The following is a 119,194-nucleotide window of genomic DNA, read 5'->3' on the forward strand; positions in this document are numbered from 1 at the left end:
CAATTTTCAAGACTCGAGTACCCGTTCAGGGGAGATAGTTATGCAATCATCATGAATTAAGTCCGTTCTCAGTAGTCTAGATCTTATACTTACCAGATATGATTTAGTACTTTCCATGAGACAGGCGTACAATGAGAAAGTCCATGTTGTGGTGATAAGAAATCACAAATGACATTCCACAAGTGTTAGTTAAAATTCGTTTGATAACTTTTCATGATCACTGGTTTTTTAAATTTTTGTTCGGTTACAAAACAAATTAGGTTGTTCAAAGTTGCCTTTATGCTTCAGCAAGATAACAAAAGAAAAGTTGTTCTGTTGGACTATTTTAACATAAAACTAAACAGTTTTCTATAATATGCTGATCTGTTTAATAAAAATCTAATGTTACTTATGTTTGTCATTATTGTCAAAATTATTTTACGAAATACTGAAATAGTGCAATGGTTCAAATTACAATACAAGCCTAGATCACTCAGACACATATCGATTTATTACCCATGTCATGACTCACGTGTAAGGCAGTCATGTGATCTTGCCGTTTCCCGCTCTCGCCTGTTTTGGTGACACTGCTCAATGACTGGCTCCAGATTACTTTGATATTCTGCGTCACTTGTGGTTTTAGGTAAGCCATGCAGGCATTTAATAAAAAACATAATACCTTAGAACAGATTAATATATGTTTGATGACCTTTTATTCGCAAAAGCGTTACAAACAAGTGGGACAACATTGATCTACGGGTACTCGAATCCGGTTCGGGTATTGTCTGCCGGGTACTCGAGTTCAGTTTTCATACCCGGTCGCAACCCTAGTGTAATTACTATTTGCGTTAAGTGAAGAATTTCCTGTTCGCTTGGTAACTAACAATGGTACCTTAGAGTCTCGCGGGATCCTCACATACATCTGCTTCAAGCGCGGAAACATGCCTTGTTACAATGTGTGGTGATTCAGATACATGTATTAATAAGCACACAGCTGGGTGTCGATCTTGCAATATCACATATCAAAATCAGTACAGACTGTCACAAACTAACTTAAAGCTGTTGTGTTAGGCCAGAGAGCCAAGCTGTGTTCCATATGTCCCAGAAATGTAAGCGAAAGTAGATGTTCTTCTTTACGTAAAAGCGGCCTTGAATATCTAGTTTTCCCTCAATACATAACGATCGAGATCTGTGAAGATCCGGCGTAGAATGGGTCTTCAGCAACCCATGCTTGCTGTAAACAGCGACTAAGCTTGTCGTAAGAGGCGACTAACGGGATCGGGAAGTCAGGCTCGCTAACTTGGTTGATGTCATCGTATCCAAATTGCATGGATTGATCCTCATGATGTCAATCACTGAATTGTCTGGTCCAGACTCGATGATTTACAGACCGCCGTCATATAGCTTGAATATTGCTGAGTGCGGCGTTAAACAACAAACAAACAAAATGAAGTAGGTGTCATATTCACGTAGGTGTCATGTAGCTTGATCCCCTGACATTGAATTTGGTCTGAATCCATTCGATGTAAGTCGTAATTGGGAAACATGCATCATTGCCTCATATGATATTCAGATCTTATGGCACCTTACATGTGTTGGGTCGTGAATTATCCAATTACTGATTTATATGACCATTGCACACACAAACCCTTCCTCCCCACCCACTGATCCGCATCCCCCACCCCACCCCGCCCCCCACACACACGCACACACCCCTCCGCCTCCCTTGACCGTTATACTTTTTCTTCTTTATGAATATAGGATGACTGTGACAATGATAGATTTGTATTCAGTGCCGAAAAAGTTTTTATCATGTTACACGCGGTGTGTGTCAAATCAATATTTATTCTGAAACCACTCTCAGACCAATTAATCATTGTCATGTGCGTTTTATGTACCTTAAAAGTCTTATCTCAGAGTGTATTTACAAACTAGCCTGTTGGGATTCCGAGAAAGAATAGGTCCTTAGCAGCAAGGAAATGAACAGAGCTATTTACGCATTACATGTGTACGTGGTCTCGCGTGGGTTTCTTTACCCCGAAATGATATTTGTAAATTATCGGAAATGTAAATCGTTTAAAAAAGAAATACATTTCTGGTTGTGTTATCATTCAGGCTATGTATATAGTGCATTTTGCTTTTGACAATTTTTTCTAATTTAAGAGATAGACATACCATCCTTTTCATGGAGCTAGGTTACCTGTAAATATGACTACGCCAAGTTGATTCTGGAGCATGATCGAGAAATAAGTTAGTTCAGAATGTAAATATTAGCTTCGATGCGACCATTAAATCAGTGTTTCAGTCAGAGGAGGTTATTGTGATTTGACACCTTTGATAGACCAATAAGAATCGAGTATTTTCTAAATGTAAGGTAGAATCACATGTGCATTAACAATGTGTTGTATTTCAGGATTCTCAAGTTGTGGACTTAAACGTTGATGGTCGACATCTGACAACCTCCCTGTCCACCCTCACCAAGTACCCGGACTCCATGTTGGCCGCCATGTTTAGTGGAAGGCATCCGGTAGCCAAGGACAAAGATGGCCGCTGTTTCATCGATGTAGATGGTGATGTGTTTGTTCATATCCTCAACTTTCTGAGATTCGGGAAATGTGCCTCCACCCGAAAGAGCATCAGAGGTTAATGAATATGCGGAGTACTTTGGATTACAGGAACTGAAGGCACCTGTCCCCGAAGACTTTGAACAAGTGCTCTACGGAATATGGAAAAAAAGCTACCTGACTACCAAAGTCAATGGGATTGTGTGAAAAGTAAATTGAACGATATTCCCACAAGTTACTTTTACATTTGCGCAATAAAGTCTGATTGTCGATACTGCAGAATCAGTGACCCCAGGCAATTATTACACTATTGCCTTAATGTTTGAATCAAACAGAACCTTGCTTTTCAATCTTCTTGCAGTTGACATGAAAAGACCAAATTGATCCAAATTGTCACACATTGAGTCGACAGATAATTTTGATGAAAGGAATGTGAATCAGCCGTGGCATGGGTGGAGAGCTCTGTTGCCTGCTGCTGTGATTTTGAAGCGCTGGGTCATTGGTCAATGTTCGTCTAATTGCTGATCAAATCTAGCAAGACCTAGTATTATTATTACGGAACATTTCTTTTTAATGTATATAGACTCAAACTCAAAACAGGATATGGATGAAGGACAACTGTTAACCCGTCACAGAGCGATTTACATTTTGCTGCTTCTCTAGGTTCTTCATTTCCTTGGATTTCCGTGTCAGAATAGGCCCCTTGTTACGTGTTGCCAATGGCGACCGAGGTGGGTACGCTGGCTGATTGTGTGCCACTTGTACCAATCAGCGTTTTAGATGATGTTAAATACCTGAAATATTGCTTACTGGCGTAAAACAAATCCGTTGCCATTGTGCCGAACCAGGTGGGTTTTTGTCGCTTTAATTTAAGGCCAGGACACAAACATTTTTAAAATGAAATTTGTTACTTTTGTGCTTACTTTTTGACATATGTACAATGTAAAAGAATGTATGTGAATATTGTTAATAGCTGAAATGATTAAAGCTTGCAGTACACTGGGTTCCTTTTCACTCTTGACTTGTTTTGAACCCATTGTGAGAGTGAAGAAGAGTATTCAGAATTCAATGTTGGTCTTGGTAAAAACAAATTGTTCCTTGTGTTGGTTCAGTTATAGTAGAAATCTATTTGATGTGCGTCTCCTAATTACGACACGAAAAAGCATCTTTCCTGACGTTTTGAAAAGTGTTGGTATTGATGAAAATGCATACATTTTGCAAGCATTCCAAATCATTTGGTTATAGTTATATGTATGACTAGTTTGGAAATGTAAGAGAAATGCACACACTTACATCAGTGTCCATACCCTCCTTTAATCCTGCAGGTGTGTTACGTCATATGTGCTAAGGGGTAGCGACACACAACGAAATTAATTACTTTTACATGTGTACACATGTATTTGTGTTAATTTGGACAATTTACAATTTCAAACCTTAATTTCAAACGTTAGAAATGAATCATTTCCCTTAAATGTCCCGGTACAGAAATATTTAGGCATTGTACAAATGCCTAACGCAGGTTTCTGTAAACAAAGTCACAGCTCGTTAGGACAATGAACGCTCACTACATTAGCAAGTGAACATTTAAGCGCTTACTTTTCGAACAACTCAAATATTTTCCAAGAAAACATTTATGTGAACTTTTCACTTGTACTTTAAACATCATAATTTGTTTAGGCCTTCATTTTAGTTAACCACAGTTACAGTCTAGTGACAGGTGATTGGGACCCAGAAACTTAATTGGAATCCATGCAATGGAAGCACCCCAATTCTCCCCCTCCGAGGAAGTTTTGCACTCAACCATCGGCTGTCAAGGGAATGGCCACCATAGTTTGGGATGCAAGAGGCATATTACTGATTGATAACATGCCACAGCCCGCCATATGTGAATGTGGATTCGAACAGTTAAATCATCCACCCTACAGCCCAGACTTAGCCCCCAGTGACTATTTCCTGTTCCCGCAAATGGAATCTGCCCTACGTGGTAGACGCTTCAAGGATGAAGAATACAAAAAGACTGTCACAGAGGCATGGTTAGAGGGTCAATCTGCCGATTTCCATAAAAGGAGTATCAAAAACTTGAAGGACCAATGGAATAAGTGTATTGAGGTGAATGGAGATTATATTTAAAAATAAAAGTGCAAAAGATATTCTGCGACTTGGTCTCTAATTGAAGTTGCAAAACGTATTTAACGCCCCTACGTAATATGTTTTCTTCCTGCGAACAGCATGTGTGTTGTTACAATTTTCTTAAATGGACCATATTGCTGTCTGGGCTGATACGGACAAGTCTTTTCTATTGCATGTTAATCTTGACTACTCATCGAGATTTGGGTCGCGGCTGTTTGCTCAACATAAAATTAATATTTATTTATTGTTTTCAGAAAACTGTAAATGAATCACTAATACAGTTTGTTGTTAATGTATCAAATCACCCCCATCTAGTTTACTGACGAAACGTATAACATAATCTTAACACACTGGTGAGCAGATAAACATCCAGTGTTTTAAGCCTTTTTTAATATTGGCTATTATTGTGCACAGCCACCAGTAGCTAAATCCAGCTGGGTTTATTATGCAGGAAGCCGGGTTACTGTAAGTCCCCATGATCCCCAAGCGAGGTGGCCTAGCTTTGGTTACTGGTGACCTATAGCCCGTGTTTGAAAACTCTATACATGATATTGTTATGTTCAAATATGTTTCATAAATTGATTTTAAATATTACTTTACATAAATTACTCAAATGTGAGTAACTTAACTTGGTCTCGTCACTATATGACCGAAATAATACCGATGGGCCGTTAAATTTTAACTCACTGACTCTTATCTTCTGCCTGATAATATATTAGAGTTTTAAATTGGTCAGGTTTACAGACTAATAAATCGCGCCGAGGTCAAAGTTTAAGTTTGCACAGTGCATATCTTTTTCTGCTTATCTTATCATGAACAAGATCACAATGCAATATTACCGGGACACAACTCCACGCGTTTCTGCATTCGTAGTTACACAGCGACTTGAGGTAGGTTGCCTTCTATAAATCTCTCTACCAGTCGACATTAGGGTAGGACGGTACTCTCGTTCATTACTAGTTCTGGAATTGTATGTTATCACTTTATTATCACCCTAATGGTGACGTCACGCTATTTTGAACCAGGAATTCACTGGCCATTCGTGCAAATTTGACTCAACGCCATTTTCATTATCGTTGAGAGAAATTACCAATCTCAATACGGTTGAAGTCAGAGAAATCACATGAATTTTCGTGTCTCGTTGATTCTACTTCCGGAATCAGAAAAAGCAGAGATGCTTTAAAATCTCTATATTTAACATATCTTTCTTTGAACCAATGTAGAGGGCAGAGGAGGTGGGACAATTTGTAATGATTTAAGAATCGCTATACACGGGGATAGAAGGTATGAGTTTAATTTGGACTAGACAGGGTAAACTTGAAACGAATTAATCTGGCTTCAGCTTTAACCTGTGTGTGTGTGTATGTGTGTGTATGTATGTATGTATGTATGTATGTATGTATGTATGTATGTATGTATGTGTGTGTGTGTGTGTGTGTGTGTGTGTGTGTGTGTGTGTGTGTGTGTGTGTGTGTGTGTGTGTGTGTGTGTGTGTGTGTGTGTGTGTGTGTGTGTGTGTGTGTGTGTGTGTGTGTGTGTGTGTGTGTGTGTGTGTGTGTGTGTGTGTGTGTGTGTGTGTGAGCTAATACGCACATATTCGCGGGTTCGTTCCACAGCTGCTTTCGAAATCCAACACTCCATACTTTTGTGTATATAATACCATTATAAACTGTATAACCAGCCTCAAGAGACCTGCTTTAAAATGATCCGTAACTCATATTATCAAACATTTGTTTGCCTGGCCCAGAACCGATTATTTACAGCCCGCCCTAATATTGTTAGATTACAGGTACATCATAACATGCACGCATTACCTCATCACAACGAGCTGTAAAAAAGCCGCAATATCCGAGTAACGCCAATCCGAGAGTACATGCGTGATGGTGTAGGTCTGTAGGCGTGCCAGGTATGACTGAGGGATCGTGTCTAGGCTAATATGACCTGTAACCTACATGTACCTGGCTATGGCGATTTCCGGTTTACCGCAATATGATTTCATTGTGATTGACCCCCGTAGTTACATTATAAAGTTAGTTACAAATAAACATAGTATCATCAAATATTAAGGCTTGTTGTCCCTTTTCCACATTTTGTCAGTTAGGTCATTGCATTATATTTTTTCAGATAGAACTTTTTCTATCATACTCCCTCGAAAACCTCAGTGCAGGGCATAGCCCAGATTCCAGCTGTGTATCATTTATTATTTCCCAGCACCATACACGTGCGGCAAGGTGTTAAAAGTCTAGCATGTGTATTACTGTTGAGAATTGAGATAAACACCGCTTATTACAGTATTTCATTCAGGGCGATTCTGGTGGTTTGTTTTTTAAAAACACGATCATGTTTCTAAAGGATGCAACTGTGCATATCACCTTGCTTTAGACGACTGGGCCACTTGAAGCCCCATCTGTCAGTTACCCCACTTATAACCCCAACTGAACTGCTGAATTGTTGTTTAAAGTGGTCTTTAACAAACCATTCACTCAAATTGACAGGAACCAACTCACATTCTTAAATTTACCCCACTTTTCTTTTGTTTCTAGATAGAAACCTACAAGCAATACTCGACACCCTGAACACGTGACTTCACAAAGCATATTTTGACATTATGGAGGTAAGTGTACGATGTAATTGTTTTTCCTATTGAAACAATGTGGTTCAAGAAAATGTGTCAACATTTACTTAACTGCACATTGAGTGTGAGGATGAGTAGGCATCTAAGGTCACAGCGGCAACATTTCTGTCAAAAGTGTCCAAACCGTGTGTATCACCTGTTTCCCCAGTGCGATGAGTCATGACCGAAACATGTTACTACCCAAATTCTACCGGTAGGGCAGACACATACTTCCCCTTTTCGCGAACACCTGGTGTCATCACTTTTAGTGATCCATTCAAATTGTCACCGCCGTTTTGTCTTTAAAGCCTCAAACTATTGTTCTGCGGATAATAATACTCGATACTTTTATGCCCTGGCGTTGGCGGTTTATTATAATTCACTGCATCAACAACATGGATGCCAAGATTGTGTAAAATCTGAACAAATCACAAATTAACGCCAAAGGAATTGTAATCTAATAAGAACCTTAACTCACTTTGCACAAGAGTGTTCAAACAAAGAAACTACTAGCTATATAGTAGAAAGGCAAACTAGAGTTCTCTATTTAATTAATGAAGCAGGGGCCCTTTAGGATCCGGGGTAGAGTGAGTGAGTGAGTGTTTAACGTCACATCGGCAGTAATTCAACAATATCGTGAAGAGAAGTTATACATTAATAAAACAAATATTTAGATTAAATAGAAAACTGTCAAACGATGGACAGTATAATAACTAAAATATCACTGATGCGATGTAAAACTGGTTGAGAATATTAAAAAGCAGGAAGTAAGAGCGTGGGTAGAAAAGGTCTTGACAACGAATGCTTGCCGTTATCGGCGACTATCGAGATCGGGTGCTATACACAGGTGCAGGACGCACATATCTGAAAACAATATAATAAATAATTAAAGTGACGGCATACCTAATCTCTCACGGTAAACACCCAGTGCACAGACAACACAGCAAACGCTATCTTTATGGGACTAACATCGAACTACCAACTCGTGTTTCGTAGTATGTGGTCTAGTGTAATTTAGGGTTGCGACGGGTACTCGAGTACCCAATAACGGGTCGGGTAGCTTAGGACTCGAGTCCAATTTTCAGGACTCGAGTACCCGTTCAGGGGAGATAGTTATGCAATCATCATGAATTAAGTCTGTTCTCAGTAGTCTAGATCTTATACTTACCAGATCTGATTTAGTACTTTCCATGAGACAGGCGTACAATGAGAAAGTCCATGTTGTGGTGATAAGTCTTCTAGTGTAATTACTACTTGCGTCAGGTGAAGAATTTCCTGTTCGCTTGGTACCTAACAATGGTACCTTAGTGTCTCGCGGGATCGTCGAATACATCTGCCTCCAGCGCGGAAAAATGCCTTGTTACAATGTGTGGTGATTCAGATACATGTATTAAAAAGCACGCAGCTGGGTGTCGATCTTGCAATATCAGATATCAAAATCAGTTCAGACTGTCACAAACTAACTTTTAGCTGTTGTGTTAGGCTAGAGAGCCAAGCTGTCATCCATATTTCCCAGAAATGTAAGCGAAAGTAGATGTTCTACTTTACGTAAAAGCGGTCTTGAATATCAAGTTTCCCCTCAAAACATTACGATTGAGATCTGTGAAGATCCGGTGTAGAATGGGCCGTCAGCAACCCATGCTAGCCGTAAACGGCGACTATCCTTGTCGTAAGAGGCGACTAACGGGATCGGGTAGTCAGGCTCGCTGACTTGGTTGATGCATATCATCGTATCCAAATTGCGTGGATCGATGCTCATGATGTCAATCTCTGGATTGTCTGATGCACCGTCATATGTAGCTTGATTCCATGATGTATATACATTGAATTTTGTTTGAATCGATTCGATGTTTGTCGTAATTGGGAAACAATCATCATTGCCTCACATGATATTCTGATCTTCTGGCACCTGGCATGTGTTGGGTGGTTCCTTATCAAATGTCAACAAACTGAATGGCCTTCTACATGTTCAAATGCATCAGTTGCTGTAAACAAGCCAAATGACTGTTTAGCTGGCGTCATGACATATTTGGTTAATATGTTATCATGTTCAAGCTGGTCCTATGTGACCCTCAACATTAACGTGTGAGCTCACCATGTAACCTGATTTGTCCATTTATTGTAGTTCCCACAATGTTAATGTTCATTCCGAGTAATATAGTAGTCAGGGTCAAAGACGCGCGTACGTCATTGCTGTATGTTCTGCTATTGATCGATGAATGTGGGTAACGGACATGACCGGGTGTTATCATACGTTGCCTCGACTGTTTGAATTATAATAAAGTGTTGAAATTGTCAGAACTTTTATCATTGCCCACTTCCTCCCCACCTACTCCGAGTTCCATGATCGATAAATAAAATAAGAAGAAGAGGTTTTGTTGTGAATTATAATATAATCGACGGAGGGGTAACAAATGATTGATTAACCACAGTTTTGAATGAAATTGTGCAATCACAGGTAATGTTAGCTCAAGGTAAACAATGGTGGGGTAAGAAATTTCATTTTCAAAAGTTGTCTGAAATGTCACCCAAAAATTGTCAGACACACTACAAGTTCATTGTCGACACAGTTGCCTTCAATAGCGTGTATGACCTCGAGCTGCCTCAATGCATGCTGTGATACGCCGTCTCATCGATGACGTCAGTCTTCTGATGACGTGGACTGGATTCCGTTGCCACTCGTCTCTCAGGGCCTGCTGCAATTCTTGTCTGTTGACGGGAGGCTGTTGGCGTGCTCTAACCTATCTGTCAAGGTGGTCCAACATATGTTCAATAGGATTCATATCGGGTGACTGGGCAGGCCAGGGCAAAACGTCAACGTTCTGCTGGTTTAGAATGTTCCAAGTCAGTCTTGCAGTATGGGGCCTGGCATTGTCGTGTTGAAACAATGTCCCCTGATGTTGGTTTTGTAAGAACGGAAGCACAATTGGCTGCAACACTTGGTCTCTGTACTGCAGAGCGTTCAGGTTTCCCTGTATAATCACAGATACTTTTTTAGTCCCAACGAGGTCCAGGTCAGCCGAAATTGCTGAGACAGAAGGCGACGTCTTAAATACTTAAAGCAACAACAAACAACAACAACAACGACGATACTGCTATAGCGAATGCATCTTGCTGTCATGTGTCAATCTGCCATCGTAAAAGAATTAAAACAAATTATAAATTGATACATAACAGCTGTTGGATTGAGCTGAGGTCAATGTGTGACATGTCATGTGACTTTCATTGACTGGAAGACAACCAGCCTGGTTCCCTGGGTGTGCTGTGCTGGCGCAGTGTAGCGCCAGCGAAGCATACACAGGGAACCAGGCTGGAAGACAACGTACAGCTTGACACTACTTGTGTAAATCACGGAACAAGACAGGATATATTACAGGAAACACTGTTTTCAAGGACCAACATCGATCTATCAGCTGGTGCTCAGCAATATGTCTTCAGGTGTAAGTATAGCCGGCATTAGATATAAGATCAACTTGCCCTAGCGACATTACCACCCCATAAAAGCGCCGCGTGATATCCGCTCCCATCCACCTGTGGCGCGAGGGGTATGCCCTGTTACATTGTGTGGTGTTCAGGTAAATGTTTGTAATGAACAGGATATTGATCATTAACTATCAGATATGTAAAACAGGCAAGTGTGTAATAATGTGAGTAGTTCGCCTTTGTCTTTTAACTTACATAGTTAGCAATATCAGGGTAGAGAGCATAACCTAATTGACCTCCATATTTCCCAGAAATAAAACCGAAAGCGGATAGGCTTCTTTTCTTATAAGTCGCCTTGAATATCTAGCGTTCCCCTCTTACATAACGACCGCTTGAATGGATGGAGAGTGTGCCCAGAGAACGGAAGGTCGGTAGATTGATCGTTATGCGAAAGACGTTAAAAGATGGTATTTATTGTTACACCGCCTGACATTCGGCATTAAGGAGATTAAACAAGGACTGGTCGACCCGAAGCCAGTATAACATGTTTGTTTGTGGTATCCATGAAAAAACCGAGACACCATATCCCAGTGGGGTAGCAATATCACCGGCATCAGTCCAAACTAGTATCGGCACACACACACACGTATGTACGGCATACACACACACACACACACACACACACACACACACACACACACACGTATGTAATTAAAAAAAGAGAAAATTTATTAATCATAAGTGAAGACAAAAATGTCATACCATAACTATAGTCACATATTTGATACTTTAATGGTTATATGGATTGTACCCCATATGGTTCATGTTCCTCCCAGGAATACACAAGGTTGGTTGGTTTGTTGTTTAACGCCGCACTCAGCAATATTCCAGCTATATGACGGCGGTCTGTAAATAATCGAGTCTAGACTAGACAATCCAGTTATTAATATCATGAGCATCGACCCACGCAATTGGGATGATGACATGCATCAACCAAGTCAGCGAGCCTGGCCACCCGATCCCGCTAGTCGCCTTATACGACAAGCAAAGTCACCTTTTACGACAAGCATGGGTTGCTGAAGACCTATTCTACTCCGGAATCTTCGCGGGTGAGTCCGTTGTAAAGGTATTCTGAGGGCAATACCTAAAAAAACCGAATGCTTGCTACATGAAAAGTAACAGTATTGGTGCATGCTACTCTGAATGGCGTTATTTTGTCAATGCAAGGTTTCTTTTCGGAAAGTATTATTACTAAATTATTTTTAGTTATTGTTCAGAATCTTTTTGCATCCCTCCATTTCAAATTATTTATATTTAACACCTTCATCGTACTGTCACACGTATTGTAACAAACTATAACTTTGTCTTATTCTCGTTTTTCAAAATAAAAATCCTAGATGTTTGGAACCAAACAGTCCTAGCATTATGTCTTATTCATACATATAGCACATAATACTCCAGTTTAACCTTTCTCGATGTAAGACACAATTTAATATCTGGGAAATTTAACCCTAATGTCTACCTTCAACCCTTATCATGAAAAAACATTGTCCATGGTTCAACGGTTCCTGCCTTTTTTAATCAAAGTAATAAAAAGGAGAAGATATTGAGCAAATACAAAATTATCAACACCCAAAGACAACCCAAAAATCTTAGAAAGCTTAGAAAGTTTGTATTGGTTAAAAGTCACCATTTTATTACATGAAAATTCCATGACGTGAATCAAACCTACCACCTCACATATCGTGTTTAGTTTTGTAACCCACTGTTTGGCCACTGAGCCACCGGACAGGTGCTGAAAATGTTATATGTCATGACTCCAGCTGGCCCATGTTGCAAGTGTTTTTCTCTCGCACGTTTTGATCGAATTCCTTTGGACCGCGAAAGGCTGTATTATGTTACTATAAGGCATTTCGATGTTTTCTTAATTGTTCGGTTTCTCTTGCATTTAGATAGCCCATAAGTGGGATAAAACACGACAACAAAAATCTGAGACCGCCCGCGAGGTACCCTCGGTTTTCCCTAGCTCGCGATTTTACATTTCCCTCGGAGACGTGTTTTATCCAAAACGTAAAGACTCCGAGTCAGAATATGACGCCCTTGTATGTTTAACAAATTGCAGTGTCATTTCGAGACTGGACATGACTTGTATCGAAATATTCTACATACATAATGTTTCATGGCTACTTCTTGCCACTTCATCAGTTGAATGACAGGGTGTTGTTGTTGCTTTATATGTGTCTAAGAGGTCGCTTTCTGCCAAGGGTGGGAGAACATGCCCTATATACAAATGAAGCAAGTTTTTATTAGATACATGTATTTACAGCCAGTCGTGAATAGATTCACGTTATACAGTTAAGAGTGAGTGAGTGGGGTTAACGCCGCATTTAACAATATTCCAGTTATATTGCGGCGTGTCAGCTTAATATGGGAGGAAAGCCCGAAGTGAGGCAGGTCTCAGACCTTTACCACTTTGGTGAAACCCACGAGCACGGGTATGGTGCTTACAAACCTAGAAACATCATCGGGGCGAACCGGGATTCTAACCCACAATCAGGTTTCTGGAGTGCCCAAGGGACGCAACTCTGCACAGCGAATCGGGGCGCCTCAGACGACTGGGCCACACGTGCCCCCTTATAGAGTTAAGAAGGAATTGATGGCGTGACCGTTGTTAAAGAAGAGTGTGGCATGGTAATGATTAAAGAAGATTTAAGAAAAGTGTACCATGAAAAACTCTCATACATTAAATAAATAATTCACCTTTGGTCAGTATTTCATATTTCATCACCCTGTACTGTATCAGTTGTCTCCCTTATAATCTGTTTTCAGATATGTTTATGCGTGAACTGATGTTCATTGAGATGACGATGAGCACACATATTGTATTGTTCTATATTTCAGTTCCCTGATGTCATCGACTTAAATGTGGGTGGTCGACATCTGACAACCTCCCTGTCCACCCTCACCAAGTACCCGGACTCCATGTTGGCCACCATGTTTAGTGGAAGGCATCCAGTGACCCAAGACAAAGATGGCCGCTACTTCATTGATGTGGATGGAGATGTGTTTTTTCACGTCCTCAATTTTCTGAGATTCGAGACAATGCCTCCCCCCGGAGCAGCTGCAGTTGTTCGGAAATATGCAGATTACTTTGGATTACACGTCCTAAAGGAAGGCATTATCAAGGCTCACGGCATGCTGGAGATGCTCTATGACTCAGCGAGGAGTGTGTTTCCTAATTACACTTCTCACTTGGAATACGTGAAAGGGGAAGTGAGGAGGTTTTCACGGTATTTTTATCTTTGCATACTTACCGCCGAGTGTTCATGTCGTGATGATACTGCGTATAAAACTGATCTTCGCGGGTCACCTCGGATTGATATACATCTTGGTCTTGATGATAAAAGGCGATCTTTGTTGCTTAGTCTTCTGGCACATGACTTACAATGTATGGGTATCTTCACAGATGAAGAAGAAATAACATGCAACTGTAACTGTATCAGTGCGATGAAACTTCAGTTTTGCAATGCACCCAAGTCTACACTGGATGAACTCAAATGATTAAACAACGCATTTCGTCTATTTCTGAAGAGAACGTAAATGTATGTTACTTTTACTTTCTTTCAAAGAGGGTGTAGACGATGGTGGCGATAGGTACGGTGTGGGGGTCAGGGCCAGGTTATTACATTGTTAACACAAATAACCTTGTTATTTTTCTACTGTCTATGCTTTGGAGACTATTAGTGCCTTAGAATTATTAATACTGGCATGTGGATGTATGGAAATTGCTTTATAATGAAGACAATACAATATGCATTTACCCTGAAGTCGAACGGTTTTGTATTAATAAGAAAATACATTTCACGTGATTCCATAGCAAATGATTGTGTAATATAGCCATTTGGTTTTTATTTATGCTTCCATAAACCAAAAGCAAATTAGGCCACGCCCATAACCAACTAATGCTTCCTGATTGGCCGATTAGAGTGGGCTAGGTTTGTTATGCATTATTACGCTGATCGTTTTCACTGATTTTGTGTCCTTATATGCATTATTGTTTTGTTAATGATTAAATAAACAGTATGTGAAGTTAATAGTGTTGATTTATATATTTATAAAATATGACTTCAATAGTATTTGTGTGTGTGGAGGCATAAACATGGAATTGCATCAGACATCATTTTTGGCCATTATGCATCAAACTTGGAAATATACTCCCCATGTCTACCATAAAGCTTTACTGATGCTTTGAATGTTGATCAAACAACTTCAGAGCAAGGGTCATATGACGCTCTTTGAAATCTTCGTACCCAGACGGAGCGGTCGGCTAGCCTTGTGGTTAAAGCATTCGCTCGTCACGCAGAAGACCCGGGTTCGATTCCCGACATAGGTACAAAGTGTGAAGCCAATTTCTGGTGTCCCCCGTAGTGATATTGCTGGAATATTGCTAAAAGCGGCGTATAACAATCCTCACTCGGCACTCGTGAAGAGCAACCTCCTCGTGGTGAGTGCTGGGTAACGCTAATAGCTCTTCCCCCGTGTGGACTCGGGATAGAATTTGTCCACAGCACCCCATTGCTGGTCGTATGAGGCGACCGAATTGGGCAACCTGTTTGCCGTGGGTTGCTCCCCTGTGTCGGTGGAGGACGGGATTCTGGTGGTTGAGGGCACTGGAGCCAAGAACAGTGTTCCTTTGCCCAACACACCACTTCGACCCTTACTTCACCTAGACGGGTGGTAGAATTGGCCCGTTTCTATCAATCGGCTGGTCACGCCATGCCCTGTGCATGGAATACTTGTCTTGACCAATTTCGAGTTATATTAACCAAATTTGGATCAGGATATATCATAAATTTGATCTTGTTAATTTCAATTTTGCCTAGAGTCCTATGCCAGAGGGCGGTGGCTCATGGGCCTATCTGGCATTATAAACCGCTGAATTCTGTGTTTCTCCAGACATGTGTCATGGGCGAACCAGCCTGGCATTTCTTCTGTCAGATTCCATAGCTATTCAAGTTTCTATTTGCTGGAGTATAACATCCCTGTAGCCCTGGTGGTGCAGGCGGGCTTCCACTGCACCATCGTCCTTGTTGACACTCCATGGTGGGTGGGGAGCAGAGATGTCGAAACATTTCCTTACACCATGGCTCTTCCCATTCCATCTGGTTCATCAAAGAATAAACGGAGACATGTTGAGTCTTCATCATCCGATGAAGACTCGTCTGAAATTGTTGACTCATGGCCCAGGTTTATTGTGATCTCATCTTCTGATGAGACACCTTTAAAGCTGAACCCATTTGCTATCTCCTTGGGCATTAAAGGCGTCTGTGGAGAAGTGAAGAACGTAACGCGACTCCGAAGCGGTTCCCTGTTAGTGGAATGTGCACGGAGACAACAATCTGACAATCTCTTGAAATTAAAACAGTTTGTGAATATTCCAGTTGTTGTCTCAGTGCACCAGACACTAAACTCCTGCAGAGGCATAGTCAGAGACAGGGCTCGTTGCCTTTCTGACATGAGTGAGGAGGAAATTGCAGCTGAGCTGAAAAATCAAGGAATACTTGCTGTCAAGCGATTTACGAAAAGGAAAGATGATGGCACAATTACCAAACTAAATACTTATCTGTTTACTTTCTCACTTTCTTCAATTCCAAAGAATATAAAGGCTGGATACTTCAACATCGGAGTGGAGGTATACGTACCAAATCCACTCCGATGCTTCAAATGTCAAAAGTTTGGTCATGGGGCCAAGTTTTGCCGTAATAGCTTGGTTTGTTCCCGTTGTGGCGGAGCTCATGAGGGCTCTGAGTGCTCCAACAGCATCAAGTGTGCAAACTGCACTGGGGAACACTTGGCCTCATCCAAATCCTGTCCCTTATATGATCGTGAAGCTAAAATTCATAAAATCAAACACACTAGCAATATTTCTTACTTTGAAGCTAAAAAGTTGGTGCCTCTTCCCACCAATTCAACTCTAACCTATTCAGCTGCAGTTTCCTCTCCTGCTCCTGTTGCCAAACCTACCATGAGAACATCATCGTCTCAAACAACGTTATCTTGGGTGGATGAACAGATCATTCTCGATGACCATACCGAGTCTGTTCTTTCTCTGTCAATTGTTTCAACATCAGCCTCGCAGACAGACATTGTAACACCTGCAGAAGATCCATCATCTGAACATGAAATTGTCCCTGAAATAGTACAGGGCGAAGCCCACATGTCTTCAAAGAAAAAAAAGCAATTGAAAAAAAAGGCCAGGGCCCTTCAACATTTGGAGGTGCCTTCTACTCAGTCAACATCTATAAAGGTTCACAATCAGTTTGAACCTCTGGAGATGGAGGTCAGTCCTTCACTCCCAGTTCATGGGAGTGGTCCCTCATCCCGCTCGCGATCTCCAGTTGAGCCGCCATGAACAGCTCAAATACCCTTATTCAGTGGAATTGTAGAGGACTAAAGAATAATTTTAATGACTTACAGTTATTGATACAGGATTTTCAACCATCAGCTTTTTGCTTACAGGAAACCTATTTTAAAGATACAGATCAACTTGATATACGACAATATAATTCATATCATTTCTTTTCTCCTCCAGGGCCAAAAGCCACTGGGGGGTCTTCAATCTTGGTGAAGCAGGGAGTGATCCACAGCCCTGTTCCACTGATTACTCCACTACAAGCTATTGCTGTCCGTGTGACCTTGCACATTGTGTTTACTTTGTGCTCTGTTTATGTTCCTCCGACTTCATCTCTTCAGCATGTTGATCTCCAGGCCCTCTATGACCAGCTACCTAAGCCTTGCATCATTATGGGTGATTTGAATGGCCACAACCCCCTATGGGGAAGTGCACATTCTAACAATAAAGGTAAAGTCCTGGAAGATTTTATTTCCAACAACAATTTATGTCTTTTTAATGATACTTCCTACACTTATTTACATCCGGGTACAGGTACATACTCCTCCCTGGATTTGTCACTTGTGGATTCTGATCTACTGAATGAGTTTGAATGGTCCGTCCATGACGACCTGTGTGGAAGTGACCATTTTCCAACCGTTCTCAAAGCTGTTATTCCATCTGATGTTCCTCCATCATCACGATGGAACTTCACTAAAGCCAACTGGCCTTTATTTGAAATTCTTTCATCTGAGAAGTTACAACCTGTTCTGTTTATCGATGTCCCTGATCCTGTACAACTATTTTCTGATGAACTGAACAAAATAGCTGATACCTGTATCCCTAAGTCCTCTACGATTCCACACATACGTAAACCATGGTTTAATTCTACCTGCAAACAAGCTCGGAAGGCTCGGAAAAAGGCAGAGCATTATTTCCGTCGCCATCCTATGGTACATAATTTGAATCAATTTAAAATTTTGAATGCTAAAGCTCGGCGAACGTTTAAACAAAATAAACGCCAGTCTTGGCAACATTTTGTTTCAAGAATAAACTCACGTACGCCTATGTCAAAAGTATGGAACATGATCCAACGAATCAAAGGTAAGGGTTCTAAATCTAACATTCGCCATCTTAAAAATGGGAATGAATTATTGACAAATACTTCCGATATTGCAAATAAACTTGGTGAAACTTTGGCTAAACATTCTTCCTCATCTAACTATGTACCTCAATTTCAAAAATATAAAAATCAGCAAGAGAAGAAAACTATTAATTTTAAATCAGATAATGGGGAAGATTATAATGAAATATTTTCTCTTCATGAGCTTCATACTGCCCTTGGGCAGGCTCATGATACTGCCACAGGAGCTGATAACATCCATTATCAACTCTTAAAACACTTACCAGAAACATGCTTAGAAACCCTTCTATTGATATTTGATGACATATGGACATCCGGCAACTTTCCGCCTTCATGGCATGATGCCATAGTTGTTCCCATACCAAAACCAGGAAGGGATCATACCGATCCCTCAAATTATAGACCTATTTCATTGACCAGCTGCGTTTGCAAAACCATGGAACGCATGGTCAACAATAGATTAACATGGTACTTGGAATCCAATAATTTAATTACTAATATTCAGTGTGGATTTCGGAAAAATCGAAGTACTGTTGACCATTTAGTTCGACTGGAGTCATTCGTTAAGAATGCCATTGTAAATAAGCAACATGCAGTGTCTATCTTTTTCGATTTAGAAAAAGCATATGACACTACATGGAAACATGGTGTTTTAAAAGATTTACATGATTTTGGATTGCGAGGCCGTTTGCCTCAATTTATATCCAAATTTTTATCAGATAGACAATTTCAAGTTCGTGTGGGTTCTACCCTGTCTGATCATTATAGTCAAGATCAGGGTGTCCCACAAGGCAGTATTTTGTCTGTCACTTTGTTTAGTATTAAAATAAATAGCCTTTCCAAGGTTTTAAATGATTCGATTGATGGATCACTTTTTGTGGATGATTTTAACATATCTTGTCGCGGTAAAAATATGCATACTATTGAAAGACAATTGCAATTATGTCTAAATAAAATAAATAAATGGTGTTTAGAGAACGGTTTTAAATTTTCTAAATCAAAAACAAATTGTATTCTTTTTTGTAGAAAATACAAACCCCATAACGACCCAGAACTAGTTTTGGATAACACTCCTATTAAGGTTGTGACGGAGGCCAAGTTCTTGGGCATAATATTTGATCATCATCTGACCTTTTTACCGCACATAAAATATTTGAAAAATAAATGTATGAAGGCCCTTGATTTGTTGAAAGTCGTTTCAAATGCAAAGTGGGGAGGGGATCAGAAAACGCTCCTCCAGTTGTACAGAGCACTCATTCGCTCTAAACTAGATTATGGCTCCATCGTCTATGGTGGGGCCTGTCAAAGCAATTTAAAAATATTGGATACCATCCACCATCAAGGTCTGAGACTCTGTCTTGGTGCTTTCAGAACCTCTCCTATCAATAGCTTGTATGTTGAGGCTGATGAACCATCCCTCAAACACCGTCGCTTAAAACTATCCTTACAATACGTTACTAAACTGTTCTCTAATCCATCTAATCCAGCTTATCACTGCGTATTTAATCCACTGTATGAGGATCTCTATCTCAAGAAACAATCAATTATTCCACCTCTTGGCATTAGGATAAAGCCTGACGTTTCTGCTGCAGCAATTGAACTTTCTAACATATCTCCCACCAAATTATTGTCGTCTCCCCCGTGGCAACTGGTAAAGCCACAGGTAGATCTTGAATTAACAAAACTAAAGAAATCAGAAACTAATCAATTACAGTATCAGCAGGAATATAATCAGTTACGACATACCTACAATACTTATCGATCAATATTTACTGATGGCTCCAAGGATGGTGGTTCAGTGGCTTGTGCCACAGTCATTGGATCGAAAACAATCTCGTCAAGATTACCAGATGCTTGTTCCATTTTTACAGCAGAATCTAAAGCTATTTTAACAGCTCTTGAATACATCAATCAACAATCCCAATATAAACAATTTGTCATATTTTCTGATTCTCTTTCATGTCTTCAAGCCATTCAAAATAATGCATGTCATCATCCACTTTTATTAGCTATTGTCGAATTATATAATAATCTTGCTACTGGCCAATACGACATCGTTTTCTGTTGGTTACCCAGTCATGTTGGCATAACTGGTAACACGATGGCCGATGCTGCTGCTAAAGCAGCACTCAACAAATCTGTGACACCACTTCAATTTCCATACAGTGATTATAAACCAGTGATCAGATGTTACATCCGAAATCTGATGCAAAAGAAGTGGGACACCCAAGTAGGTATCAATAAATTACATGCAATTAAACCACATATCGGTTATACCTACTTGGGTTGTCAGTCCAGATTTGATGAGGTCATTATGCGACGATGTCGTATTGGCCATTCAAGATATACAAATGAATATATATTGAAAGGTGAGGATCCTCCATTCTGTATCCCTTGTGATGAAAGAATCAAAGTCAAGCACGTCCTGCTTGACTGTATTGATTTTTCCATCACAAGGGATAAATATTTCAAAGTATCATCCATGAAGGATCTTTTTAATAGTATTGATTCTCGTTTAATTCTTGTTTTTTTTAAAGGAAATAGAGTTGATTGAGAAATTGTGATTGATATGTGTCATAATATATGAATGTTTTAAAATTGGTCGATTAAATTAGCAACTGAGATTGTTTGTGGCAGTATCCTTGAAGGGGGTTAAAGTACTGTAAAATTATTGTCCCCCCGAGAGAATGCATAAGATCCACATCGTTCGAAGTAAATTTAAGCCTACCACGATTTTAATCGTAGTATATTCGTTAGTTTTAATTGACGGCTAAACTTGCATATAATCGCCAGTGGCTGAAGGTATGATATAAATCCTGCTGGGGTCCATGCAGGTAGCAAAGGTACTATAGGTCCCCATGGTCCCTAGTATGGTGATCTACCTTCACTTGCTGGCGATCTCTCGCCCATTTTTACAATGTATTGTTCTGTTTTATAATAACTTTTTATGACCATGTACTAGTTTGAAAAATTTATATCTGTGATAAGTCTAGTAGTTATACTGTCCTTTGATGACAGGTTTTACTATAATCTAAGCTGATGTTTTCTTAACGTATAAATTGCTTTAGTCACGATATGGCTGAAATATTGCCGATGTGACTATAATTACTCACTCACTCACTCAATCCTCACTCACTCCTACCTAGACAGAGAATGCTCGGATGGACCTCAAAAGTTCTAAAATGTAGACACCAAAGGCTGGAGCTGCTGGAATATTTTTCCACATACAGGGCAAGATTAATATTTATCTTTTGCACGTGACCTGTCAGGGAACACAAATAAACATACTTCACATTCAATAATGTAACTTCTGGCAACCTTGACCGTAAACAGAGGTCAGGCACAATTTAATCAAATAGAAATCCAAACCTGTACATATAGTCTCAAGCAACCGTACACTGTATAGTGTCCGAAAGAAATGTTAAGATAATTGACGTTTTGAAGTCAATTTTTTCCAGGATCATAAACTGACAGTGAGCGGATTTATGGTAAGCTTATTGACATCTTGTCGGACATTGGTCATGTTTCGTGGGAATTCCGGCGCAGAATACGTTCACAGTATTCCAGAGTGATTTTGTGTTGTCGCACGCAGACGGTGTAGGAAATAGGTAATGATATCAAACGTGATTGATACTGAATTATTTACAGTCCGACGTTACAAGGTTAGAGTGAAATGAATTTAACGCCGATTTGGACAATAAGTCCGCTATATCATAGCGTGCCAGCTTAATGTGGGAGGGAAGTTCCAAGGCCGCACAATTCGAAGACGTTTACCACTTTGGTGAAATCCACAAGACCCGAGCATGGAACTGACAAACCAAGGGAAATCTTCAGGGATAATCAGGGATTCGAACTAATTAACAGCGGATCCTGATATGGCCAAGAGATATTGATCCTTATAAATCTTAACATACTCATGATAATTCACGTTTCATAAACAGATCTTGTTTATCAAGTAATTATTTGGTATGTTATTATGAGTATTGGTGGCTTATTTAATGAAGAGTGATGGATAAATCTTGTTACCACGGCTACTAAATTCTTGTCATTTGTCTCAAAAGTTGTAACATGTCTTTCAACAGAAACCGAGCGAGAATTGGTGAGACCTATTATAACGCTATCAAATATAATTGCTTTGTACCAATTTTTAACAAAGCCATGGATTAAGACTTTGAAAGGCATTTAGAAGTAATACACAAAAGGAAGAGAATTTATGGATGTCAACTTCTTTATTATGAGGAACACAACGTTTCTGAGTATATGCCTACTCCTTCATCAGGTGAATGAATGACATGAGGCAGAGGGCTAATTACCCCCGGCCTCCCGTTGTCTGTTGTCCGATGCCATTTACTTATCAGTGACAATGTATTCCTGGCTTCCAGTTGTCCATAACTATCAGCGCTAATTACTGTACAGTGTTGGCTTTCATTGTCTATTGCTATTCGCCTATCAGCGCCAATTATCTGTTGGCTTCCCTTGTTCAGTTTCCACCTTTTGTTATCTTATTACTTTTGTTGTTTTTACGTGTACATATATATGCTCTCTTCCTCATAGTATTCACCTGATGAAGCAGTAAGCACACACCCCGAAACGATGTGTTCCTCATAATAAAGAAGTTGACATCCATAAATTCTCTTCCTGATGTGCTACATGGTATTAGTTTTTTAATCTTACAAAGCCTTTTGAAACTAGGGTAGCATTTGGATAAGTGGACAATTATATAACACTTAGCACTGGATGTTCCTATCAGATAAAGCTTTCCGAAATTGCAGCTGTTGTACACCAACGCGTGATGAGCCAGTGAATGCATGCCATGCCTCTTCCAGTAGTATAGCAATATCAGTGCGGACTTTAAATAATTGATTACATAATTCTGGGCCAGGCAACCAGCTGCTTGTCAACATCAGTAACCAATCAATTTAAAGCTGTCCTCACTTGAAAGAGTGCACTATACCCAGTACCTCCAACTGTGTTAAACTGTTCATAGTCCATATAAGATATTTTGGTATGGTTTCTATCAATTCTAGGGGACACGGGTGGCCCAGTCGTCTGAGGCGACGTATTCGCCGTGCAGAGTTGCGTCCCTTTGGGCATGTTCATGCGGTGGGTGAAGTGAGTGAGTGTGGGAGTATCGTTTTACGCCGCTTTTAGCAATATTCCAGCAATATCACGGCGGGGGACACCAGAAATGGGCTTCACACACTGTACCCATGTCGGGAATCGAACCCGGGTCTTCGGCGTGACGAGCGAACGCTTTAACCACTAGGCTACCCGACCACCCGATTCAAAAGACGAAGGGGGGGGGGGGGGGGGGGGGGGTGGTGGTGTGAAATGGGGTTTAACGTCACGTCCAAGATTATTGCACTTATATATCGACGTGCATGTGTTTGTGTGGCTGCTTATACTAGTCCGGACTAATGCCGATTGATAGTTCTAGCTCACCGAGATACCATTCCGCAGTTTAACATGAATAACCCACTCAGACACAGTATACTGACTCCGAGCCGACCAGTCCTTGTCGGGAATCGAACGCGGGTCTTCAGCGTGACGAGCGAACGCTTTAACCACGAGGCTACCCGACCGTCCCGTCGGGTGAAGTGGGTGTATAGCAATGCGTGTATAGCAGTTGGCACCGGCTATATCAGGGAGACTTGTAAATGATCGAATCTGGACCAGGCAGACCAGTGGTTGATAGTGCGAGCATTTATATGTGGTCAACGCCTGTAACCAGTCGCATCTCGGTAAACATTCCGCTCTTACGAAAAGCATGGAGTATTGGTTTTGACGCCTGCATCAGCTGGTTTGCTAAACATACAGTAAACACGTAGACATATATACCTGCGAATAGGTGCCTATTAACAGTTGTGTCATAAAACGATATCACTCACTCACTAAAGAATATTTTCTCATCGTTAAACGATTTGCGGTTTTTGCATATGCCTTGATTCAATATTTTATCAACATATTTTATATCATTAGGGACGTAAAGTACGCAATCTATTTCATATCATTGGTGTAAGTAAACGAACAGTGGTAATTGTTTTCGGAAAGTAAAAGAGGTATATTTTAAAAGGTATAGAAAACAGGATTGGTCGCCCAATAATACATTCAAGCCCTCGAACGCGTCTCCATCGAAACTCGTTCCACCCGTGAAAATCCGGGGTAGAATAGGTGTTCAGCAACTCATGCTTGCCGTAAAAGACGACTGTGGATCGGATAGTCAGGCTCACTGATTTGGTTGATGCATGTCATTGATCCCAATTGCGTTGATTGATGCTCATGATGTTAGTCGATAGCTTGTCTGGTCCAAACTCGATTATTTACAGACCGCCGTCATATAGCTGGAATATTGCTGAGTGCGGCGTTAAACAACAAACCAACCAACCAACCAGTTACTCTCAAGGATGAATGCATGATGGGTGGAAAACAGGATCACATTGCATTACGAAACCCAGTTATTCCATTGATGCATTGATGCATGTGATTGTGAAGGTGCCATTGGAGGGGCACGACTTCTCTCACCTTATGCCGGGTGTCATCACTACCTGTACTTGATAGCATGCTTCATCTTCCCGAGTCAAGGGAGTAAACTGACTAGAAAAGTCCATTTCCACCCTTGCCGAACAAGGCTGGAATTATGGAGTTACATTTTATAGTCAGTTAACTCCCTTGCCTCGGGAAGATAAGCAGGCTTATGATACAGTCGGAATCGTACAATGGACTTCTATTAGAGATTTCTTATGATTATTGAAAAGCTTGTGTCCTTTTTATTTATTATAACATTTAGATAACTGTTAGCATTGATTTACCGGTAATATGTTTCTAGGGAAAGCATTCATCAATCTTACCGTCTGGTATTTATTATTGGATTCTAAGAACTATGAACCTTTGGAAAACATACAATATAAGTTTTAAAAAATGTCGGTATGTCATAGTTTAACCTTATATCTGTTGATATTTTTCTGTTGTATACATATGTTTCAGTTCCCTCAAATCATAGATCTAAATGTGGGAGGGCGGCACCTGAGCACCCTTATTTCAACTCTCACCAAGTACCCTGTTTCCAAGTTGGCCAATATGTTCAGTGGGGAATATGTTATGCCCAAAGACAAAGATGGACGGTTCTTCAACGATGCGGATGGGGACGTATTCGCTCACATTCTCAACTTCCTGAGGTACGAGATGCTGCCCCCTCCCGACCAGGCAGTTGCTGTACACAAATATGCAAACATTTTTGGGATTAAGCCTTTGCGTACTAAACATTTACAATGGGGACCAGTCTTTGCACAGGCTTTGAGAGACAACTGGAAACGTGGAATAGCCGGGTATGACGACTGCCTGAATCAGGTGCGGGAAGGCCTGGTGGCAAGTCGGTATCAAAGTGGTGTCTTGTACATCCAGTTCTCGGATTCCTCTCAACACATGTTCACTCTGTGCAAGGTGGCTGGTATTCCTGAGGGACATCAGGTCATCAACGTCAAATACTCCTCCTCCACAACGGATGGGACCAATCTTGTCCATTTCCTCAATGAGGATCTGAAGCGTATCGGTGTCCACCTTCAGCCGGGGGACCTCCGACCAGAACCAAAGTGTGGTTGTCGCGTGGCTTTGCGGTACATGATAAAACATGAGTAAGTGATGTACCAATAATATGTCACATTGTGTGGTTTGGTGCGATTAATGTATACTTCCCAGTCGAATAACATACAATCTACGGCAACCTATCCTTGTCGTAAAATGCGACTATGCTTGTCGTAAGAGGCGACTAACGGGATCGGGTTGTCAGGCTGGCTGACTTGGTTGAAGCATGTCATCGTTCCCAATTGCCCAGATCGATGCTAATGATATCAATCGATGGATTGTCTGGTCCAGACTCGATTATTTACAGACCGCCGTCAAATAGCTGCAATATTGCTGAGTGCGGCGTTAAACAACAAACCAACCAACCAACTTTTAGGCATAATCGTCGATTAAGCAACGTGGCACCAAGGTGTTTGAGAAGGTGAAAGACGAAAAATAACAAATACTTAATTGATGTAACTTGTTTACACTAATAAACAGGCGTCTATAATCATATTCTCCTGACAAAAGCGTACATGATGAATATACAGATAGTTTGCATTTCAAGCTTTGTAGTTGAGAGTATAGTTGTATATAATGTTTATACTTGTGATTACGTATACACTTGTCTAGTGGTAGTGCGTCCAACCGGAGAGCAGAAGGTCCGGGGTTCGATTCCCGGCCGCGTCATACAAAAAGACGTTGACTTGTGACGGTTGAGTCATGTGCATTCAAGTTGTACTTGTATCATATTGATTGTGTAATAAAATACCTACATATTTTACTGTTGCTTTTAGTGTCTTTTGTCCTTGTTTGTTAACGCCGCACTCAACAATATTCCAGCTATATGACGGGGGTCTGTAAATAATGGAGTCTGGACCAGTTACGATGACATGCATCAACCACGTCAGCCAGCCTGACCACCCGATCCCGTTCGTCGCCTGTTACGGCAAGCATGGGTTGCTGAAGACCTATTCTACCCCTGCTCTTAGTGAGTAAAAACGGACTCACTCCGCATAAACAAAGGGACGAGAAGGAGGAGAGACGTAAGTGTTCCAGACTGGGGACATTATTCACAGAAGGGAGAGATCCACGTTTGTCGTAGAGCTGACAGAATCAGAAATTCGAACAGACGATTTGTGGACCTCACAAGGCTAAGAGATGACCGCCTGTACTGTGAAATGCGACACCTAAGTTTGTTACTCTTCAATAAATTTTCAAGAATTGTGACCCTGCTTCACCATCAGGAAACCATCCTGTCATCCTTCGTTGATAGATACTTTTCAGGTGAAGGTTTTATGGTGTATGAATTCTTTACATTTCGTCCTGAGAATCTTAGCTGCTTAAAGAGTTATGGTTATTACAGGGAGATCAACCACATTTCTGTTTTCATAAAATTTTGCAATCCAGTGAAGTGCTAATGTTCTGGATATCCTATGCTAGAATGAGCGTTTGACTGTGGAGGACATTGCACTCATTGTTAGATACGTCGTCTCCTGGCAGACTTCTCGGGTGTATAACAAGGGTGCGTCTGTGCAGTCCGTTGCCCGTTAAGGGCCGTGGCTAGCTGATGGGGCTCTTCGGGAGTGTTTCTGTCTTCTCTTACTAGTACATATAGGATTACCTTAGTACATATCATATGTGGGTCTGTCAGCAGAGGATACTCCGAGTCCAACGTTACTGTGGAAGTATTTCTTCATTAACTCTGACATAAGCGTTCTGGTAGATGAATCGATCGAGTCCAGAATTTGTTCTAGTATGGATTCGATGTATCAAAAGAGATAATTTATTTGCAATTTCCTAATTAAAAATCTTTAATTCCGTTCGGGCGAGATAATCTCTCTGGACCGTTAGGCGTTAACGATTCTGGGTTAAAATTGGTTTTCAGCAACCCACGCCTGTCGAAAGAGGAGACTTGGTTGATAGATGTCATCATATCCCAATTGCATAGAACGACTTTCATAATGTCAATCCCTGGATTCTTGTCTGGTTCTTACTCGATTATGTACAGATCGACAAACAAACAAAGATATTCCTTGTGATTTGAATAAGGTAGTGGTGATGATTCTGACAAGCTTAATGGTGTATATTTTAAGTGCGCTCCATACTTCCAGTAAGAGGGGAGACAACTCACTTGCACTTACACAGACACAGATCACGGTGAAATTACACAATATCACTGTACCATTTCTGAGATATTATGTTGGTAAAGGATCATATTTATTTTTTATATTGTATGTATCTCTCATTCACTCCACACAAACAAAGAGTATTCAGTCAGCAATTACTGCATGACACACATATGACAAAGTAGTAATTTATGGATAACAACTTTAATACTGTGAAGCCGACGTTTCGGTACAGATACCAATGCCCTTGTCAAGCAAGACTGAATGAAGAACATTGTACAAAATATATATAGTAGGTGGACACACCTAGAAACAAAATCGGGGCGAACCGGGATTCGAACACATAATCATAGCTTTGCCCAAGGAACGCAACTCTGCACAGCGACTTGCGTCGCTTTACATGACCAATCAAGAAGAGACATGCTTGACAGTCATGTGAGTGTTTCTGGAAGACGTGTCCTGCAATAGTGTCCACATTTCATGTCATAACTCATGTAAATAAAATAATGATGGTTATATTGAAAAAAAACTAACTACGCAATTTAATGTTTGAGGTGCAGGTAACCATGGATATCACAAAGAATTGGGCTGCACAACAACCACGTCTTTGCCATCCCTTTACCGAGAAGAGGTCAAACAAATTGCGAGGGAGAGAGTGGAGCGAGGAGGCCATGCCAACATTTCACATCTACACCCTCTACCGAGCCAAAAAGAAGATGTTTCCACAGTGACCCACCACCAGGGGGTGGGTGTGTGTACCAAAAAGGGACATGGGTGGCCCAGTCGTCTAAGGCGCCGCGATTCGCTGTGCAGAGTTGCGTTCCGTGGACACGCCAGAAACCTATGATTGAGGGTTCGAATCCCGGTTCGCCCCGATTATGTTTCTAGGTTTGTCAGCACCATACCCGTGCTCGTGAGTTTCACCGAAGTGATAAACGTCTGAGACCTGCATCACTTCGGGCTTTCCTCCCACATGAAGCTGACACGCCGCGATATAACTGGAATACTGTTAGAAGCGGCGTTAAACACAACTCACTCACTCACTATATAATGGCGGTCTGTAAATAATCGAGGCTGGACAAGACGATCCAGTGCTTGACATCATTAGCATCAATCCATACAATTTGGATCGATGACATGCATTAACCAAGTCAGCGAGCCTGACCACACGATCCCGTTAGTCGCCTCGACAAGCATAGTCGCCTTTTACGGCAAGCATGGGTTGCTGAAGACCTATTCTACCCCGGATCTTCACGGATCTTATGTGTAGATGTATGTTAAACAAGTTCTACAATTTAAAATAATATTTATTAAGATTTTAGTTTTAGTTTACTTTTAATACAAGCAATAGTGAAACTACAAATAATTATCTAAGCAAATATGTTTTGAAATGGTCCCTCACAGTAATTCTCTTTTGCCTTTGGTCACATACTCCGATGTTAATAAGGTACTTGCCTGGAGTAACAACAGGCCGACCTGCATAAAAAAGTCTCTGCATTCTGTCTTTCCGTGTGTATCCGTGTTTTCCCAGTGCGATGAGTCCACCGAAACATGTTACTGCCCAAATGCTACCGGTAGGACATACTTCCCCTTTTCGCGAACACCTGGTGTCATCACTTTTAGTGATCCATTCAAATTGTCACCGCTGTTTTGAGTGAGTGAGTGAATAAGTGTTTAACGTCACATCGACAGAAGAAGTTATACATTAATAATACACATATTTGGATTAAATAAAAACCTGCCAAACGATGGACAGTACAATAACTAGAATATCACAGATGCGATGTAAAACTAGTTGAGAATATTAAAAAGCAGGAAGTAAGAGTGTGGGTAGAATAGGTCTTCAAAACCAATGCTTGCCGTTATCGGCGACTGACGGGATCGGGTGCTATACACTGGTGCAGGACGCACATATCTGAAAGCGAAAAACAAGATAATCAATAACTTAAGTGATGGCATACCTAATCTCTCACGGTAAAAGGCCAGTGCACAGAGAACCCAGCAAACGCTATCTTTATAGGACCAGCATCGAACTACCAACTCGTGTTTCGTAGTATGTCTTCTAGTGTAATTACTACTTGCGTTAGGTGAAGAATTTCCTGTTCACTTTGGCACAATGATACCTTAGTGTCTCGCGGGATCGTCGCATATATCTGCCTCCAGCGCGGAAACATGCCTTGTTACAATGTGTGGTGATTCAGATAAATGTATTATTAAGCACACAGCTGGGTGTCGATCTTGCAATATCACTTTAAGCTGTTGTGTTAGGCCAGAGAGCCAAGCTGTCCTCCATATTTCCCAGATATGTAAGCGAAAGTAGATGTTCTACTTTACGTAAAAGCGGTCTTGAATATCTAGTTTTCCCTCAATACATTACGATTGAGATCTGTAAAGATCCTGGGTAGAATGGGTCTTCAGCAACCCATAAAAGGCGACTATGCTTGTCGTAAGATGCGACTAACGGGATCGGGTAGTTATGCTCGTTAACTTGGTTGATGCATGTCATCGTATCCAAATTGCATGGATTGATGCTCATGATGTCAAGCACTGGATTGTCTGGTCCAGACTCGATGATTTACAGACCGCCGCCATATAGCTGGAATGTTGCTGAGTGCGGGGTTAAACAACAAACAAACAAAATGAAGTAGGTGTCATATCCACTGTCATATGTAGCTTGATTCCCTGATGTATATACATTGAATTTTGTCTGAATCCATTCGATGTTTGTCGTAATTGGGAAACATGCATCATTGCCTCATATGATATTCTGATCTTATGGCACCTTACATGTGTTGGGTGGTGAATTATCAAATAACTGATTATATACACACACACACCCTTCCTCCCCACCGGTCACAGGTAATGTAAGCTCAAGGTAAACAATGGTGGGGTAAGAATTTTCATTTTCAAAAGTTGTCTGAAATGTCACCCAAAAATTGTCAGACACACTACAAGTTCATTGTCGACACAGTTGCCTTCAATAGCGTGTATGACCTCCAGCTGCCTCAACGCATGCGGTAATACGCCGCCTCATCGATGACGTCAGTCTTCTGATGACGTGGACTGGAATCCGTTGCCACTCGTCTCAGGGCCTGCTGCGATTCTTGTCTGTTGATGGGAGGCTGATCATGATGGCGTGCTCTAATCTGTCTGTCAAGATGGTCCCACAGATGTTCAATAGGATTCATATCGAGTGAGTGGGCAGGCCAGGGCAAAGCGTCAACGTTCTGCTGGTTTAGAAATTTCCAAATCAGTCTTGCAGTATGAGGCCTGGCATAGTCGTGTTGAAACAATGTCCCCTGCTGTTGGTTTTGTAAGAACGGAAGCACAATTGGCTGCAACACTTGGTCTCTGTACTGCAGAGCGTTCATATTTCCCTGAATAATCACCAAATCAGTCTTCTGATCTCCACAAATACCGCCCCGCACTATGACAACCTCCACCCCCCGCCGATGGACCTCTCGAATACACGCCGGAGCCAAACGTTGCGTCGATAAACTCGTTCTCTGCCGTCATTTCGAAACAAGTTAAACCGACTTTCAACAGTAAACTGCACTCGACGCCACTTGCCAGCGTCGAACCTGCCTCGCCCATCGCAGTCTCAGGCGTCGATGTTGAGCAGTCAGTACCATTCCTCGGAAAGGACGATACGCTCGGATTCCAGCAGCACGAAGTCGTCGTAGTACTGTACGTTGGCTAATGGGATGTCCCAAAGCTGTTGCTGCCGTCGCCGTTACGAATCTATTTCGCACGTGAATGAGCCGTATCTGACCGTCTCCCAGTGGTGTTGTCACTCGGGGTCGTCCGGTTCTAGTCCTGTCCTGTGTCCTCCCTGTCTGCCTGTACCGTTGAATCAGCCTGGCTACTGTCAATGGTGTACAACCAAACCTTCTGGCAATTTGGACATGTGTTGCCCCCATTTCGGTCATACCGATGGCTCTCTCTCTCTCTCTCTGCTCCTGTGACAGTCGTGACATTTCTTTTGTGTGCTTTCATCACGTGTGGTTATACCCTGCAGATGAACGCATTTATACAGCTAACATGCACGTGCAGTTTATGCCATAGGCGGAAAACCTGTTTCAACATATTTTTGTCACCGCACGAGCGCCGTCAAAGGTGGCGCGTTCGGGTGATGTGTTTTTGGTACCTGTTCCAATTATATTCCCAATACCCACTTTCCACTAGTTAACGTTGTCTTTAGGACAATTTTAAATTGCCAACCTTTACTTTCTGTTGCCGCTTTGTTTAGTATTTACATAAATGAAAACAAAATTTGTATTAGTGTTTATTGTCATGGTAAGAAGTACATACAGACACACGCAAAACCATGCCCTGATATCATCCATAACATTATCTCCCAATTGACCCAAGCTTGCCTCCGAAACAGACTAAGTCTGAAGCGGTCGTAAAATCTACAAGACAACTTACCTTTTGAGTCCCAGCGCAGTACAGGTCAGCCGAAATTGGTGAGACAGAAGGCGACTCCTTAAATACTTAAAGCAACAACAAACAACAACGGCGACGACTATACTGCTATAGTGAATGTATCTTGCTGTCATTTGTCAATCTGCCATTGTAACAGAATTAAAACAAATTAAAAAACGATAGATAACAGCTGTTGGATTGAGGTTAGGTCAATGTGTGATGTGACTTTCATCGACTGGGAGGCAACTTGCAGCTTGACACTACTTGTGTAAATCACGGAACAAGACGGCTCGCCGATATTACAGGAAACACTGTTATCAAGGACCAACATCAATCTATCAGCTGGTGTTTCGCAAAATGTCTTCAGATGTAAGTATATAGCCAGTATTAGATGTAAGATGAACTTGTCCTGATGACATTGCCGCCCCATCATGGTGTCGCGTGATCTCCGCTCCCACCCACCTCTAGCGCGAGGAGTATGCCCTATTACATTGTGTGGTGTTCAGGTTAATGTTTGTAATGAACAGGATATTAATCAGATATTAAAAACAGATAAGTGTGTAATAGATAAGAGTAGTTCGCCTTTGTCAGTAAACTTAATTATAGTCTGGAAGTTAATTTAAGGTACCGACGTTTACTACAATATCTAAAAACTATTGGACCTACTCCAGTCAAAGTTGGTATGACATAACTGGATATTACATTTAAAGACAATCGGTGCATGAATAAAAAATCTGTCTATTTCACTATATTTCATCAACAACCAGACCTGTACGTCACGGGTGGAACGAGCATTCATTGTAACAGCCACATGCACAATGCTAACCCTGCATCACAGGGCCATATGCCAAAGTTGAACCAATCAACTCAACTCGAAAGGTTGCACGGGAATCACGAACGCACGAATACAGTGTTAACATTAGATTTCCTGATGTCTCAGCGCAAGCATCTTTCCGCTGATGGTTGGTTGGTAGGTTTGTTGTTTAACGCCGCACTCAGCAATATTCCAGCTTTATGACGGCGGTCTGTAAATAATCGAGTCTGGACCAGACAATCCAATAATTAATATCATGAGCATCGATCCACGCAATTGGGATCGATGACATGCATCAAACCAAGTCAGGGAGCCTGACCACCCGATCCCGTTAGTTGCCTTTCACGACAAGCATAGTCGCCTTTTACGGCAAGCATGGGTTGCTGAAGATCTATTCTACTCCGGATCTTCACGGGTCTTTCCGCTGATGCGAAGGGAAAGGTTTCGTTGTTAAAATATATGAATACTTAAAGGCTGAAAGTGAAAGACGTACGCCCTTCTTTGACATTTCAAAGTACATGAAAAGAACAATTCATGCGTTACAGCTTCCCAAACAAACCGTAGTTAAGATTTTGAACTCTCATAAAAACACATGCTCCCCTGCACATCCCTTAGGGGGCATCTAAAAAACAGGATAGGAAATTAAAGTTAGATTCCTTTGATAAGAAAGTTGTCAGGGACGTGATTCGGCGGTTAACATGAGAAAATGAATTTATTTCAACGAGAAAACTAAAACAAATTCTCCTTACAGAGCATGACTTAGATATTTCCAAATGGACCATTTGTAAACTCCTTTCCAAATTTGGATATCAGTTCAAAAAGACGATAGGGTCGAAACTAGCAATGTGTGAACGACCAGATATCATTCGTTTGCGTATCAATTATTTGCGCACTATTAAAAAGAAACGAGAAGAAGGCTATGACCCTGATTGTCCAACATGCAGGCTCCCACAGTGGTTTCCTCCCTGGGTGTGATCTACAGATGGCAGAGACTACCATATCGAAATGAATAGTCAGGTTTTCACTGTGTATGTTGAGGAGCAGCTCCTCTTAGCACCGACTGATAAATCCTTGGTGGTTATGGACAGTGCTCCCTATCACAGTTGTCGTTATCCTATTAACCGTTGTCAAACCTCAAATTCCACCAAAGGTGAGATATGTCAATGGTTGGACAACAACCGGATTGCTCAGTCCACGAAAGCCAAAACAACTGACTACTACCAACTGGTTCTTCAAAACAACCCCCCGCGCTCTTATTTGATTGACAACATGTTGAGAGAACACGTGCACGAAGTGCTTAGACTTCCTCCTTACCACTGTGACTTGAATCCCATCGAACTAATCTGGGGTGATTTGAAAAATATGGTGGCACGGCAAAATAAGACCTTCGGGCTTGCCGACGTCACGCAGATTGTCTTGAAAGGTATGGGAGAAATTAGAGATGTACGCTGGGCAAACTGTGTCAATCATGTTATCAAAGTTGAGGAAGAGTATTGGAAACAAGACTGTATCCGACTAGATACTGTCCAGCCTATTGTTGTTCATTTAGGTGACAGCACAGACTCCGACACTGATGACGAGGGCATTTCGTGGGACCAAAAATAGTGCAATACATACACCCCTGTTTCACAACGACATGTACTAGCCCGAATAACCACGGATATGAATTCTTACATATTCGTTCATATTCTTAATCATTTCTTAAGAATCTTAAATATATCTTATTTGATTTCCAAACAGTCTTTTACTTCATGGGATTCGTGAGAAAAAAATTGTTTATCAAAGAATTTCCAGGAATCGTCTACGAATTTCAGGTTCGTGCTTTGTAGTACATGTCGTAATCGGATCTTGTCCACTTTGTGCAATTCTTGGCTCAGAATTTGATTCTTTTTCACCCGAAACAGCCCCGAAAGTCTCGAATCATCTACGAAAATATGAAAATATTTCCTTCGAAACAATAAAGCAATGATTTGTCTAAATGAATAATTACGTATGATATATTACACCTTATAACATGATGCATGAAATATAATAATGTGGCAAGGAATGATACATTCAAGTCAATAACACTGACCTGAAACAGAATGCAAAAATAATTGGATAAATATCTTAAATAACTGCCCGACGCTAACACCGTATTCGTGCGTGCGTGATTCCCGTGCAACCTTTCGAGTTGAGTTGATTGGTTCAACTGTGGCATATGGCCCTGTGACGCAGGGATAGCATTATGCAGATGGCTGTTACAATGAATGCTCGTTCGACCCGTGACGTACAGGTCTGGTTGTTGATGAAATGTAGTGATAGATAAATAGACAGATTTTATATTCATGCACCGATCGTCATTAAATGTAATATCTTGTTATGTATGACTGTTTAATAATCTCATTGACATACCAACTTTGACTGGTGTAGGTCCAATAGTTTTTCAGGTATTGTAGTAAACGTCGGTACCTTGAATTAACTTCCTGACTGTAGCGTGTCATAACCAAACTGACCTCCATATTTCCAAGAAAGGAAACCGAAAGCGGATGCGCTTCTTTTCTTAGAAGTCGTCTTAAATATCTAGCTTTCCCCTCTTACATAACGCAATATTATTGCAATATATTGGGAAATAATTTCTACCAAGAGAAAAGCTTCTTTTTTTTATCCCTTTGACAAATATTAATATGAAAGCTGCAATGTTAACAATTTGGTCAAAATTATGAACCAATTTTAATAAATTGTACTATTATTTTTATCTACAATCAAATAAAGGGTATGAAGCATTTGTTTTGTCTTTCTTTTGATTTAATAAGGTAAGACTATACATCATGGCATATACATGTCAGTCACAGTTTGAATAATAAGGGAAAAACCGATACGCCAAAAACGTATCGCGATACGTATCGTGATGAATTTGTATTGCAATATACCGGTATACCGATAAAACCGCACATCCCCAGCATTAAGGAGATTAAACAAGGACTGGTCGACTCGAAGCCAGTATAACATGTTAGTGTGTGGTATCCATGTAAAATTGAGACACCATATCCCAGTGGGGTAGCAATATCACCGGCATCAGTCCAAACTAGTATCGGCACGCACTCACGCACGCACGCGTGTATGTATTAAAAAAAGAAAATTTATTTATCACAATTGAAGAGAAAAAAGGTCATACCATAACTGTAGTCACATAATTTATTCTTAAATAGTTATATGGATTGTACCCCATGTGGTTCATGTTCTTCCAAGGAATACACAAGGAATTGATAATACTACACCTGTGTAAGTCTGTTGTAAGACTATTATTAGATCAATGAAAGGTGTCAATGTAGGTGCATGATACTCTGAATGGCGTTTTTTTTTATCATTATCAAGGTTTCCTTACAGAAATTATTTTTAGTAATTGCTCAGGATCTTTTTGCAACCCTCCATAACTAAATTTCACTTTGTCCTATTCATATATATCAGTCTCGTTTTTCAAAATAAAAATGCGGCAGGGAACGTTTGACTTAAATTTATAAACCTATCAATGTATTACCCTATATTGCATCAGGTTCCTGACACCTCGGGTAAACTTAGTAACAGCTCATCTTCCAAGGCCAGGTTTTGAAGTGGTTCTCTTTCGAACCTAATTTTAATACCCAGTTTTACAATTGCCATTTTATTAACTTGGCTCTTAAGATAAACACAATATTCAGTTTTGATTGGTTAAAAGTCACAATTTTGTCAATCTCATTAAGTATTTGAGAAAACACTTTCCTTCGGTTTTGGTAGACAGAGCATGCCCTGGGGAGAGGGAAAAACCATGGGGGCGAAGCTCCCAGGGCATGCTCTGTCTACCAAAACCGAAGGAAAGTGTTTTTCCATACTTATAAACCGTCTTAATTGATTAAATGTTATAACGAGCATCTATAAATGAGGCGCTTCATTATAGCGCTTCCTTGAAGACGTGATATCATAACTTGTACGTGAAATTCGCTGACTTGCCGGTTCTGGGCCGGAAGAGCGAAACATGGCCATAATCAACTCTAAAATCTCTTCGCTTTCGTAAAGCTACAGTAAGACTGGTCACGCTACAGTAAACACGGGATATTGCTATACCGGGACTCTCAAATTACAAGAAAAACACAGAAATACGTATACCGTAATCACAGCAGTAATTTATTAGATGCTGAAGTATAGTATATTTGCACAAAAGTACTTCACATTTAACAAATTTAATAACTATAATACTTAAATATTTCATAGATGTACGAGGGGTGTTCATTAAAGATTTCGCCTGACCCACTTCCGATGTACCTAGTGGAATGAAACTTGGCATAGGTATTATTCTTTCTCCACATAGGAACCACCAAGAGTTACACACTTCTCCCATCGTTTTATTCAACTATTGAGACCTGGCTTGTAAAAGCCCTCATTGTGCGTCTCAAACCAGGACTTGACTTTAGAAATCAGTGTTTAATCATCTTTGAAACGTTTTCCCTTAAAAAAATGTCTTCATGGTTGGAAAGAGGTGGAAGTCAGATGGTGCAAGGTCAGGAGAGTGAGTGAGTGAGTTAAATTTTTCATCGCATCTGCAATATTGCAGCCATATCGCGATGAGAACAAGATCATAATTTCGATATTCCTGTCAACAAAGGACAGTAAAACGGTAGAGTAAATATCACAATTAAGCAATAAAACAAACCAGATCAAATTTAAAACACCAGTAAGTACATAGAATAATAGGATCATGGGGACTTACATTACCTTTGCTTCCTGCATGAATCCCCAGCAGGATTTATGGCAAGGTCAGGAGAGTAAGGAGGATGTGGACGGATTTCATAGCCACAGGACCGCGCTTAAGTCTGGGCAACATGAGAGTTGTGTACTTGGAGCATTGTCTTGCAGGAGACGGACACCCTTGGTCAGCATACCACGCCTCTTAAGCATGATAGCGTCCCGCAATTTCCGCAGCAGTGAAGCATAATAAGCTCCTGTAATTGTGGTACCCTTTGCCAAGAAATACATCATCACTACTCCGTGCTGGTCCAAAAACACCATGAGCATGACCTTGCCTGCAGAGGGTTGGACACGTTCCTTCTTTAGGGGTGGTGACTCCACATGCTTCAATTGCATCGACTGAATTTTAGTCTCAGGATCATAGTGATGGACCCATGTCTTATCCTGTGTGATAAGTCTGTCAAAAAAGGTTTGCCTGTTTTTTTTGGCACATGTCCAAAAGATCCTTTGAGCAATTGACTCGTTCCTGCTTTTGGAAAGGTGTGAGCAACCTGGGAATCCATCGTGCAGACACCTTATGCATGTTCAAATTGTCATGGATGATTTTTTCCACAGACCCTACACTGATCTTGACATCTTGTGCTAACTGGCGAACAGTTATACGTCGGTCTGCCAAAATGGCCGTCTCCACTTGATGGACAGTGTCCTCATAAATGGCTGAATGGGGGCGACCAGGAATAGCAGCTGTTTCCACAGATATCCGACCACACTTGAACTGGCCATGCCAGTGTTTAACAACGTCATATGATGGGGCATCTTCCACATTTTATCGAAAGTTTCTTTTGGTGTGCGACCTTTCAAATATAAAAACCTAATCACTGCTCGGTATTCTACTGGCTCCATTGTCACACCCTACTCGATCATAACACCTGTAAAAGTGGTAAGATTAATAGTTCGGTGCTGCAAATTCAGACATAACCCATAGATACATGAAATTTCAACCAAATATGATGACCCTAAGTGGTTTAGGGGAAATCTTTAATGAACACCCCTCGTACATTATAATTTCTACAAAAACAACAATAACTTATATCTTAAAATATAATGGTAAATACATTCTATAATAAATTTGCGGTTGCACTTGCATACACGTTGTGTTCAAGTCATTCACTCCAAGTGGATCAGGTCACCAACGTGATCTGTGTACTCAGCTTCGCCGATGACGTTGTTGACGAGATTGTCTTTCAGAGCCTGAAGACGGTTGTCAATCAGCCGGTATCTTCTCTTTCTGGGTGGTGCTGACCAGTGGGCTCCAATTCGTTGAATGGCGACTTCTACGTTGGATTGTTCTCTTTGAATGTAACAACTTAAAAAATGTTCGGATGGTTCTTCCTGGCAAGTTTGTTGAGTTTGTGATTGTGATTTGTGATTCCACGTTGTCGTGACGTAGTCCATGAAGAACTGTCAGCGATGGCTAGGAGCCAGACGTCGTCGACCTTGTCCAAGGGAAGCAGAGACAAGGCTGCAGCTCTTCTCACCAGTCGTCGCACTTCATCATCGTTCTTGTAGGCCAGACCTTCCTTCTGTACTCGACGCCATATGCACTGGGTGAAGTGAAAATAACAGCTCCTGATCAAAGTGTTTGGAAAGGCACTCCGTACAGCATTGTGGGCAGCGATTTCAAAGTCTAACTGGAAAGTTCTTGGATTGAGTGAGTGAGTTATTATTTAACGTCACATGGGCAATATTTCAGCCATATCGTGACGAGAAATTACATTTATGATACATTTATGATACATATATTTAAACTGAATAAAAAGCTGTCAACGAAGGACAGTAGAATAACTAGAATATCACAGACTTGATTTAAAACTAGTAGAGAATATTAAAAGGCAGTAAGCATTAATGAACATCACAATTTAAAAATGGGCTAGAAATCGTCAGCAACTGAAGGGAGATCACCATACTGGGGACCATGGGGACTTACAGTACTTTTGCTTCCTGCATGGACCCCGGCAGGATTTATATCATCCCTTCAGTCACTGGCGACAGTGTACCAGTTAAGCCTTAGATTAAAATAACGAAGATACTACGTTCAAAAGCCTAGTGTGCAGAAAAATACTTCGAATGATTTGGGACTTACATACCCTCTTAGGGGGACAATAATTTTACTTCAACCCCCCTCAAGGGTGCAGCCACTAACAATCTAAGTTATGAATTTCGCACTACCAATTTGTAAAACAATACATTGAACACATCAAAATTTATGAAAAAGCTCTATTTCCTTTAAAAAACATAATATTAAACGAGAATTAACATCATTAAAAAGGTCCTTAATTGTTTTTACATTGAAATATTTATCCCTTGTGATGGAAAAATCAACACAGTCAAGCAGGACATGCTTGACCGTGATTCTTTCATTACAAGGGATACAAAACGGAGGATCCTCACCTTGTAATAAATATTCGTGCGTATATCTGCTGTGGCCAATACGACATCGTCGCAGAATGACCTCTTCAAATCTGGACTGACAGCCCAAGTAGGTGTAACCGATATTTGGTTTAATTTCATGTAATTTATTGATACCTACTTGGGCGTCCCACTTCTGTTGCATAAGATCTCGGATGTAAGATCGAATCAAGGGTTTAAAATCAGTGTATGGGATCAGAAGTGGTGTCACAGATTTGTTGAGGGCTGCTTTTGCAGCAGCATCGGCCATTGTGTTACCTTTGATACCAACATGGCTTGGTAACCAACAAAAGACGATGTCATATTGGCCAGTAGCAAGATCATTAAATAACTCAAGAATTTGGATTAAAAGTGGATGTTTTGAAGACATATTTTTAATTGCCTGAAGACATGAAAGAGAATCTGAAAACAGTATGAATTGTTTATGTTTAGATTGATTACTGATATATTTAAGTGCTGTAAAAATGGCGTTTGCTTCTGCAGTGAATATTGAACTGTTATCAGGTAAACGGGAAGAGATTGTTCTGGATCCAATGACAGTGGCACTAGCAACTGTGCCACCATCCTTGGATCCATCGGTAAATATAGATTTATAAGTGTCATAATTGTTTCTAAGTTGGTGGTATTCTTGTTGGTATATTAATTGGTTAGTATCTGATTTCTTAAGTTTGGTTAATGTCAGGTCTACCTCTGGCTTTACCATTTGCCAAGGAGGAGAGGAGAAAAGTTGAGTAGGAGCTATATCTTGGAGTTTAATATTTGAAGCTGATATTGCAGATTTTATTCTAATTCCGAGTGGTGGATGGAGTGCCGATTTCTTATTGTAAAGATCTTCGTAGAGAGGATGGAATATACATTCAAAAGCTGGATTTGACGGATTAGAATATAATTTAGTGATGTATTGTAGAGATAATTTTAGTCGGCGTTGTTTAAGAGAAGGCTCATCTGCTTCTATATAGAGACTGTGAATGGGAGACGTTCTGAAGGCTCCAAGACAAAGCCTCAGACCCTGATGATGTATCGTATCTAGTTTTTGTAAATTACTTTTGCAGGCTCCACCATAGATGATGGAGCCATAATCAAGTTTGGAACGAATTAGTGACCTGTACAAGTGTAAGAGGGTTGTTTGATCCCCTCCCCACTTTGAATTAGAAACAACTTTTAATAGATCGAGTGCCTTCAGGCATTTAGCTTTGAGGTATTGAATATGCGGGAGAAAAGTTAAGTGATGATCAAAAATAAGTCCCAAGAACTTGGCTTCCTTAACAACTTTGATAGGAGTGCCATTCAGAAATAGTTCAGGGTCCTTATGCGGTTTATATTTTCGGCAGAAATGTATGCAATTAGTTTTTGATTTGGAAAATTTAAACCCGTTTTCTAGACACCACTTGTTAATTTTATTAAGACATAATTGTAATTGCCTTTCAATTGTGTGCATATTTTTACCCCGACAAGATAGATTAAAATCATCCACAAAAAGTGATCCATCAACTGAATCATTTAAAACTTTTGACAAACTGTTAATTTTTATACTGAATAAAGTGACAGACAAAATACTGCCTTGTGGGACACCCTGATCCTGATTATAATGATCAGACAGGGTTGTACCCACTCGGACTTGAAATTGCCTGTCTGTTAAAAACTGGGATATAAAATGAGGCAGACGGCCTCTTAATCCAAAATCATGAAGATCTTTTAAAATTCCATGTTTCCATGTTGTATCGTAAGCTTTTTCTAAATCGAAAAAGATCGATACAGCATGTTGTCTATTTACAATGGAATTTTTAATGAACGATTCTAAACGCACTAAATGATCGATAGTACTTCTATTTTTCCGGAAACCACATTGTATATTGGAAAGAAGATTATTTGTTTCCAAGTACCACACTAATCGATTATTTACCATGCGTTCCATCGTTTTACAAACACAGCTAGTTAAAGAGATAGGTCGGTAATTTGATGGATCAGAATGATCCCGCCCAGGTTTGGGAATGGGGATAACAATGGCTTTATGCCATGAAGCTGGAAACATCCCAGATGTCCAAATATCATCGAATATATTTAACATAGTTTCAAGGCATGATTCGGGCAAGTGTTTCAGCAGCATGAATATTATCAGCGCCTGCTGCTGTATCATGAGCTTGCCCTAAGGCAGTATATAGCTCATGTAGTGAAAATACCTCATTGTAATCTTCACCATTATCAGATGTAAAATTTACTTTTTTCTTTTCCTGTTGAAGCTGATATTTTTGAAATTCAGGAGCGTAATTAGATGAAGAAGAATGATGAGATAAAGTTTCACCAATGCTATTGGCAATGGCAGATTTATCAGTTAACAAAGTATCGCCATCCTTCAGATGGTTAACTGTAGAATTTGATTCCTTGCCTTTGATCTTTTTAATCATATTCCATACCTTGGACATAGGGGTACGAGAGTTAATTTTGGAGACATAAGTCCGCCAGGATTGACGTTTATTTTGCTTAAATAGACGTCTTGCCTTGGCATTTGAAATTTTTACAATATTTAAATTATGGACAGTGGGATGTTTACGGAAGTACTTCTCCGCCTTCTTACGACATTTCCTAGCTTGTTTGCAAGTGTCATCAAACCACGGTTTACAAACACGTGGGTTGATAGAGGACTTAGGTATTGATTCATCAGCAATTTCATTCAGTAGATCTGAGAACAACTGAATCGGGTCAGTAACATTTTGAAAAGACGTAGGTAGTAATTTATCTTTGCATAAAGATTGAAATAAAAGCCAATCAGCCTTCACAAAATTCCATCGAGGTGAAGGTGGATCATCAGCGGGATTAATTGGTTTAAGCACTGTGGGGAAATGGTCACTCCCACATAGGTCATCATGGACAGACCATGAGAATTCATTCAACAAAACTGAATCCGTCAAAGACAGATCTAAAGATGAATAGGTACCAGTAGCAGGGTGCAAGTAAGTGTCGGAGTCATCATTAAAAATGCAAAGATCGTTATCGGAAACAAAATCCTCGATTACTTTTCCCTTTTGATTAATGGTTGAACTTCCCCATAGAGGATTATGCCCATTTAGATCACCCATGATGACACAGGGCTTTGGGAGTTGGTCGTATAGTTTTTGTAGATCATTTCGCTGAAGATTTGAAGAAGGAGGAATGTATAAGGAGCAAAATGTGAAGGCAATATGCAGTGTTAGTCTAACTGCAACTGCTTGCAGAGTCGAGTCAAGCGGAACAGGACTGTGAACAACGCCCCGCCGCACTAAAATAGAAGCACCTCCAGTAGCTTTATCTCCTGGAGGAGAGAAGGAATGATATGAACTATATTGCTTTAAATCAAACTTATCTGTATTTTTAAGGTACGTCTCTTGTAAACAAATTGCTGATGGATTTAAATCACTTGTTAATAACTGTAGTTCATGAAAATTATGCCTAAGTCCTCTGCAATTCCATTGCATTATATTAGACAATTGAGTCATGGTGGCTCAATTGGAGATCGCTCGCGTGAATGTGAGGAGGAACTACTCCCCCGCCTGTCCTGTGAGGACAGAGTAACCTCCATGTCCAGAGGCCCAAAGGAGTTCTGTAAAGGAACCTCTGAAGGTGAAGGGACGATTGGCAGTTGTTTTTTCTTCAATTTCTTTTTTTCTTTAGTCGACAAATGAACAACGACTGGTTGTTTGACTGACGTGTGTGAAGGTTTCTCAGACTGGATCTCAGTCTGAGATCCTGAACTGGATACACTGATGGTAGGAATAGGCTGAGTGATTGGAATAGTATCAACTGGTTGATCTGACGTGACCCATGTCAAGTCAGTCTGACACGAAATAGGAGATGTTGTAACAGAGCGGGAGACTGCAGCGGAGTAGGACATAGGTGAGGGGGTAGTGGTCTGAATTTTGAATAGTTTTTTGGCATCCAGATAGGATATGTTTTTTTCACATTTGATTTTCATTATTTTGGATTCCATTTGCCACACGGGCAAGATTTTGATGAAGCAACATGTGGGCCTGAACAATTTGCACACTTCAGATCATGATTACAGTCAATGCTCTCATGGCTGTCACCACAACGATGACATACCACAGAGTTATGACAGGATTTTGAACCATGACCGAAATGTTGGCACTTGTAGCATCGGAGCGGATTGGGGACATACACATCCACTCCGATGTTCATATAACCTGCTTTTATTGACTGTGGAAGGGAAGTTTGGGCAAACGTCATGAGATAGGTATTGGTGTTCGTGATGACACCGTCTTTCTTAATCGTGAAACGTTTTACAGCGGTTACAGCTTGGTCTTCCAATTCAGTAGCAATTTCATCCTCAGACATGTCGGACAGACAACGAGCCCTGTCACGAACAATGCCTCGACAAGAGTTTAAAGTTCTGTGCACAGACACAGCAACCTCAATATTGGCAAATGTAGATATAGACAACAGATTGAGAGATTGCTGTCTCCGTGCACACTCCACCAGAAGCGAACCACTACGGAGACGGGTGACGTTCTTGACCTCACCACAAATACCGGACACAGCCTTAGAAATGGCAAAAGGATTTAATTTGATAGGCAGGTTATCAGCAGCCTCAATAACCAGGAACCTAGCCCAGGTATCAATATTTTGAGAAATACTTCCAGACGAAATATCAATGTCTTCTAATCGTCTCTTTTTTTCATTGCGAGATGAACCAGATTGTTGTTGAGCCATGATGAAAGAATATGATTCAGCACCCCTGTTCCCCACCCGCCATCGAGTGTCAACAAGGACAGTGTTATATTGCACCGGATATCCAGGATGCAAACACCAGGGATACAGGGATGCTATACTCCAGCAAATATGACTTGAATAGCTATATTTATCTACCAGATGTAGTGCCAGGCAGGTTCAGTCCATGACAAGAAACTGGAGACATACAGAATACAGAGGTCAACATCACCAGATTGGCCCATGAGCCACCGCCTTCTGGCGTAAGACTCTAGGCAATTTATTCCATCAAAAATTGGTAATTCATACAAAGTATGCTTGGCCAAGTCCAAAATATACATTATAATACAACACAGGAGTGCATATACAATATTACGCACAGGGCCTGGCATGACCAGCCGATTGATAAGACCGGGCTAATCTTACCACCCGTCTAGGCGAAGTAAGGGTCGAAGTAGTGTGTTGGGCAAAGGAACACAGTTCCAGGAACCAGTGCCCTCAACTACCAGACTCCCGTCCTCCGCCGACACAGGGACGCAACCCACGGCAAATGGGCTGCCCACTTTGGTCGCCTCTTACGACCAGCAATGGGGTGCTGTGGAAATATTCTACCCCGGTTCCACACGGGGGAAGAGCTATTAGCGCTACCCAGCACTCACCACGAGGAGGTTGCTCTTCACGAGTGCCTCTTGGATTGAAGTAACAATTCTGCTGTTGAGCCATTAGACGTAAATGTTCAAATGTCCTGGTGTACGTATCTTCGGACTTGTTCGGGAGCAGACAGTGCACAAGCGGGAACATGTGGCCTTGGAATTCAGCATGCAGCGTGTAGATCTGCTCAAACAGTCGTGGAGCCGAGGAGAAGGTGCCGCCACCAAACACTTCATCTGCTGCACACAGGTGCTTAATGTTGTTGCTTGTGGTGAAGATGAGAATGTCGTAGTCGATGCACTGAAGGAAGTGTTCTCCTGCTTCGGTCAATGTCCACTGTCCTTCAAGATTTATCTCAGGTCGGGTGGCAGGAAGTTTGGGAAGGGTCTTGTGGCGTTGTGGATGCAAAGAAAAGGAATTTCCTTAAGCAGGTCGTCTGGAACTACGTCGTGGTGGCGGCGAAGCCTGGAAATCTCATCTCCGTATATGGTTGAAATCGGCGTTGTTTCCGTCAAGCTGGTGGATGAGCTTGGACTTGAAAGATTCCACTTCCATCTCATATGGGATAGGTTGGTGGGTATGGTTCACCTGCAATTGAATAATTGCATTTTAACTAATATTAACTATAAACAAATACATACATGTGACAAATACCTGTGGTATCTAGAAATAAGTAATAATAATAAGTAAAATAAATAACTGAATAGTTTGTTAAGCAAAGTCTTTTGAGTCGATGTCTTTAAGATTATTATCATCAAGATCATGTGCATTATTTTCTTACCCGCAAAGCCGCTTGAAGAATGCCGTTTTCAGTGATCACCGATGCTCTGCAGGCAGCACCAATGCAGTTCCAATACTTCTTCTCACGGACCATTATCTTACAACCAAACTTGAATCCCTCATAAAACAAGTGCTGACCACCTCGCACGGTGTCAACCATGGTCACTCGAACTTGTGCGTTAGCCATTTTGCCCATAGATAATGTTGTTGTTGCATTAAGTGTTTAAGAGGTCGCCTTCTGCCTAGGCAATTTCGGCTGACCTGTCCCTCTTTGGGACTCCTGTGTGTGAGTAGGGTACACATATCTATTGTGAGTTTGGTGGTCACATAATTTCTGTTTTTGTATTGATATGATTTCTATTTTCTTATATTGATATGATTTCATTTCTATCCTTGGCTGCTCTGTATATATACGTTCGAGTAGCTGTCCATCTCTTAGAAATAGAGTTAGTTTGGCCTTTGCTATTGCATCTCTTGGCTTTAGGAGATCTATGACAGATAGCGGATCTAACTGCAATTCTTGTTTTAACCTAGCCCGGGCTGGGGCATGGTCTTGACATTCTAGTAACACGTGATCAATGGTTTCAGCCTGATTGCAAGATGAACAAATCTTATCATAGTGCTTTTTGTGACCGAGTCTGAGGCGTGAGATAGCAATTTCAATTTTCCTTTCATTTGAGTATGAGTTTGGCTTTTGTTGGACCTTGGGTTGAATTTTGTATGGCCATCTGCCGATCTTACTTGCGTCCCATTGGGCTTGTCATCTCTCTGCTATTGAGGCTTTGATTTTGATTTTTATCTCTAGTTTACTAAAGGGAATAGGCTGTATATCCGCTTTGTCTAGAGCCAGCTTCGCCAGTGAGTCTGCTTTTTTATTTCCATGAATATCTATGTGAGAGGGGATCCAACACAGCTCCACCTGTTGCCCTTGGTCCGATAGTTTTGTATATTCGTATAGAATATTGTTGACTGTGTTTGGCCTGGAGTTTGAGTTTCTGCCACTGATGGCCTGAAGTGCACGACTGCCTGATAGGACGACTGCCTTTGCTTCCAGGAGTTCCGGTATGAGGTTGAGTGCATGATAAATTGCTTCCACTTCAGCCGTGAATACTGACAGACCATCAGGCAAGCGAACTGAATGTGCTTGGGGTTTGGAGCTGTGGATATGGATCCCGTAACCAGCACTGTTGTTGATAGGATTCTTGGATCCATCAGTGTATATAGACCACAGTGACCATAGATAAATAAGTTGCACTCTTTATATATACCATCAAATACATACTATATGTATTCTTAAGAAACGACTCTCCTCTAAACTCATCGGTATCATAACCCATATCAACTAAGAAACTAATTGTTTGTTCAATTTAGAAACTGATCATCTCTTATCCTGTGGTTAAACATCCAACTGTATTATTTTTTACGAAACGACTCTCTAGTAAATCTCCTCGCCTCTCCTCTCCTCTCCTCTCCTCTCCTCTCCTCTCCTCTATTTGAACAGCACGGGCGCTAATCTAAACTACGGTAATCCGGTGATTTTTTAGCAATTACTCATTTCTCGCTTTCGTGGCACAAATACCCAACCTTGGGTTTTCGCTTTACTGATACTAGGGAAAATTGGATTTTCGCTAACCAGGCACGACACCGACTTGCCAGGCGTCCAAGAGCACTTGGTTGTGTCAACAACAAAACACAACTAAAATACTTACTTTTAAATGAAAGTGAAATCTTCGGTTTCTAAATGTTTGTGTTGCAATATTCCACTTCTTTTAAACTTTTCAAAATGAAAAATCGCAAATTTTAAAGGTGTTTTTTGCTTTACAAGATTTTCGACTTTAAACAATCCAACTGTTACATAGAGATAGTTGTGACGAAACGGCTAGCAGTTACTGCACGTGCAAACTGTGCAGCATTGATAAGCAATTGTTTAAAAGCACGTGTTTTGAAACCTCGCTGTCCTTTCACCAGTGACTCCGAAGTGAGGTCGCTTTTAAATGTTCACGCGGAACTGTACACATGACATTAAATTTTAATTGAATTAAAATTTTGAATTGCTACTTGTTGTCGTTTTTTCAGTTACTTGGTTAAACCTGGGATTTGAGTTTTACATTCAAAGTAAAACCTGCCGAACGAAAATAAAATCGTCACAGTAGGTTTTACTTTGAAAGTAAAACCTCTTAATGGGTTTTACTTTGAAAGTAAAACCTCACAACACGTTTTAATGCCTATAGAAAGAACGCTCTTACTTAATAGAGATCCCAATGAATAGGTTTATAAAATCAGATCAAAGTTCTCGCTGCCACTTAACAAAGATATTTGTTTAGCGATAGCGAGAACTAAGATCTGATTTTAATGGGATTGCCATTTTGTTACATGAAAATTCCATGACTGAATCAAACCTAGAACCTCACATATCGTGTTTAGTTTTGTAATCCACTGTTTTCCCACTGAGCCACAAGGGCAGGTGATAAAAGCTTGTTGAAGTTTACATGTCATGACTCCAGCTGGTCCACGTTGCAAGTGTCGTTTTCTCTCGCATGCTTCAATCGAATTCCTTTGGACCGCGAAACGCTGTATTATTTCACTATAAGGCTTTTCGATGTTTTCTTAATTGTTCGGTATCTCTTGCATTTAGACGGTTCATAAGTGAGATAAAACACTCCAGCGAAATCTAAAAAACGTCTCAGACCTTTACCACTTCTATGAAACCCACAAGCACGGGTATGGTGCTGACAAACCTAGAAACATGATCGGGGCGAACCGGGATTCGAACCTACAATCAGGTTTCTTGAGTGACAAAGGGACGCAACTCTGCACAGCGAATCGGGGCGCCTTCGACGACTGGGCCACCCATGCCCCCTATAGAGTTAAGAAGGAATTGATGTTGTGACCGTTGTTAAAGTGTGACATGGTAATGATTAAAAGTTAAAGAAGATTTAAGTAAAATATCCCATTAAAAACTCTCATACATTTAATAAATCATTCACAGTGGGTCAGTATTTCATATTCCATCATCCTCTACTGTATCAGTTGTCTCAACCCGTGAAGAATCCGGCGTAGAACAGGTCTTCAGATACCCATACCTGCCTTAAAGGTGACTATGCTTGTCGTAAAAGGCGACTAACGGGATCGGGTGGTCAGGCTCGCTGACTTGGTTGATGCATGTCATCGATCCTAATTGCGTGGATCGATACTCATGATATCAATCACTGGATTGTCTGGTCCAGACTCGATTATTTACAGACCGCCGTCATATAGCTGGAATATTGCTGAGTGCGGCATTAAACAACAAACCAAACCAAAATCAGTTGTCTCCCTTATAGTCTGTTTTCAGATATGTTTATGTGTGAACTGATGTTCATTGAGACGACAACCGCCTCCACGGTCTAGAGGTAGAGCGTCCGCTCGAAAAGCGGAAGGTCCGGGGTTCGATCCCCTGCCGCGTCATCCCATAAGACGTTAAAAGATGGTATTTGTTGTTACCCTGTCTGACGCTCGGCATTAAGGTGCTAAAACAAGGACTAGTCGGCTCGGCGTCAGTAAACTGTGTCTGAGTGGGGTATTCATGTTAAACTGCGGCATGGTATCTCAGTGAGCTAGCACTATAAATTGGCATCAGTCCGGACTAGTACAAGCAGCCACATACACACACGTGCATTCACGTCGCTATATAAGTGCAATAATCTTGGACGCGACGTTAAACCCAATTTTACCTCACTTCATTGAGACGTCGATGAGCACACATAGTGTATTGTTCTATATTTCAGTTCCCTGCTGTCATCGACTTAAATGTGGGTGGTCGACATCTGACAACCTGCCTATCCACCCTCACCAAGTACCCGGACTCCATGTTGGCCGGCATGTTTAGTGGAAGGCACCCGGTAGCCAAGGACAAAGATGGCCGCTACTTCATCGATGTGGATGGAGATGTGTTTGTTCACGTCCTCAACTTTCTGAGATTCGAGACAGTGCCTCCTGTTAAAAGAGCTAAAGAAGTTCGGAAATATGCAGAATACTTTGGATTACGCTACCTGCCGAAAGCCATTAGCGAATCCTATGGATATATTAAATGACATTTGTTTCCTGATACCACTTCTCGAAAGGGAACTGAGGAATATTTACTTTTCTTCAAGGTATATTTGTCATTGCATATGGACCGCCCAATGTTCATGTTTTATGAATGGCTGTCAACGTCAGCTTTCTGGGGTGCCTCAGATTGACAAGTCTTGATAAAGATAAGGAGATCTCCGTTACTCAATCTACTGGCACATGACTTACAATGTCTGGATATCTTCACAAATGAGGAAGAAATAACAAGCGACTGTAACTGTTTTGGTGCAATGCATCGAATTGCCAATGCACCCAAGTGTACACTGAATGAACTCAAATGATTAATCAACGTCACCAACAGAAATTCGCATTTCGTCTGTTTCTGATCATGAAGAAAACGTACATGTATTTTACTTTTACTTTCTTTCTAAGAGGGTGTAGACGAAGGTGGCGATAGGTCCGGTGTGGGGGTCAGGGCCTATCACGTCAGGGTGGATATCAATCATTATACCACAAGGTTATGACATTGTTAACACAAATAACCTTGTTATATTCCTACTTTCTATGCTTTGGAGACTATAAGTGCCTTAGATTTATATATACTGACATGCGGATATATGGGAATGGCTGTATAACGAAGACAATACAATATGCATGTACCCTGAAGTCGAATGGTCAAATGTTAATAAATAAATACACTTAACGTGATTGTGTAACATAGCCATTTAGTTTTCGTTTATGCTTCCATAAACCAAAAGCAAATTAGGCCACGCCAATAACTTACTGATGCTTCCTGATTGGCCGATTAGAGTGGGCTGGGTTTGTTTCGCATTATTGCGCTGATCGTTTTCACTGATTTCGTATTCTTATAGGCATTTTTGTTATGTTAATGATTAAATAAATAGTGTGTGAAGTTAATATTGTTGACTTATATATTTAATCTTCGTACCTAGACGGGACGGTCGGGTAGCCTAGTGGTTAAAGCGTTCGCTCGTCACGCCGAAGACCCGGGTACGATTCCCGACATAGGTACAATGTGTGAAGCCCATTTCTGGTGTCCCCCGTAGTGATATTGCTGGAATATTGATAAAACCGGCGTAAAACCATACTCACTCACTCCTACCTAGACAGAGCATGCTCAGATGGACCTCAAAAGTTCTAAAATGTAGACACCAAAGGCTGGAGCTGCTGGAATATTTTTCTACATACAGGCAAGATTTATATTTATCTTTTGCACGTGACCTGTCAGGGAAAACAAATAAACATACCCCACATTCAATAATGTAACCTCTGGCAACCTTGACCGTAAACAGAGGTCAGGCACAATTTAATCAAATAGAAATCCAAACCTGTACATATAGTCTCAAGCAACCGTACACTGTATAGTGTCCGAAAGAAATGTTAAGATAATTGATGTTTTGAAGTCAATTTTTTCCAGGATTATAAACTGACAGTGAGCGGATTTATGGTAAGCTTATTGACATCTTGTCGGACATTGGTCATGTTTCGTGGGAATTCCGGCGCAGAATACGTTCACAGTATCCCAGAGTGATTTTGTGTTGTCGCATGCAGACGGTGTAGGAAATAGGTGATGATATCAAACGTGATTGATACTGAATTATTTACAGCCCGACGTTACAAAGTTAGAGTGAAATGACAATAAGTCCGCTATATCATAGCGTTACAGCTTGATGTTGGAGGGAGGTTTCAAGGCTGCACACGTCGAAGACGTTTACCACTTTGGTGAAATCCACAAGACCCGAGCATGGTGCTTACAAACCAAGGGAAATCTTCAGGGATAATCAGGGATTCGAGCTAATTAACAGCGGATCCTGATATTGCCAAAGGGATATTGATCTATATAAATCTTAACTTACTCATGATATTTCACGCTTCATAAACAGATCTTGTTTATCAAGTAATTATTTGGTATGTTATTATAAGTATTGGTGGCTTATTTAATGAAGAGTGATGGATAAATCTTGTTACCACGGCTACTAAATTCTTGTCATTTGTCTCAAAAGTTGTAACATGTCTTTCAACGGAAACCGAGCGAGAATTGTTGAGACCTATTATAACACTATCAATATAATTGCTTTGTACCAATTTTTAACAAAGCCATGGATCAAGACTTTGAAAGGCATTTAGAAGTAATACACAAAAGGAAGAGAATTTATGGATGTCAACTTCTTTATTATGAGGAACACAACGTTTCTGAGTATATGCCTACTCCTTCATCAGGTGAATGAATGATATGAGGCAGAGGGCTAATTACCCCCGGCCTCCTGTTGTCTATTGTCCATTGCCATTTTCTTATCAGTGATAATCTATTCCTGGCTTCCAGTTGTCCATAACTATCAACGCTAATTACTGTACAATGTTGGCTTTCATTGTCTATTGCTAATCGCCTATCAGCGCCAATTATCTGTTGGCTTCCCTTGTTAAGTTTCCACCTTTTGTCATTTTATTACTTTTGTTGTTTTAACGTGTACATACATATGCTCCCTTCCTCATAGCATTCATTCACCTGATGGAGGAGTAAGCACACACTCCGAAGGTTGTGTTCCTCATAATAAAGAAGTTGACATCCATAAATTCTCTTCCTGATGTGCGACATTGTATTAGTTTTTCTAATCTTACAAAGCCTTTTGAAACTAGGGTAGCATTTGGATAAGTGGACAATTATATAACACTTAGCACTGGATGTTCCTATCAGAAAAAGCTTTCCGAAATTGCAGCTGTTGTACACCAACGCGTGATGAGCCTGTGGATGCATGCCATGCCATGCCTCTTCCAGTAGTATAGCAATATCTGTGCGGACTTTAAATAATTGATTAAATAATTCTGGGCCAGGCAACCAGCTGCTTGTCAACATCAGTAACCAATCAATTTAAAGCTGTCCTCACTTGAAAGAGTGTACTATACCCAGTACCTCCAACTGTGTTAAACTGTTCATAGTCCATATAAGATATTTTTGTATGGTTTCTATCAATTCTAGGGGGCACGGGTGGCCCAGTCGTCTGAGGCGCCGTATTCGCCGTGCAGAGTTGCGTCCCTTTGGGCATGTTCATGCGGTGGGTGAAGTGAGTGAGTGAGTGAGGGAGTATCGTTTTACGCCGCTTTTAGCAATATTCCAGCAATATCACGGCGGGGGACACCAGAAATAGGCTTCACACACTGTACCCATGTCGGGAATCGAACCCGGGTCTTCGGCGTGACGAGCGAACGCTTTAACCACTAGGCTACCAGACCACCCGATTCAAAAGACGAAAGGGGGGTGGGGTGGGGGGAAATGGGGTTATTGATTATTGCACTTATATATCGACGTGCATGTGTTTGTGTGGCTGCTTATACTAGTCCGGACTAATGCCGATTGATAATTCTAGCTCACTGAGATACCATTCCGCAGTTTAACATGAATACCCCACTCAGACACAGTATACTGACTCCGAGCCGACCAGTCCTTGTCGGGAATCGAACGCGGGTCTTCAGCGTGACGAGCGAACGCTTTAACCACGAGGCTACCCGACCGTCCCGGTGGTATAAGTGGGTGTATAGCAATGCGTGTATAGCAGTTGGCACCGGCTATATCAGGGAGACTTGTAAATGATCGAATCTGGACCAGGCAGACCAGTGGTTGATAGTGCGAGCATGTATATGTGATCACCGCCTGTAACCAGTCGCATCTCCGTAAACATTCCGCTCTTACGAGAAGCATGGAGTATTGGTTTTGAAAACTGCATCAGCTGGTTTGCTAAACATACAGTAAACACGTAGACATATATACCCGCGAATAGGTGCATATTAGCAATTGTGTCGTAAAACGACATTCACGAACTCACTAAAGAATAATTTCTCATCGTTAAACAATTTGCAATTTTGTATATGCCTTGATTCAATATTTTATCATCAATTTTTGTATCATTAGGGACGTAAAGTACACAATCTATTGATAATTTTCTTAAGTCGTTGTATTTTTTTAACTTTCAGGGAATAAAAACATTGACAAAATTATACCTAAAGTCTAAATTGTTGTTTCCAATTTTGGTATACTGAGTGTACTTTTAGTCATTGGTGTAAGTAAACGAACAGCGGTAACTGTTTCCTGAAAGTAAAAGACGTATATTTGAAATGGTATAGAAAACAGCATTGGTCGCCCATGTGAATAATACATTCAAGCCCTCGAACGCGTCTACATCCAAACTCTCACTCGCTCGTTCCACCCGTGAAGATCCGGGGCAGAATAGTATCAGCAACTCAAGCTTGCCGTAAAAGACGACTGTGTTTGTCGTAAGAGGAGACTAAGGGGATCGGATGGTCAGGCTCACTGATTTGGTTGATGCATGTCATTGTATCTCAGTTGCGTAGATTGATGCTCATGATGTTAATCACTGGATTTTCTGGTCCACACTTGATTATTTACAGACCTCCGTCATATAGCTGGAATAATGCTAAGCGCGGCGTTGAACAACAAACAAACACACTCACTCGTCCTGTTCACATTCCAACTCAATAACAAGCTCCTTAGCTCCGCCGTAGAACCGTATGAGCAGACAGATGAGTCATAACACGATATGAAAGTAGCCATGTAAATGATATTGAAAGTCTGCTGTTTCCCTCTTTCCTAGAAACAGAACCGAAAGTAGACCATGTGGTTGATGAAAATTCCGACACGTCAGCTCTGATCAACACTCATGTCCACCGCACTACTTCCAAGAGCCCTTATTGAATAGACGGTTTTCACCCAGTGACACAACAATGGCGGTAAGTGTTACTGTTTTCCCCCAGTGACAGAACAATGGGGGTAAGTGTTACTGTTTTCCCCCAGTGACAGAACAATGACGTAAGTGTTACTGTTTTCACCCAGTGACACAACAATGGGGGTAAGTGTTACTGTTTTCACCCAGTGACAGAACAATGGCGGTAAGTGTTACTGTTTTCACCCAGTGACACAACAATGGCGGTAAGTGTTAATGTTATCACCATGTGACAGAACAATGGCGGTAAGTGTTACTGTTTTCACCCAGTGACACAACAATGGCGGTAAGTGTTACTGTTTTCACCCAGTGACAGAACAATGGCGGTAGGTGTTACTGTTTTCACCCAGTGACAGAAAAATGGCGGTAGGTGTTACTGTTTTCACCCAGTGACAGAACAATGGCGGTAAGTGTTACTGTTTTCGAGGAAAAACATACCACAAAGCGTAGAGGGTATTTAACAATCTTCCCTCATTGTCTGAAGTAATCATTATTTTTAAAGTTAATTAATAATAAATCTGAATCACTGTAACTGTCCCGGTCACATTCTGGTCAGTGCTAAGTGTTATTTACTTGTCCACTTATACAAATTTACCCTTGTTTCAAAAGGTTTTGTAAAATTAGAAAAAAAAAAAACCCAAAAAACCCTACTTTTTCAGAAGCCTTAGTCTGTCCTGAACATGAAATCATATGTCATATGTTATCATGTGCTTGTCAACTTATCAAAATGTCACCACAGTTTAAAGAGCTGATACTGAGTCGTAAATCAATATCATATGTAGACGTTGTGTGTAAAGCAACAGCTGCAGGACGACAAATGTGCAGCTAATATTAATGTGTTCAAAGGTTTAAGTACAAGCTCTAGTGGCTTGATCGGCGTACAAATGGCTGTCCTTGGAGCCATTTGTACGCTGGTCTTACCAAGCTAATTCTTCGTACAAAAGTCTTTATAAATCTGGTATAATACGTTTTGAAACTGTGACTAATCTAGCACACGTCCAGGTTTTCCATAACCTTGGGTCACTATGACCCCGATAATATGCGATGGGTAATCTAGTGGTTAAAGATCAGTCTGCTGAAAAAAAATCCATGCATTCCCAAAAGTATACTTCCCGAAGCCGCTTAAATAAAACAAACGAAATTGTGTTGAATTTCCATTGTATATATACTAGTATACATATAATTTCCCTCGCCTTATAGCTATGTGGGTCACAATGACCCTAAACATGTCACGAGTCAAATGATATTTTTAGATCATTATTACACTAACTGATAAATCGTTGATCCCATGTGGCGCAGAACCGCTTCTCTTTCACATACCCATCTTCGAAAAGTTTATTTGTCGCTATATGGCACAGACATGACTGATACGACGTTAAACCTTAGCCTAGGAGGAGATAAAACAAAACCAAATAGAAAAAGACTTACCATTGAACAGATTTGACCTTATTTGCCTGGTAAATATATTTATCGAGGTTGTCCATAAAAGTGTTTTCGGGGTATGATTAATAATCATAATTTTCCGATGAAGATTATAGTTACAATCCCATGATTGCGAAGACCTGGATTATCACTGGGCGCCTCGTTATGATATTAAAGGAATATTGCTAAAAGTGGCCTGAAGCTTTACTCACTCACATGCTCCTTCGTCTTTTGACCGCCTCCGTGGTCTAGTGGTAGAGCATCCGCCCGGAGAGCGGAAGGTCCGGGGTTCGATCCCCGACCGCGTGATACCAAAAGACGTTAAAAGATGGTACTTGTTGTTACCCTGTCTGGCGCTCGGCATTAAGGGGCTTAAACAAGGACTGGTCGGCTCGGAGTCAGTTTTCCGTGTCTGAGTGGGGTATTCATGTTAAACTGCGGCATGGTATCTCAGTGAGCTAGCACTATAAATCGGCATCAGTCCGGACTAGTACAAGCAACCACACAAACACATGCACGTCGCTATATAAGTGCAATAATCTTGGACGCGATGTTAAACCCCATTTCACCTCACCTTTCGTCTTTTGAATCGGGCGGTCGGGTAGCCTAGTGGTTGAAGCGTTCGCTCGTCACGCCGTGATATTGTTGGAATATTGCTAAAAGGGGCGTAAAACCACACTCACTCACTCACTCTTTCGAATCATAACCGGAATGAGTGTACATATGAGTGAGAGAGTGAATTAGTTGGGTTTAACGCCACTTTAAACAATATTCCAGTTATATCACGGCGTGTCAGCTTAATGTGGGAGGAAAGCCCGAAGTGATGCAGGTCTCAGACGTGTACCACTTCGGTGAAACCCACGAGCACGGATATGGTGCTGACAAACCTAGAAACATAATCGGGGCGAACCGGGTTAGAACCCATAATCATAGGTTTCTGGCAAGTCCATTATTCCTAGTTGCCTTTCTGAACGTTTGATAAGCTGGAGGTACCATGTACTCAATAACCTTACGTATTGACTTGTATCAGCACTGGCAATAGCATCTCTTCCACATGAACACCAGTTACTCTCAAACCGTGAAGATTCCGGGGTAGAATAGGTCTTCAGGAACCCGTAAAAGGCGACCATGCTTGTCGTAATAGACCAATAAGAATCGAGTATTTTCTAAATGTAAGGTAGAATCACATGTGCATTAACAATGTGTTGTATTTCAGGATTCTCAAGTTGTGGACTTAAACGTTGGTGGTCGACATCTGACAACCTCCCTGTCTACCCTCACCAAGTACCCGGACTCCATGTTGGCCACCATGTTTAGTGGAAGGCATCCGGTAGCCAAGGACAAAGATGGCCGCTACTTCATAGATGTAGATGGGGATGTGTTTGTTCATATCCTCAACTTTCTGAGATTCGGGAAAATGCCTCCACCCGAAAGAGCATCACAGGTTAATGAATATGCGGAGTACTTTGGATTAGAGGAACTGAGGGCACCTGTCCTCGAAGACTTTGAACAAGTGCTTTACGGAATATGGAAAAAGAAGCTACCTGGCTACCAAGGTCTTTTGGATTGTGTGAAAAGTAAATTGAACAATATTAACACAAGTTACTTTTACATTCAAACAAGAAGTTCTAATTGTGATCACTTAGGGATTACAGAAACAGGGTTCCCACGCAATTATGACACCATTGGTTTAGAATTCGACCCAAACCCATCTATCTTTTTCAATCTTCTTGCAGTCGACCTGAAAAGACGTAATATCTTCACCGACTCTTGTCTGAGGGTATGCCCGGTATGTGGTCGCAAAGCAGCAATGGGATTCAGAATTGGACGATGATCCAAATTGTCACACATTGAGTCGACAGATAATTTGATGAAAGGAATGTGAATCCACCGTGGCATGGGTGGAGAGCTCTGTTGCCTGCTGCTGTGATTTTGAAGCGCTGGGTCATTGGTTAATGTTCGTCTAATTGATGATCAAATCTAGCAAGATCTACTAGTATTATTACGGAACATTTCTTTTCAATGTATATAGACTCAAACTCAAACAGGATACTAATGCAAGACAACTGTTAACAGAGCGATTTACGTTTTGCTGCTTCTCTAGGTTCTTAATTTCCTTGGGATTTCCGTGTCAGAATAGGTCCATGATATGCCATACGTGTTGCAAGTGCCGACTAGGGTGGGTACACTGGCTGACTGTTTGCTACTTGTACCAGGGTTTTAGATGATGTTAAATAGCTGAAATATTGCTGACTGTGGCGTAAAACAAATCCGTTGCCATTTTGCCGAACCAGGTGGTTTTTGTCGCTTTTATGTAAGGCCAGGACACAAACATTTTTAAAATGAAAATTGTTACTTTTGTGCGTACTTTTTGACATATGTACAATGTAAAAGAATGTTTGTGAATATCGTTAATAGCTGAATTGATTAAAGCTTGCAGTATACTGGGTTCCTTTTCACTCTTGACTTATTTTGAACCCATTGTGAGAGTGATGAAGAGTATTCAGAATTCAGTGTTGGTCTTGGTAAAAACAAAATGTTCCTCGTGTTGGTTCAGTTATAGTAGACATCTATTTAATGTTCGTTTCCTAATCACGACACGAGTGAAGGAGTGAGTCGGGTTTAACGCCGCTTTTAACATTATTCCAGTTATATCACGGCGTGTCAGCTTAATGTGGGAGGAAAACCCGAAGTGATGCAGGTCTCAGACGTTTACCACTTCGGTGAAACCAACGAGCACGGGTATGGTGCTGACAAACCTAGAAACATAATCGGGGTGAACCGGGATTCGAACCCACAATCATAGGTTTCTGGCGGATCCAGGGGACGCAACTATGCACAGCGAATCGCGGCGCCTTAGACGACTGGGCCACCCGTGCCCCCTATCACGACACGAAAAAGCATCTTTCCTGACGTTTTGAAAGGTGTTGGTATTGATGAAAATGCAAACATTTTGCAAGCATTCCAAATCATTTGGTTATATTTATATGTATGCCTAGTTTGGGAATGTTTGGAAATGTTGGAGAAATGCACACACTTACATCAGTGTCCATACCCGCCTACAATCTTGCAGGTGTGTTATGTCACGTGGCAGGAGGTAGCGACACACACACACAAATTAATGACTTTTTCATGTGTACATATGTATTTGTGTTAATTTGGACAGTTTACAATTTCAAACCTTATTTCAAACGTTTGAAAATGAAACATTTCCCTTAAACTTCCCCGTACAGAAATATATAGGGAATTGTACAACATGTTTGATGCAGGTTTGGCATATATGAGATAAGATTGGCACCCTGATGTTTGAAATACCAAGAGAAATACAAGCCGAATCAATAACTTTTGTCACTTTATTTCCTTCCATGACCATGTACAGGCATCAATGCACCATCAAACTTTATGAAATACATTGGAAATATATGGACATATAGCTTCTAGTAATTTGATCTATGCATACGCTCGGTATCCATGCATTGTCTGTAAACAAAGACAGAGCTCGTTAGACAAGACAAAGAATGCTCAGTACACTCCCGACAAGGCAGTTGCTGTAAGCAAATATGCAAACATTTTCGGCATTAGCCTTTTGCTTGCTAAACATTTACAATGGGGACAAGTCTTTGCACAGGCTTTGAGAGACAAGTGGAAACGTGGAATAGCCGGGTATGACGACTGCCTGAATCAGGTGCGGGAAGGCCTGATGGCAAGTCGGTATCACAGTGGTGTCTTGTACATCCAGTTCTCGGATTCCTCTCAACACATGTTCACTCTGTGCAAGGTGGCTGGTATTCCTGAGGGGCATCAGGTCATCAACGTCAAATACTCCTCCTTCACAACGGATGGGACCAATCTTGTCCATTTCCTCAATGAGGATCTGAAGCGTATCGGTGTTCACCTTCAGCCGGGGGACTTCCGACCAGAACCAAAGTGTGGCTGTCGCGTGGCTTTTCGGTACATGATAAAACATGAGTAACTGATGTACCAATAATTGTCACATTGTGTGGTTTGGTGCGATTAATGTATACTTCCCAGTCGAATAACATACAATCTACGGCAACCTATCCTTGTCGTAAAAGGCGACTATGCTTGTCGTAAGAGGCGACTAACGGGATCTGGTTGTCTGGCTGGTTGACTTGGTTGAAGCATGTCATCGTTCCCAATTGCCCAGATCGATGCTAATGATATCAATCACTGGATTGTCTGGTCCAGACTCGATTATTTACAGACCGCCGTCAAATAGCTGGAATATTGCTGAGTGCGGCGTTAAACAACAAACCAACCAACCAATTTTTAGGCATAATCGTCGATTAAGCAACGTGGCACACAGGTGTTTGAGAAGGTGAAAGACGAAAAATAACAAATAATTAATTGATGTAACTTGTTTACACTTATAAACAGGCGACTATAATCATATTCTCCCGAGAAAATCGTACATGATGAATATACAGCTAGTATGCATTTCAAGCTTTGTAGTGGAGAGTATAGTTGTATATAATGTTTATACTTGTGATAGTGGTAGTGCGTCCAACCGGAGAGCGGAAAGTCCGGGGTTCGATCCCCGGCCGCGTCATACAAAAAGACGTTGACTTGTGACGGTTGAGTCATGTGAATACAACCAACTTGTGCTTGTATCATATGTATTGTGTTATAAAATACCTACATATTTTACTGTTGCTTTTAGTGTCTTTTGTCTTTGTTTGTTAACGCCGCACTCAGCAATAGTCCAGCTATATGACGGCGGTCTGTAAATAATCGAGTCTGGACCAGATACGATGACATGCATCAAACACGTCAGCCCGCCTGACCACCCGATCCCGTTAGTCGCCTATTACGGCAAGCATGGGTTGCTGAAGACCTATTGTACCCCTGCTTTTTGTGAGTAAAAACGGATTTACTCCGCATAAACAAAAGGACGAGAAGGAGGAGAGACGTAAGTGTTCCAGACTGGGGACATTATCCACAGAAGGGAGAGATCCACGTTTGTCGCAGAACTGTCAGAATCGGAAATTCGAACAGACGATATGTGGACCTCACAAGGCTAAGAGATGACCGTCTGTACTGTGAAATGTGACACCTAAGTTTGTTACTCTTAAATACATTTTCAAGATTTTTGACCCTGCTTCACCATTAGGAAACATCCTGTCATCCTTCGTTGATAGATACTTTTCAGGTGAAGGTTTTATCGTGGATAAAAACTGTACATTTCGTCCTGAGAATTTTAGCTGCTTAAAGACTTATAGTTATTACAGGGAGATCAACCACATTTCTCTTTTCATAAAACATGACAATGACAGTGACAGTGAAGTGCTTATATTCCGGATATCCTATGCTAGAATGAGCGTTTGACTGTGGAGGACATAGCACTCATTGTTAGATATGTCGTCTCCTGGCAGACTTCTCAGATGTATAACACAAGGCTGCGGCTGTGCAGTCCGTTGCCCGTTAAGGGCCGTGGCTAGCTGATGGGGTTCTTCGGGAGTGTTTCTGTCTTCTCTTACTAGTACATATAGGATTACTTTAGTACATGTCATATGTGGGTCTGTCAGCAGAGGATACTCCGAGTTCAACAAGTCTTTCTTCATTAACTCTGACATTAGCGTTTTGGTAGATGAATCGATCGTGTTCAGAATTTGTTCTAGTATTGAATCGATGTATCAAAGGAGATAATTTATTTACAATTTCCTAATTAAAAATCCTTAATTCCGTTCGGGCTCGATAATCTCTCTGGACCGTTAGCCGTTAAAGATTCTGGGTTAAGATTGGTTTTCAGCAACCCACGCCTGTCGAAAGAGGAGACTTGGATGATGGATGTCATCATATCCCAATTGCGCAGAACGATTCTCATAATGTCAATCACTGGATTCTTGTCTGGTTTTTACTCGATTATGTGTAGATCGACAAACAAACAAACAAACAAACATATTCCTTGTGTTTTGAATAAGGTAGTGGTGATGATTCTGACAAGCTTAATTGTGTATATTTTAAGTGCGCTCCATACTTAAGTAAGAGGGGAGACAACTCACTTGCACTTACACAGACTCAGATCACGGTGAAATTACACAATATCACTTTACCATTTCTGAGATATTATGTTGGTAAAGGATCATATTTATTTTTTATGTTGTATGTCTCTCTCATTCACTCCACACAAACAAAGATTATTCAGTCAGCAATTACTACATGATACACATATGACAAAGTAGACACAATTTTTGGATAACAACTTTAATACTGTAAAGGCGACGTTTCGGTACAGATCCCCATGCCCTTGTCAAGCAAGACTGAATGAAGAACATTGTACAGAATATATTTAGTAGGTGGAGCCTGTGCAAACAGTCTGTGCACTTGCAACATGACAAACATACATCGCGATGGACGTATTCCATGTTTTTCGAGGATACATGTTCAAATCAAACAAGCAGAGCGTGAGTGAGTGTGTTAGTTAGGTTTAACGCCGCTTTGAACAAGATTCCAGTTATACCACAGCGTGTCAGCATGAAGTGGGATGAAAGCCCGAAGTGATACAGGTCTCAGACGTTTACCGTTTTGGTGAAACCCACGGCACGGGTGCTGACACACCTAGAAACAAAATCGGGGCGAACCGGGATTGGAACACATAATAATAGGTCTGCACAGCGACTTCCGTCGCCTTACATGACCAATCAAGAAGAGACATGATTGACGATCATGTGAGTGTTTCTAGAAGACGTGTCCTGCAATAGTGTCCACATGTCATGTCATAACTCATGTTAATAAAATAATGATGGTTATATTGAAAAAAACTAACCACGCAATTTAATGTTTTAGGTGCAGGTAACCATGGATATCACAAAGAATTGGGCTGCACAACAACCACGTCTTTGCCATCCCTTTACCGAGAAGAGGTCAAACAAATTGCGAGGGAGAGAGTGGAGCGAGGAGGCCATGCCATCATTTCACATCTACACCCTCTACCGAGCCAAAAAGAAGATGTTTCCACAGTGACCCACCACTAGACACTACTTAGAACTACAGACAAGCTCTGCAAGACAGAGGGTGGTGATGGTTTTCTGCTAATAGACGACGGTGACAACATTTGTCATCTCTGCGATGCTTAGGTAATTTATAGCGATGGAACAGCAGGGGTGCCAATTATAATGTTCCTTCAACTGGTCATCATTCACACATTTGTGGACAAGAGATGTTCCGTCACGTATATTCCCTCCTTCCCGATAAGAAGCATACTACGTATACGTATGACAGGATGTTCCATTTATTTCCAGATGCTGCTACTTTGAGAGGATAACAGCTTTCGCTCCAAACCTTCCAGGAATGAATTCAATTAAACCTGATGTGCGGTTATTCATCTGGTAGTAAACTATTCATTAATATTGCAAATGGATAAACATGTGACGTACCTATTAATTAAGTATTGATGTTTTTATTTGCAGAAGGACTTTGAAGACGATGGCCAAAATGTTGCCATGACCATATTCCCGTGTGAGTGGACATGTTGCTTCTCCCACTTCACACACGATATATGGAGAAGAGCTGAGGCCAGACGAGCCCCGCATAACGTATGTAGCAAAACAATATTTGTTCTTTTATACATTTGTTTATGTGTTGGTTGCGGCGTTAAACACAACTCACTCACTCACTATATAATGGCGGTCTGTAAATAATCAAGGCTGGACCAGACAATCCAGTGCTTGACATCATTCGCATCAATCCACGCAAATTGGGATCGATGACATGCATCAACCAAGTCAGCGAGCCTGACCACCCGATCCCGTTAGTCGCCTCGACAAGTATAGTCACCTTTTACGGCAAGCATGGGTTGCTGAAGACCCATTCTAACCCGGATTTTCACGGGTCTTATGTGTAGATGTATGTTAAACCAGTTCTATAATTTATAATAATATTTATTAAGATTTTAGTTTTAGTTTTAGTTTACTTTTAAGTACACCCAACAAGCAATAGTGAAACTACAATTAATTATATAAGCAAATAAGTTTTGAAATGGTCCCTGACAGTAATTCTCTTTTGCCTTTGGTCACATACTCTGATGTTAATAAGGTACTTGCCTGGTGTTTCAACAGGCAACAATTCTCTGCATTCTGTCTTTTTGTTCCCAAGCTGAATGCATCTCACCCCCGTTGCCCCTCCCCAAATGACATCCTGTCACACCCAAACTGAAGATCTTCCTGTAGTGTTAGCGCCTGGAGGAGAAAAGAAATTATAACATGATAGCAACTAGAGCTGTACTTGTAGGCACGTTTCCTGCTAACAAAATGCTAATAGTTTAAATTCTTCTGTATATTTAAGTTTTACTAAATCAATAAACCTATTGCGCAGTCCTCTGCAATTCTACTGAATTTGCTTGAGCTTCTCATGGGTCTCAAATGGATATCTTGAGCGGGAGGAAGGCACATTCCCACAGCCTGGGAGTGAAGGACTAACCTCCATCTCAAGAGGTTCAAAAGAATTATGAACCTTTACAAAGGTTGTGATAGAAGGCATCACCAAACGCTGGAGTGCAAAGGCTCGATGATAAATGGGCTTCAACATGTTTCAATTTTATGTGTTGTGTTTGATGTTTTAATTGAGTTAGAAGATTCTCTGTTTCGAAAGCAGATGTCAATATCTCTTGGTTATTTTGAAATATTTGGTATTTTTATCAAGGGTAATTTGGTCACCTTGTACCCAAGAGATGGCAGTTTGATTTAGAGGCCGTTGACACTTTGGCAGCTGGAGCCTCTGCAAGAATTCAGTGTCGACACCTGTCATTACTACTTCCGTTACTTAATGATCACTTTATACATTATGATGTTACTTCTATGATTACTGATTGATAACGTTGGATAAAATTATATCTACGAGGGGCGTTCAATAAGTTTTGCAACTTGGGCATTTGTAGTTACACAAACAATGTCAACTTTTGGCAGGTGTGACACTAGTCATAACATCAGACACAACAATAAGTTAGGTGTGATGGCTTCATTCACCTAAGGGTGGTCACAATCATGGATTCTCTCAAACATGAACAATGCGCTGCAATAAAGTTCCTTACCAAGGAGGGATGCAAAGCAAAAGAAATCCATGATCGCATGTGTAAAGTGGTGGGTAAGGATGCTCCTGACAATTCTACCGTTTGCAACTGGTCTCTACAGTTTAAAAGGGGTAGGGAGTCCATAGATGATGACCCAAGGTCAGGCAGACCTTCAGATGCCACCCTACCGAACCCCATTGCTGCTATAGAAAGAAGATTTTTTTCTGACCGACGAGTAAAAGTATCTGAACTTTCTAGGGAATTCCAAATATCAGTTGGAACTGTTGTAACCATTATTCGTGAGCATCTTGGTATGTCCAAGATATCTGCAAGATGGGTACCTAGAAACCTCAGAGCTCAAGATCGCCATCAGAGAACTGAAAGTTGTTGAGACCTCCTGGATCTCTATACTGCTAATGGAAACAGATTTCTTTCTCGTCCAGTGACAGGTGATGAAACATGGATCTACCACTGGGACCAAGAAACTCAATTGGAATCCATGCAATGTAGGCACCCCAATTCTCCGCCTCAGAGGAAGTTTCGCACTCAACCATCGACTGGCAAGGTAATGGCCACCATATTTTGGGATGCAAGAGGCATATTACTGATTGATTACATGCCACCAAAACCTACAATTAATGGACAGTATTATGCTAATGTAATGAAAGAATTGCGAAAATCTATTCGCCAGAAGCGCTGTGGGATGTTAACACATGGTATTCTACTTTTGCATGACAACGCTCTGGTTCACAAGTCGAGAATTGCACAGGCCGCCATATGTCAATGTGGATTCGAACAGTTAAATCACCCACCCTACAGCCCAGACACAGTCCCCAGTGACTATTTCCTGCTCCGGCAAAGGAAATCTGCCCTACGTGGAAGACGCTTCCAGGATGACGAATACATAAAGGCTGTCACAGAGGCGTGGTTAGAGGGCCAATTTGCGGATTTCTATAAAAGTGGTATGAAAAGCTTGAAGGACAAATGGAATATGTGTATTGAGGTGAATGGAGATTATATTGAAAAATAAAGATAAAGATATTCTGCAACTTGGTCTTATATTAAAGTTGCAAAACGTATTGAACGCCCCTCGTTATATGTTTTCTTCCTGCGAACAGCACGTGTGTTGTTACAATTTTATTAAATGGACTATATTGCTGCCTGGGCTGATCTCGACTACTCCTCGAGATTTGGGTCACGGCTGTTTGCTCAACATAAAATTAATATTTATTGATTGTTTTCAGGAAATTGTAAATGAATCGCTAATACAGTTTGTTGTTAATGTATCAAAACACCTCCATCAAGTTTACTGACGAAACCTATATCATATCATCTTAACACACTGGTGAGGAGATATTCATCCAGTATTTTTTAAGCTAACTCATTGCTGAGTATTTTTTATACTGGCTAGTATTGTGCACAACCACCAGTAGCTTAAATAAATCTTGCTTGGGTATTATGCAGGAAGCCAAGGTACTGTAAGTCCGCACGATCCCAAGCGAGGTGGCCCAGCTTTAGTTACTGGTGACCTATAGCCCGTGTTTGAAAACTCTAAACATGATATTGTTATTCTCAAATATGTTTCATAAATTGATTTTAAATATTACTTTGAATAAATGACTCAAATGTGAATAACTTAACTTGGTCTCATCGCTATATGACTTAAATAATGCCGATGGGCCGTTAAATTTTAACTCACTCACTCTTATCTTTCAACTGGATAATATATTAAAGTTTTAGATTGGGCAGGTTCACAGACAAAAAAATTGCGCCGAAGTCAAGGTTTAAGTTTGCATAGTGCATATTTCCTTCTGCTTATCTTATCATGAACAAGATCACAATGCAATATTACCGGGACACAATTCCACGCGTTTCTGCATTCGTAGTTACACAGCGACTTGAGGTAGGTTGCCTTCTATAATCTCTCTACCAGTCGACATTAGGGTAGGACGGTACTCTCATTCGTTACTAGTTCTGGAATTGTATGTTGTCACTTTATTATCACCCTAATGGTGACGTCACGCTATTGTTGTTGCAGTTGATTTTGAACCAGGAATTCACTGGCCATTCCTGCAAAATTTTAAAAAGTAAAACTGACTCAACGATTTTTGGTCATTTTCATTATCATTGAGAGAAATTACCAATCTCAATACGGTTGAAGTCAGAGAAATCACATGAATTTTCGAGTCTGGTTGATTCTACTTCCGGAATCATAAGATTCACTATTACAGAAAAAGCAGAGATGCTTTAAAATCTCTTTATTTAACATATCTTTCTCGAAACCAATGTAGAGGGCAGAGGAGGCGGGACAATTTGCAATGATTAATGAATCGCTATACACGGGGATAGAAGGTATGAGTTTAATATGGACTAGACTGGGTAAACTTGCAACGAATTAATCTGGCTTCAGCTTTAACCTCTGTGTGTGCTTGCGTGCGCGCGTGCGTCCGCTAATACGCACATATTCACGGGTTCGTATTTCAACGTTGTTACTGCATGTGTATCATTACGGTGGGTGCCGGAAATCCAACATTCCATGCTTTTGTGTATATAATATCATTAGGTATTGTGAACTGTATAACCAGCCTGGCGAGACAGTGCAAACTACACACACTCAAAAGACCTGCCTTAAAATGATCCGTTACTCAGGGCATAGCCCAGATTCCAGCTGTGTATCATTTATTTTTTCCCAGCACCATACAGGTGCGCCAAGGTCTTAAACGTCTAGCACGTGTATTACTGTTGAGAATTGAGATAAACACCGCTTGTACAGTAGTTCATTCAGGGCGATTCTGGGTTTTGTTAAAAACACGATCATATGTTTCTAAAGGACGCAACTGTGCATATCACCTTGCTTTAGACGACTGGGCTACTTGTAACCCCATCTGTCAGTAATCCCACTTATAACCCCAACTAAACTGTTGAATTGTTGTTTAAAGTGGTCTTTAACAAACCATTCACTCAAATTGACAGGAACCAACTCACATTCTTAAATTTACCCCGCTTTTCTTTTGTTTCTAGATAGAAACCTACAAGCAATACTCGACACCCTGAACACGTGATAATTACTTACAACTGTGGACTTCACAAAGTATATTTTAACATTATGGAGGTGAGTGTACGATGTAAATGTTTTGCCTATTGAAACTCTGTGGTTCAAGACAAAGTGTCAACATTTACTTTACTGCATATCGAGTGTGAGGATGAGTAGGCAACTAAGTTTACAGCGGCAAAGTGTCCAAACCGTGTGTATCAGCTGTTTCCCCAGTGCGATGAGTCTACCGAAACATGTTCCTACCCAAATGCTATCTGTACGGCAGGACATACTTCCCCTTTTCGCGAACACCTGGTGTCATCACTTTTAGTGATCCATTCAAATTGTCACCGCTGTTTTGTCTTTTACGCCTCAAACTATTGTTCTGCGGATAATAATAATCGATACTTTTATGCCCTGGCGTTGGCGGTATATTATAATTCACCGCATCAAAAACATTGGTGCCTAGATTGTGTAAAATCTGAACAAATCACAATTCACGTCAGAGGAATTGTAATCTAATAAGAACCTTAACTAACTTTGCATAAGAGTGTTCATGGAGAAAGGCAAACTGGAGTTCTCTATTTAATTAATGAAGTAGGGGTAGAGTGAGTGAGTGAGTGAGTGAGTATGTAACGTCCCATCGGCAGTATTTCAGCCAAACCGTGAAGAAAAGTAATGCATTAATAATACAAATATTTAGATTAAATAAAAACCTTTCAAACGATGGACAGTACAATAACTTAAATATCACAGATGCGATGTAAAACTGGTGGGTAGAATTGGTCTTCACAACCAATGCTTGCCGTTATCGGCGACTAACGGGATCGGGTGCTATACACAGGTGCAGGACGCACATATCTGAAAGCGAAAAACAAGATAATCAATAATTAAAGTGACGGCTTACCTAATCTATCACGCCAAACAGCCAGTGCAAACGCTGTCTTTATAGGACCAACATCGAACTACCAACTCGTGTTTCGTAGTATGTCTTCTAGTGTAATTACTCCTTTCGTTAGGTGAAGAATTTCCTGTTCACTTTGGCACAATGGTACCTTAGTGTCTCGCGGGATCGTCGCATACATCTGCCTCAAGCGCGGAAACATGCCTTTGTTACAATGTGTGGTGATTCAGATACATGTATTATTAATAAGCACACAGCTGGGTATCGGTCTTGCAATATCGGATATCAAAATCAGTTCAGTCTGTCACAAACTAACTATAAGCTGTTGTGTTAGGCCAGAGAGCCTAGCTGTCCTCCATACTTCAAAGAAATGTAAGCGAGAGTAGATGTTCTACGTTAAAGCGGTCTTGAATATCTTGTTTTTCCTCAATACATTACGATTGAGACCTGTGAAGATCCGGGGTAGAATGGGTCTTCAGCAGCCCATGTTTGTCCTAAGAGGCGACGAACAGGATCGGGTAGTCAGGCTCGCTAACTTGGTTGATGCATGTCATTGTATCCAAATTGCGTGGATTGATGCTCATGATGTCAAACACTGGATTGTCTGGTCTGCTGAGTAAGGCGTTAAACAACAAACAAACAAAATGAGGTAGGTGGCATATCCACCGTCATATGTAGCTTGATTCCATGATGTATATACATTGAATTTTGTCTGAATCAGTTCGATGTTTGTCGTAATTGGGAAACATGCATCATTGCCTCATATGATATTCTTATCTTTGGCACATTACATGTGTTGGTTGGTGAGTTATCAAATTACTGAATCAAACTGAATGTCCTTCTTCATGTTCCAATACATCAGTTGCTGTAAAGAAGCCAAATGACTATTTCCATATTTGGAAAGTATTTATCATGTTATACGCGGTGTGTCAAATCAATATTTATTCTGAAACCGCTCTTAGACCAATTAATCATTGTCATGTCCGTTTTATGTACCTTAAAAAGTCTTATCTCAGAGTGTATGTACATACTAGCCTGCTGGGATTCCTGGAAAGAATAGGTCCTTAGCAACAAGGAAATGAACAGAGCTATTTACGCATTAAATGTGTACGTGGTCTCGCGTAGGTTTTTTTTCACCCCGAAATGATATCTGTACATTCTCGGAAATGTAAATCTTTGAAAAGAAATACATTTCTGATTGTGTTATCATTCAGGCGATGTATATAGTGCATTTTAATTTGACCAATTGGTCTAATTTAAGAGATAAACATACCATCCTTTTCATGGAGCTAGTTTACCTGTAAATATCCGCCAAGTTGATTCTGGAACATGATCGAGAAATAAGTTAGTTCAGAATGTAAATATTAGCTTCGATGCGACCATTAAATCAGTGTTTCAGTCAGAGGCGGTTATTGTGATTTGACACCTTTGATAGACCAATGAGAATCGAGTATTTTCTAAATGTAAGGTAGAATCACATGTGCATTAACAATGTGTTGTATTTCAGGATTCTCAAGTTGTGGACTTAAACGTTGGTGGTCGACATCTGACAACCTCCCTGTCCACCCTCACCAAGTACCCGGACTCCATGTTGGCCACCATGTTTAGTGGAAGGCACCCGGTAGCCAAGGACAAAGATGGCCGCTACTTCATAGATGTAGATGGGGATGTGTTTGTTCATATCCTCAACTTTCTGAGATTCGGGAAAATGCCTCCACCCGAAAGAGCATCACAGGTTAATGAATATGCGGAGTACTTTGGATTAGAGGAACTGAAGGCACCTGTCCTCGAAGACTTTGAACAAGTGCTTTACGGAATATGTAAAAAGAAGCTACCTGACTACCAAAGTCTTTGGGATTGTGTGAAAAGTAAATTGAACGATATCAACACAAGTTACTTTTACATTCGCACAAGAAGTTTTGATTGTCAACACTTAGGGATTACAGAAACAGTTTTCCCATGCAATTATGACACCATTGGTTTAGAATTCGACCCAAACCCATCTATCTTTTTCAATCTTCTTGCAGTCGACCTGAAAAGACGTAATATCTTCACCGACTCTTGTCTGAGGGTATGCCCGGTATGTGGTCGTAAAGCAGCAATGGGATTCAGAATTGGACGATGATCCAAATTGTCACACATTGAGTCGACAGATAATTTTGATGAAAGGAATGTGAATCCACCGTGGCATGGGTGGAGAGCTCTGTTGCCTGCTGCTGTGATTTTGAAGCGCTGGGTCATTGGTTAATGTTCGTCTGTATGTATGTATGCCTAGTTTGGGAATGTTTGGAAATGTTGGAGAAATGCACACACTTACATCAGTGTCCACACCCGCATACAATCTTGCAGGTGTGTTATGTCATGTGGCAGGAGGTAGCGACACACAAACAAATTAATAACTTTTCATGTGTACACATGTATTTGTGTTAATTTGGACAGTTTACAATTTCAAACCTTATTTCAAACGTTAGAAATGAAAACGAAACATTTCCCTTAGACTTCCCCGTACAGAAATATATAGGGAATTGTACAACATGTTTGATGCAGGTTTGGCATATGAGATAAGATTGGCACCCTGATGTTTGAAATACCAAGAGAAATACAAGCCGAATCAATAACTTTTGTCACTTTATTTCCTTCCATGACCATGTACAGGCATCAATGCACCATCAAACTTTAAGAATACATTGGAAATATATGGACATATAGCTTCTAGTAATTTGATCTCTGCATACGCTCGGTATCCATGCATAGTCTGTAAACAAAGACTGAACTCGTTAGGCAGGACAAAGAATGCTCAGTACACTCCCGACAAGGCAGTTGCTGTAAACAAATATGCAAACATTTTCGGCATTAGCCTTTTGCTTGCTAAACATTTACAATGGGGACCAGTCTTTGCGCAGGCTTTGAGAGACAAGTGGAAACGTGGAATAGCTGGGTATGACGACTGCCTAAATCAGGTGCGGGAAGGCCTGATGGCAAGTCGGTATCACAGTGGTGTCTTGTACATCCAGTTCTCGGATTCTTCTCAACACATGTTCACTCTGTGCAAGGTGGCTGGTATTCCTGAGGTCATCAACTTCCAATACTGCTACTCCACAACGGATGGGAGCAATCTTGTCCATTTCCTCAATGAGGATCTGAAGCGTATCGGTGTCCACCTTCAGCCGGGGGACTTCCGACCAGAACCAAAGTGCGGTTGTCGCGTGGCGTTGCGGTACATGATAAAACATGAGTAACTGATGTACCCATATTGTCACATTGTGTGGTTTGGTGCGATTAATGTATTAATGTGCGATTAATGTAATGTATCAACCAATGCTTGCCGTAAAAGGCGGCTATGCTTGTCGTGAGAGGCGACTAACGGGATCGGGTTCAGGGATGGCTGACTTGGTTGAAGCATGTCATCGTTCCCAATTGCGTAGATCGATGCTGATGAAATCAATCACTGGATTGTCTGTTCCAGACTCGATTATTTACAGACCGCCGTCAAATAGCTGGAATATTGCTGAGTGCGACGTTAAACAACAAACCAACCAACCAACCAACTTTTAGGCATAATCGTTGATTAAGCAACGTGGCACACAGGTGTTTGAGAAGGTGAGAGACGAAAAATAACAACTAATTAATTGATGTAACTTGTTTACACTAATAAACCCGCGACGATAATCATATTCACCTGACAAAAGCGTACATGATGAATATACAGCTAGTTTGCATTTCAAGCTTTGTAGTGGAGAGTATAGTTGTATATAATGTTTATACTTGTGATTTCGTATACACTTGTCTAGTGGTAGTGCGTCCAACCGGAGAGCGGAAGGTCCGGGGTTCGATCCCCGGCCGCGTCATGCAAAAAGACGTTGACTTGTGACGGTTGAGTCATGTGAATACATCTAAATTGAACTTGTATCATATGGATTATGTCATAAAATACCTACATATTTTACTTTTGCTTTAAGTGTCTTTTGTCTTTGTTTGTTAACGCCGCACTAAGCAATATTCCAGCTATATGACGGCGGTCTGTAAATAATTGAGTCTGGACCAGATACGATGACATTCATCAACCACGTCAGCCAGCCTGACCACCCGATCCCGTTCGTCGCCTATTACGGCAAGCATGGGTTGCTGAAGACCTATTCTACCCCTGCTTTTGTGAGTAAAAACGGATTTACTCCGCATAGACAAAAGCACTAGAAGGAGGAGAGACGTAAGTGTTCCAGAGTCGGGACATTATCCACAGAAGGGAGAGGTCCACGTTTGTCGCAGAACTGTCAGAATCGGAAATTCGAACAGACGATATGTGGAACTCGCAAGGCTAAAAGATGACCGCCTGTACTGTGAAATGCGACATCTAAGTTTGTTTCTCTTTAATAAATTTTCAAGAATTGTGACCCTGCTTCGTCATTAGGAAAACATCTTGTCATCCTTCATTGATAGATACTCTCAGGTGAAGGTTTTATTGTGTATGAATTCTGTACATTTCGTCCTGACAATCTTAGCTGCTTAAAGTGTTATGGTTATTTTAGAGAGATCAACCAAATTTTCGTTTTCATGAAACATGACAATCCTGTGAAGTGCTAACGTTCCGGATATCCTATGCTAGAATTAGCGTTTGACTAATGATGACATTGCACTCATTGTTAGATACGTCGTCTCCTGGCAGACTTCTCCGATGTATAACAAGGGTGCGGCTGTGCAGTCCGTTGCCCGTTAAGGGCTGTGGCTAGCTGATGGGGCTCTTCGGGAGTGTTTCTGTCTTCTCTTACTTTCCGATTAGTACATATAGGATTACCTTAGTACATATCATATGTGGGTCTGTCAGCAGAGGATACTCCGAGTCCAACGTTAGGGTGGAAGTATTTCTTCATTAACTCTGACCTTAGCGTTCTGGTAGATGAATCGATCGAGTCCAGAATTTGTTCTAGTATGGATTCGATGTATCAAAGGAGATAATTTATTTGCAATTTCCTAATTAAAAATCTTTAATTCCGTTCGGGCGTGATAATCTCTGTGGACCGTTAGACGTTAAAGATTCTGGGTTAAAATTGGTTTTCAGCAATTGTCGAAAGAGGAAACTTGGTTGATGGATGTCATCATATCCCAATTGCGCAGAACGATTCTCATAATGTCAATCACTGGATTCTTGTCTGGTTCTTACTCGATTATGTATAGATCGACAAACAAACAAACAAACATATTCCTTGTGATTTGAATAAGGTAGTGGTGATGATTCTGACAAGCTTAATGGTGTATATTTTAAGTGCGCCCCACACTTCCAGTAAGAGGGGAGACAACTCACTTGCACTTACACAGAAACAGATCACGGTGAAATTACACAATATCACTGTACCATTTCTGAGATATTATGTTGGTAAAGGATCATATTTATTTTTTATAATGTATGTATCTCTCATTCACTCCAAACAAACAAAGAGTATTCAGTCAGCAATTACTACGTGACTTACATATGACAAAGTAGACACACTTTATGGATAAACTTGATTTAGTCACGATATGGCTGAAATATTGCCGATGTGACTATAAAACTTAACTCACTCACACTCACTTTATGGATAACAACTTTAATACTGTAAAGGCGACGTTTCGGTATAGATCCCCATACCCTTGTCAAGCAAGACTGAATGAAGAACATTGTACAGAATATATATAGTAGGTGGAGCCTGTGCAAACAGTCTGTGCACTTGCAACATGGCAAACATATAGTTAGAAGTGAAGTTTATCCCATCTCATCGCGATGGACGTATTCCATGTTTTTCTAGGATATATGTTAAAATCAAACAAGCAGAACGTGAGTGAGTGAGTTAGTAAATAAATAAAATAATGACAGAAATGTAAATAAAATAATAACAAAAATGGTCATATTGTAAAAAACTAACAACGCAATTTAATGTTTTAGGTGCAGGTAACCATGGATATCATAAAGAGGTGGCCTGCAACAACAACCACGTCTTTGCCATCCCTTTACCGAGAAGAGGTCAAACAAATTGCGAGGGAGAGAGTGGAGCGAGGAGGCCATGCCACATTTCACATCTACACCCTCTACCGAGCCAAAAAGAAGATGTTTCCACAGTGACCCACCACTAGACACTACTTAGAACTACAGACAAGCTCTGCAAGACAGAGGGTGTCGATGGTTTTCTGCTAATAGACGACGGTGACATCGACAAAATAGGATTCGCAACAGACAACATTCGTCATCTCTGCGACGCTGAGGCAATTTATATCGATGGAACAGCAGGGTTGCCATTTATAATGTTCCTTCAAGTGTTCATCATTTTCACATTTGTGGGCAGAGAGATGTTCCGTCACGTATATTTCCTCCTTCCCGACAAGAAGCATACTACCTATACGTACGACAGGATGTTCCATTTATTTCCAGATGCTGCTACTTTGAGAGGATAACAGCTTTCGCTCCAAACCTTCCAGGACGGATATTAAAGTAAACCTGAAGTACAGTTATTCATTTGGCAGTAAACTGTTCATTAATATTGCAAATGGATAAACATGTGACGTACCTTTTAATTAAGTATTGATGTTTTTATTTGCAGAAGGACTTTGAAAACGATGGCCAAAATGTTGTCATGACCATATTCCCGTGTGAGTGGACGTGTTGCTTCTCCCACTTCACACAGGATATATGGAGAAGAGCTGATGCCAGACGAGCCCCGCATAACGTATGTACCAAAACAATATTTGTTATTTTATACATTTGTTTGTGTTTGTAAAATTATATCTACGAGGGGCGTTCAAAAAGTTTTGCAACTTGGGCATTTGTGTTTACACAAACAATGTCAACTTTTGGCAGGTTTGACACAAGTCATAACATCAGGTTGACACGTGTCATAACAAGTTCAAGACACAACATTAAGTTAGGTGTGATGGCTTCATTAACCTAAGGGTGGTCATGGATTCTCTCCAACATGAACAATGCGCTGCAATAAAGTTCCTTACCAAGGAGGGATGCAAAGCAAAGGAAATCCATGATCGCATGTGTAAAGTGATGGGTAAGGATGCTCCTGATAATTCTACAGTTTGCAACTGGTCTCCACAGTTTAAAAGGGGTAGGGAGTCCATAGATGATGACCCAAGGTCAGGCAGACCTTCAGATGCCACCCTACCGGAAACCAGTGCTGCTACAGAAAGAAGAATTTTGTCTGACCGACGAGTAAATGTATCTGAAATTTTTAGGGAATTCCAAATATCAGTTGGAACTGTTGTAAACATTATCTGTGAGCATCTTGGTATGTCCGAGGTATCTGCAAGATGGGTACCTAGAAACCTCAGAGCTCAAGATCGCCATCAGAGAACTGAAAGTTGTCGAGACCTCCTGGATCTCTATACTGCTGATGGAACCAGATTTCTTTCTCGTCTAGTGACAGGTGATGAAACATGGATCCACCATTGGGACCCAGAAACTAAAGTGGAATCCATGCAATGGAAGCACCCCAATTCTCCGCCTCAGAGGAAGTTTCGAACCCAACCGACTGGCAAGGTATTGGCCACCATAGTTTGGGATGCAAGAGCATATAACTGATTGATGACATGCCACCAAAAACTTAGATCAATGGACAGTATTATGCTAATGTAATGAAAGAATTGCGAAAATCTATTCGCCAGAAACGCTGTGGGATGTTAACACATGGTATTTTCTTTTGCATGACAACGCTCTGGTTCACAAGTCGAGAATTGCACAGGCCGCCATATGTCAATGTGGATTCGAACAGTTAAATCACCCACCCTACAGCCCAGACTTAGCCCCCAGTGACTATTTCCTGTTCCGGCTACGTGGTAGATGCTTCAAGGATGAAGAATACGAAAAGTCACAGAGGCGTGGTTAGAGAGCCAATCTGCGGATTTCTATAAAAGTTGTATTAAAAGCTCGATGGACAAATGGAATAAGTGTATTGAGGTGAATGGAGATTATATTGAAAAATAAAAGTGCAAAAGATATTCTGTGACTTGGTCTTATATTGGAGTTGCAAAACCTTTTGAACGCCCCTCGTTATATGTTTTCATCCTGCGAACAGCACGTGTGGTGTTACAATTGTATTAAATGGACCATATTGCTGTCTGGGGTGATACGGCCAAGTCTTTTCTATTGCACGTTAATCTTGACTACTCATCGAGATTTGGGTCGAGGCTGGGTCTAGCTTACTGACAAAACCTATAACATAATCTTAACACACAGGTGAGCAGATATACATCCAGTGTTTTTAAGCCTTTTTGATATTGGCTAGTTTTGTGTACAACCAACCAGAAGCTAAATCCTGCTGGGGTATCATGTAGGAAGCCGAGGTACTGTAAGTCCCCATGATCCCCAACGAGGTGGCCTAGCTTTGGTTACTGGTGACCTATAGCCCGTGTTTGAAAACTCTATACATGATATTGTTATGCTCAAATATGTTTCATAAATTGATTTTAAATATGACTTTGTATAAATGACTCAAATGTGAATAACTTAACTTGGTCTCGTCGCTATATGACTGAAATAATGCCGATGGGCCGTAAAATTTTAACTCACTCACTCTTATCTTCTGCCTGATAATATATTAGAGTTTTAAATTGGTCAGGTTGACAGACTAATAAATCGCGCCGAGGTCAAGGTTTAAGTTTGCACAGTGTATATTTCCTTCTGCTTACATGTATCTTATCATGAACAAGATCACAATGCAATATTACTGGGACACAACTTGCACTCACTTGACGTTTCTGCATTCGTAGTTACACAGTGACTTGAGGTAGGTTGTCTTCTATAATCTCTCTACCAGTCGACATTAGGGTAGGACGATACTCTCGTTCATTACTGGTTCTGGAATTGTATGTTATCACTTTATTATCACCCTAATGGTGACGTCACGCTATTGTTGTTGCAGTTGATTTTGAACCAGGAATTCACTGGCCATTCCTGCAAAATTTAAAAAAGTAAAACTGACTCAACGGATTTTTGGTCATTTTCATTATCGTTGAGAGAAATTACCAATCTCATTACGGTTGAAGTCAGAGAGATCACAAGAATTTTCGTGTCTCGGAGATTCTACTTCCGGAATCAGAACAAGCAGAGACGCTATAAAATCTCTTTGTTTAACATATCTTTCTCGGAACCAATGTAGAGGGCAGAAGAGGTGGGACAATTTGCAATGATTAATGAATCGCTATACACGGGGATAGAAGGTATGAGTTTAATATGGACTAGACTGGGTAAACTTGCAACGAATTAATCTGGCTTCAGCTTTAACCGGTGTGAGTGTGTGTGCATGAGTGAGTGAGTGAGTGAGAGTGTGAGTGAGTGAGTGAGTGAGTGAGTGAGCGTGCGTGCGTGCGTGTTAATACGCACCTATTCGCGGGTTCGTATTTGAACGTTGTTACTGCATGTGTGTCATTACGGTGGGTGCCGATGACACTTACATTGGTTCCACAGCTGCTTTCCAAATCCAACATTCCATGCTTTTGTGTATATAATATCATTATGTATTGTGAACTGTATAACCAGCCTGGCGAGACAGTGCAAACTACACACACTCAAGAGACCTGCTTTAAAATGATCCGTTACTCATATTATAAAACACTTGTTTGCCTGGCCCAGAACCGATTATTTACAGCCCGCCCTAATATTGTTAGATTACAGGTACATCATAACATGCACGCATTACCTCATCACAACGAGCTTTAAAACAGCCGCAATATCCGAGTAACGCCAATGCGAGAGTACATGCGTGATGGTACAGGTCTTCGTGTAGACGCGTGCCAGGTATGACTGAGGGATCGTGTCTCGGTTAATATGACCTGTAACCTACATGTACAGGGCTATGGCGATTTCCTGTTTACCGCAATATGATTCCATTCTGATTGACCCCCGTAGTCACATTAAACAGTTCATTACAAATAAACATAGTATCATCAAATATTAAGGCTTGTTGTACCTTTCCACATTTTGTCAGTTAGGTAATTGCATTATATTCTTTCAGATAGAACTTGCTAGAAGTATCATACTCCCTCGAAAACCTCAGTGCAGGGCATAGCCCAGATTCCAGCTGTGTATCATTTATTTTTTCCCAGCAACATACAGGTGCGCCAAGGTGTTAAACGTCTAGCACGTGTATTACTGTTGAGAATTGAGATAAACACCGCTTGTACAGTAGTTCATTCAGGGCGATTCTGGGTTTTTTTAAGAACACGATCATATGTTTCTAAAGGATGCAACTGTGCATATCACCTTGCTTTAGACGACTGGGCCACTTGTAACCCCATCTGTCAGTAAGCCAACTTATAACCCCAACTAAACTGTTGAAACTGTTGTTGTCTTTAACAAACCATTCACTCAAATTGACAGGAACCAACTCACATTCTTAAATTTACCCCGCTTTTCTTTTGTTTCTAGATAGAAACCTACAAGCAATACTCGACACCCTGAACACGTGATAATCACTTACAACTGTGGACAATATTTTGACATTATGGAGGTGAGTGTACGATGTAATTGTTTTTCCTATTGAAACTCTGTGGTTCAAGAAAATGTGTCAACATTTACTTTACTGCATATCGAGTGTGAGGATAATTAGGCATCTGTCACAGTGGCAACATTTCTGTCTAAAGTGTCCAAACCGTGTGTCAGCTGTTTCCCCAGTGCGATGAGTCTTCCGAAACATGTCACTGCCCAAATGCTACCGGTAGGACAGGACATGCTTCCCCTTTTCGCGAACACCTGGTGTCATCACTTTTAGTGATCCATTCAAATTGTCACCGCTGTTTTGTCTTTAAAGCCTCAAAATATTGTTCTGTGGATAATAATACTCGATACTTTTATGCTCTGGCGTTGGCGGTATAATATAATTCACTGCATCAACAACATTGATGCCAAGATTGTGTAAAATCTGAACCTTAACTCACTTTGCACTAGAGTGTTCAAACAAAGAAACTACTAGCTATATAGAAGAAAGGCAAACTAGAGTTCTCTATTTAATTAATGAAGCAGGGACCCCTTAGGATCCGGGGTAGAGTGAATGAGTGAGTGGGTGAGTGTTTAACGTCACATCGGCAGTGATTCAGCCATATCGTGAAGAGAAGTTATACATTAATAAAACAAATATTTAGATTAAATAAAAACCTGTCAAACGATGGACAGTACAATAACTAGAATATCACAGATGCGATGTAAAACTAGTTGAGAATATTAAAAAGCAGTAAGTAAGAGTGTGGGTAGAATAGGTCTTCTCAACCAATGATTGCCGTTATCGGCGACCAACGGGATCGGGTGCTATTCACAGGTGCAGGACGCACATATCTGAAAGCGAAAAACAAGATAATAATAATTAAAGTGACGGCATACCTAATCTCTCACGGTTAACAGCCAGTGCACAGAGAACACAGCAAACGCTATCTTTATAGGACCAACATCGACTCGTGTTTCGTAGTATGTCTTCTAGTGTAATTACTACTTGCGTTAGGTGAAGAATTTCCTGTTCACTTTGGCACAATGGTGCCTCCAGTGCGGAAACATGCCTTCTTACAATGTGTGGTGATTCAGATACATGTATTAATAAGCACACAGCTGGGTATCGGTCTTGCAATATCAGATATCAAAATCAGTTCAGACTGTCACAAACTAGCTTTAAGCTGTTGTGTTAGGCCAGAGAGCCTAGCTGTCCTCCATACTTTCCAGAAATGTAAGCGAAAGTATATGTTCTACATTAAAGCGGCCTTGAATATCTAGTTTTCCCTCAATACATTACGATTGAGACCTGTGAAGATCCGGGGTAGAATGGGTCTTCAACAGCCCATGTTTGTCGTAAGAGGCGACTAACGGGATCGGGTAGTCAGGCTCGCTAACTTGGTTGATGCATGTCATTGTATCCAAATTGCGTGGATTGATGCTCATGATGTCAATCATTGGATTGTCTGGTCTGCTGAGTAAGGCGTTAAACAACAAACAAACAAAATGAGGTAGGTGGCATATCCACCGTCACATGTAGCTTGATTCCCTGATGTATATACATTGAACTTTGTCTGAATCCATTCGATGTTTGTCGTAATTGGGAAACATGCATCATTGCCTCATATGATATTCTTATCTTATGGCACATTACATGTGTTGATTGGTGAATTATCAAATAACTGAATCAAACTGAATGTCCTTCTTCATGTTCAAATACATCAGTTGCTGTAAACAAGCCAAATGACTATTTAGCTTGAGTCATATTTGGTGAATATGTTATCATGTTCAAGCTGGTCAACATTGACGTGTGAGCTCACCATGTGATCTGATTTGTCAATTAATTGTAGTTCCAACAATGTTAATGTTCATCACGAGTAATATAGTAGTCAGGGTCAAAGACGCGAGTAAGTCATTACTGTATGTTCTGCTATTGATCGCTGAATGTGGGTAATGGACATGACGGGTGTTGTCATACGTTGTCTCGAATATTTGAATTAGAATTAGAGTTATCAGAAATTTTGTCATTGCGATATGAGCAATGTACCCCCTCCCCCCCCCGCCCCCCCCCCCCCCCCCCCCCCCCACACACACACACACCGCTCCGACTCCCTCTACCTTTCTACTTTACTACTTATGAATATAGGATGACTGTGATAGATAGATTTGTATTCAGTGCCGGAAAGTATTTATCATGTCATACGCGGTGTGTGTCAAATCAATATTTATTCTGAAACCACTCTTAGACCAATTAATCATTGTCATGTGCGTTTTATGTACCTTAAAAAGTCTTATCTCAGAGTGTATTTACATACTAGCCTGTTGGGATTCCGGGAATAGGTCCTTAGCAACAAGGAAATGAACAGTGCTATTTACGCATTACATGTGTACGTGGTCTCGCGTGGTTTTTTTCACCCCGAAATGATATCTGTAAATTCAGTTCACAATACGTAATGATATTATATACACAAAAGCATGGAATGTTGGATTTGGAAAGCAGCTGTGGAACCAATGTAAGTGTCATGGGCACCCACCGTAATTACACACATGCAGTAACAACGTTGAAATATGGAAATCGTTGAAAAGGAATACATTTCTGGTTTGTTATCATTCAGGCGATGTATATAGTGCATTTTACATTTGACCGATTGGCCTAATTTAAGAGATAAACATACAATACTATTCATGGAGCTAGGTTACCTGTAAATATGACTGCGCCAAGTTGATTCTGGAGCATGATCGAGAAAAAAGTTAGTTTAGAATGTAAATATTAGCTTCGATGCGACCGTTAAATCAGTGTTTCAGTCAGAGGTGGTTATTGTGATTTGACACCTTTGATAGACCAATGAGAATCGAGTATTTTCTAAATGTAAGGTAGAATCACATGTGCATTAACAATGTGTTGTATTTCAGGATTCTCAAGTTGTGGACTTAAACGTTGGTGGTCGACATCTGACAACCTCCCTGTCCACCCTCACCAAGTACCCGGACTCCATGTTGGCCACCATGTTTAGTGGAAGGCATCCCTAAGCCAAGGACAAAGATGGCCGCTACTTCATCGATGTAGAAGGGGATGTGTTTGTTCATATCCTCAACTTTCTGAGATTCGGGAAAATGCCTCCACCCGAAAGAGCACAAGAGGTTAATGAATATGCGGAGTACTTTGAATTACAGGAACTGAAGGCACCTGTCCCCGAAGACTTTGAACAAGTGCTCTACGGAATATGGAAAAAGGAGCTACCTGACTACCAACGTCACTGGGATTGTGTGAAAAGGGAATTGAACAATATTTCCACAAGTTACTTTTACATTTGCACAAGAAAGTCTGATTGTGGAAAACTGCCTACAGATATAGATGCACTGACCCCAGGCAATTATTCCACTATTGAATTATCTTTCCACTCAAACGTATCTATCTTTTTCAATCTTCTTGCAGTCGACCTGAAAAGACTTAATGTCTTCACCGACTCTTGTCTGAGGGAATGCCCGGGTTGTGATTGTAGAGCAGCAATGGGATTCAGAATTGGACGATGATCCAAAATTGTCACACATTGAGTCGACAGATAATTTTGATGAAAGGAATGTGAATCAGCCGTGGCATGGGTGGAGAGCTCTGTTGCCTGCTGCTGTGATTTTGAAGCGCTGGGTCATTGGCTAATGTTCGTCTAATTGATGATCAAATCTAGCAAGACCTACTAGTATTATTACGGAACATTTCTTTTCAATGTATATAGACTCAAACTCAATCAGGATACTGATGCAAGACAACTATTAACAGAGCAATTTACGTTTTGCTGATTCTCTAGGTTCTTAATTTCCTTGGGATTTCCGTGTCAGAATAGGTCCATGGTATGCCATATGTGATGCAAGTGCCGACTAGGGTGGATACACTGGCTGACTGTTTGCCACTTGTACCAGGGTTTTAGATGAGTGAGTGAGTGAGGTTTAACGCCGCTTTTAACAGTATTCCAGTTGTGTCACGGCGTGTCAGCTTAATGTGGGAGGAAAGCCCCAAGTGATGCAAGTCTCTGACGTTTACCACTTCGGTGAAACCCACGAGCAAGGGTATGGTGCTGACAAACCTAGAAACATAATCGGGGCGAACCGGGATTCGAACCCACAATCATAGGTTTCTGGCGTGCCCAAGGGACGCAACTCTGCACAGCGAATCGCGCCACCTTAGACGGCTGGGCCACCCGTGCCCCCGGGTTTTAGATGATCTTAAATAGCTGAAGTATTGCTGACTGTGGCGTTAAACAAATCCGTTGCCATTGTGCCGAACCAGGTGTTTTCTTTTGTCGCTTTTATGTAAGGCCAGGACACAAACATTTTTAAAATACTTACTTTTTGAATGTATGTGAATATCGTTAATAACTGAATTGATAAAAGCTTGCAGTATACTGGGTTCTTTTTCACTCTTGACTTGTTTTGAACCCATTGTGAGAGTGAAGAGTATTCAGAATTCAATGTTGGTCTTGGTTCTTTGTTCCTTGTGTTGGTTCAGTTATAGTAGAAATGTATTTGATGTGCGTTTCCTAATCACGGCACGAAAAAGCATCTATCCTGATGTTTTGAAGAGTGTTGGTATTGATGAAAATGCATACATTATGCAAGCATTCCAAATCATTTGGTTATATTTAGATGTATGCCTAGTTGGGAAATGTTGGAGAAATGCACACACTTACATCAGTGTCCAGTGGCAGCAGGTGGCGACACACAAACAAATTAATGACTTTTTCATGTGTACACATGTATTTGTGTTAATTTGGACAGTTTACAATTTCAAGCCCTATTTCAAACGTTAGAAATGAAACGATTAATGTATACCTCCCAGGCGAATAACATACAATCTACGGCAACCTATGCTTGCCGTAAAAGGCGGCTATGCTTGTCGTGAGAGGCGACTAACGGGATCGGGTTGTCAGGATGGCTGACTTGGTTGAAGCATGTCATCGTTCCCAATTGCGTAGATCGATGCTAATGATATCTATCACTGTATTGTCTGTTCCAGACTCGATTATTTACAGACCGCCGTCAAATAGCTAGAATATTGCTGAGTGCGGCGTAAAACAACAAACCAACCAACCAACCATCTTCATGCTTTAAGGCATAATCGTCGATTAAGCAACGTGGCACACAGGTGTTTGAGAAGGTGAAAGACGAAAAATAACAAATAATTAATTGATGTAACTTGTTTACACTAATAAACCCGCAACGATAATCATATTCTCCTGACAAAAGCGTACATGATGAATATACAGCTAGTTTGCATTTCAAGCTTTGTAGTGGAGTGTATAGTTGTATATAATGTTTATAATTGTGATTTCGTATACACTTGTCTAGTGGTAGTGCGTCCAACCGGAGAGCGGAAGGTCCGGGGTTCGATCCCCGGCCGCGTCATACAAAAAGACGTTGACTTGTGACGGTTGAGTCATGTGAATACAACCAACTTGTGCTTGTATCATATGTATTGTGTTATAAAATACCTACATATTTTACTGTTGCTTTTAGTGTCTTTTGTCTTTGTTTGTTAACGCCGCACTCAGCAATAGTCCAGCTACATTGTATATGACGGCGGTCTGTAAATAATCGAGTCTGGACCAGATACGATGACATTCATCAACCACGTCAGCCAGCCTGACAACCCGATCCCGTTCGTCGCCTATTACGGCAAGCATGGGTTGCTGAAGACCTATTCTACCCCTGCTTTTAGCGAGTAAAAACGTATTTACTCCGCATAAACAAAAGGACGAGAAGGAGGAGAGACGTAAGTGTTCCAGACTTGGAACATTATCGACAGAAGGGAGAGATCCACATTTGTCGTAGAACTGTCGGAATCGGAAATTCGAACAGACGATATGTGGACCTCGCAAGGGCTAAGAGATGACCGTCTGTACTCCTAAATTTGTTACTCTTAAATACATTGTTCCAGATTTGTGACCCTGCTTCACCATCAGAAAAACATCCTGCCATCCTTCGTTGATAGATACTTTCAGGTGAAGGTTTAATCGTGGATGAAGTCTGTACATTTCGTCCTGAGAATCTTAGCTGCATAAAGAGTTATGGTTATTACAGGGAACTTTGCTGACCCTGGAGTAACATCAGTAAAGTAAACATCACTCAGGCAGCTGCAACATTGCACGGTGATTTCTTTACAAGATTCGCAACCTCCATCGTAATGAGTGAGTGAGTGAGTGAGTATGGTTTTACGCCGCTTTCAGCAATATTCCAGCAATATCACGGCAGGGAACACCAGAAATGGGCTTCACACATTGTACCCATGTCGGAAATCGAACCCGGGTCTTCAGCGTGACGAGCGAATGCTTTAACCACTAGGCTACCCGACCGCCCTCCATGTAATGAAATGTAATGTTGTAAAATATAATATAAGTACTCATCACACACAAACACACACATATATATATAGGTAGGTGTGGAGGAAGGTCTGCACTCATATAGCAATGGGCATATGTGTGTGCGTGTGTGTGTGTGTGTGTGTGTGTGTGTGTGTGTGTGTGTGTGTGTGTGTGTGTGTGTGTGTGTGTGTGTGTGTGTGTGTGTGTATGCAATGCTCATATCGCAATGATAAAAGGTCTGACAACTTCAACACTTTATTATAATTCAAATATGACAACACCCCTCATGTCCGTTACCCACATTCAGCTATCAATAGCAGAACATACAGCAATGACGTTCACGCGTCTTTGACCCTGACTACTATATTACTCGTGATGAACATTAACATAGTGGGAACTACAATTAATGGACAAATCAGATCACATGGTGAGCTCACACGTCAATGTTGAGTGTCACATAGGACCAGCTTGAACATGATAACATATTCACTAACTATGACTCAAGCTACACAGCCAATTGGCTTCTTTACAGCAACTGATGGTTTTGAACATATAGAAGCACATTCAGTTTGATTCAGTAATTTGATAATTCACCACCCAACACATGTAAGGTGCCAGAAGATCAAAATATCATATGAGGCAATGATGCATGTTTCCCAATTACGACAAACATCGAATTGATTCAGACAAAATTCAATGTATATACATCAGGGAATCAAGCTACATATGACGGTAGATATGACACCTACTTCATTTTGTTCGTTTGTTGTTTAACGCCGCACTCAGCAATATTCAAGCTATATGGCGGCGGTCTGTAAATCATCGAGTCTGGACCAGACAGTTCAGTTATTGACATCATGAGCATCAATCCATGCAATTTTGATACGATGACATGCTTCAACCAAGTAAGCGAGCCTGACTACCCGATACCGTTAGTCGCCTCTTACGACAAGCATAGTCGCTGTTTACGGCAAGCATGGGTTGCTGAAGACCCATTCTACCCCGGATCTTCACAGATCTCGATCGTTATGTGTTGAGGGAAAACTAGATATTCAAGACCGCTTTTACGTAAAGTAGAACATCTACTGTCACTTACATTTCTGGGAAATATGGAAGATAGCTTGGCTCTCTGGCCTAACACAACAGCTTAAAGTACACAGCTGTGGGTATTAATACATGTATCTGAATCACCACAAATTGTAGCAAGGCATGTTTCCGCGCTTGTGGCAGATGAATTCGACGATCCCGCGAGACACTAAGGTACCATTGTAAGGTACCAAGCGAACAGGAAGTTCTTCACCTAACGCAAGTAGTAATTACACTAGGGTTGCGACCGAGTACGAAAACTGAACTCGAGTACCCAGCAGACAATACCCGGACTAGGTTGAAGATCTAGAAGAACTTCCTGTTCGCTTGGTATTCACTTACTTACGCTTCCTGTTCGCTTACTTGTATTCACATGACTCAACCGTCACAAGTCAACGTCTTTTTGTATGACGCGGCCGGGGATCGAACCCCGGACCTTCCACTCTCCGGTTGGACGCACTACCACCAGACAAGTGTATACGAAATCACAAGTATAAACATTATATACAACTATAAGCCCATTTCTGGTGTCCCCTGCCGTGATATAGCTGGAATATTGCTGAAAGCGGCGTAAAACCATACTCACTCACTCACTCACTCATTACCATGGAGGTTGCGAATCTTGTAATGAAATCACCGTGTAATGTTGCAGCTGCCTGAGTGGTGTTTACTTTACTGATGTTACTCCAGGGTCAGGAAAATTCCACCAAAATCAGGGTGTCCAGGAGAAACATTAATGATTATATTAACATTATCATTCCGTTATGAAATACTATGTCATTATAATTTTATGTAATATCTAAAATTAAAATTCCTTCATTACAAGTGAAGATAAAATTGATACCATACATGGTAAATGGTCTTCACAGGGATGCACTGAGAATTGATAAGACAATTTGTCGAGTAATTAGTCAAGGTAATTTTCAGCTCAATAGTCACAAAATGTTTGTTTGCTAAAAGATAACTAAAATGTAGGTGCCTTATATGTTGTAAGATGTCACATTATCACCATGATGTCACCTTATCACCGTGACAGTCCTTCTGGTTAGTAAAAGTGTTTGTAGCCAGTTTACATGAAAAGAAGATTGTTCATGTGTTCAACAATATGGTGATGAGTACATACATTATATTGTTCCACATTTCAGTTTCCTGCTGTCATCGACTTAAACGTAGATGGTCGACATCGACATGGTAATGTTCAAGAGTTAAAGAAGATTTACGTAAAATGTCTCATACATTGAATAAATGATTCACCTTTGGTCAGTATTTCATATTTCATCACCCTGTACTGTATCAGTTGTCTCCCTTATAATCTGTTTTCAGATATGTTTATGCGTGAACTGATGTTCATTGAAATGACGATGAACACAAATACTGTATTGTTCTATATTTCAGTTCCCTGCCGTCATCGACTTTAATGTGGGTGGTCGACATCTGACAACGTCCCTGTCCACCCTCACCAAGTCCCCGGACTCCATGTTTAGTGGAAGGCAGCCTGTGACCCAAGACAAAGATGGCCGCTATTTCATCGATGTGGATGCAGATGTGTTTGTTCACGTCCTCAACTTTCTGAGATTCGGGACAATGCCTCCCACTGGAGTTGAGAATGATACGAGACAAAACATTGAAATGCCATGAGGAGTAGCTACAGTTCCGACCGACCTTGCTGCTTGCAGAGCATGCATGCATATATATACACATTCACTTGGGTAGCAATATATGTGCAATTCAAAAAGGGGTGAGGCACTTGATAGGTTTAAACAATAACATGATGACATTATCTAATAGTGAATGTTTGGAAAGTAAATTCAGTTTATACATATTGGGTTTGATGTAGTAGAATCTGTGTAAAATTTGTTTTCTTTGTTTTCTGAAGATGGACATATAAACAAATAATGGAGTTCATTATCTATGTCAGATAGTTTACAATGTGGACATTTTCTTTCGTTTAAAACTATTTTCCCCAGATTCAAAAGGTCGATATGGTCACCAGTTCTAAACGTAAGTAGGACTCGCCAAACATTTTCCTGCACTACGTTTAAGTAATATTAAAAATTCAGGCAATCATTTTTTATGATACTACACATTGTGCCTTTTGAAGTCTTCTCTCTTGCACATGTCCGACATTGTGGATTGTAGACATTTATTTTGTCATGGACTAAATGTTATTGGCAGACCAACAACACAAACACCTTTAACCTTCAAAACACTCCCACTTCCATCCCACATTACCTTCGGCGCCCTTACAAACAAAGTCCACCCTGGCAGGAAAACCCCCACTCAATGCAGCATCCACTCATACCAATACAACAGCATGTAAAACCCGCCCATGTGCCAGAGATGCGGATCACTCGGATATAAACACCCCAGACAGATCAGCCTGCATCACCTTCAGCACTCCTGGACATCATCAGCTGTAATTGCAAATGAGACTGTAAAACAAGAAGAATCACTTGCCAGAAATATGGTCACTCTTACAGTGACGTGTATGGGGAATGCAATGATACAAGCTGGACCAATAAACAGTTACCGAACTTCCCAGAGGACTTCTGTTGAGACTTTCGAGATACAACATCAAGTTCAAACGACAGCATTCACTTAAGCTAGTTTTAGCTAGTTTTTCAGTAAATTCTGAGCGGACCCCCTGTGGTCACACCTTTTTCCAACTAAACTGGGCGGCAAAAGAAAGTATAGGTCGAGTTCCATGATCGATAAAAAAATAAGAAGAAAAGGTTTTGTTGTGAATTATAATATAATCGACTGAGGGGTAACACATGATTGATTAACCACAGTTTTGAATGAAATTGTGCAATTACAGGTAATGTAAGCTTAAGGTAAACAATGGTGGGGTAAGAAATTTCATTTTCAAAATTTCCGAGTAAGTCTAGCAGTATGGGGCCTGGCATTGTCGTGTTGAAACAATGTCCCCTGCTGTTGGTTTTGTGAGAAGGGAAGCACAGCTGGCTGCAACACTTGGTCTCTGTACTGCACAGCGTTCATATTTCCCGGTATAATCACCAAATCAGTCTTCTGATCTCCACAAATACCGCCCCACACCATGACACCTCCCCCGCCGAATGGATGGACCTCTCGAATACACGCCGGAGCCAAACGTTTAGTCGATAAACTCGTTTTCTGCCGTCATTTCGAAACAAGTTAAACCGACTTTCATTAGTAAACTGCACTCGACGCCAATTTCTCAGTTGCCCGCGTCGAACCTGCCTCGCCCATCGTAGTCTCAGGCGTCGATGATGAGCAGTCAGTACCATTCCTCGGAAAGGACGATACGCTCGGATTCCAGCAGCACGAAGTCGTCGTAGTACTGTACGTTGGCTAATGGGATGTCCCAACGCTGTTGCTGCCATCGCCGTTACGAATCTGTTTCGCAGGTGAATGAGCCGTATCTGACCGTCTTCCAGTGGTGTTGTCACATGGGGTCGTCCGGTTTCTAGGCCTGTCCTGTGTCCTTCCTGTCTGCCTGTACCGTTGAATCAGCCTGGCTACTGTCAATGGTATACAACCTAACCTTCTGGCAATTTGGACCTGTGTTGCCCCCATTTCGGTCATACCGATGGCTCTCTCTCTCTGCTCCTGTGACAGTCGTGGCATTTCTTTCGTGTGCTTTCATCACGCCTGGTTATACCCTGCAGACGGACGCATTTATACAGCTAACATGCACGTGCAGTTTATGCCATAGGCGGAAAACTGTTTCACCATTTTTTGTCACCGCACGAGCGCCGTCAAAGGTGGCGCGTTCCGGTGAGGTTATTTTGGTACCTGTTTCTGGGCAGTCATATTCCCAAGACCCACTTTCCACTAGTTATCGGGGGTGGTCAGGTAGCCTAGTGGTTAAAGCATTCGCTCGTCACGCCGAACACCCGGGTTTGATTCCCGACATGGGTACAATGTGTGAATCCCATTTCTGGTGTCCCCTGCCATGATATTGCTGGAATCTTGCTAAAAGCGGCGTAAAACCATACTCATTCATTCACTAGTTATCGCTTTTTTTAGGAAAATTATAAATTGCCAACTTATACTTTCTTTTGCCGCTTTGTTTAGTATTTAGATAAATGAAAACAAAACTTGTATTAGTGTTTATTGTCATGGTAAGAAGTAGATACAGACACACGCAAAACCATGCCCTGATATCATCCATAACATTATCTCCCAATTCACCCCAGCCTGCCTCCAACTCCGAAACAGACTGAGTCTGAAGCGGTCGTAAAATCTACAAGACAACTTACTCTTTCCGGCCCAACGAGGTACAGGTCAGCCGAAATTGCTTTGATAGAAGGCGACTTCTTAAATACTTAAAGCAACAACAAACAAAAACAACGATACTGCTATAGTGAATGTATCTTGCTGTCATGTGTCAATCTGCCATCGTAACAGATTAAAAACTGATAGATAACAACTGTTCTATTGAGGTTAGGTCATCGTGTGATGTGTCATGTGACTTTGTTTGACTTGAAGGCAACTTGCAGCTTGACACTACTTGTGTAAATCACGGAACAAGACGGCACGCCGAAATTACAGGAAACACTGTTATCAAGGACCAACATCAATCTATCAGCTGGTGCTTAGCAAAATGTCTTCAGGTGTAAGTATAGCCAGCATTAGATGTAAGATCAACTTGTCCTGATGACATTGCCGCCCCATCATGGTGTCGCGTGATCTCCGCTCCCACCCACCTCTAGCGCGAGGTGTATGCCTTGTTACATACTAAATTCACTTAATGTGTCACTCAATTTCACTATGGAAAAAAGCGAATCCAGTTTCTCGATGTAACACTCAATTTAATATCTGGACAATTTGGACAAACTGATATCTTTTATAAAGATACTGAAACGCATCAATATTTGGATTTTGCATCATGTCACCCGTATCATACAAAACGTAATATCCCTCACTATCTCGCAAGACGTTTTTGTACCATTGTTTCCGGGAATGATGTTACAACTACCCGCCTTGCTGAACCTTAGAGTTTGCATCAAAATTATCCCGCAAAGCTAATTGAAGATAGCATACGCAAGGCACTTCGCATTGAGCAACCAAAACTGAGAGAGAAGTCTGAAGAAAACGATTTGGGGAATAATTTAACTCTAATGTCTACTTTCAACCCTCATCATGAAAAAAACATTGTCCATGGTTCAACGGTTCCTGCCTTTATTAATCAAAGTATTCAAATGTAGAAGATATTGAGCAAATACAAAATTATCAACACCCAAAGACAACCTAAAAATCTTAGAAAGCTTAGAAAGTTTGTATTGGTTAAAAGTAACCATTTTATTACATGAAAATTCCATGACGTGAATTAAACCTACCACCTCACATATCGTGTTTAGTTTTGTAACCCACTGTTTTGCCACTGAGTCACCGGACAGGTGCTGAAAAATGTTATATGGCATGACTCCAGCTGGCCCATGTTGCAAATGTTGTTCTCTCGCACGTTTTGATCGAATTCCTTTGGACCACGAAACGGTGTATTAATTCACTGTAAGGTATTTCGTTGTTTTCTTAATTGTTCGGTATCTCTTGCATTTAGATGGCTCATAAGTGGGATAAAACACGCCAGCGAAAATCTAAAACCGCCAGTGAGGTACCATCGCTTTTCCGTTGCTCGCAATTTTACATTTCCCTCGGAGACATGTTTTATCCAAACCGTAAAGACTCCGAGTCAGAATAAGACGTCCTTGCATGTTTAACAAATTGCAGTGTCATTTCAAGACTGGACATGACTTGTATCGAAATATGACAAGGAATGTTATTATGGACAGACTTTTTTATATTCTACATACATAATGTTTCATGGCGACTTCTTGCCACTTCATCAGTTGAATGACAGGGTGTTGTTGTTGCTTTATATGTGTCTAAGAGGTCGCCTTCTGCCCAATGTGGGAGAACATGACTTATATACAAATGAAGCAAGTTTTTATTAGATAGATGTATTTACAGCCAGTCGTGAATAGGTTCACGTTATACAGTTAAGAGTGAGTGAGTAAGTTGGGTTTAACGCCGCTTTAACAGTATTCCAGTTATGTCGCGTCGTGTCAGCTTAATGTGGGAGCAAAGCCCGAAGGGATGCAGGTCTCAAACCTTTACCACTTTGGTAAAACCCACGAGCACGAGTATGGTGCTGACAAACCTAGAAACATCATCAGGGCGAACCGGGATTCGAACCCACAATCAGGTTTCTGGAGTGCCCAAGGGACGCAACTCTGCACAGCGAATCCCGACGACTGGGCCACACGTGCCCCCTATAGAGTTAAGAAGGAATTGATGGCGTGACCGTTGTTAAAAAAGAGTGTGACATGGTAATGATTAAAAGTTAAAAAAGATTCAAGAAAGATGCTCCATGAAAAACTCCCTTAAATAAATAATTCACCTTTGGTCAGTATTTCAGATTTCATCACCCTGTACTGTATCAGTTGTCTCCCTAATAATCTGTTTTCAGACATGTTTATGCGTGAACTGATTTTAATGGAGATGACGATGAGCACACATACTGTATTGTTCTATTATTTCAGTTCCCTGCTGTGGTTGACTTAAACGTGGGTGGTCGACATCTGACAACCTCCCTGTCCACCCTCACCAAGGACAAAGACTCCAAGTTGGCCGCCATGTGTAGTGGAGGGCAGCTTGTGAACCAGGACAAAGATGGCCGCTACTTCATCGATGCGGATGGAGATGTGTTTGTTCACGTCCTCAACTTTCTGAGATTTGACACAGTGCCTCCCCGCGGAGCAGCTACAGCTGTTCTGAAATATGCAGATTACTTTGAATTACACGCCCTGAGGAAAGGCATTATCAATGCTCATGGCACGCTGGAGATGCTCTATGACGCATGGAGGGGAAGGTTTTTTTATTACACTTCTCACTTGGAAGACGTGAAAAGGGAAGTGAGGAAGTTTAACTTTTCGTCAAGGTATTTTTATCTTTGCATACGTACCAATGATTGTTCATGTCGTAATCCTCCTGCGCATCAAACTGATTTTCAAGGGCTAGGTAAGATTGAGATACATCTTCCTGCTCTTGTTCATGATGATGAAAGGCGATCTTTGTTGCTTATTATTCTGGCACAGGACTTACAATGTATGGATATCTTCACAGATGAGGAAGAAAAAACAAGCGACTGTAACTGTCTCGGTGCAATGAAACTTCGGTTTGGCAATGCACCCGAGTCTACACTAAATGAACTCAAATGATTAAACAACGCCACCAACAGAAATTCGTATTTCGTCTATTTCTAAAGAGAATGTAAATGTATATTACTTTTACTTTCCTTCAAAGAGGGTGTAGACGATTGTGGCGATAGGTCCGATGTTGGGGTCAGGGCGTATCACATCAGGGTGGATATCAATCATGATACCACAAGGTTATTACATTGTTAACACAATTAACCTTGTTATTTTTCTACTTTCTATGCTTTGGAGACTATTAGTGCCTTAGAATTATTAATACTGACATGTGGATGTATGGGAATGGCTGTATAATAAAGACAATACAATATGCATGTACCCTGAAGTCGAACGGTTTTATATTAATGAGAAAAGACATTTCACGTGATTCCATAGCATATGATTGTAATATAGCCATTTAGTTTTCGATTATGCTTCCATTAACCAAAAGCAAATTAGGCCACGTCCATAACCAACTAATGCTACCTGACTGGCCGATAAGAGTGGGCTAGGTTTGTTATGCATTATTGCGCTGATCGTTTTCACTGATTTGTGTGTGAAGTTAATAGTGTTGGTTTACATATTTATAAAATATGACTTCAATAGTTTTTGTGTGTTTGGAGGCATAAACATGGAATTGCATCATCATCGGACATCATTTTTGGTCATTATGCATCAAACTTGGAAATATACTCACCATGTCTACCATAAAACTTTATGAAATCTTTACCGATGCTTTGAATGTTGATCAAACAGCTTCTTAGCAAGGGTCATGTGACGCTCTTTGAAATCATTGTACCCAGACGGGGCGGTCGGGCAGCCTGGTGTTTAAAGCATTCGTTGTCACGCCGAAGACCCGGGTTCGATTCCCGACATGGGTACAATGTGTGAAGCCCATTTCTGGTGTCCCCTACCGTGATATTGCTGGAATATTGCTAAAAGCGGCTTAAAACCATATTCTTTCACTCGTACCTAGACAGAGCATGCTCGGATAGATACCTAGACAGAGCATGCTCGGATAGACCTCAAAAGTTCTAAAATGTAGACACCAAAGTTTGGAGATGCTGGAATATTGTTCCACATACAGGGCAAGATTAATATTTATCTTTTGCACGTGACCTGTCAGGGAAAATAAATAAACATGACTCGTATTCAATAATGTAACCTCTAGTAACCTTGGCCGTAAACAGAGGTCAGGCACAATTTAATCAAATAGAAATCCAAACCTGTACATATAGTCTCAAGCAAACGTACACTGTATAGTGTCCGAAAGAAATGTTAAGATAATTGATGTTTTGAAGTGGACTTTCCCCAGGATCGTACACTGACAGTCAGCGGATTTATGGTAAGCTAATGGACATCTTGTCGGACATTGGTCATGTTTCGTGGGAATTCGGGGAAGAATACGTTCACAGTATCCCAGGGTGATTTTGTGTTGTCGCACGCAGACGGTGTAGGAAATAGGTAATGATATCAAACTTGATTGATACTGAATTATTTACAGTCCAACGTTACAAGGTTAGAGTGAAATGAATTTAACGCCGATTTGGACAATAAGTCCGCTATATCAAAGCGTGCTAGCTTGGTGTTGGAGGGAAGTTCCAAGGCTGCACAAGTCGAAGACGTTTACCACTTTGGTGAAATTCACAAGACCCGAGCATGGTGCTGACAAACCAAGGGAAATCTTCAGGGATAATCAGGGATTCGAGCTAATTAACAGCGGATCCTGATATGGCCAAGGGATATTGATCTGTATAAATCTTAACTTACTCTTACAGATCTTGTTTATCAAGTTATTATTTGTAACATGTCTTCACACGTAAACTGAGCGAGAATTGTTGAGACCTATTATAACGTTATCAAATATAATTGCTTTGTCTTAACAAAGCCATGGATCAAGACTTTGAAAGGCATTTAGAAGTAGTACACAAAAGGAAGAGAATTCATGGATGTCAACTTCTTTATTATGAGGAACAGAACGTTTCTGAGTATATGTCTACTCCTTCATCAGGTGAGTGAATAATATGAGGCCTCCCGGCCTCCCGTTTTCTGTTGTTCATTGCCATTTACTTATCAGTGACAATCTATTCCTGGCTTCCATTTGTCCATAACTATCAGCGCTAATTACTGTACAGTGTTGGCTTTCATTGTCTATTGCTAGTCAGCGCCAACTATCTGTTGGCTTCCCTTGGTAAGTTTCCACCATTTGTCATTTTATTACTTTTGTTGTTTTCAAGTGTACATATATATGCTCTCTGCCTCATAGCATTCACTCACCTGATGAAGGAGTAAGCACACACTCCGAAACGTTGTGTTCCTCATAATAAAGAAGTTGACATCCATATATTCTCTTCCTGATGTGCTACATTGTAGTTTTTCTAATCTTACAAAGCCTTTTGAAACTCGGGTAGCATTTGGATAAGTGGACTAGTATATAACACTTAGCACTGGATGTTCCTATCAGAAAAAGCTTTCCGAAATTGCAGCTGTTGTACACCAACGCTGCTGAGCCTATGAATGCATGCCATGCCTCTTCCAGTAGTATAGCAATATCAGTGCGGACTGTAAATAATTGATTAAATAATTCTGGGCCAGGCAAACAAATGCATGTCAACATCAGTAACCAATCACTTTAAAGCTCTCCTCACTTGAAAGGGTGTACTATACCCAGTCCCTTCAACTGTGTTATACTGTTCACAGCCCATATAAGATATTCTTGTATGGTTTCTATCAATTCTAGGGGGCACGGGTGGCCCAGTCGTCTGAGGCGCCGTATTCGCTGTGCAGGGTTGCGTCCCTTTGGCACGTTTGTGGTTTTACGCCGCTTTTAGCAATATTCCAGCAATATCACGGCGGGGCACACCAGAAATGGGCTTCACACATTGTACCGATGTCGGGAATCGAACCCGGGTGTTCGGCGTGACGAGCGAACGCTTTAACTGCTAGGTTGCCCAACCGCCCCGGTGGGTGAAGGGAGTGTATAGCAATGCGTGTATAGCAGTTGGCACCGGCTATATCAGGGAGACTTGTAAATGATCGAATCTGGACCAGGCAGACCAGTGGTTGATAGTGCGAGCATTTATATGAGGTCACCGCCTGTAACCAGTCGCATCTCGGTAAACATTCCGCTCTTACGAAAAGCATGGAGTATTGGTTTTGACACCTGCATCCGCTGTTTTGCTAAACATACAGTAAACACGTAGACATATATACCTGAGAATAGGTACATATTACCAATTGTGTCGTAAAACGACATTCACTCACCCCTTTAACAATATTTTCTCATCGTTAAACGATTTGCAGTTTTTGCATACGCCTTGATTCAATATTTTATCAACAAATTTTATATCATTAGCGACGTTAAGTACGCAAACTATTACATATCATTAGTGTAAGTAAACGAACAGTGGTAATTGTTTTCGGAAAGTAAAAGAGGTATATTTTAAATGGTATAGAAAACAGGATTGGTCGCCCATGTGAATAATACATTCAAGCCCTCGAACGCGTCTCCATCGAAACTCGTTCCACCCGTGAAGATCCGGGGTAGAATAGGTGTTCAGCAACTCATGCTTGCCGTAAAAGACGACTGTGGATCGGATAGTCAGGCTCACTGATTTGGTTGATGCATGTCTTTGTATCCCAGTTGCGTTGATTGATGCTCATGATGTTAGTCGATAGATTGTGTGGTCCACACTCGATTATTTCCAGACCTCCGTCATATAGCTGGAATAATACTATGTGCGGCGTTGAACAACAAACAAACAAACTCACTCGTCCTGTTCACATTCCCACTCAATGACACGCTCCTCCAACTGCCGTACAACCGTATGAGCAGACAGATGAGTCATAACGCGACAGGGAAGTAGCCAGTTACATAATAGGGAAAGTCCGCTGTTTCTCTCTTTCCTAGAAACAAAAGCGAAAGTAGACCATGTGGAGTTGATGGAAATTCCGACACGTCAGCTCTGATCTACACTCATGTCCAGCGCATTACTTCCAAGACTCCTTCATTGAAAAGACGCTTTTTACCCAGTGACACAACAATGGCGGTAAGTGTTACTGTTTTCAACCAGTGACAGAACAATGGCGGTAAGTGTTACTGTTTTCATGATCAACCAGTGACAGAACAATGGCAGTAAGTGTTACTGTTTTCACCCAGTGACAGAACAATGGCGGTAAGTGTTACTGTTTTTACCCAGTGACAGAACAATGGCGGTAAGTGTTACTGTTTTCATGATCACCCAGTGACAGAACAATGGCGGTAAGTGTTACTGTTTTCACCCAGTGACAGAACAATGGCGGTAAGTGTTACTGTTTTATGATCACCCAGTGACAGAACAATGGCGGTAAGTGTTACTGTTTTCATGATCACCCAGTGACAGAACAATTGCGGTAAGTGTTACTGTTTTCACCCAGTGACAGAACAATGGCGGTAAGTGTTACTGTTTTCATGATCACCCAGTGACAGAACAATGGCGGTAAGTGTTACTGTTTTCACCCAGTGACAGAACAATTGCGGTAAGTGTTACTGTTTTCACCCAGTGTCAGAACAATGGCGGTAAGTGTTACTGTTTTCACCGAGTGACAGAACAATGTCGGTAAGTGTTACTGTTTTCATGATCACCCAGTGACAGAACAATGGCGGTAATTGTTACTGTTTTCACCCAGTGACAGAACAATGGCGGTAAGTGTTACTGTTTTCACCCAGTGACAGAACAATGGCGGTAATTGTTACTGTTTTCATGATCACCCAGTGACAGAACAATGGCGGTAATTGTTACTGTTTTCACCCAGTGACAGAACAATGTCGGTAAGTGTTACTGTTTTCATGATCACCCAGTGACAGAACAATGGCGGTAAGTGTTACTGTTTTCATGATCACCCAGTGACAGAACAATGGCGGTAATTGTTACTGTTTTCACCCAGTGACAGAACAATGTCGGTAAGTGTTACTGTTTTCACCCAGTGACAGAACAATGGCGGTAATTGTTACTGTTTTCACCCAGTGACACAACAATGGCGGTAAGTGTTACTGTTTTCAACCAGTGACAGAACAATGGCGGTAAGTGTTACTGTTTTCATGATCACCCAGTGACAGAACAATGGCGGTAAGTGTTACTGTTTTCATGATCAACCAGTGACAGAACAATGGCGGTAAGTGTTACTGTTTTCACCCAGTGACAGAACAATGGCGGTAAGTGTTACTGTTTTTACCCAGTGACAGAACAATGGCGGTAAGTGTTACTGTTTTCATGATCACCCAGTGACAGAACAATGGCGGTAAGTGTTACTGTTTTCACCCAGTGACAGAACAATGGCGGTAAGTGTTACTGTTTTCATGATCACCCAGTGACAGAACAATGGCGGTAAGTGTTACTGTTTTCATGATCACCCAGTGACAGAACAATGGCGGTAAGTGTTACTGTTTTCACCCAGTGACAGAACAATTGCGGTAAGTGTTACTGTTTTCACCCAGTGTCAGAACAATGGCGGTAAGTGTTACTGTTTTCATGATCACCCAGTGACAGAACAATGGCGGTAATTGTTACTGTTTTCACCCAGTGACAGAACAATGTCGGTAAGTGTTACTGTTTTCACCCAGTGACAGAACAATGGCGGTAATTGTTACTGTTTTCACCCAGTGACACAACAATGGCGGTAAGTGTTACTGTTTTCACCCAGTGACAGAACAATGGCGGTAAGTGTTACTGTTTTCATGATCACCCAGTGACAGAACAATGTCGGTAAGTGTTACTGTTTTCACCCAGTGACAGAACAATGGCAGTAAGTGTTACTGTTTTCACCCAGTGACAGAACAATGGCGGTAAGTGTTACTGTTTTCACCCAGTGACAGAACAATGCCGGTAAGTGTTACTGTTTTCACCCAGTGACAGAACAATGGCGGTAGGTGTTACTGTTTTCACCCAAGTGACAGAACAATGGCGGTAAGTGTTACTGTTTTCATTATCACCCAGTGACAGAACAATGGCGTAATTGTTACTGTTTTCACCCAGTGACAGAACAATGGCGGTAAGTGTTACTGTTTTCATGATCACCCAGTGACACAACAATGGCGGTAAGTGTTACTGTTTTCACCCAAGTGACAGAACAATGGCAGTAAGTGTTACTGTTTTCACCCAGTGACAGAACAATGGCGGTAAGTGTTACTGTTTTCACCCAGTGACAGAACAATGGCGGTAAGTGTTACTGTTTTCGAGGAAAAACATACCACAAAGCGTAGAGGGTATTTCACAAATTTCCCTCATTGTCTGAAGTAATTAATATTTTTTAAAGTTAATTAATAATAAATCTGAATCACTGTAACAGTCCCGGTCATATTCTGGTCAGTGCTAAGTATTATATATAGTTGTCCCTAAAACAAAACCTACTTTTTCAGAAACCTTAGTGTGTCCTGGACATGAAATCATATGTTAACATTGAAATATAGGGATGCACTTTCTGTTTTCATCATATTTGTGGAGGTACCCTCAAATTCGCGACTTTGCAATCCGCGTCGAGCGTCATTTTTGTACTGCAACAAAAAGGCCACAAACCTATGATTGTGGGTTCGAATCCCGGTTCTAGGTTTGTCATCACCAGACCCGTGCTCGTGGGTTTCACCGAGGTGATAAACGTCTGAGACCTGCATCCCTTCGGGCTTTCCTTCCACATTAAGCTGACACGCCGTAATATAACTGGAATACTAATAAAAGTGGCGTTAAACCCAACTCACTCACTCACAATACCATTCCCGGTTATATTGGGTGTACTAAAAAGTATTATGTGCTTGTCAACTTATCAAAATGTCACCGCAGTTTAAAGATCTGATACTGCGTCGTATATCAGTATCATATGTAGGCGTTGTGTGTATAGCAACAGCTGCAGGATGTCAAATGTGCAGATAATATTCATGTGTACAAGGGTTTAAGTACACGCTCTAGTGGCCTGATCGGCGTACAAATAGCTGTCCTTGGAGCGGAGCTGGTACAGGGAGTGCGTGCAAAGCATTCACATTTGTCCTGCTTGTTATAACCAGAAACCAACAACATAAACGTTTCTACCTTACCTCAAGTCAGTTTGAGTTATACAATATTCCTCAGCTATGAACTCGAACAAATTTAACCGGTTCTATAACGAATGGTAAAAAGTAAGTCTAACACACGCTGGTCTTACCAAGCTAATTCTCCGTACAAAAGTCTTCATAAATCTTGTATAATACGTTTTGAAACTGTGACTAATCTAGCACACGTCCAGGTTTTCCATAGCCTTGGGTCACTATGCCCCCGATAATATGCGATGGGTAGTCTAGTGGTTAAAGATCAGTCTGCTGAGATAAATTCCATGCATTCCCAAAAGTATACTTCCCGAAGCCGCTTAAATAAATCAAACGAAATTGTGTAGAATTTCCATTGTATATATACTAGTATATATATATATCCCTCGCCTCATAGCTTTGTGGGTCACAATGACCCTAAACATGTCACGAGTCAAATGATATTTTTAGATCATTATTACACGAACTGTGGCGCAGAACCGCTTCTCTTTCACATACCAATCTTCGAAAAGTTTATATGTCGCTATACGGCTCAGACATTACCGATACGACGCTAAACCTTCGATTTGAAGATAAAACAAAACCAAATAGAAAAAGACTTACCATTTAACAGATTTGACCTTATTTGCCTAGTAAATATATTTATCGAGGTCGTCCATAAAAGTGTTTTCGGAGTATGATTAATAATCATAATTTCTCCGATGAAGATTATAGTTACAATCACATGACTGCGAAGCCCTGGATTATCACTGGGCGCCTCGTTATGATATTAAAGGAATATTGCTAAAAGTGGCCTGAAGCTTTACTCACTCACATGCTCCTTCGTCTTTTGACCGCCTCCGTGGTCTAGTGGTAATGCGTCCGCCCGGAGAGCGGAAGGTCCGGGGTTCGAACCCCGACCGCGTCATACCAAAAGACGTTAAAAGATGGTACTTGTTGTTACCCTGTCTGGCGCGCGGCATTAAGGGGATAAAACAAGGACTGGTCGGCTCGGAGTCAGTATGCTGTGTCTGAGTGGGGTATTCATGTTAAACTGCGGCATGGTATCTCAGTGAGCTAGCACTATAAATCGGCATCAGTCCGGACTAGTACAAGCAGCCACACAAACACATGCACGTCGCTATATAAGTGCAATAATCTTGGACGCGACGTTAAACCCCATTTCACCTCACCTTTCGTCTTTTGAATCAGGCGGTCGGGTAGCCCAGTGGTTAAACCGTTCGCTCGTCACGCCGAAGACCCGGGTTCGATTCCCGATATGGGTACAATGCGTGAAGCCTATTTCTGGTGTCTCCCGCCGTGATATTGTTGGAATATTGCTTAAAGCGGCGTAAAACCACACTCACTCACTCACTCACTCTTCGATTCGTAACCGGAATGAGTTGTGTACATATGAGTGAGAGAGTGAATGAGTTTGGTTTAACGCCACTTTTAACAATATTCCAGTTATATCACGGCGTGTCAGCTTAATGTGGGAGGAAAGCCCGAAGTGATGCAGGTCTCAGTCCTTTACCACCTCGGTGAAACCCAAGAGCAGGGATATGGTGCTGACAAACCTAGAAACATAATCGGGGCGAACCAGGATTCGAACCCATAATCATAGGTTTCTGGCAAGTGTAAGGGACGCAACTCTGCACAGCGAAACGCGGAGCCTTAGACGACTGGGCCACCCGTACCTATGTACAATGACTGATCAACGGCGATGTCCATTATTCCTAGCTGCCTTTCTGAACGTTTGATAAGTTGGAGGTACCATGCACTCAATAACCTAACGTATTGACTTGTATCAGTACTGGCAATAGCATCTCTCACAATGAACGCCAGTTACTCTCAATCCGTGAAGATTCCGGGGTAGAATAGGTATTCAGCAACCCATGCTTGCCGTAAAAGGCGACTATGCTTGTCGTAAAAGGCAACTAACGGGATCGGGTGGTCAGGCTCGCTGACTTGGTTGATACATGTCATCGATCCCAATTACGTGGATCGATGCTCATGATGTCGATCACTGGATTGTTTGGTCCAGACTCGATTATTTTACAGACCGTCGTCATATAACTGGAATATTGCAGAGTGCGGCGTTAAACAACAAACCAACCAACTAACCAACCAGTTACTCTCAAGGATGAATACATGATGGGTGGAAAACAGGATCACATTGCATTACGAAACCCGGTTATTCCATTGATGCATTGATGCATGTGATTGTGAAGGTGCCAGTGGAGGGGCACGACTGCTCTCACCTTATGCCGGGTGTCATCACTACCAGTATTTGATAGCATGCTTCATCTTCCCGAGTTAAGGGGGTAAACTGACTAGAAAAGTCCATTTCCACCCTTGCCGAACAAGGCTGGAATTATGGAGTTACATTTTGTAGTCAGTTTACTCCCTTACCTCTGGAGATGAGCATGCTTATGATACAGTCGGAATCGTACAATGGACTTCTATTAGAGATTTCTTATGATTATGGAAATGCTTGTGTCGTTTTTATTTTTTATAACATTTAGATAACTGTTAGCATTGATTTACCGGTAATATGTTTCTAGGGAAAGCATTCATAAATCTTACCGTCTGGTATTTATTATTGGTTTCTAAGAACTATGAACCTTTGGAAAACATACAATATAAGTTTTAAAAAATGTCGGTATGTCATAGTTTAACCTTATATCTGGTCTTCTTCTATACATATGTTTCAGTTTCCTCAAATCATAGATCTAAATGTGGGAGGGCGGCACCTGAGCACCCGTATTTCAACTCTCACAAAGTACCCTGATTCCAAGTTGGCCGATATGTTCAGTGGGGAAGATGTTATGCCAAAAGACAAAGATGGCCGGTTCTTCATCGATGCGGATGGCGACGTATTCGCTCACATTCCCAACTTCCTGAGGTACGAGATGCTGCCCCCTCCCGACCAGGCAGCTGCTGTACACAAATATGCAAACATTTTTGGCATTAAGCCTTTGCTTGCTATACATTTACAGTGGGGACCAGTCTTTGCACAGGCTTTGAGAGACAAGTGGAAACGTGGAATAGCCGGGTATGACGACTGCCTGAATCAGTTGCGGGAAGGCCTCATGGCAAGTCGGTATCACAGTGGTGTCTTGTACATCCAGTTCTCGGATTCCTCTCAACACATGTTCACTCTGTGCAAGGTGGCTGGTATTCCTGAGGGACATCAGGTCATCAACGTCAAATACTCCTCCTCCACAATGGATGGGACCAATCTTGTCCATTTCCTCAATGAGGACCTGAAGCGTATCGGTGTTCACCTTCAGCCGGGGGACTTCCGACCAGAACCAAAGTGTGGTTGTCGCGTGGCTTTTCGGTACATGATAAAACATGAGTAACTGATGTACCCATATTGTCACATTGTGTGGTTTGGTGCGATTAATGTATACCTCCCAGGCGAATAACATACAATCTACAGCAACCTATGCTTGCCGTAAAAGGCGACGATGCTTGTCGTGAGAGGCGACTAACGGGATCGGGTTGTCAGGCTGGCTTACTTGGTTGAAGCATGTCATCGTTCCTAATTGCTCAGATCGATGCTAATGATATCAATCACTGGATTGTCTGTTCCAGACTCGGTTATTTACAGACCGCCGTCAAATAGCTGGAATATTGCTGAGTGCGGCGTTAAACAATCATCCAACCAACCAACCATCTTCATGATTTTAAGCATAATCGTCGATTAAGCAACGTGGCACACAGGTGTTTGAGAAGGTGAAAGACGAAAAATAACAAATAATTGATGTAACTTGTTTACACTAATGAACCCGCAACGATAATCATATTCACCTGACAAAAGCGTACATGATGAATATACAGCTAGTTTGCATTTCAAGCTTTGTAGTGGAGAGTATAGTTGTATATAATGTTTATACTTGTGATTACGTATACACTATAAGCTGTGCCTGTACCACATGTATTGTGTAATAAAATACCTACATATTTTACTGTTGCCTTTAGTGTCTTTTGTCTTTGTTTGTAAACGCCGCACTCTTCCAGCTATATGACGGCGGTCTGTAAATAATCGAGTCTGGACCAGATACGATGACATGCATCAACCACGTCAGCCAGCCTGACCACCCGATCCCGTTCGTCGCCTATTACGGCAAACATGGGTTGCTGAAGACCTATTCTACCCCTGCTTTTTGTGAGTAAAAACGGATTTACTCCGCATAAACAAAAGCACTAGAAGGAGGAGAGACGTAACACTGCAAACACGAAAACGTCGTTTTTTTCCGTATATGGTCATTGGACGGAAAAACGACTAAAAGTTCATTAAAATTGATTAATTGGCGAGCGTCTAGAAAGTGTCCGGAAAAGGGTCGAGTTTTTCAAGCGTAAAATGGACGGAAAAACGATGCTTTTTGCCCCGCCTTGTACAACTGTTAACGGCCAATGAGATGGCTCTGGTCCCCCGACGCACGTGATGCCTAAGGCTTCCTTTCGGAAGCATTAGGTTTCGTATTTCTGGCATGCCTTGCTCTAGTATCTGTCGCGCGTAGTGGAGCGAGATTTGCTGATAAGCCAGTTTTAGGACACGTAACATGTTAAAGGAATTCAGACACGCGCAAGAAGTCAAACCAAACCATGTTACCAAGTTTATTCTGATAACATATCCCTCCGCTTACACAGTTACCTCTATCGGATAATGGGTTGTGTTTCATTTGGTTATAACAGTAACTATTTATTTATGTGAAGTTTACAAGATATACGGCTTTTCCATTGGACGAGAGGTCGGTCACATGACGTTTTTCACGTGACTATATTCTTGAAATGACATAAACACTGACCACTTCCACATTTCTGGGGAAATCCCTGGGAATTTCCTGGTACATGTACGAATTCATATAGAAGCGTTGTTTCTCGTCATTTAGACCCTTTAGTTTTGAACTTAGCGTCCTAGCTTACTCTGGGATAAGTCAGAGAGTTTGGTTGCATAGCCCGTTTAAGGATACCCTCGCTACAACCCATCCTAGAGAAATAAAAACGAAAAAAACCAAAACATCCAAACTATCGTAGTGACAATCTACAGCAATCTATGAGTTTATCTTAGTATCTATTTGACACATCTTTACGATCACCTTTCAATGATCGGCCAATTGATCAGTGATGACAAAGGCTTGAAATAACCACAGGTTTATTAACCACTTCGGAAATATCTCCCGTCACGTTTATCGTGTCGGCCATTTTGACGTATTGTACTTGATGTAAATGTATTACGATGCTCTGTCATTGTGACTGACTTACTGAGGCAATTCTGTAACAGATCTTCTCATCTACTGAGGATATTGTTTGGAATTCATTTCTTATAAACAGACTAAAAGGGATGTTCCTCGCTTTTGGGGGAACTATTTTATTCCGGGATGGCCTATTAAAGCTAGTAGTAAGTGAAGGCACCATGCGTGTATATGATCGGTTATTATATGTGTTTAAATTACTGTTTTGGGCGTTAATAAAATACACTGACGCAAGTATATTCTAATCAAATCAATTGGATAATTGAAGCAGCCTGGTTCCCCGGGTATGCTGCGCTGGCGCTACACTGACCCAGACAATGACTGCACAATGGCCGCCTCCACGAGACGAACAAACATGGCGGACACGCCATGTATTTACTATAGAAAAACGCTAGAACGGGTGGTTAAATATTTTTCTTAGCATTTTCATGAATGCTCTTGCAATGTATATGTCAAGAGAATAACGTCCGTTGTTACTTTTAGTGAAGGAAAACATTATTTAAGCTGTTTCGAGACTCGAAAGTGTTTGTCACATCGGTGAAATTTAAACAATGACACACACCACATTTTCAACAGTGATATGTGCGTTAATATTTCGTGTCAGCTCACTGTTATCACGAAATCGTATACATGATACGATCTCCATTTTGTAAATTTGATGAAGTAAATATCGCCGATTATGCCCCGTATTTTACCATTGTGAAATGGTGGTTTAGCGGAATTATTGAACGCCCAGTATCCTTAACAATCGTGTTTAATGATAGGGTCTGTCATTGGTTCCGATATTTGGCCTCTGGATTTTATTCACATGAAAATCCATTTATTTGACATTTGTTTTCTTATTACACAATGAAATAAATCATAAATATAACTAATAATTTTGGAATCATATTGGATTAATTAGTTCTTGTTAAAATATCGGGTCTGAATGGGATAATAATAAAGAATATGATCATAATTAATTTAGTACAGTGGCATACACATCCATGAGTATTCTATATGATGCAATATAGCCACTGGGGAATCCGTGTACAGAACAACTTAAAGAAATGTGCATACCATCATTATTGAAAAATAGTTATGATTATAATTACCATGTTAGATGAAATATCTGTGTACGAAATTATCTACCAATAAACGACTCAATAAAAGAAGTTAAGTTACATTATTGTTCAAGCAAAGGACAAAAACCCAGCATGATCATAAAGGACCACTCGCTAATTAGCTTCTTGTTTACTTAAGAGCAGAGTTGGCCATGTTAGATGATATAACCAAAATCCAGGCGCTCCGGCGGGGGACTAACTGGTCTTGGTATTGTGTGGTATGAGCTGTGACGTAGACCCAAGAGAATAATTTTAAAAATGAGACCAACTCAAGTCTATAATGATTGGGAAAGTCTAGATTTCAACAGCTCTAGTCTGAAATTAAGAATTGTTCTGTGCTCCTTTTTAATTGCATTATTTTCATTTTGTAGACATGGATAGACCAACCAGGAAAGAAATTGATGGAATATTAATATCACATGTTACCACTGATTCAGTCAAATTCATCACATAATAATATATTAGTATTTAATATTACGACATTTGATTATTAGGGCATGATCATGTACATGTTCACTGTAGTAATGTACATACTAGTCAACTTGATTATATTTTTATTATAGTGTAGCGCAGCATCAACGATTACTATATCATCCTCACTTTTCATTGATGTATTGACATCGAACAATGGACGACAATTCGAAAGTCTTATTTGAGCTATAAATAGCTTCAATAGGGACAGTGCCGATGTCAGTACAATTTTCGCAGTTAAAAATATGCATCTACAAAATATAATCTGAAGCAGCCAAGAACAATATTTTTTATTAACGCTTACTTTCATGGATATAATTAAGGCAATCTAGTCTTAATAAATAGTTCTAGACTTGAGTTGGATTCCTTTTAAATTTATTCTCTATGGACTGGGATACGTACAAGAGCGACAGTATCGCATGGAGAACTGGAGAACTGGGTCAGTGTAATCGGATATGTTGTGGAGTTTCGGGTTTGGACTGTTTGCTGAATAGGGCTCACGATCATGGGCACAATGTATAGATTAAACCATTAGCACCTCTGTTCATATAAGATATGTTATTGTGATTTGAAATCTCTTTTGAACAATTGCGAGTTATTGTATACTCTGTATTCTTTCGTTATGGTAGAATATTTATTTTTGCTATGCTGCTTGTTGAATTATCCACAAATAATGAGAACTACAACGTAAACCTCTCTCTGGAGATATACAATAATACTACTGAAGGGCAATCTGACTACTCGACTCATATTTCTTTCTTAAATACTGTCCGTTACAGGAATTCTCATCATTATATTATACTTTGTATAGTTTAAAAGTCAAATAATGGCAAATTGTGTATCTTTCTACATTTTGAATTCATTATAATTTCTGCAATAAAACCTTAACATCAGATAGTGATATAAACGAATATGATCAATACTGTGATAAATGAATGATTAATTTCGTATTATGAATTAAATAAACTGAAATATGATGGTAAAAACAAATTATTTTAATCTGTTCGTGTGAGAAGGTAACGAGAGATCTAGGCAACTCACTAACGTAACCATTTGTGAAAAAATCAAATATTCAAAGTTTAGGGGTTTGAACATGTACATTGAATGACAGACAAGAAAGCAACGCAATAATTAAATCATGAATCAAATTATGTTTTAAATATAACAGAATATATAGAAAATATAAGTTTAATTTCTCATTGTTGGAAGGAGTTTAATAATAGTTTCTGTTTGAGTGTTTGTTGTTAAACGCCGCACTCAGCAATATACCAGCTATATGACGGTGGTTCGTAAATAATCCAGTCTGGACCAGACAATCCAGTTATCATCATCAAGAGCACCGATCTACGCAATTCGGATACGATGACATGCATCAACCAAGTCAGCGAACCTGACCACCCGATAATGTAAGTCGCCTTTGTACAAGCATGGGTTGTTGAAGGCCTATTCAAACCCCGATCTTCACGGGTATTTTTAAAAAAAAAAAGGTACAATGAAATTATGTATATGTCCATAATAAGTGTGTATAAGTAGATGGATAATATATCCATTCACGGCAATTAGATGGGTTAGACTGCAAATGGTTCAATGATGGGTTCTGTTACAAGTCCATGTTTCAAGACGTGAGGTACAACTGTCCAAAAGATCCCATGCATGTCTATATATCTTCAGACAGACTCTCAATGTTCCTATCGATATGTGTCAAAATACAAATGAATTAAACATTACAGCACTGGTGAATAGGTTATATGCGCATGTCAGCGTCGATCCTACAAAATCCTTTTTGCGCAAAATACATATATACTGATGAATTAACGTAGTAATACTGCGCAAATATATGTCCAGATGTATGTACATCAGTATCATCTCGTGATCTTTATTCGTGCTTTAAACTTTTTTTCTACAGGAGATCATGGGGTGTTACATCACACCAGAAAGCCAGTTCCAAATTCAAGTCATTATTTCATGGTCCGTCTTGTATGTTGGAAACCAATATCGCAATATGGCTGAATATTGTTAAACGTTGTATTATCCCGATAACTCACATAATTATTCCATTTTCTTCATGCACGTTCTACAATCATCTACGAACACTATCTATAAGGAGGTATATCTATATTCATCCAAATGTCCATACATATATGTCCAGATATATATGTATAAAACAAGTCTTTCTTAAAAGGTAAATGCTAAGCATTTCCTCTGTATCTATTTATATATGTAAATATCGTTGTAATGTCAACGCTGATGTAGTGAACGTACCACAGATCTGATGCTAGAATAACATCTAATCTCTGAAAGGAACATATTTGACAGAAAAAAACAAAACAAAACAAAAGTTATAAAATATAATAAAAAGGAGCCGAGAGACCTTCTTCATTTTGCCAAATATTGGGCTGTATTGGACATATTTGTTTCGGGGTCTGTATGACAGACAAACCTGATGCTTTAAAGTATAAAGATAAGCAAGTACAGCTGTTGTATATATTCAAATATGTTCATGATAACCCAACCTTGAAAAATATTGAAAGATGAGTGGTAACTATTTATGTCATTATTTCAAATTAGAATGATAACACATCAGGAAAGCATGGCTCTTGGTCATATTCTCACAATTTTCTCGTCGATTATCTGTACCTTTTCTCCCAATACCGATTGCCATTTCGCTCTCACTTTCGGATGCGATTGTTCGGGCAGCCTTTATCTACCTTCCACAGCTACATCTATTGGAAACAACACACTAGATACATACCTCACCAAAATAAGGTCAAATTTTTGACGTTTTCAAGTTGCGAGTGCATGTTCGAATCTCCATAAATGACGTCATGATAGAAAAATGTTTTATCGTGAAATAAATATCGCTTCCTTCTTTGTTCTTTGTGATTTATCGCGTAGCTATCTTATATCATCAAATGCCAATTTATAATTGCTTTATCATGACGTATCCGTGTCATGTAGCAATAACATACACAAATATCGTTGACTTCGACGCTGAATAGTGTCATGAAATCTGATTATCCTCTTGTGTGCAATATTTCTGGTTGATAAATCTAACATATTCTTACTTTAAGAATAGCGACTATACATTATTATATATCCCTTATCAGGTCTCTGTAACATTTGCAAAATGATACAAATATAAAAATACAACTGAACCTAAATGTAATGTTTTAATATCCTTACGTTGCTGAGTGCAGCATTTAACAACAAACAAACAAAACATAATATATTTAAGAATTATGTTAACAATTCCGATGCTAAAAATTGTTATGGTATCCACAAAATAAGAAGGATCCGATTTTTTCCGTTTTTGTTGAAATAAAACTGAATAATATTTGCTGTTTACATATCAAAGTTTGCCAAATTGTAACCAAATGTTTGCCCACAGCAAGGCTACGTATCCCCAACATATTGTGATAGGCACAGTATCACTAGACTGAGGGAGGGCGGTATTCCTGCTTGTGGGTCACCTGCTTGGCAATATGGGACGGGAAAACTGCAGGGGGTGAGGGCAGTTAAGTTGATGGTACAAACAGATAAGAGAGATCATTTTACAAATGTGAAACCTCAGTCCACAAAGGAAGAGGCGAAAACTGAAACTTGGTGAGGTTTACCGAACAAAGGCAGTTATTTCTAGTTTCTTACTGACTCTCGAAGATATATTTAATAAAACAATTAATGTGTGTGTGTGTTTGTGTGTGTGTGTGTGTGTGTGTGTGTGTGTGTGTGTGTGTGTGTGTGTGTGTGTGTGTGTGTGTGTGTGTGTGTGTGAGGTAGAAGAAGAATTGTACACCATAAAAATGGCTACGTATGTAGTTGGGGTAGATATGTTGAATGCCCGGCCAGTATGACCTTTGAGCCACTACAGTTTCAGTCATTAAAATGCGTTAAACAGTATTTGAGGGAAAGAAAACACTATAAGTGAGTGAAACAAAAGACCTCAGTACAGGCACACCCTGTCCCCCAACCCCAAGTCTGCATACCTGCCACATCCTCAACCACTTAACTTACTCACACACTCATCTTACAACATGTTCGCCAACCCTCGTATCACAACGCATGCACGCACGCACACACACACACACACACACACACACACACACACACACACACACACACACACACACACACATTCTTCTTTCCCCACCATTATGTCTACGTCAGCCATCATGGATCCATGCGCATGCTTTCATACATAATCCATCCTCCCACCATTCACCAACATCCATCGAACTATAACTATATCCGCCCTCATGTATCGGTATTCGTGCTTTCATACATACATACACCCCCCTACCACTCCCCTACATCCATCGCAGTATAACTATGACTATAACCGCCTTCGTGCATCCGCACTTATGTTCACATTGCATTGCATATGCATCGAATTACACGTTTAACATATCGTAAATATTTTACAACATGTACAAATTATATATCAGCAAACAGAGATTATTATAACGCAATAGATTTCATCCGTCAAAACATCACAGAAAGAGGGGCAGCCTGGAATTTTACAATGGCATCTGAATGCACTAAGACGTTCAACTGGTCAGGAGGTGAGAGTTGCGGAAGATTACGGTAAACTTCAGTTACAGATCTCCATAACGAATATCTAAAGTATGAATAAAGATCACAGCTTGCTATGACGTGTACTTCATGCCTGCAGAATTAGCAATGTCCTTAGCTCTAAATTGTATGTCTAAATGCTTATGTAGACAAAGACCCAAATGTATATAGGCATGACCATATTATATTCTACGCAAATATCACCACATTTAAAAACAAAGCTAGATTGAGTCTTTGAAGGGCATTAAGAACTGATACACACAAGGAAAAATATTTATGGATGTCAACGGAGGAACACTGCGTTTCGGAATATATATACTTTCTCCTTCATCAGGTGCATATTATTAAATGCTATGAGGCAGAGAACATATATTTGTACCTGTAAGAACAACAAAATTAAAAAGATAGCAAAGAAGGGAACGCAACAAGGGAAGCCAACAGATAACTGGCATGGCGCTGATTACCCCGCCTCCCGTTTGCCCATTGTCCATTTCCCATTACCAATCATTCATAAGTTAAGTTTTGGCTTTAATTTGTCCATTGATAATCAACCATCAACGTCTATTATCTCCACCCTAAAAATATGTAGTTTACTGAGAAAGTGGTATCCAAATATAATGTGTGTTACTGTTGACCACTTTCTTTAAGGCATTGTTGGTTCAAAGCTTTCGGTCATAGAAGCCGTGCCATTTTTCTCTTGTCAGAGGAGTACACAAAGTATACGTCATCTGGACTAACATTTTTGGTTCGGTGGCTGGGTTAGATCGCCAACTTTGTGTTCTGGCGATTGGGTGCCTCACTCACAGTGTGGGTTCAAATCCCGGACGGGACTCAACCCAAGAAAGTACGAGAATCTGTACTTTACTCAGAAAGTGTTATCCCAATTATAACATTTGTTGTCAAGAAAACACAATAAATGTATATTCGGCTTTGGATTGGTAATGATATCACAGACATATATGGATATTGATGATGACTTGGAGGAGCTTCGTAACGCACGTCTTCTCAATTCAGGGATTGGTAAATCCAAATATGTGTGTGCGCGTTCGTGCGTGCGTGCGTGCGTGCGTGCGTGCGTGCGTAAATGTGGGCCTGTTGGATGTTACATAAACATTCATCTTGAGCGGGATGGTAGTTCGAGTTGGATTAGCATGTTAACTATATGATCTTCTTTAGGCAGAGAATGCCGCGCATGAAATTCCTAGGTACATGGGGCCTTTTCGTCCCCAGGAATACCCACAGTGGAGACTTCAATGGGGATAGGGTGTACACAATGTGCTACCTGGTAGATTGTGTGTCATCAGACCGGACAACGTTGGTCTTTGACTGATTGTGGCGTAAAACACACTTATTCATTTACTTATATCGGAATTTGAATGTTCATCTTAATTGTTATTGTTGAACATGTAATATATTTTTAAAGAAATAAAACAGTGACATAATAACTACAACTTTATGTGAGCGAGAGTAGCTTTTTTGGAATGAGATGAATAAGTCTTATAAAGTTGTAAGCTTCTTCACAACCGTGTAACTATGAATTGACTTTATTGGGTAATCAAAAAAGAGATAGGACCTAAAGTAGCCAAATTTCATACGATTTCACTTGTCCACCATCTTGGATGCAAAGGCGAAAACATTTCAGCGCGTTTGAAGCCACTGAGAATGCCCCCTGCAGAGTTGGCCGAACATTCTGCGGTGGCGCGGCTGAGTTGACCAGAGGCTATCAGCAGTATTTCCTGTGGAGGTTATTTAGGTCAGTTGTTTGTGTGTGTGTGTGTGTGTGTGTGTGTGTGTGCGTGCGTGCGTGCGTGCGTGCGTGCGTGCGTGCGTGCGTGCGTGCGTGCGTGCGTGCGTGTGTGTGTGGGGGGTGAGATTGGGGGGATAGATGATAGATTTAGCAACATGTAAGGTCATCTTGAGTGGGAGGGTATTCGCAGATGGATTAGCATATGAACTATGATTCTCTTTAGGCAGAAAATGCGGATCCACGATGTTCGACCTGGTAGAAGTGTGTTATCAAACCTCACATCATTGGTTTTTTGACTGACTGTAGCGTCAAAACAAACTCATTCATTTACTTGAACTGAATGTTCATCTTAACTGTTATGGATAGTCACGGAGCCATGATCCAGAGAACAGGGTGCCATTAGATAGAAATAAACTAAGTAATAATAGGATTACCAGAAAAACCGGGTTTTACACACAAGCCAATAAACTTCGCTCATTAACACCAGAGTAAGTCAGTACAAGATTGAAAACTGCCCCATAATTATGTATGACATGCTTGTCGGGTATTGCTACATATATATGTGAAAACAAAGTTATTAAAATGACGAGCAAAATTGATGAAAGTTAACAATAAACGTGTATACGTGTTATATCGTCACTGCAAAAATAATGATTGTTTGTCTTTAGTATTAACATTCAAATACGTTATATCTGTATTAGCGTTATTGTCTTTGTTCCACCGGTGAGTCACCGTTAGCCGTACTATCTCGTAGTATAATTGAATTTCTGAAGACATCACGATACGGTTTTTACGATGCATCACGTCTGCACTAGCGCTTGATAACAGCCTTGTGTTTGGGTGTTTCAGTGGTTTAAATCGCTGCTCTTGATATTGTTGATTAAACTTTGATACTATGAAGAATATAATGTTATGTGAGAGGTTGACTTTAGAACGGTAACATACTAATAGTATATAGGATGACATAAACAGAACAATGAGAAGTTCGTCCAGATTAGTGTATAGGCAACATTTAATAATTAAAATAATTACATTCAACAACTCCCCTTTTAAGTCCATTTTCCTGACTTATAAGTAAATGCAGGAACAATCGGCCGGAATACAATGTATAGTTCTTGTCCACTTCCATATGACTATATAGCATACAATAAGCTATCGGGTCCCGTTTAGATCGGTTTGGGTGGCAGCCTAGATAGCCATAGAATAGTTTCATCTTGGAATCTCCCATATCACTGGGGATCCTCTTCAATTTAAATGGAGTTACTCGTTACGATTCCGAACCTTCACGTGACTGTGTTTATGAAACATTGTCAAATAGTGGTGACATTAAATCTAGGAAACAAAACGCGAAATCGCGCATGCACAGAACGGAAAATTTGGTCAAGGCATTAAGTAACCCGGATGCGCAGAACGATTGATTTCAGTACTTCCGCTAAGCGCTTCGAGTGCAGCGTCAAACGCGGGCCTGAAATCTAACACGCGGGGACTGACCAATGAAATCTGAGAAGTAGAAACACCGGTAGACGCTGTTGCTTGATTGACAATGTCAATCAAGAAAGGGAGGAGCTTAACGCTATCGTTCTCTCCAAGTAAATTCCGATGTCAAATAACGACGTTATTTGGACGGAAAAACGATGGTTTGAAAACGTCCAAATAACGTCGTTTTTCCGTCCAATGACCATATACGGAAAAAAACGACGTTTTCGTGTTTGCAGTGTAAGTGTTCCAGACTGGGGACATTATCCACAGAAGGGAGAGATCCACGTTTGTCGCAGAACTGTCAGAATCGGAAATTCGAACACACGATTTGTGGACCTCGCAAGGCTAAGAGATGACCGTCTGTACTGTGATATGCGACATCTAAGTTTGTTACTCTTAAATCAATTTTCAAGAATTGTGACCCTGCTTCACCATCAGGAAAACATCTTCTCATCCTTCGTTAATAGATACTTTCAGGTGAAGGTTTTATCGTGGATAAATTCTGTACATTTCGTCCTGAGAATCTTAGCTGCATAAAGAGTTATGGTTATTACAGGGAGATCAACCACATTTCCGTTTTCATGAAACATGACAATCCTGTGAAGTGCTAACGTTCCGGATATCCTATGCTAGAATGAGCGTTTGACTGTGGAGGACATTGCACTCATTGTTAGATACGTCGTCTCCTGGCAGACTTCTCCGATGTATAACAAGGGGGCGGCTGTGCAGTCCGTTGCCCGTTAAGGGCCGTGGCTAGCTGATGGGGCTCTTCGGGAGTGTTTCTGTCTTCTCTTACTAGTACATATAGGATTACCTTAGTACATATCATATGTGGGTCTGTCAGCAGAGGATATTCCGAGTCCAACGTTATGGTGGAAGTATTTCTTCATTAACTCTGACATTAGCGTCTTGGTAGATGAATCGATCGCGTCCAGAATTTGTTCTAGTATGGAATCGATGTATCAAAGAAGATAATTTTTTTACAATTTCCTAATTAAAAATCTTTAATTCCGTTCGGGCGAGATAATCTCTGTGGACCGTTAGACGTTAACGATTCTGGGTTAAAATTGGTTTTCAGCAACCCACGCCTGTCGAAAGAGGAGACTTGGTTGATGGATGTCATCATATCCCAATTGCATAGAACGACTTTCATAATGTCAATCCCTGGATTCTTGTCTGGTTCTTACTCGATTATGTATAGATCGACAAACAAACAAACAAACATATTCCTTGTGATTTGAATAAGGTAGTGGTGATGATTCTGACAAGCTTAATGGTGTATATTTAAATGCGCTCCATACTTCCAGTAAGAGGGGAGACAACTCACTTGCACTTACACAGACACAGATTACGGTGAAATTACACAATATCACTGTACCATTTCTGAGATATTATGTTGGTAAAGGATCATATTTATTTTTTATATTGTATGTCTCTCTCATTCACTCCACACAAACAAAAAGTATACAGTCAGCAATTACTACATGACTCACATATGACAAAGTAGACACAATTTATGGATAACAACTTTAATACTGTAAAGGCGACGTTTCGGTACAGATCTCCATGCCCTTGTCAAGCAAGACTGAATGAAGGACATTGTACAGAATATATATAGTAGGTGGAGCCTGTGCAAATAGTCTGTGAACTTGCAACATGGCAAACATACAGTTAGAAGGGAAGTTTATCCCATCTCATCGCGATGAACGTATTCCATGTTTTTCGAGGATACATCTTCAAATCAAACAAGCAGAACGTGAGTGAGTGAGTTAGTTAGGTTTATCGCCGCTTTGAACAAGATTCCAGTTATACCACGGCGTGTCAGCATGAAGTGGGATGAAAGCCGGAAGTGATACAGGTCTTAGTCGTTTACCGTCTTGGTGAAACCCACGACACGGGTGCTGACACACCTAGAAACAAAATCGGGGCGACCCGGGATTCGAACACATTATCATAGGAGGCAACTCTGCACAGCGACTTGCGTCGCCTTACATCACCAATCAAGAAGAGACATGCAAGAATAGTCCTGCAATAGTGTCCACAACGAATGTCATAACTCATGTAAATAAAATAATGACAAAAATGGTTATATTGAAAAAAACTAACAACGCAATTTAATGTTTTAGGTGCAGGTAGCCATGGATATCACAAAGAATTGGGCTGCACAACAACCACGTCTTTGCCATCCCTTTACCGAGAAGAGGTCAAACAAATTGCGAGGGAGAGAGTGGAGTGAGGAGGCCATGCCAACATTTCACATCTACACCCTCTACCGAGCCAAAAAGAAGATGTTTCCACAGTGACCCACTACTAGACACTACTTAGAACTACAGACCAGCTCTGCAAGACAGAGGGTGGTGATGGTTTTCTGCTAATAGACGACGGTGACTAAGACAAAATGGGATTCGCAACAGACAACATTCGTCATCTCTGCGACGCTGAGGTAATTCATAGCGATGGAACAGCAGGGGTGCCAATTATAATGTTCCTTCAAGTGTTCATCATTCACACATTTGTGGGCAGAGAGATGTTCCGTCACGTATCTTCACTCCTTCCCGACAAGAAGCATACTACGTACGACAGGATGTTCCATTTATTTCCAGATGCTGCTACTGTGAGAGGATAACAGCTTTCGCTCCAAACCTTCCAGGAATGAATTCCATTAAACCTGATGTGCGGTTATTCATCTGGTAGTAAACTATTCATTAATATTGCAAATGGATAAACATGTGACGTACCTTTTAATTAAGTATTGATGTTTTTATTTGCCAAAGGACCACATTCC

The 119,194-nt window shown here is 40.8% G+C and overlaps 5 protein-coding genes and 1 pseudogene across 11 annotated transcripts; all 6 read left to right on the forward strand.

Annotated features, from left to right (window-relative positions):
• Positions 1 to 5,480: 5,480 nt before the first annotated feature.
• Positions 5,481 to 50,551, forward strand: LOC124127511 (BTB/POZ domain-containing protein KCTD7-like). Its single transcript, XM_048399305.1, has 3 exons — positions 5,481 to 5,563; positions 7,217 to 7,287; positions 50,246 to 50,551. Exons 2-3 carry the CDS (start codon positions 7,282 to 7,284, stop codon positions 50,549 to 50,551), a joined length of 312 nt encoding a protein of 103 aa, XP_048255262.1. The 5' UTR covers positions 5,481 to 5,563; positions 7,217 to 7,281.
• Positions 50,552 to 55,402: 4,851 nt separating this feature from the next.
• LOC125382072 (BTB/POZ domain-containing protein KCTD7-like) lies at positions 55,403 to 59,225 on the forward strand. 3 transcript variants are annotated; one of them, XM_048399969.1, is made up of 3 exons: positions 55,423 to 55,571; positions 57,924 to 58,284; positions 58,444 to 59,225. In XM_048399969.1, the coding sequence occupies exons 1-3, from the start codon at positions 55,566 to 55,568 to the stop codon at positions 58,539 to 58,541; spliced, it is 465 nt and encodes a 154-aa protein (XP_048255926.1). In that variant the 5' UTR covers positions 55,423 to 55,565; the 3' UTR covers positions 58,542 to 59,225. The 3 variants fall into 3 exon arrangements, with proteins under 3 accessions (XP_048255925.1, XP_048255926.1, XP_048255924.1); XM_048399968.1 differs by lacking the exon at positions 55,423 to 55,571 and adding an exon at positions 55,403 to 55,411 and having other exon boundaries at positions 57,924 to 59,225; XM_048399967.1 differs by having other exon boundaries at positions 57,924 to 59,225.
• Positions 59,226 to 67,598: 8,373 nt separating this feature from the next.
• On the forward strand, positions 67,599 to 72,955 carry LOC125371676 (BTB/POZ domain-containing protein KCTD6-like). The gene is made up of 3 exons (XM_048399965.1): positions 67,599 to 67,638; positions 68,757 to 68,847; positions 71,181 to 72,955. Exons 2-3 carry the CDS (start codon positions 68,842 to 68,844, stop codon positions 71,796 to 71,798), a joined length of 624 nt encoding a protein of 207 aa, XP_048255922.1. The 5' UTR covers positions 67,599 to 67,638; positions 68,757 to 68,841; the 3' UTR covers positions 71,799 to 72,955.
• Positions 72,956 to 78,381: 5,426 nt separating this feature from the next.
• LOC124127516 lies at positions 78,382 to 84,167 on the forward strand (annotated as a pseudogene).
• Positions 84,168 to 92,011: 7,844 nt separating this feature from the next.
• On the forward strand, positions 92,012 to 95,202 carry LOC125382071 (BTB/POZ domain-containing protein KCTD7-like). Its single transcript, XM_048399964.1, has 2 exons — positions 92,012 to 92,165; positions 94,093 to 95,202. Exons 1-2 carry the CDS (start codon positions 92,154 to 92,156, stop codon positions 94,768 to 94,770), a joined length of 690 nt encoding a protein of 229 aa, XP_048255921.1. The 5' UTR covers positions 92,012 to 92,153; the 3' UTR covers positions 94,771 to 95,202.
• Positions 95,203 to 98,606: 3,404 nt separating this feature from the next.
• On the forward strand, positions 98,607 to 105,313 carry LOC124114488 (BTB/POZ domain-containing protein KCTD7-like). 5 transcript variants are annotated; one of them, XM_048399970.1, is made up of 2 exons: positions 98,607 to 98,792; positions 104,491 to 105,313. In XM_048399970.1, exons 1-2 carry the CDS (start codon positions 98,787 to 98,789, stop codon positions 105,139 to 105,141), a joined length of 657 nt encoding a protein of 218 aa, XP_048255927.1. In that variant the 5' UTR covers positions 98,607 to 98,786; the 3' UTR covers positions 105,142 to 105,313. The 5 variants fall into 5 exon arrangements, with proteins under 5 accessions (XP_048255927.1, XP_048255930.1, XP_048255928.1 ...); XM_048399973.1 differs by lacking the exon at positions 98,607 to 98,792 and adding an exon at positions 98,818 to 98,832; XM_048399971.1 differs by lacking the exon at positions 98,607 to 98,792 and adding an exon at positions 100,210 to 100,401.
• Positions 105,314 to 119,194: the final 13,881 nt, after the last annotated feature.

The sequence above is a fragment of the Haliotis rufescens genome, unplaced genomic scaffold, assembly GCF_023055435.1.
Source record: "Haliotis rufescens isolate VD_foot unplaced genomic scaffold, xgHalRufe1.0.p SCAF_2, whole genome shotgun sequence".
NCBI lineage: Eukaryota > Metazoa > Mollusca > Gastropoda > Lepetellida > Haliotidae > Haliotis > Haliotis rufescens.